Here is a 144,179-nt window from a genome sequence, read left to right as displayed (position 1 = left end):
GTCAGGGAAACCAGGTCTCACAATCTTAAAGAAGGCCCTGTCACCATGCAGAAAGTAATATGAAACACATCAGAGTCTTTCAGCTGCAGGATGTCAGCCCTTTCATCCATTCATCCATTCTTCTGGTGCAGAGGTGGGAAGAACCAGTGGTGGACTTGTTCTCCATTCAGGAAAACAGAAAGCTACCAAGCTTTTGCAGTTGCTACCAGGAATGACATCTCTGGGCCATGCACTTAGTGCAGTCACTCATCCTTTTGAAAAGTGGTTTAAAAATGCTAACCATTCTGATGGCAAGATACACTGGAGCTGTGGAGCAGCTGCCCTTTTGATTCCATGGATGGAGAATCTGGTGTATCTCTTCTCCAGAACATCCGGTACCTCAATACCTATGGTCAGAAATATCTGCCAGGTCAGAGACAGAGCCCTTCATGGCCACACCAGCAATGCTTTGCTGATGAAATACAGATACCGATACATGAGCCCTTTCCCCTCATTCTCTTACCCCAGAGGCAAGTAATACACACAGATCTGCAGACATTGAGCCAAATGCTGATCTCACACCAGGGTAACTCGATTGACTTCAGTGGAGTTATTCCTGATTTCCACTGGCACAAATGAGAGAATCAAGGTCAGTAGCTCTTGTCACTTGGTTTAAGAATGGCAGTCTGGAAGTCAGAGGCTTACTCGGTAAAATGGTGCCTACCCTTCTTCAGTCAAGAAGGGGTCTGCTTTATGTGTATATTACAAAACCTGGTGGCTTTTTCCACATTGGTGAATTAGCAGGGGGATTTTGTCTACCAAGTTCTATTTCAACTCTTTTAGCATTTCTTCAGGAGTGATTTGATAAAGGGCAGCCATTAGCTCATAGGTCAAGTGTGCAGCCTTATTGCCCATAGGAGTAATGTTAAAAGGTTTCCTATAAGATTCCATTCCAAAGTAATCTATTTTTTCAAGACTTTGGCCTAGCTAGGCTCCCTTTGAGATCAGTCATGCCCCTCTGTAGTTAACATGCTTTAGTTCTGACATAGCTTTGACTATCTCCTTTCAAACTCTCTCTCTCCTTTTTAACCTTAAAGGTAGTATTGCTTGCAGCTATCTTGTCATTGAGGATAGTCAGAGAGCCCACTGCATTATCCCACAATTCCCCTTTTGCAGCTTTTCTCTGGGACAAGGCTATCCTGTGATGTTTCCTCATTTTTTACTGAAAGAACCCTCTAGTCATTTAAGTCAAGAGATTAATTTCCCCAGGATTTGTCCTTTCCCATCCCAGGATAGGAGAAAGCTCTAGCATTCTTTGTCTGACAAAAGGGCCCAAGCCTTTTAGTTTGACAGATGCAAGGAGTTCATATTTGTTATTCAATGAAGGTAGGAAAGGGGCAGGGCCCTAAAAACTTGCATGGCCTGCCAGATGCATGTTGGAAGTGTGTATAGCTTAGAAGGGGTTCTGGGTCCCTTTGATCCCATTCCACAAGAGCTGTTGCTTCATCCTGAACAGATAAAGGGGGAAGACTTGGAGGAATACATTTGCAGGGCAGTAGGGTGGTTGTCCATGCATTTCTTTTCCAAACATTACAGATGGGACACTTCTTTTTCCTTCTGAAGTTGCAGCCTTTGGCTATGTGGTCCTTTGAGAGGTGGTGCCATAGTGATCCTTTTTGATCTGCCTCAAGTAATCACACCATCCACACAAGAACATATTAAAAAAAAAGAATTACCTGCAAATGCCTTTGTGTATGTTCATATCCACCTGTCTGGACTGTCCTGCCTATCTATTCTGATCTGCGTATAAATAACCTATGAATGAGTTACATTCTCCAGTTGACTCTTACTAATTATAACTTTGAGTTATTTTGCATGTCAGGTCATATTTAAGTCTCTACTAGGGTCTGATTGGATGGTGAGCTATAGAAGGTGCACCAGAAGTTTCCCTCATTCTGATTTCTTGCTGGTGCCTGACATCTGAGCATGAGAGAGCAGCACAGGTCAGTCTGGACAGGAGGACGCAGACACAGCATTTGCAAGTAATAAGTTACTCCTTCATGGACTAGGAAAGAAAATGTAAGGCAAGTATGAAGAAGTTCTTTTTCTGTGGAAACAAACAGGAAGCAGAAAGTGGAGAGTTTGCCTGTAAAAAAAATAAAAGGTCTGCGTCCACTGTGAAAACAACCCATTTCCCTTTTGGGGCAAACACAACAATTAAGGCTTTTCCCATAGGAACAAGAAGTTCACCAGTTGTTGCCAGAATGTTGTGCTTTTTGATGAAAACGTGACATTCCACCTTGTATCCAATTTGTGAATTTGCACAGAATGAAAAATCTTTAGTTGTGAGTGGTTTAGCACTCTCATCTACGAGAAGACCAGATCTAAAAGAGTTGACCACACCCCAGAAGTGTCTAATTTATACTGGAGATGGGCCTCAACTAAACTCCTGCCCCCTGCAGTTAAACACTGCAGAAAGTTGGAGAATTTAGAATTATGAGGAGCTGGGGGGCGAGGGGAAGACTTATGGAATCAAAATAGTCCCAGAGTTCAGAGATGTTGTGACCTGGAGCTGAACCCAATATTTGTGTCTTTGGCCCATTTCTAGTTTCCATTTGAACTTTCAGAACAGAGTTACTTTTCCCATATGAGCTCTAGGATAATCTCATTCTGATCCTTATTTTTAATGAGTGACTTTTCTGATGGACAGAACATTTTTGTTCACCCTTATTTGGGGCTATAAAGGACATGTGCACTAACTGAGCCCTTCCTCCCAGGCTTGTGTTCCCAAAAGGGTGAGCTGTTAAAAATTGGCCTGTTTTCTCAAAATTTGGTTTGATTGAGGTCCTGCTAGAACTATGTCCTTTTATAAGGCTTTTCAGTCTGAGTGTCTTAACATATCTTTCAAAGGGTTCTCTAAGCTTTTAAGGATGCTTCTGTACTGCCTTTGACCTGTTTATCCTATTATGTTCTTCAGTCCAGAGGGGTCAGAATCCTAAGATGTAGCTCCTGTCTATTTTGTTCCCAGTCAAACTTCCTCACTCTCTCTCAGAGTAAAATTCCCGGCTCCACTGAAATCAATCCAAACTTCCCAATGATTTAAATAGGTCCAGGATTTCAGCCTTTGGAGCTGGTCTATTAAAGTGGAGCTTGAACAAACTTCACTATGGTTCTAAACTGGGGAACACTGCAATGAAAAATGTAGAGCATGAGGTCATCAGGAATGAGTTCAGCCCAAGGCAATGATAGATGGAGGCTTTCATTTCATGTGCCGTCACTACTAACCCATAAGGAAAGTGATGGACATTAGAAAAGAGGAAGAGAAATAAGATAAATATTATGTAAACCATCAGGACGATTCTGAACACTCTGTTCTCCATTTCCCCACATTTTACAACATTCCCTTGATGAAAAATAGGAGAGAGGTGACTAAAACAGTAGAATGAAATTCAAGTAACTGCAACAAAAAACTTTTAGATGCAGGGTTGAAGTACGATCACAACAGAGGAAGTAGAGATTTCTACAACTTTTCTTGTCAAGTCCAGAATGCAATATTGTTGGCAAATTAGAGCCACAAAACATTGGGACATGCAGAGATCTTGCTTCAATATGGAAATGATGTATGCAAATGTACAGTGTTTTTAAATTGTCTGGTGTTTGTGGTTCCTTTATTGTGCAGAAGGAGTGCCAGGTTATAACACAATTACCCTTTTCAAGTAGTTTGAAACAGACATTTTGGTTTAATATTACCCTATAGACATGATTTGCTTACTTACATTGGTAGAAATACGTATTAACATTTCAATGCCATTGTCCCTTTTGGCCCTACAACTGAAGCATATAATCAACAAATAATGCAAATGACTGATTAATGCCAGCCTATGTGTGCTTATGATTGAAAAGTTCACCTTGTTTCCCACCTGGCCCAGCGTTCAAGGTCCTGAAAAACTATGCAAGTTTATTCGCTCCATGCTTTGTACTTGGTTTCTTGTTTAAAAAGGCACAGATAAGGAAGAAAAATGATTAGGAAAGAACTGGTCTGAGAACAAAGCACCTGGAGTTCCGTTCCGATAATACGCTGTTGAAGAATAAGTTAGCTCAAAACCAAACATCTCTGTTAATGGTACTCTACTGCGGACAAAGAGAGACCTCGGTGTTACCATGTGGTGCTGGTGTTTTCAGATTAAGATGGAGGATTAAGGAATTTTACTCAGCAATTTGAGATGCTTTGTTAGGAATTGAGGAGATTTGAGCTGCTTTGTTCTCGAACCACATGTTAGTGAAAAAGCAAACAGGCACTTAATCCTGACAGACAGCAGAACTTGACATCAATTTGTCCCTTGGGAGGTGACCAGGAGTTCCCTGTGACTGGCTAAAATCGGTGTTCCTTGTGTTTTGGAGCTAATGCCAAAGCTCTATCCAAACCAGCATTGTGCAACCTGGCACACCATAATTCACAACTGTTAGTGACTGACCAGCAGCTTTATGCTCCCAAACAAGGCTTAGCGTTTAGAAAACATATACAAAGTGCCAAAGTGTTTATTAAGTAGAGTTAAAATATGCTCTAACCTAAAGTCATGCCATCCATCTTAAAAGAGACCATTGCCCCTTCTCCTCACCCCAAAAAACCTGGTAATTTTCCTGTTTGGGATGTTGGATGGTTTCCTGTAACAATAAAAATATAGCCGTCGACATATAGACAGCTGAATATATACATGGTTGTATATTGCCCTTTGACACAAACATTAATGTCTTAGGCAGATCTTTGAGGTTCTTTTAAACATCTAGTTACATTTTAAGGTCATGTCCTCAGAGGTCATTGATGTAAGTGTATTTGTAGAAAAGAAACAAACAGCTCATTGAATTTGGTTTCCTATTTTAACATACATCAGTTAGATTAAATACGCAAAGTTATAATGTCTGGCAACAAACCCAGTTTCTGATGTATAAAATTTGACTCACCCATCCCCCCATGTTTATGTCATAGCTAATACAAGAGATAAAGTGCATATACTATACTCTGCATATTTACTGAACTTTGGCAAGTCACTAAGAGCCAGTACTCAAATCAAATTAGAACCACCCAATTTATAAAACACCCTTCTAAGCTAATCTTATTATATTAAAAAGGTACTTTAGGCTGATATGCAGCAAATCAATAGCTCATGCTCTCCAGCATGGAATAAATACACCTTTATAATCTTTAAATTTGCCACTACTGCAAACCTATAGGACAAAGTTGCAACAGTACATTTCGCATCACTTAAATAAACAGCATAAACCCATCCAAACAAGAATGATGTGGCACCATTTTTCTTGCCCCTACAGAGTATGATTATTATGGGGTTAGCATCTTAAAGGGACCTGCTCAAAGTAATATGATTAATTTTCTAATTTGCATATACTCCATTTGCAACACCCATGAAATTTTTATGGGTATGATTCTACAGTGGCCCACACTCCCATTGACCTCCGTGAGAATGTTGCATGCACCAGGAATGCAGGATTCGGCCCTCTTTTTGTGTGTGTTAAACATTTTTCTTTTCAGAAAAGAAAACACCATTTTGCATTGGTTAATGACTCTACAATAACATACCAGTGTATGTGCTTGATGGATGAAATTCTTTTTAGTAAGGAAACAGGCTTCTATTCCAGGCTCCTAATGAACAATACTAGTCAAAAAGGATTTTAAGAGTTATTAAAAAATGCTTGACCCTACTCCTTTTAAATGAGCATATGATTTGTTTCAAAAGTTGTTTGCCTTTTAAATTCAGCCATACAATAATTTCAAAGATAGTTATTGGTTTCACTATTTATTTCTTGTAACTAATATCTGAAATCTGGTGGTTATGCAGCAGGCTCCCATAAGAGAATACCAATTTATAAATTCCCTCTTAAAGAACAATAGACAGCCCCCAAACTCAGCTTTGGAGCACTTCTGAGTGCGGTTGCCCCTACTTCTATTCAGGTTTACTGAAGATATAAAGATCAAATAAAGGGTGAACTGAAATCAGAAACACAATATTCATTCATTTAACTCTGCTCTACTAGAGCAAATTCAGGGTGACTCAAGGGACACAATGTCTTGTAAAACATATGTACTTAATATAAGGGTCATAAAACTTATTAAATTAAAAGCTAGGTTAAAAATAGGAAGAAAATTTATGCTGCTGTCTAAAATAGCAATAATTTCCCTTTGGTTTTCCCTTTCCTACTAAAACGGGTTCTGGTTAAAAAAAAAGTCAACTGGTAAAACCTTCATTCTTGAGGACTGCATGCAAGTCACTCTGCACTAGGTGAATTGTATGACTAATAATACAGCAGGATAGGTTTCAGAGTAGCAGCCGTGATATAGAATATAGGATCCCAACAACTGGGAGGATGAGAGTTGCAGCATTGTTGACCGCATGCACAAGACCCCTGTAGGCATTCGTTTGCTAGTTGTGAAGAAGGAACGTGGGATGCAAGGGACAATAGTTTGAAAATGGAAGACTTTCTTAGCCATGAACCAACTACAGTCAGGAGAAAAGTCCCCTTCACTTCTTCTGACTGTGTATCAATACCTCAGGCCAAACTCTGGCCCCGATTCTCTGCTTCAGCTGAGCTGTGCTTTGGTGTAGGAGTGGGACAAAGGGGGCTTCGTATTTCCCCCACCCTGGGGCTAACTGGGAGTCGGTTTTACACCTTTTGCAATTTATATGACTCAGAAGTGTGTGGCCCCATAGGGTCAGCCCAGCAGTGCTGGATAAAGTGAGCACAATGACATTCCAGCCAGGCCATCTTTTCCTCCTCTAGAGACATTAGGAGTGCTGTAAAACTGCAACCCCAGGTGAAGTATGTCACCTGGGGATACCTCCTACAAAGGGAGAATTTTCAAGAGGTTGCTTAAGGCACCTTGCAGTCTGTCTACACTGCAAGTAGACGCCTGCAACTGGCCCGTGTCAGCAGATTTGGGCTCGCAGGGCTTGGGCTACGGGGCTGTAAAATTGCAGTGTGGATGTTTGGGGTTGGGCTGGAGTCTGAGTCAGCTGAAAAAGGCCAGCCACAGGTGTTGAATTGCAGCGTAGACAAAACCCGAGTTGAATTGGCATAAATGGAGAATAACCCCACTGAAGTCAGTGGAATTTATGCTGGTGCAAATGAGCACGATTCAGCTACTTGGATGAAAGGAACTGTTTTCTAACAAAGGGTTTCTTAAATAATGTGACCAAAAATGACAAATGCTGAGAAATTAAAAATGAAAGTTGACAGCCCATCCTTGACTCCTGACACTGTCAGGATCATGTAGTGTTAAGACCCCTTCGAATATGTCCTGTAGATTCAATGGCATAAATTAAGAGTGGGCGTCTAAGGATCATTTGTCTTGACATTAAGCACTTTTTTCACATCCTTATAGCTACTGAAAGGACTTTTGTCCGATATTGTTTCATCTTTGTCCATAAGGATTCACAGGACCTTTGAAATTATTTTCTCAGAGTGATCGCTGCTTATTGGGCTGATCAGTATTATTCCATTGTTTCCTTGTGTACCTGCTGTTTATCCATTTGTTGTCTCTTGTCTTATACTCACATTGTCAACTTTTCAGGGCGGGGACCATATCTTTGTTTGTACAGTGCATAGCACACTGCGGCCCTGGTCCAGGACGGGGACCCCGTAGGTACTTCTGTACTACACATAATAAAATATTTATCTCTCCTGTGCATGCACAGACAAATGGGCCTAGACCCGATGCTGCCACCAGAGTAGTCCCACTGGGTGGGACTGTCCTCTTGCCAACATAACGCCATCGACATCAGTGGAGTTATTCCCATTTTACACCAGTGCCCGTGAAAGGCCCAAGGAATTCAGTGGGGTTATTCTGGTGAATAAGTATCACTCAGAATAAGGATGGCCCTTTATTATTATAGGGTTCCTCATGAATGCCATTTTGCTGGCATTATTGTGGTACTTCAAACAGAGTTTTGTGGAAGTATTTGTTTTGACAAATAAAATGCATATATATGTAGTCTGCAAATGGATGTGAGAAATCAGGAGTCAATGCTGGGGAGGGAGAGCTAGTTTTATGTCCGAACCAGGCTGGAAGTGACGTGGGTTTCCCCCAGCAGAGAGGCAGGTGTCACTCCTTCCTGAATGATAGCTGGGATCTCATGCACAACTGGGGGAAGAGCCTGTCACCAAAGAGAAACGGTGCTGGCCCTTTAATAGAATGAGCTGGGCGGGTGAGGGAGGAACATTACTCCTTCCTACACTGCATGTGTTCAATATGGTCATGACCCCTTTCTACCCAAGAGACCCAGGGTTTCACTATCACCCACTCTTTCCTAGTTCTTCCAACCCCCTGCTGCTGCTCCAGCCCCACTTCTCCCCAGGACAATACCACTGTAGGTCTTGGGGGTAGAGAGATGAGCTGGGGGCCTCCACCTGTTTTCTGTGGGTGACTAGCTAGCCCACTTACTAATTTGTGTTTTGAGTAGTCAAAGGGGTGGGCACTGCCTCTTCAATCCAAAGGGGTCACTGTCATCTTCAGAGGAGGGACCTCTGCCCTATTTATTGCTGTGCCTGCCCAGATGGCTCTTCTGAACAGGGGAAGCCCTGGCTCGGCCGTCTGCTGAAGGAAACACAAATATGGGCTAGGGAAACCTGGCCACTGAGCTACTGTGATTTGTAAATAATTGCAAGACAAACCTGGTGGAACCCTGCACTTTCACAGGATCATAGATTCCAAGGCCAGAAGGGACCATTGTGCTTATCTAGTCTGTTCTCCTGTATATCACAGACCAGAGAACTTCCCCAAAGTAATACTTAGAACAAAATCTTTTAGAAAAACATCCAAACTTGATTTATAAATTGCTGGTGGGGGACATAGTCCTTGGTAAATTGTTCCCATGGTTAATTACCCTCACTGTTGACACCCTATATCCAAGCTGAATTTGATTAGCTTCATCTTCCACCACTGGATTGTATTATATCTTTCTCTGCTAGATTGAAGAACTGAGGATCAAATATTTGTTTCCCAGGTAAGTCCTTATAGACTGTAATCAAGTCATCCCTCAACTTTCTCATTTCAGGGCAGGCCTTCACAACTTTTAGTTATGTTGTCAGGATGATGGCACACATTTGTCTACTGCACCACGTTCAGCGCTGACTTTTATGTTAAGGTGGCAATACTGTTATCATCGTGTGGCACAGCTTCACAGTATGCCAAATATTTCCCTTTTTCAAACAACTGCACCACTTGGCTGATTTATTAGTTGGATGACAGGGAGCTGGAATGAAGCATCATGTTTGTTTCATTTCCACCCTTTTAAGTCATCCATTACAACCAACATTTGCTAAAGTGGCTACTGATTTTGGTGCCCAAAGTAAGACACCTTAGGCCTGATTTTTTAAATGTGCTGAAGCCCAACAACTTCAGTTGAAGCTAATGGGTGCTGAGGGTGCTTAGCTCTTGTAGAAATCAGACCCAACTGTATCTTAGAGGGGGCCTTCAAAATTCAGTAGCCATTTTGAAAATGTGACTCTCCTGGCCAGGGCTAGATTTAAGTTAGAATCATCAGGTACCTATGAAAGGTCACCAATTAATTAATTGGCTCTTAAAAAAATTTTTAATTGGCAGCCTTTATGAAATTTAAGCACATTGCTCATAGTGTAATTATAGATGAAATATTAAAGAAGTGGACTAATTATACACAATGCACTTGAGCCCAATTAAAACAGCATCTGCAGTGAACATAGGGGTATTCTCTTTCACTAATAAGAAATACTTTCTTAACAACAGAGAATAAAATAGCTAAATGGGATATGCAGTTGAGATTATAAATATCCTATTAGCATATAAAATGAGGATTAACCTTATTTAATCACTGCATGCTTGATCATCAAAAGTCACGTTTCACCTCCATAATGTAGCTGTATCCTGAAAAAAAGCATATTAATAAATTTAGCTAACTACATGCTTTTCTCACCTACTCAATTGAGCTGGTGAAGGAAACTGGCTGCCCCCTAATCACTTAACAAATGAACAGATTCTCTCACCTGTTTTATATGATGTCTTAGTGAAGACATCTCAGTTGTTGAACGGTGCCTCCTGGTAGCTGCTCAAGGCCTACGTCAATGGGCACCCATGCTGTGATTGGGGCTGCCCTATCCCAAAGGGCGTTCTTGGAGGCACTAAGTCTGCTGCACCTCTTAAAGGGACAGTGCTTGCACTGTGCAACTGGCTAGCTTCACTGCCCTGCATGTGATGAACGAATGGCTACCTCCTCCTCCCTGTTTTAAGGTGGATTGTACTTCATGGGTGCTAACAGGTGATAAACCTTTTGCTCAGGGCCCCTGAACAAGGACAGGGGTGAGGGGTGGATATTCTTAAGTGCTCTCCTCCAGCCTTGCATACCTGTGATGAAACTGGCTACTATCTGGCTACAATCTGAAAAGATAAACCAAATTTACTTTAAAACCTTGGCCTAGCAGCAGGGTTGACCCTTCTGTGATGTAAAGTCAGTAAGTTTGGGCACTGGGGATATTTGCTCCAATGAAGATGGCCTGCAGAATGATGATTTCAGCCTCCTGTAGGCCAGGTGCAGGTGTGAATTTCACCCAAGGTGCAGTTAAAACTCTTAAAAGCCAACCGGTGCGAATGTCATTGTAAGGTTCCATGTTACTCTGAGCTCAGAGATTTCCAGGTTGAGGTGTCTCAGTTTAGATTTTTTTTCTAACTGAATGCCTTATCATAAACTCAAACTGGAGTTTGAAATCAAACTGGGTTTGCTCTCCTTTGTGCCACTATCTGAGATTCTGTATGCCAGATGCTCTCACCCAGGGGGAGGTCTGGCCAGAGAAATACCAAGGGGCTGCTGCGAATATGAATCTTTTCTTTAAATTGAGCCAGCATGTGTAAGAGGCTGGTTACTTTTTAGTCTGGCCTTCAGAATGATTATTTTAAAACCTTTTGCTTGGTATGGCTAATAAGGAATGGCCCCTGCAGTACAACATGTAGAATCAGTACAACATGTTGACTCTGCCTATGGCCCTTTGTGTTCTTTTTCCGTGAACATCCATTTATGTCAGATTTACTGGCATAAAGTTTCATGTCTGAATATTTGCAGAAGCTCATTTTAAATTCGCATATTCAAATATTCCAACTGGATGTGCACCTGTAAGGAACATCCTCATAGTGATTGAACCGAGGGCCTTAAGCACTAAAAGCAAATGCTAGAGCAAAAGAATTGGTAGCTATAATAGATGAGATTAGGCTCTTTCTCAAACCAAATCAAACCAAACCAAAACAGTGATTTACAGCAATCAATAACAAGACAAGCGGCCTGATCTTGTGTTGCCGATTAAGAGATTCGCTGGTTTTTTTTGATAGCTCCAGTTTCTGGGGCCAAGTGTTTGTGGGAATCTCAGCTTTTATGTTTTTAAAAAATATGTAAGTGATGGTACAAAGACTAGCCTGGAAACAGGCCCAAATGCACCATTAAAGTTCAGAAAGCTCAAGGCAAATCAAAGGAGCCCCAAATTTATTATTATTTTTAAATTCTCATGATTGGCTTAAAACAATCTCATGAGTTTTGAGGCCTGATTCATGATTTTTGAATGTTTCGGATTGGCAATATTGCTGATCTGCACCACAGACCTTTGCACAACTCCAGTTGAATTGGTGGAAGATTTGCTTGAATAAGTTCTGTAGGATCAGCCCCAAAGAGAGATTTGTTTTGATAAAATAGGAAAAAGAAATATATATATTTTTAAGATTTAAAACCAGTTTATACTTTATATTATTTTTAAAATATAACGATCATTTTCCTTTTACTCTGATGAAAAGCTCAAGTTGGTGAAAGTGTAAACATACCTCCAAATACTGAAAACAATTATAGCTATTAGAGAGTCATGTTCCTAATTGGGTACTTTTCGAAAATACCACTTACAGAGACCTCTTTTGTGGATTATGCCACCTTCGCATTTGTGGTCTGCCTGCTACTTTTCCCCTCCTTTATTTTTGGTCCTAGAAATCACATTTGCTAAAACCTTCAGAGAAACACGAGATGCAAATTGAAAGTGACTGGGAATAAAATGGACTTTGCCGTTGTGAGGGATCTGAGGTATTTTACTGTCAAAGAGGCCTGTGGGTGAGGTGACTGAATCCAGAAACATATGGAGAATGGAAAGGTCTGTGGGTGAGCACAACATCAAAAAATAAAGTCAACTGCCTGTGTCACAAACACAAGTTCAGGGACTTTAGTACAAAGACACTAAGGATAATGTAAAAAAGAGAACGTGGAATAGCTCACTAGTCTTCAAGGATAGTCCTGTAGCAACAGGTTTTCTCTTTCAGATCAGATTTTAAAAATCATTTCCATTTCATTTTGGTTTTGCTCGATCTTTAAGATACCAAAGTACAAAAAATATAGAAGAGTTACATAGGGGATTCTGATCTCAATTTCACCAAAGTAAATCCTTGCTTTAGTGTTTCTCTTTCGTCTAACTGATCAGACTGCAATAGTTTCTTCTTTTGAGCCTAATGCATGAAGCAAACATAACTGCTAATAATAGCTTTTTGCCTTGTCAAGGGAACTAATGACTTAACTGCCAACTTTATTTTTTTCTGGTTTGACTTTCATCCACTTACATCCAATTAAGAGGGACTCTGCCTCTCACAGGTTGTTATTGATTCCCTGCAAAAACAGAGTTTAAAAATAAAAACCCAACTGCTGTGCAATTTTAGTATTGTGGCCTCACAACAACAGCCACAGCGTTATTCCTTTAAACAGGTTTTCACAAGAGCTCAGCTCAGCTGCCACTTAGGCACCAAAATGAAGTGGCCAGATTTTCAAAGGTGCTCAGTGCCCAGTAAACCCCCTGAGGACTGCTGGAGCTGCTGAATACTTTGGAAAATATGACCACTTCATTTAGGTGCCTAACTAGGAGCTGATCACTTCTGAAAATCTGTCCAATAATTTTTCAGTATTAGCTTACGCAGCAATTTAGCCTCACCTTGGACTTGTTACATTATCAGTTAATGGTCTTGTTGTGACATGGGATCATTTTAGCTTCATAAAGACAAGTCTCTAGGAAAAAAAGAATTTGTCTTTACTGACAAGATCAAAGAAACAAAAGAAGAGAACTGACTTTCGCTGAAACAAGAGCAGGGATCACCTCTCTGTGTCTTTATTGTAATTCATTGCTTGTTTTCAAAACCCATACTACAATTCTTCCATAGGAGAGAGAGGACTTTGTTAAATTGTAAATGAGTATTACTACAAGCACTCTGTGGAAATATGGTCTCCCCCCTATTGCCCATACATTATTTCTGCTTAGTTATGGTGGCTCACATTTCCCGGAACTATCACACAGAACTTAATTCTCCTCACACAACATCACTTTAAAATCATGCAGCTCTCTTAATCAACCTTTGTATCAGCCACAAATTTGCAGTGTGACCTAATTTGAAAAATGTCTCAAAGTGCTGACTCAAACTGTTAGTGAATAAAGGCCAGTCATTACCATTATGACACTAATGTGATGCAAAATAAAATTGAGTTGTATCAGCTGAACATTAGTTTGCAAAAATATTAGCGATTGAAGCCATTTTCTGTTCATATTTTATTTATACTTTATGAGATTTATACTTTTTTTGGTTTGAAGCAGCTCTGCAACAAAATTCCTGAGTGGAAGCATGAAGAAACATTTTAATGGTGAAAAACCCAAGCCAGAAATATACATCTAAGCTGCATCACCTGCACATCATAATCTTTCTTTTTTATAAAAGCAGACAGGGAGCACATTATTTTAGAACTTTTATTAAAATATTTATACAGTAACATATGAAAATTCGCATTTCAATATGTCATTTTACTTTGCATTTTTAGGTTATATTCCAAGTTTTTATCTCTTTTCCTCTCCACTTGCAAACAGAGCTGAGATTTCTTCATTCTCTGTAGAAATAATTGTTTTAAGAATTTTTATTACCAAAAGCCTACTTCTTCATTTAAAGGTGGTGGTGGTGGGGGGAGATTTTTGGCCCCAAAATAAACAGTTACAATATAAAAAAATTGGAACTCTCAAAGGGGAAACAGATAGATAGATGGTAAACTTCCTTTTTTTTGAAAAATTAAATGCAAGTAGAGTATACAAATATAAATTATTCACTCTCTTTTAGCTGACATTTTACAAAATGCGTCTTATAACTTTCTCCCCATAACATCCCATTTATTTGGTTTTGGAAGAAAAAACTTTTCAAGGCACACCAGCTCCGTTACATACCTACAGCATGTACACTGTAATGTTGGCTGATAATTAGCACTCAGACCAGATTGTTTTAAATTCAGAGATCTAGAGATGAAACAATTCAGCAACAACCATTCCCCTCTGTGACTTTTTAATCTTGAAATGCCAATAAGAAAAGCTGTCTAATGTGTACTGGTAAAATGTCCCTGACTTCATGCAGAAGTGGTTCAAAAACCAGACATACACTGCTAGGAAGACAGACCATTAATTTAAAATTTAGAGGACCAATACATTTTTGATAGCAATGGGTTACTGTGCTAATGATTATTTAACTTGCTGAATGTTGGGTTAAGTATGTATGGCTATGTAAAGTATAATGCTTTATCCAAGTGCTATGGTGGGATTACTGCCACTCAAATGTTATGGTCAAAGCAGGAGAAAGCAGCAAGATTATAAAGACCAGTTACTATAATACAATTAATGCAGTTATAAAAATTAAACTACTACACTGCAGAGATAGTTCTTTTGTACAGTCCAGTATCAAAATTTCTATCTTAGTTTATTATATTAGCTTTTCTTTTTAGTGGGGGTAGCTGGTACAAAGAAGGTTGCTGATAGGTTCCACAGTAACCTACTGAGGTTAAAAAAAAAATTAAAAAAGAAAAGAAAAAATAAAACATATATTTTATTTAATAATACCAGTGACAATCGTTTCCAGATAAAATGTAATTGTCGTCACTTCTGTGGTATCATGAACAAAAAAGGTAAGAGTGGGAATGAATGTTTGATCATTGTAGGTGATTTGCAAGCCTTTTTACACTTTATCATTCATGAAGTACAGGGTGATTTCTTTGCTACAATCTTTTTAATGGATTGTACTTTCTAAAGTTCCCATTCCAGGTTGTTAGCAGTTTATGTGGTGTATTCCTGAGATGCAATACATGAGAAATTCCATTCATTAATACTTTGTACCCTTGATCCATCTTGGGAAGACGTAAGGTGGGCATCCTCTAGGCCTTTTTAATTGTTGAGTTCCCATCCTTTCCCAGTAGGCAATGGCTGATGATGATCTGTAAACTTGTTGAAATTCTGATACAAATGCGAAATTAATCAATATATTAAAAAAATTAAAAAAGAGGGAAATGCAATGAAAATTTATGACCTTAACATTCCTTCAGGGTCAAGTAATTTATCAAATTCTCTCACTTTCTGGTTTCAATTACACAGCTATTGTGGAAGGAACTTATTTTAGCAGGTTCATTGCCTCAGTAGGGAATACAGGACTTTGGCCTAATGCTTCACCTTTAGTGCAGGCCATTTGAGCCTTAGAACAAATACCAATCATCACTCTTTGGGAAAAAAAAATCTGCATCGGAGTAGCCTATTGGAATGGGGTTTCTGTCAAGGTAAACGGTTGTCGGCAATGACTGTGGTAGAGTGGTGATAAATCCCATTTTATTGCTGAAAAATTCCAGCTTCTCTGCATGCCTGACAGCTCCCCACATTCCCATACCCATTTGGGCAATTTCTGCACTATGTCCATCTGGTTCTTATTACCTCTCAACCTGCCAGTGTCTGATCCAGAAAAAGTGCAGGTCAAAACAGGGGAAAGAAACCAAGGTGATGGACAAAACAGAAAGCAAGTGAGTGAGAGAGAGAGAGAGAGAGAGAGAGAGAGAGAGAGAGAGAGAGAATCCCTAAACAAAAAACCCCAGGAGTTTAATCATGAGATTGCTAGAAGCATATTTAAATATAGAATTGAATAGAAGTAATAATTGTAACACAAGGTTCTAATAGTCAACTGAACCACTGCCTTTGACATTTATCCAGAACATTACTGACACTTGCCTAAATGAAAATAAAAATAAAATCAAGACCTCAATCCCTTGATTACAGCAGTATTAATGGTATCACTTCAGTTAAATGAATCTCAGTGTTTCCATGGTAAGAACTGGTTTTTAGAAACTTAGAACTATATTGCAAAGATTCCCTTTAGTTAAAAGTCATTGCATGAGGTCTGCTGGGGTATGAACAAAGTTTTTGGTGGAAAAATTGACTATTTACAGAAATTTCATTAAAAAGGTGCACATTTCAAAGCTGATTTTGCACTACTATTACAACTCAAATAATATGTTCAGTGTGTGTAATTTCCTACAAGACTTTTATCCATAATGGAAATGTTTGGCCATTTTCATGATTAAAAATAAATATAATTTGATAACATTATCATTTGAAAATCAGCTATTTTTTATGACCTCAACCCACTAAAACAGCACTTACTATGCCAATATACTATGTTGTATGATAATTTGTCAAGAATCCACAAATGACATGAGAAAAGTTGCTGTGCTCTATTGAGTCAAAAATCCCCTTTTAAAGCATTTAGTTGGATTTATTTATGATTCCTACATATTTACATTTGTTTACCCATTAGTTCATAGATACTTTAATCATGTGCTTTCATGAAAATGAGACTAGAGCTATAAAGATACAAAGGAAATTAAAACACAAAGAGCTACAGTAGATTTATATAACACCAAGAATCTGACTTAACCCCAAGAACAAGGAAACTCCGAGTGAAGGTTACAAGTCTGTCCTTACCTCATCCCTTCATTCCTTGGTATTACAAGGGACACAGTGCCCCCATCTCGGTGGTTATCTTATATATCCCATGGGTGCTAGAATACATAGGTAGGTATAATCTCTGGGTACCAGGGATTGAGATTTACAGATGTAACATGCTATTAGTAAGAATGTTCACACAACTGGTAGGCACTGGGAACCTGTTGGCTGCTAGACACTCAAGATGGAGTTTCAGCACTGAAGAAACTTTCAGGCTTATTTTGGGCTTGAGTCAAACTCCTGTTATCTGAATATCAAAAAGGGTAGTCTAGTTGTGTTAACCAGTTTGGAGCAGTTACTTTTCAATCTTATTTCTTTTTGTCGGAAGACAGTGCTTTTTCCCCCCAAGACTCTGAAATGTTATTTATTAACGTATGGGTGATAATTTCAATTTTTATAAATAAATGAATTTATCTGTGATGGTTGAAGTCTGACATTTTGAAAATCAGAACAGGAAAGAAGACATTTCTCCTTATGGAAACAAGGCTGTTAGTGTAACTTTCAATTCAAAATGAATAGAGAACAAAGCTGGGAAAGTCAACGTTTTATTTCAGAACAAGTCATTTAAACATTACATGTAGAAGCAAAACACAAACCTGATGGATCATTATTTTACTCAAGAGTTTCTTAATTGCTGATGTATCCACTGAAAAATTTATATTTTATAGGGTGCATTCTTGGTAGGAAAAATGTCTAAGAACTCTCTTTCGGACTGTCAGTAACTAAATATACTAGAGAAATTTGAGTGCTTAAACATGAATTAATATTTATTTGCATTTGTAATGCAGTATTGATGATTGTTCACTAAAATATGTTTCCCGAGTACTTTGTATTGAAAAAAATAACTTTTAATATATGTCAATATCTTACAAAATGGTATGAGATACGTACAAGAAAACCGTTTGTTAGGTGAATGTTGGCCAAACAATGATTTGTATGTAGTTTTGTATACATTTGAATCAAAAAGAGACACACGTGTAGAAAGACCAAACTTCAGCAATAAAAATATTTCAGCATCAAAATGGTTAATAGTATTATAGCTTCAAAAGAGCCTATTGGCTCACCCTAAAGGATGCCCTGCAATTGTTGTTAAACTCATCAGATGAAACTACCCTTCTCAGCTAGCCCTTAGATTTGTCTGGCTAACAGTAAAATACTACAATAAATCGGTAACATATGTTGCCAGACAAGAATAAATTATATAAATAAAGAGTCAAGAGACATAGCCCCTCAAGAACAATGTGAAAAGATTTATACTTTCAATGTATTAATCAATTAACATTGTAGAAGTAACCTGAAATTGTTATACTGTTGTTTGTTTATATAATTCCTTATTTTTCTTCTTCTTTTTCTCTTCAGATTGCATTTTAAACACAAATGTTCTCCGTGACTGCCTGCTTTGCAGCATAGGGTAAGTCCCATTTCTCCGCCACCTTAAAAAAAAAAAGCCTAAAAATATTTACGGCAGAAAGGCATTTTGTTAATTGTATGCTTTATGAAATAAACATAATGCTATTGGAAAAAGAGCATTGTTTATTTCAAGCATATGAGTATGTGAAATTGTGCCTATGCAAACAGAGCTACCAACAAGATAACCAACTCTACTGTGGCAATGACAAGTCTCAAAAACTCATGTACTCCAGTTATTATCACCAGCATTTAAAATATAGAAAACAAAATCTGCTTGGAGAATTGACTGAATATTTTATTTAGCTTTTTTAAAAAAGACATCCTTTGAAAAATGACATAATATAAATAATGTTACAAAGCAACAATATAATCAATCTGTAAACTAGAATATAAATCAAGGATTTCATTAACTGCTGGTCGCCAGTTTAAATTGTAGTCTTGTCCATAATGTCTATCTATCTATGTATGTCCAAGTTATATTAAAAACCTTTAAATGGCTTTGTAATATCAGCTACATCTAGCTATTATAATAATTAATGATACTGTTTTATAAATCAATATATGTATTCTTGATAAATTCATATCCAGTTAATGGTGTAATTTAAATAAAAAATTAATGTAATAAAGGACATACAGGAATAGCAGGAAATCTTTAAAGGTTAAGAGGCAAATTTGTCTAAATTCTTTCTTTTTTTTTGGGTACCTGTTTTTGAAAAAATACATTGAAATTTAGCTGATATCAACCTTGGTCTTCCGATCACAATATTGCCATGATTTTTGAATATAGCTTGTGTTTCCTGCATGCATTGTATTTTTTCCATTCTAATGTAATAAACTATATCTCAGTTAAATTCGTAATTGTATCATAGGTTTATAATACTGTGGCAAATCTAAAAAAAAAAAAAAATCACAGCAGGGTTTCAACATTTGGCCAGGAAATATTGTAAAATATTGTTTGTCTTAATATTTTCTCCATTAATTACTCATTCCATATTTTTATTGCTATGCGGTTATTTTACTTAAACTATGAAATGCCAAAAATATGAAAATTTAGATCCAGCCATAAATGTATTTATAAGATTGTGGAAACCCTGAATAATGTTTTAATGCAATAAAAATCTGCTCTCTATCGCCTGTTTTAAATACAGTTAATCCAGTTTATTCAGAAAACACGTGTAAGTGCCTAAAAAGAAAAGAGAGAGAGCGAGAGACTGGAAAATGGCTTTTTGTTTCTCGATTGCATATTGGCGTGAAACTGCAGCCTGGCTTCGTTTGATTTTATTTATCAGCTGTAACCACAAAACGCATTTTAAAGAATAACAGGATTTAAGAACAATTAATATTGCTGATTGCCATCCATTGTGATCTTAAATGTTGAAAACAAAACCGCACAATGTGTTTATGTATTGAATGTTTTATGAAGAGTAGCCTTTGAAATTATGCAAAACATTAAGGTTTGCCATCAGCCCTGACATGGTACAGAAGTGTCATTTTAATCCATTGAGATTTTTTTTGACATTTTTCTTAACATTGGTCTGCCTTATTTAGAATAGCAACAGCGATTCATGCAGTTTCACTTGACACTGATGGGTCTTTCAAAATGTTACATGGGCAAGAGAAAAAAAAAGAATTTGCTGCCAGTTACTTTAGAAATTCAGCTATTTAAGCAACAGCTATTTGCTAAAAGTTTACGTTTCAGATGAGCTGGAATTTAAAGATCCATGATCCTTTCCCTGGGCCTATGTTTTGAAATGAAGGGAGAAAATAGAGAGGACAATTATGATTGAGTGTTAACGTGTACTCTAATACTGTAACATTTCCATTTAAAGTGTATTTTGTTTTTAGACAAAACCTGCAGCAAGAGATACATAGCCATTCCTAGGAGGCTTAATTTAAGCTTTATAGGATGAACACAAAATGCTAGGTTACAGTAACACTGAAATGTTACACATTTTAAATATCTTCATTTTAAAATCTGTGTTATTTTTTTCCTCTTGGGATCACTAATATGACTCTCCCCAGACAAAGCAGGAGCATGCCACATTCTTTAAAATTATCTGCAAAGGAGATCACATTCCTAGGCGTGTTGGAGTCTTTTTATAACTAAGAATAACCTCTTAATAGTATCACGATTTTCAACTGGTTAAGCAGGCATCTTCAGAACATTTAACTGCAAACAAAGAGACTTCATTTAGGGGGAAACAGTTTGGAATGATTAGAAACATAAGTTTTTATCTACTGTCACATTGGTGAATCAATTATTCAAGCCCTACTAAATTTGGTTGTCTGCTTTTAAAACATTGGTTGCACTTGCTTCATGGAAAGATCAAAGAATCTGATAACTTTGCTAAATTATTTGTTTGCACAGTCTGGCTAAGAGTTAAACATTTTATTTGTGTTATGGTCATGTTTTAGTAAAATGCAGTGGATTTATTCAACACCTACAATAAACCTCAGCAATGAGATTTGAACTAAATTATTATTAGTACATGCATCAATGTAAATAGACGTATGACTCAGCGATGCACAGCATGCTATCATCTGCAGATATTTATGTGGACAAAGCCACATTGTTAAAGTCAATAAAATTATGCAATAGTGACTTGTTTGGAGGCTGTGCTGATCAGATAACGACTAGCTAAAGGAGTGAAGAGCCCAGGGTAAAGCTGAAGGTGTTTAATGCTCTAGCTGGTCATTACCTGATTGTAGAGCCCAATAAGGAAGTAATTATTGCTATTATAAAATAAGTTAAAGATATAGTGTTAATGATTTTTTATATGTGGTAGCACATAAAGTGTTCTATGAAACTAAATTCAGTGTTTATAACTGGACACTGCCATTAATATGCGCTCACAACTTTGATGTGAAGGTGAAAATGCTTGTTTATCTCTCCATAATGGCATGATCTGATTGGCAGAAAGCCTGTCAGGTATGGACTTCCTTCCCACCTCACTTCCCACACACCCAAGTCAATAAAGTCACAGGATTCAGGGACAGAATTTTAAAATGCCAGCATTTTTTTTTTAAATATGCAAACTGGTAAGTAGTGTTGACTCTTCAGTTCCTCTGGAACCTTGTGATAACGGATCCTCCATGGCTGAAAACAAATTTAACTTATCTTAGTAGACACTGAAGCTCCTTCTCTAGTGGAAATAGTATTTCTAGGTAAAAATATATTTATAAAAAGATTTTTTAAAAAGTTAATAAGAGGGGAGAACAATTTAAAGAAAAAAATCAATTTACTTAAAAAAATCAGTAATTTTTCCTTATAATTGTGAAGGTGAATTTAGTCTCAAACCATTGTCTCTGCGTCTATTCCTTAACCAGAAAGCAAATTTCAACAGCCTTTTGTGAGAACCCCCACCGCCAGAAAACACAAGTAGCAATAGGAATAAGAAATGTATGCCAATTTTACAAGTCTCATATAAAGCAAGGCAATTTCTGACCAAAAAACCCCATGCCAAACAAAGGATGTGTAAGCGATTTCATTTATTTTGATAATCCTCCTCCTGCACCAGAGCATTTTGCTGTCTTTGTCAAAGTGAATGACAACAATTTGGTCAACTCTCTCTGAGCTGCACTCAACAGTGACAGGCAAATTATCAGAGGCCCTGCACTCCTTATTATCAGAGGAGAAGTCATCAGGAGGACGCGTGGAGAATCCCTCTCCCCTGTCACTATTTGTCAGTGGGACAAGGGCCACTGCTATGGGTAGCTGACAGGTAATTTCAACAATAACAATTACTCCTATTACTGGTGTCATAAACAATTCGCCCAAGGCATGACAATAGCAAAGCTTTATAATTCAATGCCATATAAATAAATGCCAGCAGGTAACAAGTAATTTAGCTCCAATCAAGCTTTGGCCCTGGCATTAATATTGTTATTGCGAGAAAATGGAAAATTGAAAAAATTCAATATGTTAATGAATTAAGAGAGGGTCAAGGGCTAAAGCAAGGGAGGAGGTATAGTGGGGGGTCAGAGAAGAAGAAGAGGGAACTAGAAAAAAAGAAGCCAAAATCATCATTTCAGATTCAGCGCAATGCTCACTTTTGTACAATATTATAATCACTTTTTGATATGAAGGGGAGCAATGCCATCTTGCTATTTTATATATTAGGCCTGGTGAAAAGGTAAACAGGAATGTGAATTCCATTCCCTGATCTCAAGTTTCATCACAAAGCTGTATGCAAAGTCCATTAAAAATCATTGGATTTAATTATTTTGTTATAAAAATAATAATCTCTCAGAAGCTACACAAGTAATATATTTAGAAAAGATTGATCAATTTTAAAACCCCATCATGTTAGCTTATACCCCTTTTCCTTTTGGATACCGGTTTTACCAGCCCAACTAAAATTTATTCTTATTTCTTAAGAAGGAGTATAATAAAACGTATTTTTCTAGTAGGCCACAATACCACCAAAACCAAAAATAGTCCAGTATCCCTAAATACCACTTCTTGATAAGACCAATTTGCAATTTTACTATTTGTCCAGCAAGACAATGTGGCATCAGTCTGACAGCAGTAAAAGAATTTGAAAATCTCTAATTAGGAGAACTGCGGAGCAATTAACGCATGTCAAATTTCACTTCATCAAGTGCCACTCTAATTTTCCCACTAAAAATTAATGGACTTTTTTTGTATGTGCGTGTCCCCTCAAGGCAATGTTGATTCAAATCTGCTCAAGATGCAGTGTTGCACAGCTAAGCATCTTCTTGATTACAATCCGCCACACTTCTAACTGCTTTCATTCTCACTGCCACAGATACTTTGTCAACAGTCAAATTACGCCATGCTGATAACAATGCATAATGGTGTTCCTCAAAGGAGGTTCCTGTCATGGAACAGCGTTTCATAAAAATGTACCATTTTCTTCTCTAGGAAATATATCTGGCTAAAAATGATGTTTTAGTGGTTTGTGCATGGGTTGCAATGTAATTCCCCGCCACCCCCACCCACCCTCAACTATAATTTATTTATTTTTGAGATCATATGAAAATACTACAGGGAACTGTTTGAGGAGCAATACAGAATGGAAAATATTTACAGTCAGTGTTTGTGCAGACATTGCCTCACTGCTTTACTCCCCATTTTCAATAACAATATCCTCCCCTTCTCATGCCAGTGGGTTTTTTTTGTTTTGTTAATCTGATAAGGCAAAATCCTACAGTCTTCACACAAGCAGAAGTCCTCCTGACGTCAATGGGAATTTTGCCTGAGTGAGGACGGCAGGACTTGGCCCAGGGTCTACAAACACATTGGAAGCATCTCTTTTAACAGACAGTATTTAGATTCCAAGAGGAGTTTGTTTAACAGGCACATATGCCAGAATCCTCAAAACATCACAGAGTACACAAGACGAATTGCCTTTTTGTCAGAATGGCGTATGTGTCAGCGGAAAGAGGTGCTTCATCTGAACAGTTTTTAATTTTTTTTTCCTTGCCTTCATTTTTTCTCCTTGAAGATCAATATCCTTAAGCTGTTGGTAGAGCAGTGTGTAAGGGGATGGAAAATATTTTCAGTGATTAAAAGGTGAATTTGTGAGGATAAAATGCTCTGGGAATGTTTCAGCTTTTCATTTTCAGAAGTACAGAATATCTCCCTTCCCACAAAACCAGACCAATATTAAAATAAATGTATCTGTATATTTCCTAGAATTATTTGATTTACTGTTGTTAATACAGAACCAGTGTCTCAATCGCTTTGTTAAAATAGATACACTAAGTTGTAAATATAATTTCCTTCCATTGTTTTAGCTATCATCGTTTACATTTTCATGCTGAATTCATGGGACCAAGTTCTCTGTTGCTGTAACTCAGTTGACCTGAATGGAGTTATGCCAGCAGAGAATTTGGGCTGTGTTCTTTGTAGTCCAGCTTATATAGCTACCCCTTCCCCTTCGGTTTCAACTTTGTTGTAACTAAGCATATTCTTGACAGCATTGTTATATAGTCAACAGATGTGTCATAGACATTCAAAATTGGGGGCTTTCTGTTACCAAAATCTATATTCCCCCCCCCTTTTTTTGACTATGTCATCTAGTTAACAAAAAGCCAGGGAGGTTCCTTTAAAATTAAAATAATGACACAAAAACCTACTGTTGAGACATCCAGAGCTTGCAGAGAGGCCCGCTGGAAGTTGCGTAACCATGCTTATATTCATGAGAGTGTATTTTCTTCCTAAATATTATTTCATAAGCTTTAAAAATCATGGTGCTTATTGACAAAACATATACCATTTGCTGTGTATCAGAGATCTACAATGATCTTGTCATTCAAATAATAAGCAGGACTGTAAATTAAAAAAAAGAGAGAAGAAAAATGTGATTATATGATGTAATCCTGCAGTAACCAATTTTACCTCCAATATCTTGTTTTTGTTTTTAAAACGCTAAATAAACAATACATAATGCATTCCTCGTCAGCCAAAACCATGAGGGCTCTGTGCTCAAATAACAGGAAACATATTCAATTTTCCTAACAGAAGACAGTTCATTAAGCAGTGCCACATCAAATAAAACTTTAATTTCTCCAGCATCAGAGTCGCAATGAAAGCAATTGAGGAAGATGAGCCATATGGTACTTCTATCAGCAAACACATATTGCTCATTCCCCCAAAGTTTTCTAATTCTGCTCCCCAGACCTGTGTAATATAGATAATGTGCTCTGAGAGCAGCAACCATGAGCTATCTGGTGTACACTTCTAATACTGTATTTAATGGGAAATAATGAATCATAAAAGCCTGCAGAAGACGGCTTTTGCTAACCTAAATCTCAGCTGTAATTTCATTGTTCTGTGCCTAAGATGCTGTTTGCCCTTTCCAGACAACAGCAGTTGAACATAATTATGCTGCTTCAAACCTGGGTTTGAGGAAAAAACCTTCATAATATAACCAAGTTTCTGTTAACTCTTGAAATTCTGAACTTGGTGCAACTCTGATTCCTAAAGGAGAACTTTGTATGATATTTTAGGTTCATAAAATTATATATAAATATTTTTTTTCTCATGTATAGCTACAAAAATTAAGTTTAATACTCCCTAATCTGGCCCTAAAATGCAACAGGCGAGATCTACTAAAAATTAGGAAATCTGCTTGACATTGGGAAATCTGACACTTTGTCTGGTATAACATCGGTAAATGGCAAAGCCGTATAAGTGAACACAATAAAAGAGTAATATTTCTGGGTCTCTATTTTTTGTCAGTTACAAAAACTGGAGTTAAAGTGTTGACTAAAAGACTGAACTAACCCATTTAAACTTTAGAATGTTTATACTTTTCTTATAAATTCATAATGATCTATTTACTTATATTTGAAGGCCAGTAATAAAATAGTATTGGTACAGTATTTTGTCTTGTATTTTCCCCCCATCTACTTATTAAGTAAATGTACGTGCATGAAGGGATAGGTTTATTTTTAAAGATGTCTATAGTTAAAAATATGTTTTAAAGTTTATTGACTTAATACAGTTGAAGATAAATATGTTATTTGGATATGACCTAAAACTTGGACAATTTCTTAAACTCATCTGAAGTAGCTTCCCCCTCAAAATACTAATTTAAAACATTGTCTAATTAGGCTACTTACACATATTGAAAATATATTTTAGTGGCTGTGTTTGTTCTGGCAATATATGAACCAAAACCAATTAAATTAAAAAGGGAGACTTTTAAAAGTTAGAGATTGCCTTTTAAAAGCTTATTAAAATCAGCATGTTACATGTCTGTCTTTGAATTAGCTTTACAGACTTGATTGCCTTCATTAAAGCTGACTGTTTGGGTGCTGCTCCGTGAATGTTCAAGAATCTGCGTCTCCCCCCGCCCCCCCCCCCCAAAAAGCTGATTCTCACTACTTGTCAGTGTGCATTGTCTCCCAATAGAATCTAAAAGAACCTGTATTTTACAGAAGAAAAACTCACCTCATATGAAATATTACCACAAAACATTGTCATTATCACAAGAAAAAAGACCAACAGGTAAAATAACTACATTAAGAGCTAAGACAAATAAATAATAATAATAATAAATAATATTATTATAATAATTAATACCCACCCCACATTGATTAGATTTCATGAATGCCTTAAAACAAATATTTAAACAGTTTTTTGAAACAGTGCAGAAAACCTCTGCATGCTCCGATGGGTTACAATAACAATGGTCTATTGCAATGTAAAACAAGCTGGAGGATAAAAAGGTGCTTTTTGTTACCATTTTATCAAAGCTGTTCATCTTCTAGCTGCAGGCAGCATTTTGCTGGAATTGCAGATATTTCTCTGTCCAGGCTCCTTTGTTTGTGCATCTCATTTGCATATATTTATCTCCAGCTGAGGGTGCTTTCAGCTCATTAGGGCCACCCCCCTCACATTATTTCATAAGCCAGCTGCTAGGAGGGATTTCACCTGTGGTGACTGAGAAAAGAGGGGTGAAAAACCAAATTCTTCATAAAAAGGAAATCTTCTGACTCTCTTCCCCTATAAATGGGCACCATTTGTGTTAAACAGCCTCTTGTCATGATAGATGCCTCCAGGGGTCAGGGGTTAAAGTTGATTTGAAGGTCAGCAGTAAAACAACAGACAAACCAGACGCCAAACTGGTTCCTTAGCTGTCGGTGGGAGCAGTGGTACAACCAGGTCTTGAACCTTTTTCAACCTCTAATAAAACAGGGGAAGAATTTGAAGTGGATCAACCAGGCCCCTGAGGAAGCCACACAGAAAAACACAAATAATATCAATATCAAGCAGCAACAGGAAACAATGGGCTAGCTCTCAGTGCTACATGCATGCTTCTATTGTTTCAAGAGCTAGGGAATTAATTCCACTTATTTATTTAAGGCGTGTCAACTCACTGCCTAAACCTGTTTCAGTGTCAAGATGAATAAAACTTTTATGGCTCATAAAATAGAGCCATTCATCTCAATGTTCTTTGTGGTGCCTTTTTTTTTTTCCTGGCAAACTGAGTGAGGCCTCTGCTTCAAATGGTTACATCCGAACATACTGTTGCTCAGAACTGCACCTTGTCAGAAAAGAAAATGATTTGATTGGCAAATGGATATCATTAGCAGAACCAATAAAGAAAAGCTTTTTAGCAGCCTTGTAGTAGTCCCCCAAAATTCTCATAGACACTTTTTACACGCCTGAATCCACTTGCAGCATGACTTTCTACAGAAAAAATGATTTTATCCTAAAATAGCAAAAGTAAAAGATAGCCCAAAATGGCACAGTAAGAAATCACTTTAATATTATTTTATCTACCTGTCTACATACTAGTCATCACCTATGTCTCCTAGATAAGCAGTTTTCATTCATTTTCTATTAATGCAAAATTTCTTATGTCATTCTCATAGACTAATCTATTATTTTTTGCATTGAGTCTTGCAGTTCATGTGTAATTAAAAATATAAAACTCTCTTAATCTGATCAATTTTGTATTATTGCTATCACAATACAATTGTATTTTTATTATACTTTCAATTTGCATACTTACTGATGAATTATTAGTAATACATACTAATCAGATGAGACCATCTCAAACAGCTAAGCCTGAACTAACTTCTGTGATTCATTACACATGGCAAATGTTTGTTCAGAGTTAAAAAATCAACATAAAACCTACAATGAAATCATGTCATCTATGAAGTTTTGGACCCACAGGTAACTAAATACAATAAAGTGTGCTTTTTATTAAAAACAACCCTCCCCACCTACTCCCATTACTTATATTGCATGACTGCTTTAAAACCAAACGTTCAAATAGTAGTTGGAAATGATGCATAAAATCGCAGCATGTTCTGATAGGTTATAGAGTTCGTGGTTTATTGCAATGTAAAACAAGCTGGAGGAAGAGAAGGTGGTTTTGTTTACCATTTTCATCAAAGCTGTTCATCATGTTGATATACTTATTTTATATTGTGACCTAACATATGTTGCATTTAATTTAATTTATTTATTTGTTTTCTAGGTTGTTGCCACTTTTGCTGCTTGACATCCAAGATGTCAAGTCATTCCCAGGATTCATTTGTAATATAAGGCTATCTGAACTGAATTTCTCCCTACAAGACAACTGATATATACAAACAAAGAAATATAATCAAGTAATTTTTGTACTTAATCTGAGGCAATTAGTACCTGAATAAATATAGACTAAGATATTTGCCTACTCAAACTGTAATTATACTTCTGTTTAACCCAAAGAATGCACAGTTCTGATTGAAATGCTTTTGAGATTTATAAGTTTTGTTCATCTCCTTATTTCCTTTTGTCCCAGAAAGCATTGTACAATCATCTGCATAACTTGCCATTTTTTTCCTGATATCAAGTATTGAAAACACCCAGAACCTAACACAGATATACACAATTTACTCCTCCCAAAATCGTTATCCATGTTTTTCAATTTTCTTTTTCTCAAATCTAATCACTAATTCCTTTGCTTTACCAAATAGTTAAAAATGTTAAGTGCTAGCAATGCCTCCTACCTCCCCCTCATATCTGTCTCTGTTTATGGAACGGGCCCTGGTTTCCTCCTTCTCTTGTTCAGCTCTAGGTCTTCAGGTCAGGAGACTGTAAATACACACAGCATTGCCCCAACCCATAAATCTGAGCAAAGGGCAGCCTTATATATTCAGATAAGCAATGTGGAAAAGAGAGAGAGAACAAACAGACTCTGTGGTGAAGCAGGCATTTTCCTAGAAACCAAAAATTAAATACCAACAAACCTTGAGAGTAACCTCCTTCGGAGGGGAGGGCTGTGGGGGAAGGGGAAATCTCTTGTTACCTCCTATTATTTGCCTTTAAAAGCTGAATCTGGAATGTTCACTCTCTTTTCTCGCCATTGTTTATATACAAAACATTACAAAATGCATTTTATTACCTTTGAGGCAATGAAATTAAACAAGAGATTTCTATTACTTTATAACATGCATTTGCCTCTTCAAGAGCTTTGTTGGGGTTTTCCTTTGTCATTTTTATTCCCAGCACCTCAGATGCTTTCAAGGAAACTGCCCCCCAGTTATTGCTTCTCAGTACCAAGGTCTTAGGATAAATAACATTGTTGTTACTCACCTCACCAATTTTCAAGAATTATTGCTGCAGCAAATGGGAACAGCCCTAATATATGCAAAGTGATAAATGAATTGCTACATACCTTTCAGCCTGTGTGGCCTCAAGTTATCCTAAGACCATCCAAATCTTTTGGGGGTGGGAGTAGGGTGGGCTTTGGAACTGAGCAGGGCTGAGACACTTTGTGCTCTGTGTAAGATTTTTTGTTCCCCTCCCCACCAGATGAGTAGATAATCTCTAATGCTGAGATCAAGCCAGACATGAAGATCCAGCAAGAACCACAAACAAGCACAAAGAAGTCATCTAGTTCAATGAAGGCACTTTCTGACATCTTCCGGCCCCTTTCACATGCTGATTTGCCCAGCTTTGCTTGTGCACGGAAAGCTGAACTGACTGACACCTGGCCTCTACCATAAAGAGCTACAGAAACATATAGAACTACTCAACGTGTAGAACTTCTTCACTCTGCTATAGCTGACCTTTCCCCACTCCACTCACAGGCAGTTCTCTGCCTCTCTGTTATCTGGTGTAAATGGGCCCTGCTATTAGACGGCTTTCCTTTTTCACTTTTGTTCAGGTGAGGCGTAACATACTACAGATGTAAGAACTATAGAAGCCATTACACTCAGCGGCCTTCCCTTCTCGAGTTGGAAGAGAAGTGAAAACTTCAAGTTAGCTGACAGGCCTCTCCAGAAAACCATGCCAAGGAGAGCAATTATTTTCAAGTCCATTTCCCTCTCTCTCCCAGCTTTCCCCAGTGACATAAAACAAATGTAAATCAAACATCTGTGGTGCTGGTGAACAGCAGGATTAAAGGTTTTCACTAATATGTGAACTAGAAAGCAAGATTTTTTTTTCTGTGCTCATGACATTGAATTCTCTGTGAATTTTCCTCACCAAAACTGAATTAGTAAATTGTAGTGGCAGTGAAGGTTTTGTCAGCATTTCTGTTATAAACCTGCATTTTCAGGACATTATAACATTTCCAGGACTGAAACCTTCCCTAAAACAAATCTCAGGCCAAGAATTTCCAGTGTTTCTATAGCTCAAAAAAGGGTTATTAAAAAAAAAGGAAATTGTGCATCACTTTAATTTATGATGTAGATTTTTCCTTTTTATTTAAAACAAATGTCCGAATCAAATTATTCATATAGCATGTGTCACGGTGAAAAATCCACTGAATGTGCAGTAATTAAAAACAAATCAAAACATTTAAATGCTGAAAGAAAAGGAGGACTTGTGGCACCTTAGAGACTAACCGATTTATTTGAGCATAAGCTTTCGTGAGCTACAGCTCATTTCATCGGATGCTGTAGCTCACGAAAGCTTATGCTCAAATAAATTGGTTAGTCTCTAAGGTGCCACAAGTCCTCCTTTTCTTTTTGCGAATACAGACTAACACGGCTGCTACTCTGAAACCTGTCATTTAAATGCTCATTCACCTCAGGAGTTGTATAGAAGCATTTGAAAATATTCTAAATATCTATTAAGATGCTTTGGTCATTATCTGTTGCCAATAGACAATATTTACTAGGTTGATAAACAGTTTAGGATGTAATCAACTAATCTTTTTTTAAACCTCTCTGATGTACCCTGAAAAATTACTAGGTCGGTATTCCACCTTTTCAAAAGTCCCTGACTATGGCATTATCCACCCCAAATCAGCCATGAAGAGAAGGCTCTGCACAGGGTTCAGTTCTTTTCTCTTGGAGCTGGGAATCCGCCTCTCGTGGTATCTCTCTCCCCACGCTTCTCATCCGCTGCCCAATTCCAGGCTCTACTGAACCCTCTGTGGGGCCAGAGATTCATGGCAGGAGCTGGGCTTAATGCAATTTGGGGCTGAATTAAGTGTAATGCACCCCTGTCCCCCCCCCACGACTAAAATAGGGTACTCACACCAGCTCCGCAGCTTGACAGGAGCCAAAAGAAGGGCCAAGAGTTCTCAGAGCTGGTGCAGAAGAAATCTGTGCAGAGCTTTCTGGCTGCAAAATCTTTTCCCGCAGGCTATGCTGGTGCTTTTCCTGCTGGAGTTGGCAAACAGGACCTATGGACTTCATTGATGTCAATGGGTCCAGTAAACTGTGTGGTAGCTGGAACCTTCAGGTAAGCATTTCCCATTAGGATGTGTTCTCTCATACATGGGACCATGTTGTGGCATTGATTTTTGAGCAGATTGAATAAAATCTTTTCAGGTTTTGCTGAAAAATATTATTGGCATGATATAGTCTGTGGTTTCTGACACAATGTAAAATACAATTTTATGCCCCAGTCCTGCAACTTTATCTCTTTGGGTCCCCCACCCCCGGGGATTCTCCATGGATCCACCTGTATGGATGCAGGTGCTGGATTGGGTCCTTAGTATAATATCTTTCACAAAGACTGTTTTCTAAAACACTTCTGTAAGTTATATAGAGAATTAAATTTAAAAAAATTAAGTATGGATGTGTGTGTGTGTGTGTATGTGTGTGTGTGAGAGAGAGAGATGAAGACACAAAGGAGAAACAATACAGTTACAGCTGAAATTTGCAATGAGCTGGAAAGTTGCTGAAGAGATAAGATAAAGGGAAGGTGTCCTAAACTACTGCAGCGGCAGAGGAGAAGGCTCTCAAACTAAAGATTGTCATATGTGGTGGGCCAGAGCTACAGAGCATGGCTGAGAACAGACACTGTCCATAAGGCAGGCTGTAATAAACCCTCAAAGGTTTTTTAAAATAAAGAGGGCAGTTTTGAAATGAATGGGGAGTCATTCGAGTTGTGTATGTATGATGCCAAGTGTCAGGATTCTGCATATGATAGCAGCTGGGAAGCTATAGAGACGGGAGTTGCTGTCGCCAAAGTAAGAGGAGATGAAGGCACAGGTGAGGATTTTGGCAGAGGGGAGTCAAGGCGGAGGCATTCGCTGGCAACACTGGTAAGCTGGCAATAGTCTGTGCACAAACGAGATGTGGACTGTGTGAGATACTTAGTTAGCAAGGTCTTCAAGGAAGGGACTAGCATTTTACTTCTTTGTGTGAGGCAACTAGAAGCTTAAAAATAAATAACAGTTTAAGAACTAAGGTGGGAGGAGAAGGAACTTACAGAATAAAAGACCATACCAAGGTTTTGATCAGCAGAAGGAACAAAGGATCAGATAGAAGAGACAGTATGGTGTTTGAGAATGCTCCTCTTGCCCAAGGGAAACATCTTCTGTCTGGGAAAAAAAAAAAACCTGGAAGGCAGTGACCACGAGATGGTCGAGTTCAGGATCCTGACACAAGGAAGAAAGGAGAGCAGTAGAATACGGACCCTGGACTTCAGAAAAGCAGACTTTGACTCCCTCAGGGAACTGATGGGCAGGATCCCCTAGGAGAATAACAAGAGGGAGAAAGGAGTCCAGGGCAGCTGGCTTTATTTTAAAGAATCCTTATTAAGGTTACAGGAACAAACCATCCTGATGTGTAGAAAGAATAGTAAATATGGCAGGCGACCACCTTGGCTTAAGAGTGAAATCCTTGCTGATCTTAAACACAAAAAAGAAGATTACAGGAAGTGGAAGATTGGACAAATGACCAGGGAGGAGTATAAAAATATTGCTCAGGCATGCAGGAGTGAAATCAGGAAGGCCAAATCACACTTGGAGTTGCAGCTAGCAAGAGATGTTAAGAGTAACAAGAAAGGTTTCTTCAGGTATGTTAGCAACAAGAAGAAAGTCAAGGAAAGTGTGGGCCCCTTACTGAATGAGGGAGGCAACCTAGTGACAGAGGATGTGGAAAAAGCTAATGTACTCAATCCTTTTTTTGCCTCTGTCTTCACGAACAAGGTCAGCTTCCAGACTACTGCACTGGGCAGCACAGCATGGGGGGGAGGTGACCAGCCCTCTGTGGAGAAAGAAGTGGTTCGGGACTATTTAGAAAAGCTGGACGAGCACAAGTCCATGGTCCCAGATGCGCTGCATCCGAGGGTACTAAAGGAGTTTGGTGGATGTGATTGCAGAGCCATTGGCCATTATCTTTGAAAACTCATGGTGATCAGGGGAGGTACTGGATGACTGGAAAAAGGCTAATGTACTGCCCATCTTTAAAAAAGGGAAGAAGAAGGATCCGGGGAACTACAGGCCAGTCAGCCTCACCTCAGTCTCTGGAAAAATCATGGAGCAGGTCCTCAAGGAATCAATTCTGAAGCACTTAGAGGAGAGGAAAGTGATCAGGAACAGTCAGCATGGATTCACCAAGGGCAAGTCATGCCTGACTAATCTAATTGCCTTCTCTGATGAGATAACTGGCTCTGTGGATGAGGGGAAAGCAGTGGACGTGTTGTTCCTTGACTTTAGCAAAGCTTTTGATACGTATTCTTGCCAGCAAGTTAAAGAAGTATGGGCTGGATGAATGGACTATAAGGTGGATAGAAAGCTGGCTAGATCGTGGGGCTCAACGAGTAGTGATCAATGGCTCCATGTCTAGTTGGCAGCCGGTATCAAGTGGAGTGCCCCAAGGGTTGGTCCTGGGGCCGGTTTTGTTCAATATCTTCAATAATGATCTGGAGGATGGTGTGGATTGCACCCTCAGCAAGTTTGCAGATGACACTAAACTGGGAGGAGTGGTAGATATGCTGGAGGGTAGGGATAGGATACAGAGGGCCCTAGACAAATTAGAGGATTGAGCCAAAAGAAATCTGATGAGGTTCAACAAAGACAAGTGCAGAATCCTGCACTTAGGATGGAAGAATCCCATGCATTGCCACAGACTAGGGACCGAATGGCTCGGCAGCAGTCCTGCAGAAAAGGACCTAGGGGTTACAGTGGACAAGAAGCTGGATATGAGTTAACAGTTGCCCTTGTTGCCAAGAAGGTTAATGGCATTTTGAGCTGGATAACTAGAGGTATTGCCAGCAGATCGAGGGACGTGATCGTTCCCCCCATTCGACATTGGTGAGACGTCACCTGGAGTACTCTGTCCAGTTTTGGGCCCCACACTACTAGAAGGATGTGGAAAAATTGGAAAGAGTCCAGCGGAGGGCAACAAAAATGATTAGGGGACTGGAACACATGACTTATGAGGAGAGGCTGAGGGAACTGGGATTGTTTAGTCTGCAGAAGAGAAGAATGAGGGAGGATTTCAGAGCTGCTTTCAACTACCTGAAAGGGGGTTCCAAAGACGATGGATCTAGACTGTTCTCAGTGTTAGCAGATGGCAGAACAAGGAGTAATGGTCTCAAGTTGCAGTGGAGGAGGTTTAGGTTGGATATTAGGAAAAACATTTTCACTAGGAGGGTGGTGAAGCACTGGAAGGTGTTACCTGGGGAGGTGGTGGAATCTCCTTCCTGTGAGGTTTTTAAGGTCAGGCTTGACAAAGCCCTGGCTGGGATGATTTAGTTGGGGATTGGTCCTGCTTTGAGCAGGGGGTTGGACTAGATGGCCTCCTGAGGTCCCTTCCAACCCTGATATTCTATGATTCTATGAATCTAACCCGCATTAGCTAACTCAGGTTAAGATAGCAGTGAAGACACATTTCAGAGTAGCAGCCGTGTTAGTCTGTATTCGCAAAAAGAAAAGGAGTACTTGTGGCACCTTAGAGACTAACAAATTTATTTGAGCATAAGCTCACGAAAGCTTATGCTCAAATAAATTTGTTAGTCTCTAAGGTGCCACAAGTCCTCCTTTTCTTTTAGTGAAGACACAGCAACTCAGCTGTTAACTCCGGTTAGCCACTTGAGTTCAAAACTGAGCTTCCCTCAAAGCTTTAACTCGAGCTGCTAACCCAAGTTAAAAGCTGAGTTGCTGTGTCTTCACTGCTATTTTAACCTGAGTTAGTTAATGCAATTTAGCTAAGGCAAGTTAAGAATACACCTTTTTTTTTTGTAGTGAAGATGTACCTCTGAGGCATTTAGCTGAAGGCAGTTGAAATGAAGTCACATATTCAAGCGAGGCAGAGCAGGTGCATTGGGAGGAGATCTGAAAAGGGTCAAAAACATAATCTGTTGAATACCACGAGTATAAAAGAGAACTATTTTAACCCATGTTGGAATCACTTATTGATTTATAAGTAGATAATTTAAATGCAAAATATCCTTAACTCTCTCATGTATATACACACAATACACACGCATGCACCTGTGTGCAATTTGTCACAAATAAAAAAAAGCATTTGTCTGGATGATAGTGATCCATTCATAGGTATGGGCTACAAACTTCCCCAGAAAAATGTCACAAACAAGATGACACACAAAGTTTTGGAGGTTTAATTTAGTTAAGCATTCACATGTTCCAGTGCTTATCCAAACCTTCCTGAGATTTATCATCACTCTTTTGAACTTTAGAAACTAAGCTTGCAGAAATGCTTGCAAGCTGGTTTTCTTGTGAGATTTCTGTCATTTCTTGGTTTAACCCAGGTTTGAAATACTGTGAGAATAGCGTTTCTTGTGGTATTTTAGCTTCCAGCCCCAATCAAAACTAGGACAAGCTTGGGTAGGTGAAAGCTGAAATTGTCAAACACACTAAAGTATTACTCCTTCAGAAAGTGCATGAGTTCAATGATGTGTTGCCTCTGTCTGTGCTTGACTGTTCCCTAAATGCCATGCACCTGCCTCGATGGGTTGAAGACTCAATTGGGCTGGTGGTGAATGGGAAAACACCAGTGGAAAGAGGAAGGAGAACACACTGGAGGGATACAGGGGTGACTCCTCCCCTTCCAGAGTCTCTAGCTATTCATTGGCCAGCCAGGGGACAAAGGGAGTTGACTGGTCTTTTGTTCTCCCCTTTCATTAATTGAAACCTCAGCCCATGCTATGCGGAGCCTCTTTTTGTAACATAGCAAAAAAAAAAAGGGGGGGCCCAATCCGGAAAAGCTTTCTGCCCACCAGGGTTCCTATTTATTCCACTGAAAGTTCTCCATGTAGAGATCTTTGCAAAATCAAGTCCATTTTTTTTCAACCCTCCAAAATAAAAATGTTAGGGCAGTTCTTATTTTATCCAGACCAGTTCATAAACCCCACGTAAATCCACATGTTATTCTAGGCTGCTGGATTTTACATATGGAGCTGAAAGACTGACAGCTGAAAGACTGAGAACAAGTGATTTGTACCTTAAAAACAATTAACTATAATATTTTAAAGCATCTACTTTGGGTAACAACAAAGTAGGAATAGCACTATTAAAAATGTTAACTAGAGCTGAGGGCATACTGCAAAAAATGTTCTGTGAATATTTGCTTGGGTTTTTAAATGAATTAACTTCAACCATATTCATACACTTTTCGTGTTGCTTCTTGCAAGCATTGGAGAGTGAGTTTATTGACCCTGATTTTCACAGAAAATGAATTTCTAAGTTGCATGTGGGAGTATTCTCATAAACCATACTTTAAAGATGCACACACACGTCTTTGGTGTAGAAGTGCTTCCACACTCATTCAATCAGAGAACAGAAAAATACCATCTGACCAGCAAAAACTAAACAACACAGCTCGAGTAGCAAATATTGAAAACTTGCAGGAAATTGTTGATGGTCAATCCATAGAGTAACAAATAAATTCACAGTTTTCAGAGTAACAGCCGTGTTAGTCTGTATTCGCAAAAAGAAAAGGAGTACTTGTGGCACCTTAGAGACTAACCAATTTATTTGAGCATGAGCTTTCGTGAGCTACAGCTCACTTCATCGGTTGCATACTGTGGAAACTGCAGAAGACATTATATACACAGAGACCATGAAACAATACCCCCTCCCACCCCACTGTCCTGCTGGTAATAGCTTATCTAAAGTGATCATCAAGTTGGGCCAGCACAAATCCAGGTTTTCTCGCCCTCCGCCCCCCCCCCCCACAAACTCACTCTCCTGCTGGTAATAGCCCATCCAAAGTGACCACTCTCTTTAAAATGTGTATGATAATCAAGGTGGGCCATTTCCAGCACAAATCTAGGTTTTCTCACCCTCCCCACCCCCCTCACTCTCCTGCTGGTAAACTGGAGAGTGAGTTTGTGTGTGTATGGGGGTGGGGGGGGGTGAGAAAACCTGTATTTGTGCTGGAAATGGCCCACCTTGATTATCATGCACATTGTAGGGAGAGTGGTCGCTTTGGATGAGCTATTACCGGCAGGAGAGTGAGTTTGTGTGTGTGGTTTTTGGAGGGTGGTGAGGGGGTGAGAAAACCTGGATTTGTGCTGGAAATGGCCCACCTTGATTATCATACACATTTTAAAGAGAGTGGTCACTTTGGATGGGCTATTACCAGCAGGAGAGTGAGTTTGTGTGTGTGGGGGTGGAGGGTGAGATAACCTGGATTTGTGCTGGAAATGGCCCAACTTGATGATCACTTTAGATAAGCTATTACCAGCAGGACAGTGGGGTGGGAGGAGGTATTGTTTCATATTCTCTGTGTGTATATAATGTCTTCTGCAGTTTCCATGGTATGCATCCGATGAAGTGAGCTGTAGCTCACGAAAGCTCATGCTCAAATAAATTGGTTAGTCTCTAAGGTGCCACAAGTACACCTTTTCTTTTTGCAAATAAATTCACAGAAATCACAATCTGGTCGTTGATATTCTGTGAGCTAAACAAAAAAATGAGTTAATGACCAAAACACTGATAACTATAATCCTGAGATAAAGATTTGGGGCCCGATCTTATTTTGACTAAAGTCACTGGGAAACACCAAAGGCTTCAGTTGGAGCAAGTCAGACTTTTTTGTTGTTATTGTTGGTGCACTAGTATCAATAATAACACTATTTGTTTCTTCTAGTTTGCTTTTCAAATACCTTTTAGTTCCATTTGCCACCAGGTTTTAAGGACATTCTACCAAAACATGAATGAAAACCACCATTTTGAAATTTGTATATATATCCCAAGGTGATAGCAGTTTTGCATGTCTTAATGTCTACTGTTTTAATCTGTATTTCCCATCCCCTTCCTTCAGATACTGTCTCAGAAATGCATGCAGGCTTGCTTCGTGTGATTTTAGTGCTGAACTTGGGATATGGGAAAGATTATTCTTAATTATATTACTTATTTATTGTTCCATAATATATTTATATCTACCTTCTGCTACAGCAGCAGTAAGCTGTTTTCTAAAGCCATTATCTGAGTGCTGTGGAAATGCAGTTGATTAAATGGGATCAGAATCTGCTGTAATATTGGTTCTGTGCAACCTTCAGCATTATCTAGACCTACCTTTTCCAAGACTTCCTTTGACACAATGTATTTACACTTTGTGACCTATGGTCAGCAAGTCCAATGCCGTCAGAATTTCTCCACCAGTCATATGCTGGTATAAAACCACTGAAGTTAATCAAGTTACACTGCCATAAAATTGGTGTAATGGCTTGCACAGTGTGGCCCCAATTTGTAAATCCCCCTTTAAAGGACCTTCTGAAATAACCGTAGGGGACTATGAGCAAAATATTGGAGACAGGCTGAAAAAGATGTCCTCTCAGTGAGGCTGAACTGGATGAAGCTGGTAGGGCACATTAAAAAAAATCCATATAATATATATTGGGATTTTCACACATCACTCCGCATTCTATTTATCTGGTTTCAGAGTAACAGCCGTGTTAGTCTGTATCCGCAAAAAGAAAAGGAGGACTTGTGGCACCTTAGAGACTAACCAATTTATTTGAGCATGAGCTTTCGTGAGCTACAGCTCACTTCATCGGATGCATACCGTGGAAACTGCAGAAGACATTATATACACACAGAGACCATGAAACAATACCTCCTCCCGCCCCACAGTATTGTTTCATGGTCTCTGTGTGTATATAATGTCTTCTGCAGTTTCCACGGTATGCATCCGATGTAGTGAGCTGTAGATCACGAAAGCTCATGCTCAAATAAATTGGTTAGTCTCTAAGGTGCCACAAGTCCTCCTTTTCTATTTATCTGGTTACTTGTAGTGTCCCCATGACCTTGATCATTAATAGAACATTCCTGTGAGATATTATTCTCCCATTTTACAGATGGGGAACAGGATAGATTATGCACCATGTCCAAGATAACACACAATATTTGTAGCTGCTCTGAGAATTGAACCCAGGTGCCCTGAGCCCCATGCCAGTGCCTGATCTTTTAGAGCTGCAAACTCTGCTCTGGTTGAAACCAATGGTAAAATTCCCACTGGCTGTGAAAGAGCAGTTAGACCAGTGCTGAGAGCTTTTGAAAATCCTGCTTTAAATGTATAATGAGTTGGGGTTTTAATAGTGTTATGAGCTGCTGAAACCTTGTTATGGGATGATAGGTGGGGGCTTATGCTTAATTGAATGGTGAGCTCACCTATGACAAAGGTAAAGCCCACCCATAGGCTTGGTCTGAGTATTGTCTTGGGTAGATGTGTGTGGGGGGTGAGAATGGTGGGGGAGGGGTAAAGTGAGGACAAAAACTGAGAACAGACAAGACCAGAGAGAGGGGCAAAAAGCAGGAAAGTCAAACATGAGCCTGTAAGCACAGCTTGACCCTGGGAAAAGCTAGCCTGGGTCTGGTGTTGGCTAAAGAGGCTTGGGGGCTGTAAGCTAGGAAACTGCTCCTTCTGTTCCTGGATCTTTCTGCATTCAGAGGCACAGACTTTGTATGCTCCTTGTAAATAAACAAGATTGCATAAAAAAAAAATACCAGGCTCCGTCAATTTCTACTCCCAACTGGAACATCTCAGGGCCATCAATTTTGACTAGCTGCTCAGGTCAAAAAAGGACAACAATCATCTACTTTATAGTTATGGTGCACGTGGAGCAGATGGTTGGTGGTGAAAGCAAGCTAATAGAAATGGGTGTATTATAAAGGATGTTACAGTTAATTCTGAAAAGAGCTACTGTGCCTTTAAAATAAAAAAAAAAGTTAGTTTAGGATAAAAAGCCCTGATAAAATCCCAAAGCAAACCTAAATATTTCCAGGTCTGCTCACCCTGTCCCTTTCATTTGACACTATAGTTGTTCTACCCTGAGTGTGTTTCAAATACTCTGTGCCAAAACAAATGTTTCTTTACCATCAAGTAGGCAGGCAAATGAAAGCAATAAGATGTGTGAGTAAGAAAAAAAGAGCCCAAATAGGGAAACCGCTTCCTTCTAATTTTAAAGTCTTGCATGATCAAGGCTGTTCTACTCATTCCGATGTAATCAATTTGTAGATACGTATGCCACTGTGGAAAGTGCTTTCTCTTCAATTCCGGCAAAATTCTTTATAATTCTTTTTAACTGTTCCAGGGCTTTTTGAAAAGTTTGCTATCAATGCCAACCAAATACTCTCTCTCTCTCTCTCTCTCTCTCTCTCTCTCTCTCTCTCTCTCTCTCTCTCTCTCTCTCTCTCTTTTGGCTTGTCTTTAAATACTTTCCTTATTTTTAAGCAGTACTGTTACCCCAGTGTACATAGAAACAGTACTATAATAAGATCTGGTTTTCTTTATCATAGAATCATAGAATTATAGAATATCAGGGTTGGAAGGGACCTCAGGAGGCCATCTAGTTCAATCCCCTGCTCAAAGCAGGGCCAATCCCCAACTAAATCATCCCAGCCAGGGCTTTGTCAAGCCTGACCTTAAAAATATCTAAGGAAGGAGATTCCACCACCTCCCTAGGTAACGCATTCCAGTGTTTCACCACCCTCCTAGTGAAAAAGTTTTTCCTAATATCCAACCTAAACTTCCTCCACTGCAACTTGAGACCATTACTCCTTGTTCTGTCATCTGCTAACACTGAGAACAGTCTAGATCCATCGTCTTTGGAACCCCCTTTCAGGTAGTTAAAAGCAGCTCTGAAATCCCCCCTCATTCTTCTCTTCTGCAGACTAAACAATCCCAGTTCCCTCAGCCTCTCCTCATAAATCATGTGTTCCAGTCCCCTAATCATTTTTGTTGCCCTCCGCTGGACTCTTTCCAATTTTTCCACATCCTTCTAGTAGTGTGGGGCCCAAAACTGGACAGAGTACTCCAGGTGACGTCTCACCAATGTCGAATAGGGGGGAACGATCACGTCCCTCTATCTGCTGGCAATGCCCCTACATATACATCCCAAAATGCCATTGGCCTTCTTGGCAACAAGGGCACACTGTTGACTCATATCCAGCTTCTCGTCCACTGTAACCCCTAGGTCCTTTTCTGCAGAACTGCTGCCGAGCCATTCGGTCCCTAGTCTGTAGCGGTGCATGGGATTCTTCTGTCCTAAGTGCAGGACTCTGCACTTGTCTTTGTTGAACCTCATCAGATTTCTTTTGGCTCAATCCTCTAATTTGTCTAGGGCCCTCTGTATCCTATCCCTACCATCCAGCGTATCTACCTCTCCTCCCATCTTACCTCTCATCTGCAAACTTGCTGACGGTGCAATCCACACCATTCTCCAGATCATTTATGAAGATATTGAACAAAACCGGCCCCAGGACCGACCCTTGGGGCACTCCACTTGATACCGGCTGCGAGACATGGAGCCATTGATCACTACCCGTTGAGCCCGACAATCTAGCCAACTTTCTATCCACCTTATGGTCCATTCATCCAGTCCATACTTCTTTAACTTGCTGACAAGAATACTGTGGGAAACAGTGTCAAAAGCTTTGCTAAAGTCAAGGAACAACACATCCACCACTTTATACTTTATACCTTAGAGAGTTAGATGTTCTAACCTTCTTTTTATTTACTTAATTGGTTTAATATGATTTTTTAACTTCTAGAGTTCTTAATTTCACCAGTGTAACCTTATTATACATATTTAGTGCAACAGCACCTATAGATCAACTACATCAGACTATCACAGTGCAAACATATTGTAAATGACAGTTCCTGCCCCCAATGAGTTTGCATTTGTTAAAATTATCTTGCTCTGACAAGTGAGTGAAAACTAAGTTTGTGTAGCACAATCTAAAAAGTAAAGTTAGCACAATAGCTTTACTTGATGTTCCAGAAAGGGACACATTTACAGATAGTTGGCCCCAAAAATTTGCAATGAGCTGAAAATGAAAAAATTCTGTTGTATCCTATATTGTTCTCACTATGCTGATGATTTGTACTGAGTTGGGTATTTAAATATAATGTAGAGTAATATTTTCATCAGAGTTGCCGTATTGCCAACCCAAGTGTTCAAAATCATGAACCTGGCTTAAAAATAGTAAGATTTTTAAAAATAAGAAACCAGGGGTCCTTTTTTTTTTGCTAGCTCCTTTTTCAGCTTTTAGGGTTTTCAATCTTTTCTCTGCAAGCAGGAGGGCAAAACTCCTCCTTTTTTTAAAACTGAAAGCTGAAATACTAACTTAATTATAGGATTCCGGTAGCAGAGTCTACATGTAAAAAAAATATTATTAACTTTATGATTCAACCATGAGAGCTGACAACACTGCGACGTAAAGGTATCTTGGGCACTTCAGACTGCAAGTTTTCCACAAAGTTAACTGGTAAGTAAAATGTATCTATATATTGGAATTTCTTTCCAGCCATTTTCTTCGATGCACTGTGTGCCTGCATCAGCTTTTATTACAAACCAAAGATTCTTGTTTACATTGTGACTGTGATTCTCGGGACCAGATGAACTGTATATGGTGCAGAACCTGAGGGGAGAGAAGGTAAAGGAGGCTTTAACTCCTGCCAGTGCTTCATGATAGTGCATCTTCTAAAAGTTCTGTGGTAGGAATTGTTTGGGGGAAGATCTTTTGCCGGTGTGAGACAGTACGTCAGACTATGGATCTATGATGTCTTGGTCTGCTGGAGCCAATTCTTTCCCCGGAGTAAGTTAGAGCTACCTCACTGCTGCTCTAACTTATGGGAGCCTACAGCAGTCCCCAAAGGTCCATTGCAGATTTCTGGAACAGAGTATGCCTTGACATAGCTCCTATGCCAGGGGCTGTGAAGGTGATTAGTGCTCTTCATTTTCTAAGCTGCTACTTTGTTCAATTCACTTCAGATCTCCTCTTAGGAGCAACACTAAGGTGTACCCTACCATCCATTTCCCCTGGCTGGCTTTCAAAGCAGGATGCCTTTGAAATCCATCACATTGCCAGTACCCTATCCTTTCACCACATCCTCCTTTGCATGGCTCAGGTGAGTAAGGACAAGCTTACCTTCTTGCCCTTTTGTTTCTTTGGAAAGGTTTGTACAGATGTGCTCTGGGTTCCAAGCTCCCTTCCCAAAGGAATAATTTTTGCAGCTAATATCCCTTCATGCACTATCTACTATGCCATTATGAAAACATAGTATGCCAACAACCTTTAGAAGTAATACACTCTGCACACAACAACACTTCCTTTGCCGTAGTTAACAGTAGGACTTCTTTTTCCCTCCTCCATATAGATACTTTAAGTGTTAACTATCCAGTTCTGTCCATTTCTGGTAGTCCCATCTCAAAAAGGATATAGTAGAACTGGAAAAGGTTCAGAGAAGGGCAACAAAGATGATCAAGGTATGGAAAGGCTTCCATCTGAGCAGAGATTAAAACAATTATGGATATCAGTTTAGAAAAGAGACTACGGGGAAATATTATAGAGATATGATAAACTCATGAATATTGTGGAGAAAATGAATAGAGAAGTGTTATTTATCCTTTTACACAATACAAAAGCCAGGGATTACCCGATGAAATTAATAAACGGCAGGGTTAATACAAAGAAGATGAAGTACTTTTTCATACAATGCACTCATTGTGAAATTCATTGCCATGGGATGTTGTGATGGCCAAAAATATAACTGGGTTAAAAAAAGAGGTAGATAAGTTCATGGAGGATAGGACTATATATGGCTTTTAGCCAATATGGTCAGGGATGCAGTTCCATGCTTGGGGTGACCCTAAATCTCTGACTGCCAGAAGACAGAAGTGAATTGCTCCAACAGCCCTATTCTGTACACTGCCCCTGGGCATGTGGCACAGGATACTGGGCTAGATGGACCATTAGTCTGACCCAGTATGGACATTCTTATGTACTTCTTTTCATCTGCCTTCAGTGTTGGAGCTCATTTCTTATAGTGTTATACCAGATATGGGTTTTGAAGAGGGATATGAAGGAGGAGAGTGTAATGGTGCTATGGATAAGGCAGGGCTTTTCATATATATTGGCTAGTGTGGAAGAAGGCATGGAAACTAGAACTGGTTGGAAAATGTCCCCCCACCATGGAATTTTTTGATGAAAAAGGGGAAAATAGTTTTCATCTGAATTTTCTGTGAAATTTTTCTACTTTTGGTTGAAAACCTAAAAACTAATACATTTCTGACTCAAAATTTGTTTTTTTGAAGAAAAGTCTACATTTTCTGTGGAAAGCAGACACTTTCTATCAAGATTTTCATTTACCTGAAAACCTTTTTTGGGTGGAAAATTTTTGACCAGCCCTAGTGGAGACATTTGCGTGAGAAGCTGACAAACTGGCAGATGAGGTTGGCATCGTTGCGGGAGCCAGAGTCAGAGCAATGTGATAGAAGATGAGCGGCTGAGAAGCATCAAAGGTAAGAACTCAGGTCTTCTTGCTTCTGTTCTCTTTTACTGCATTTAATCATACAACACACCATAAATGAAATGTTAATGAATGTGTATGTCAGTGTATGTTGGTACATGAGTTAGCCTTGAAGAACTGCAAGTGTCCAGTTAATATTTCTCTCTCTTTTACTCTTTAGTAAGTACCTTATGTAAATGTTACTCAGTGGCAACAGGCAATGGTCTGATTCTCACCGTGATCAGCTCTCTATCAGCCCTTCTCTCCCCAGGTCCAGTATCTGTGTAGGCACAGTGGGAACTCAGCCCAATGAGTATACAATGGGCCTGCTTCCCTAAATTATAGTTTACAGTCTATATTGAAAATGAAATATATTGTGCAAACATGTACTCTTTTACATTACTAAACAATACAGGTGAAAGGAAGATGGGGGTAATTTTGCCTTTTGCAACAATGGTTTTAAAATGACCAAGATGTTCAGTGCCAAAAACAGTGTTTTCCTCTGCGATTTAATAATGTTAATCATTATTATTAATAATAACAATAACAAATGGCAAAAAAAGTTGGGCTGAAAGGAAGAATGGTGCCACTCAGACACAAGGCAGACTGACAGTGCAGTCCTCGCTCAGGTAAAATTCATGTTGAACTCAATATTGAAATCCTTTGGAGTTTTGCCTTGGTAAGGACCCCAGAATCAGGCCCCAATAGATTTGGACCACCAAAAATTGAAAGGAAAGTGCTTTGTCTGGCCTCTATGCAGCATCTTTCCTCACCCAAAGTCCATGGAACATTTACTTGAGCAAAATGCTGAATAAGGCTTTCTGTTGCTGAAGTCCTGTCCGCTGTACAGCTGGAGCCATGTGGAATATGGGGAAAATCAGGGATGTGCAAGGGTTGCAAGATTGGGTCCAGTGCCAGTGATGGTAATTGGCTTTTCTGCTGCCGAGGTGTGCTGCAGAACGAACGTTAAGTGCACAATTCTGTTTTTTAAAAAAACAAACTCATAGAAACAGCTCGTCAGATGGTGTAAATTTTCATAGCTCTATTGGCATCAATGGAAGCCACTGATTTTCCCCAGGTGAGGATATGGTTAAGGATGGTATGGCCCCCCTGATAGCCATTAACTGCTAGTAATCAGGAACAGGATGAAGGTTGAAAGCTAGAAAATCCTTGTTTAAATACAAATGAGATAGATTCTGATCTCAGTTCTGCTGAATAGAGCTACAAATTTACATTTGTGCTACTAAAGTCAGATCTGGCCCACATATCTGTAGTATTTATTTTTTCAGTGTCCGCCATATAATACAATTTTATTGTCTGCACTGACAATACAAAATATTAAACAGACACATCACAATAAGAAGTTAGTGTTTAAACCATGACATTAAAAGAACTCCCCTTTTAAAAGAACCAGTCTAAGCTGCTAGGAAGATGTGGAAGGAATGGTGAAGTTATTCATTCTGTAGACCATATAAAATCTAACTTTTCTAAGTGTGTGTCTACACAACAACTGCTACAGCAGCACAGCTATGGGGCTGCAGCTGTGCCACTATAGTGCTGTAGTGTAGACGCTTCCTACATTGACGCAAGGGGTTTGTCCATTGATATAGGTTATCCACCTCTCCGAGAGGTGGTAGCTAGATTGACAGAAGAATTGTTCCGTTGACCGAGCTGTGTCTACAGTGGGGGTTAGGTTGACGTTTTTCACAGCCCTGAGCGATATAACTAGGTTGATCTAATTTTTAGGCGTAAACCAGGCCTCAAAATGACAATTAACCTTTAGTGCCCAAAACCTGCATTAGCTTTTGCTAGTGCAGACCTTTGTGCTCACACAGGATCCCAATTCAGCACGGGTGCAGGGGAGTATAATAGCAGATCCCAGTGCAGGATAGGGGCCTAGAGGATCCCGAGGCAGGATGGATACCTAATAGTTCATTAACTATGTTTATAATTTTGAAATTACCAGAAATTCTACCCCAAAACCCTTCATGCAGCTTATTTTTCCACCTGATCTCTCATATTTTCTGCTGACATGCAAACACCATATGTTAGGCTTTCTTTCCTCTCCTTTTTTTATTGTTTCATTTTGTGGTTGGGAGGAGGGAAGAAGGGAGAGTTGGCAGAATTATCACTATGCTCTGCAAAACCGTCTATTGCAATCCACATTTACCATAGTGACATTTACTAGTTATGGCAGAGCTGATCAACTGCAGACATCCCTGCTGCTGCGCTAGGACTGCAAGCTGCTCACAACTCCATCAGATGTTTCAGGGTTTAGACCAATGGCAACTTCTGGAACATGTTCCTCTCTGTCTTGTACTGCAACAAGTCAGACACCCTGCTAACTCATAATATATTGCTCTGCACTTGAACTGCTCTGATCACAAATTCCAAACCCAGCGCTTACAAGGAACATGTATTGGTTCTATGTTTTCAAATAGAAGTCTACAAAAAGAAGATATCTATGGTTGAGGCTACCTCCTTATTTTCATGCACTGTTTTCTGTGTGTGTGTATTTATAATAATAAAGCTATCATGAAAATTATCACGTGTATGTGTGTGTAATATATTTATTATTTATTTGGATTTATCAGACCTAAGACCAACTGTATTCTATTTTTACTAACCATGGTAGAAGGGATTTTACAGGGGCTAGTGAGCCAAAGACACAAAGCTATTATTCACTGAGTAGGAGCTTCAATCATTTCTTTACCAACAATGGTGAAAAGATGTGATTTTTACAAGCAAACAGGAAGAAAAAGCTTGAACACACCCTGGGAACATGTTTAAGAAGTTGATTTATGTTTCATGCCGAGCCTTACACCTGCAGTTCAAGCAAAACTCAACTTTGCCGCCCCACAGAGTCTAGTTTATTAGGTATCAAGGAGTCACAAGAAGCCGTGTAATTAAAACTGTAATTAACTGGAAAGGGAAAGTGCCACCTGAGTTTTGAGAGGCTGTCAATTTTATTTCCATTACAGCTCTCCTTCTGGTTCTTTTCTCTGTGTTGGGTTTTTTTTTTTTTTTGGCTTGATAAGAAAACAACTTAAGGGGTTTTTCCCTTCCACTACATACTCTCAGCGTCCTTTCTAAGTGGAAAAGTCAAGTCTTCTAGTTGAGTGTTAACTCTTAAGTGTGTGTCTTGCACTAGAGTTTGCAGCTGTGTTTGGCAATAGTTGTCAAGCTCAGTTTCTGCCCCTCTCCTCCTGGCAACTCCTCGGTTGTCCTGCTGGCACAGGGTCAGCTGAGTCCAAGACCCGTTTGAACAAAATGCAGTCAATCACTGTTAAAAATGGGGGTCCACCGTGCTTTGTTAAATGGGTGTTGGTTGACTTGGCTCACACCAACAGGACAACACCAAGTGCGGGAACCATGCTGGACACTTCTTGCCAAGTGCAGATGGATATCCTTGTGCTGAACAGGACCTGCAACCACCAGTTTATTTGGGTGGGTATAGTGGAACCACACTCTGCCAGACAAAACTGGTATGAGAGAACATGTCTCAGCGGGATGACTCCCATCAGCCAGAAGCATGATGACAGACAGCAGAAAAGACAATGGGCCAGATCTTCTACTGGTATAAACTGGCACAGCTCCATTAAAGTCAATGGAGCTATTCTGAGTTGCACCTGACCCAGTGTCACACTTGGCAAGGCCAGGTGTTGTGTGATGATGCAGAAAATGTTACCATTGAATGCATTTGCTGCTGCCCAATGGTTCAGGCCATTTCTCATTTGACCTTCAAGGGGTTTTTCTTTCCATTCAATATGGTAGCGTCAGAGTGAAAAACGTTAAAGGCTTTAAACAAATGTATTGAAAGCTATTTCAGAAACTAAGAATTGTGGAGTCTTAATTTGTGAACAAACACATTTCTTATTCAGTCTTCTTAAATCTCAGATCAGAAGTACATTAAACAAAGTCCTCTCTCCTGACACCTTCCTCCAGAGCCCACCTCCTTGGAGTGTCTCGTAATAAAAGAGGCAATTATCTAATATTGTAGAAAGAAGCCAGGGACTGTCGTACTGTAGCTGTGTGTCAGAAAGAAGGCAACAGTGGCAGCATAGAGCACTCAGAGCAGAGTTAAAGAACAATCATAAAGCGGGCACAAGGAAAACAATAGCACAAGGATATGTTCTTTTTCAAAATGATTTAGCATAGATTAAAAAAAAAAAGCATTTAGGCCAAGCTATTTGGGTTTTTTTTTTTTGGAAGTGTACATAAAATGGGAAGGGGGATTGTCATGCTTCCCTGATCAATTTAACAGGTGATAAAAAGCATCAGTTAAAATACAAACCCTGAGAAAGGAAGTTATTATCGTAAAAGCAATTTTCCTTTGGTGTAGTTTGGTTAAGCCTGGTTTTTCATCTTAAATCAATTGTAGTTTTTCCTCTTCTGAAGTAGATCACATATTGAAAAGGTATGGCTCTCTGGAATCTTCTAGATTAGAAGACTAATCTATATCAGTGCATGATTTTGGGAAGTAAGCTGGAGGTACCCGCAGGAGATGATACACAGGGCTCAGTTTCTTACTCGGCTATAAGTCAGCAGGAGCGCTCCCTGACCATCTGTGTTCTATAAATTACAGTAACACCGGCACATGCTGCTTGTAAATCACCAATGAACAGGCTTTACCTTGTGACACACTACATGAACCCTGTTGGATATTCCAATAAACTCCCATAAACCATCCGATATAAACTCTGGATTATGTTTCTTTGGGGGTTGGAAAAGTTAGACTTTCCTTGCCGTCCATGAACTTCTTATGTGTGAACTGAAGATGTGCCCTATGTCGCATTATCTATTTTCATTCTTAGTACAGATTTGTTCTTAGTAATTGCCTAGTACATTTCAGTGAATTTCCAAGGGTAAATCACCCTGGCAGTAACTTGGTTCTTTAGGTCTATGGACAAAATGGAGGCACTACTGCACTTGGCAAATATGATTTAACAAAACATCTGGAAGGTATTTCAGCTAACAACATCCTCAGCTGAATGCATACTATTCTACTATGCTTACGTACCTTGCAAGCCTTATTAAAAAGCAAATTAAATAATTTAGACTTTGAAAGAGAGCTGGCTATATACAGAGAGAACAAGATCCAGACTTACAATAATAAGGACTTAAAACAAAATCTTATAAGCAAAACAACAGCAAAAATGAGTTTTGGAAGGGATATAAACCTTCCTGCTTCAGGAATAAGACAACCTCCACCTATTAAGGATTAAGAAGAAACTTTCTCTGAGGCAGATTATCCCATAACTGCAATTGAAGGGTTTCTTGTATCTTCCTCTGAAGCACCGCACACTGGCCACTGTCTGAGACATGATACTGGACTAGAAGGGTCAGTTATTTGATTCAACAGGGCAGTGCCAATAGGCCATATTCTGACACCCTTACTCATCCTGAATAGTACCTTACTCCTCTTAAGGTGTCAATGAGACCCCTTGTGGAGTAAGATGCTACAGACTATGAGTAAGGATCTCAGAATCTGGTCCTTTGTTCCTAAATACATTATTAGTTGACCCATAAACTCTATTCACCATGCTACCCTTCTAAAAAAACCCACATCTAATTCAAAACAATTATTTGAAAATTATATTAGCAAATTATTTGTCTAGTTCTGTCATCTGGGCAAATACCTTGGAATTAGATTTATTAAAATATTTGAAATTTGCCACATTAATTATTTGATAAGTACTACTCAACCATACTGCAAATGCCTTAGGATTCTCAGCGTATGTATTGCAGTGTGACATCCATTATTGGGCGCACCATTAACAGGTTTGCCACATGTATTGGCATGACACATACAAACCTGTGTCATTCTTCTTTGACAGTTTTTGTTTTACTGAATTTCAAATAATCAAACTTCCTAAACAGGAAAGCCAGAGGCATCGTGAACAATAAATACTAGTTCATAGAGATGTTCCGTTAGCTTCCTGTTATTATCTATGCTCATATGTAGCAGAGGCCCACCCCACTCATAGTTATCTTTTCTTAGCATTATTATTCACTATTTGTATTACAGTAGCTCCTACAAGCTATCACCAAGACTGGGACCCCTTTGTGCTAGGAACTCATAGTAAGAGACAATTTGCCCAAAGAGGGCACAATCTAAATAGACAAAACAGACAAAAGTTGTTAGAAAACAGTAATATCATTCCCACTTCACATCTTGGGGAACCCAGGCACAAAGAGATTAAAGCGCAGATCCTAACATGTATTTAGGCAACTAACTCCCATTGGCAATAACAATTATTAGCTCCCATTGGGAGTTAGGTGCCTAATGACCTTTGAGGATCTGGGTCTATGTGACTTGTTCAAGATCACACAGGAATAGAACTGTATGGGAAATGGGTGAGATATTGAAAAAAATTCCCATCGTGAATTGGGACAAAAAGTCAAAAGCTTGAAAATTTTCATGAACTAAAAATCCAAAAAAATATTTCAGTTTAGGTCAATCAGCATGTTTCATTTCAATAATTTCAAAATGTCTCATTTCAGTTTTGACCATCAAATGTTTTTTAACCTAATTAATTTACATTTCAAAACAAAAAACTCTTTCAAACCAGAAATCGGGTATTTTTAGTCTAGAAACTCCCATTTTTTCATGTAAAAAAATGTGTTGAAATGGATCATTTCCCACAAAATCAGTATATTGTGATGAAATAACTTTTCGTGGAAAAACTCCCAGGTCTACACAGGAATTCTATGGCAGAGCCTACAGTTGAAACCAGGTCTTTGGATGCCCAGGGTAGAACCTTAATCACAAGATCATCCTACCTCTCAAAGGAAGACATCCTTCTTATCTACCTTTCCTCTTCTTTCACCCTCCCTTTTCCATGCTGACCAACATACAGAATATAGAATAAGAATAAGAGGTGACAGCACCATTTCTAGTTTTTAACAAGATTTGAAAACCATTCAAGTGCCTGACTAAGTGGTTGGAAACAAGTGGGCTGGACGATATTTTGGCATCCTGTGGTGTATGTGTGCATGAAGAGCCTAAGACACAAACACACTGAACACACATACTGCAAGGAGGTCTGACTAATAAAGGACTACTGAAACATCATGGCCTCTATTGCGACTAGCATGTATGTCTGCATATTAAAATAATAAATATTTCATTTGAACATACGGTGAGAACATGAGCAATTGTGGATATAACTTTCAGCAACTTTAAAATACCTAATGCCATTCTTTAATTAATGCAATCTATCTTCAAATTAAAGAGATTTAGTGGTACAGGCAGAAAGATTTGCAAATAACATCAGGAAGTTCATGACATACCATGTGTCTCAAAGGATTTCATTCATCTTTCCATTTTTTTTTCCAGCTGCCATCAATAAATTCATTCAGAGCTCTTAATATACTAAGTTAGAATGTAGTTAAAAGGCTGTTGGAAATTCTCAATAGAATGATTTAAGAAAACATAAACATGAACAAAGAGGCCCGTTGTATTATTATTTGTTTTGATCTCTTTCATATACAACTAAATGGACTTAATCCGTAGCAAGGACGATTTAGGTTAGATGTAAGAAAAAACTTTCTAACTATATGGGTAGATAAGCTCTGGAATAGTGTTCTAAGGGAGGCTGTGGAATCTCCATCATTGGAAGTTTTTTAGAAAAGTTGGACACACAGGGATGGTCTAGGTTTACTTGGTCCTTCCTCAGCCCAGGGGCGTGGACTTGATGACTCTCTTCCAGTCTGATATTTCTATGATTCTGTGATATATATGCAATATAGTCCAAAGGGGTATGCAGTGGAAAGCAAAGGAAGAAACTACACAAATTAAGCTGCAAAAGATTTCCCAGAATACCTCTGAAAAAGATGATAAACCAAGCTACTCCCTAACTGCAAGATAAAATACAGGTGCTGAAAATGATGTGTATCAACAAAACAGCTGTAGGAAGAATTATTTTTGCTTAAAATGAAGTTCTACTGTGCAAGTGACTGTATAAATGGCCTTTTTGCTTCTTAAGGATTTCCAGAACACATATTACATAAGAACGGCCAAAGTGGGTCAGACCAAAGGTCCACCTAGCCCAGTATTCTGTCTTCCGACAGTGGCCAATGCCAAGTGCCCCATAGGGAATGAACAGAATAGGTAATCATCAAGTGATCCTTATATTCTTTAGTTTACAATTAAATGATTTTTTGTATCTGCTAGTCATGCATACTCTACCTGTACCTGAGACTCTAGACGAGTTCTTTCCTTTTTCCATGTATCAGCACCCATAATAACGAGCCAACAGGCCTAGGTATACGCCCAGTTACTCCTGTGCAAATCCAATGCCTACAAATTATGTCTCCATAGGATGGGATTTTCAGAGGCTTTCAGCATTGGCCTAACTCCACTCCCATTGAGGTAATAGCGACCACAGCATGAGCAGAGTTTGGCCAATAATGTTTTCCAAAGTCCTGTCCACAGTCTTCAATGGGATTCAGAGCTGTAACTATTTGACGTGTAGTAGACAATTCTGTTGAAGTTACACAAGAAGGAATAAAATCCAGGTCCTTGTTTCTGACCCATGATGGTTCTGCAGGTCTAACAGTAATATAATATGTACAAAAATATTTTTGGCCACTGAAGTAAGCTGAAGACAAAGACGGAGCAGGTCAGTGGAGTAAAAAGGTGCTGTTTTTACATAACTTTTCAGATGACATCTCCCTTTCTGAAAGGATATTGGGGTTAAAATGCACATGTGATCTCCCAAGTAAAAATGAGTATTTTGTGAACTATAAGCAAATGTTTAATTGGTTCCTGCAAAGGTAAGTATGCACTAGGGGAAGACATTGATTTCTTTAGGTAAAAGGAATGAGGCTTAGGAAAGATCTAGACCCAGACTCTCCTAGTCTATGGGAAAAAGGAATGTGATACATTATGCTAGTCCTATATTTTAGTAGCCAAGTATTTGTTTTGGCAAGGGAGGAGGCATTTGTCTTTCAATTTTGGGATGCTTGTCCAACTCAAACTAATGTCCTAAGATGCTGGTGAACATAATCTAGATCTGAGAGAAACACTTTTGTCCATAAAATCAAACCAATAACCAGGTGAAAAAAAATCTTCTTTTGGCTGCCATAGTTTTACTTTTCCATGCTTTGACTCAATCTTTACCTTTCCACTATGCACAACTCTGGCATCATTGTTTATCTTGAATTTTCCTTCTCGTCTTATGTTTCTTATGACTGCAAATCCACCTCACTACCATTATGATACTAGCAATGTGTGTCACTGCTTCAACTCCAGCTCTGCTCAAATCTGCATCTATGTGTTCCCGACCTCTCATGTTGACTATTGCATTTCATTTTTCTATTCACTCTCCTAATTCCAGCTCTGGACTCTAGCATGTACAAAATACCACTGCAACTTTTCTCACGGGTGTAATGCAACACAACATTGCCTCCTTTTTCCAAACAACTCCACTGGCTTCCCATTCACTTCATGACCCAATTCAAAATTATTCTCTTTGGCTCAGATTGTCAGCTGGTATAAATCAGCATAGGTCCATTGCCATCAGTGGGTATAAACTGATTTGCCACAGGTGGATTTCTGTCCCTTTAGTTTCAAATTTTCTGTGCAAGTTGCATTCAAGCCTTTAAAATAGGGCCTAAGTGAGAATTCTGTTTGCACAGGCCTTGTTTTAGCCTTCTGCACAGGGATGAATTTCACCTGCAAGGCAGAGGCATGTGGTGGCTTTACTCTGTTCCGTTTAATGTTTAGAATTTAGCATTTAAATTAGGCTATTCATGTCACCTCATTAATAAGAAATGCTGGGAAGAAATGGAAACCATAAAACTACAAAGCTAGGCCATGGTCCTGCAAAGTTACATGCATGCTTAACTTTATGCACTTTGAATAATCCCTTGAAATCACTGAGACTACTCACAGAGCATAAAGTTAAGCATGTGCTTAAGTCTGCTGAGTCGGGGCCCTATATTTTGTATTAGGTATGCACTTATTCATTTTATTTTGTGGCTCAGTTCAGCAAAATAATCCCAGTTATTCATAATGACAAGTTAATTGAGATCACCTACAATGACACCAACAAATATTCAATAGTTTTTGTATTGTAGAGTTCCCATATATATTTTCTCACATGTTGTCACAGCACCTAAAGTACGTGCAGACAGTAGGTTTTGTTAATATTGCACAGCAACTGGATGGGTTCGACTGGCGCACATTTCCCCGCTGTTTATTTTACAAACACATTTTCTGCATCTGAAGATAGAGTGTGATTTTTTTCTATGTATATAATTTATTTCTCTTCGAAGAGTCCCCTCTGATCAGAAGTTATTCTTGCCTCTGTCTACATGAGAGCACATATATGTACACCTGCACAAAAGAGAGCATGTGAAAGAGGACCTACAATTTTTTAAAGCAACCTGTGATTTTAGTTGCTTCAGTTTTTGAGTGCTCAACCTGAGACACTTTTAAAAGGCCTGAATTTCAGAGGTGGCTTTTCTCACACACATAGAAGATGAGAGCTCAGCACTTTCTTCAACAAAATCTGCCTATAATTTTTTTTTTTAGTGGGCTTTTTTATGGATTGTTTCAAAAGTAGAAGGAATGAGTTACCTGGGTGCTGGTGACATACAGTAGTGACTGTAAAATATTTAAGCAAACACAAAATAGCATATGATTTAAAGATGGAGAAATGGCTTATTTTCATAGGCCAGGGCTCTAATTTACACATTCATTCTTTACCCATAGAATATGATAAGTGCCTTACTTGCACCCCTGTACCCCTCTTTTTTGGTGATTTTTTTCATCAGCACCATCAGCATGGTAAATGTTGCCCCGAGTCAATAGGCCAGCTCTTCAGCTGGTGTAAATCAACATCATTCTATTGAGGTGAACAGAGCTGTGCTAATTTATACCAGTGGAGGATCCCACCTAATCATTCATTGTGGTGTGGTTATAAGACCAGTGCAGAGCTGTTTATGGGATAACACCTGCTGGTACAGGGCAGCTAAGTATAACATAACTTGATTTTTATGATACATGCTAAGTCTCAAAATGTGCTGGTAAGAAGGTCATTTTATTGACTCACTAGTCAGAGATGACCCATAAAAAATAACAATACTTTTCTTTTGATGCTATTTTTTTATTTCTTTGTTGAATAAAACTGCACAAAAATGAAGTGGCTGCCTTGCTTCCCAAGGGGAAAAAGAATACCTGAAGGGAGTGAGAACTTACATACTAGCTAGATGAAAAAGGGCACTCTGCCCCTTTGAGAGAAGAAGAAGAAATTGCACATCAGAAATGTAAGTGTTCTCCACTGACCTATGACTCCAGTCTAGTTGTAGTGACTAAGTGAGTGACTGAAATGCGTGTCTCTCCCCCTTACTGTGAGAGGTACAAGAGTTGCTGCCTGTCCTGAAGGAAAGCATACAATTGTAGCTGATGCTGTAAGGAAGGAGAGAGCAGAGAAAAGGAACGCTATAGTCTAGCTGTGGTGGGTTGTGATTCTTCCTGTGAATGAGGTTTCCAGTCAAGAGAAAAAGCATTCAGAAGACTGTCGAATCATAGGTGTGGGTTCCCTCATCTCCCATGGAAAATCAGACAGAATGGAAGAGAGCCTGGATCTTAGCTTCCCACCTTCCTCCAATTGTTCTTCCCCACTCTGATGTATGGAGAATATACTTTAATGAATTTAAAAATAACTGTGATAAAATAAACATGGAATTGACTATTATGTTCTTTAAGCTCTGTGTGACCTTGCCTTTAGGATCCTATGCTATGGTGCAAAATGATAATGAAATGAAATAGGAATCCAAGGTGCCTTTACAGAAACCTCAGAGAATATTAGCCAACTATTGTCGACTGCTTTTGTTATTGACTTTGTGTTAAGGTGGCTTTTCTGTTAACAATGAAAATAAAATTGATGCTTTTTGAAAAAAACAAACAAAAGCATGAACTAAAAAGGCCAGTGCAGAATTGGCTGTCGATGCAGTGTAATGAAAAGGAAATCCATCTCCGATAAAGCCTTTGAATACACGTATCTTAAAAATTATACTTCTACTTCAGCTTTATGTTCAGGGAAGATATGTTTCCTTACAAGCACTCTAGCTATTGATGTGACAAAGTGAAAGAAAACGGATGCCAAATAAACCTACCAATACTATCAAAAAGGAAAAAGGGGAAAAATGTTTATTTTTGTGTTTACTTTGGAATATATCTATCTATACATACACATACATATATCACACACATTGTATTTTCACATACTTATCTCGTACACATTGTATTTTTATATATATACCAATATATTCTATCACATGTTTTATGCATCAACTATCAGATTTTGATAGCCAGGGCATAAATTTCTTTAGTGCTGCAATCACTGGAGCCATAGAATAACCTTCATTTATTTTGTAGCTTTGATTCCCTCTGCCTACTAATCCATTTCCACCATGGCTAATTCTAACATTCACAACCTGTGAGTAGTTTTCATAGAGATGCCATTTAAAAGAAGACGTCCCTCCTAACTCAAAAATATTTCATTCTTCCCTTCCAAGTATGGCAGGAGCAGAGATTAGGTAAACGTAGGGATCAGTGGAAAAATGTCCACGTGTGTCATCTGAACAAGAGGCAGTTTAATGGGAAGATACCAAGATCGAATCAGCCCTTTGGTGCAATGACAGGCACATTTCACCTCCCTGTGCCACTGATGGCAGGTTGCGTGTTTGCCATGAGTCCTACTTGGAGCACCCTTCTTCATGATTATGCATATCTGCAAAAGACCTCCCCCCTTGCCTTGCTCACAGCAGCTTAATCTGTCCATAAAGAGTGGGTGAGAAATGGCAGTGGCTCCTGGATTGGGGGAGGTGCACTTTCTGTTTCCCCCAAAGGTGATGCTAGAGAGAGGCAATCACTGCAAGGTAGGACCAAATGGGATTGTGTATGTTCAGGCGTAAGGGGACAGAGGAGGAGTCTACTGTGTGTGGTGGAGGAGTGAAACTGCAGGCTACTGGGAGCAGGGCTGGGCCTATGGGTGAGTGACATGGGCAACCGCCCAGGGTGCTGTGGCGGGAGGTGTTGGCAATGTGGTCAAGAGGCAAGGAGCTGGGTGGGCCTGGGGTACAAGGTCATGGAAGGAAACTTGGGGCAATTGGGGGAGGCAGGCAGCAGAGCCCAGGAGTAATGGGGAGGTGGAGGGCAGGGGGAGCCAGGGGGATGGGGAGATGGATGGGGAGGCAGCAGGGGCTAGGGGCAATGGGGGGAAGGGAAGCCTGTGGAGGCAGCAGGGCCAGGGCGATGGGGAAATGGGTGGGGAGCCCAGGGAGACACCGGGGGGGAGGGGCAGGATAGCCAAAATACAAATTTGCCCAGGGCATCATTTTCCATGACTAGGAACAAGAGTTTGAGCTTGAATGTCTGGCTGCCATGAGCTGAGGAGGACATACAAGACGATTTGGGCTACACAGAATGCTGATTCATATTGAAACACCAGAAGTTCTGAAAAAAAACCCCATTTGAGAAACTGGCAAAACTTCTAACTACACATGACTAGAAGCCAGCGAGAATTATGGATGCTCAGGACCTCTGAAAATCAGGACACTTATTTAGGTGCTTACATTTGGATTTAGGCACTCACCTTTGGGCAACCCAACTTTGAAGTTTGGCCACAACTCCCATTAAGCAAATGGGAGCCATATCCATGCATCCAAGGGTAAAATTTGGACCTTTGTTATTAAAAGTCAAATTAATATGGCCATGTTGGTTTTACTAATTGGAAACAACATGCTGCTGAAGTTGGAGTGAAAATAAATCATGTTGTTTAATCATTTTTCTGTAACTCTACCTGTTATTAAAAAGTATGTGACTAATGCTAAAAAGATTTTACTTTTCTTTGGGACATCGGAGTGTTCAAATGCTTATGGTTTAATTTGCTGGCCACAATGACTGTGGTCCTCAGCAAAGTCTGATCTCACGACAGTTTATGTGAAAACTCTTGCAGTTCTTCACAGTGCTTTGTATGTTTTCCCTATTGCCTTTTATTGCACCAAAATCATGTCACATTATATACGTTATTTCTGTGCAGAGAATAGTTTCGTGTGCATGGGAAAAAGGAAAATAATACAAGAAATTGTTGCCATGAGGTAGAAACAATGACCAAAATTTTCAAGCTCTAAAATAAGGCCAAAACTCATAATTAGGGACTTTCAGAAGCATTAAGTAATCACTGCTCCTATTGATTTCAGTGGGAATTGTGGGTACCCAGCACCACTGAAAAAAGATCAGGTTTCAGAGTAGCAGCTGTGTTACTCTGTATCTGCAAAAAGAAAAGGAGGACTTGTTAGTCTCTAAGGTGACACAAGGACTCCTTTTTTTTTAAAAAAATATCAGTTAACTTATTTAGGTGCCTAAACAAATATCCTAGAATATCAGGGTTGGAAGGGATCTCAGGAAGTCATCTGGTCCAACCCCCTGCTCAAAGCAGGACCAATCCCCAATTTTTGCTCCAGATCCCTAAATGGCCCCCTCAAGGATTGAGCTCACAATCTTGGGTTTAGCAGGCCAATGCTCAAACCATTGAGCTATCCCTCCCCCCGTATATGTAGTTGCCTAACTGTAGTTGTCCAAATCTGAAGAAATATTGGCTAGTATTCTTAAGTTTTATAGTCTCTCTCTCACACATACAAATTAAAAGGAGGAAGCATGGATGGATGGTTCACTTTTGATTAGGTTGCTTTGTAAATATGGCATTGAGCAAGGAAGCTTCTGAAAGAATGTCATAGAAACAGACATGCGCAAGGCATTCTAGCCATCATGTTTGGTCTGACTCCACATCATTCAGAGTAGGTACCACCCTGTCTGAGCAGAATGGTATGAGGCCTGGGGGACAAGCAGCTAAAATGTAACAAGCTATTAGTAAATTGCATGGCTTTCAACCTAGTACAACAGGATAGAATAAATATGGATTAGTGCTAAAGTCAAAGTTTTTATTATGTGAGGTAATGTATGTGCAAGTGGGCGAGTTTTTGAGATAAAGAAAGTACTAACCAGAAGACATATTTTTGTCCAGCCCCTTTAATCTTTTGTTTAGCTCATTTTTAAGCCTCTGCATTATAATTGTTAACAATTAAATCACCTTGTAAACTTTTGGAGTGACTAAGGGCATGTCTATGCTTTTGGCAAATGATGTACAGTAGTTGTTTTAGCAACAGTGGTATTTAAAGCAGACACACCATTTGCAAGGGCTTTGAGACATAAGTGTTTCCTTTCTATATGGGCCATCAACATTCCAGACCTCTCGCTATGCAGCTGCTAGCGGTAAGAAAGCACATATCTACTGGACAGCACACATATGGCCATACAGAGAACAACAGCAACTTGCTATTGTTATATGCATGGCCATATAACAATGGCCATGACAACAACAATAAAAATACAACAGCATTCTTCAAAATCCATATTTCTCTGTTAAGAGGAAAGTTATTCCCCTGAGTGTGTGTAGGAGACGGGTGGTGGGAAGTCCATGGTGTCAGTGGTTAGGGAGTGTGTTCCATTACAGATCACGATGGTAATTCTGATTTGCGCACATGTAGGGTGCAATTCTGCTCCCATTAAAATCAAAGGGAGAATTGCCATTCATATCAGTAGAGGCATGACTGGGGCCATAAAGTTTGGCAGTCATATTGATGAGAGAGAATATTGAAATTTCCATACATAGGGCCTGATCCAAAGTCTACTGAAGTCACTAAGACAAACTTCCATTGACTTCAAATGGGCTTTCCGTCAGGGCCATATTTCACAAATATTTCTAGTCTGTCACACAACCTGTTAGCAGCACCTTTCCAGAGACCAGGACATGCAGGGAAGCGTCCTCAACTTTGATCCTTCTTAAAAGGAGCCCTGTTTTACAGGAAAATTGTTAGGGATAATGCTGAAAGTAACAGCTCCCCATATGCAGCCACTTTTCCATGGCCACACCCTCCATGCCAGGGCACGCAGGTCTCAGAGAATCCTCTACACTAGCCCTAAGCCACTCAGGATTCCCTCCATTCCTTGATGCTAGGGAAATCAAGTGGTCAGGTAAGCTAGTTCTGCAATTGTTTTGTGCTGTTAGATTGGTGCAAAAGGGCTGCAGCTGGGGCCGGGACCTGGTGCAGTACGTGTCATTAAAAACATGACTCTAAACTCATCAAGAAAAATGGATGTGCAAATCATGATAAGGAAGAATTAAAAAGTAAATAAAAGCAGAATGACTCAAAAAGCTGTTTGAATAAGCATTTGAACTCAAGTTTCAATGTGGTTTTCAGATTATTTATTGTTTTCTGATTCTAATATTTGTTATATTTTAAGGCTAACGGAGGGAGAAGAACTTTTGGGAGCAAAAGCAGCTCCATTAGCAAATAAGATAAATAAGATGACTATGTAATGTCCAATTTATTAAATGTCCATGTCTATTTTGCCTTATCTAGGGCCAAACTGTGCCTTCAGATACACATGTGCAACTCCCATTGAAATGTCTGGGAATTGTGTGCATATATTCAAGGAAAATTAAACTTTCAATGCTAATAACTAAAAAAGCGAGCCGAGGCAAGGTATCCATTGGCATATTTTTTCATGTGCATAACCTGATTTTCTAGGCAATTTTTGGATTTAGAGAAGGGCAAAATGTGGCCATTTTGCCAGATTTCTCTGGGAAAAATAATGGCCACCTTAAAAAAATCCAACACAAGTTCTAACCAACCAAAAATTTCAATAGTTTTGTAACAAAATGGTGTAATTTCTACTGTGACATTCCAACTTTGGCAAGAAAGCAGTTTTCACTCTAAATTCTCTGCCCTTTTTTCCTTCCTACCCCCCAAAAGCAAAGTATTTGAGACAAACATTCAAAATGTTTTGCATTCTTGAAAAATTACCAAAACAGGATTTTCCACTCAGGCTGAAAATTCTTCTGCTTTTTTTTTTAAATAAATGTTCAGTGTTGCTAGCATTATTAAACCATGATGTGACATTCCATCTTACTTCACTGAGTTGATGTAAGTTAGCACATGTCCGTTATCCATGACATTTTCAGTTGCCTATTCACTCTGCAATCTCAGTCTGGTGGCAAACTCTATTCTCATTCTATTGTTTACTCCCCACAAACACACAAACCCTTTTTGTGAACTGAACTCACTATTTCAACACTAATGAGCTTGCAAATGTTGCTTCATTGATCTCATACAGTTTGATAACTTAATTTCGCATGATTCTCTCTGCTGCCTGGTTTTTTTTTTTTTTGAAGGATGAGTTTCCCAACAGGTACATTTAATTCAGCTTTCTTTCTGTCACCATTCTCAGAAATAAACCTCTCCATGTTCACCAAAAATACCTTATTTACACCAGCCATTATAAAGAAGTTAATGTACTAGAGACAAATCTAACATAGCCAGTAGCTTTTCAGCCTCAAATAATTACCATGTGTTTCCAAGATTTAATAACTGTAGACCCAATCCTGCTCACACTAAAGACAATAAGAGCAGGATGACACCATATGTTTCTTGTTAAACAAGCCTCATCTTCCTATTGTTAATCCTTATCTCCGAGATAAAGTCTTTCTGCAGAAAGCATATTCCCATAGCAGTGTTCTGTTTGCAATGGCCTGCTGGATGCCAATGTGCTGTTTGCACTGCAGTAGATCACTTTCATCTATTTCAATTCCATTCCAAGAACACCATTTGTACGTTATCCAACTTCGAAATGTTAATCTGACACCACTGGTCCTGGGCCTTTTAATTTGAAGTGGCAAACATCCAGCTAGCTGCCAGTTGAGTATTTATACTGGAATGTTTCTGAGCCTAGAAATAAACTATTTGTTCATGATAAACATCAACAACATTCCTATAATTTCTACAACACACATTTTGGGTCTGAAACCCTCAACTGGGCTCTAGTCCAAGCCCGAATGTCTACACTGCAATTTTTAGCCCCATAGTCTCAGTCCCGCAAGCCTGAGTCAGCTGACCAGGGCAAGCTGTCTCAAGTCATTTATTGCAGTGTAGATGTACTTGAGAGCAAAAACCAAAACACTGGGCCAGAAGAGAATTGTCACTAGAGAAATATTGCCATCTGTAATCAGAGGAACTCAGGCATGCTGAATGGGTGGCTGCCCAGGCCCTGTACTTCATGGAGCCCTTAACTTCTGTCTGTATCATTGGTCAAAGACACTCCCCCTTCACATACTTCCAAGAAGAGGAGAATTCTGACCAAGTGACAAATGAGTAGCCAGCTACAAGAGCAGCACTGGGAGAACTCATGGGCAATGAGCCAAAGGCCAGGCCCCACGCAGGTGCATAGGAATCACCTACCTTTTTCCAAAGAAAAAACTTTCAATATCCACCATGATCTTTGCCCCTCTTCCTCCTATTTTTCTTTCACTCCTTGTAACGCTCCCTCCTCCTTCTCCCCCATCACCAATGCCACAGTTCCTTATCTGCTCTGTGCCTCTAGCCCCACCCTGTCCTAGCTACTGGCCTCACATGCTCCCGTTACCACTTCTTTCCCTCTGTCTCCTTATCTAACCTTTCACTCACTTCTGGTCTATTCCCCTCAAAATGGAAAGCATGCCCTAGTCTTCCCTCATCCTAAAAATAAAAATAAAAAAATCCACCCACAACTCCAGCTACACCTTTGCAGCTCCCTTTTACCTCAAAACTCATGGAAAATGCTACTTACAACCATTGTCTCCATTCCCTCTCCTCCAACTCCAACCTTGATCCTGCAGTCTGGTTCCTGCCCTTTCCAGTCCAACAAAGATGTTCTCCTCAAGGTTTCTAATGAGCTGTGCAGGCCCTGCACTCCATCCTCTTCCTCCTTTCCCACTATGCTGCTTTTGAAATGTGATTCCACATTCCTGGAAATGTTATTTTCCCTTTTCTCTTGTGACTCTGTCCACTCACAGTTCTCCTATGTAAGTACATAAGAATGGCCATATTGGATCAGACCAATGGCCCATCTAGCCCAGTATCCTGTCATCTGACAGTGACCAATGTCAGATGCTCCAACGGGAATGCACAGAACAGAGTAATCATCCTGTGACTCATTTGCTGTCATCCAGTCCCAGTATCTGATAGTCAGAGGTTTAGGGACACCCAGAGCATGGGGTTCAATCCCTGACCATCTTGGCTAATAGCCATCAATGGACCTATCCTCCATGAAGTTATCTAATTATTTTTTTAACCCAATTATGTTTTTGGTCTTCACAACATCCTCTGGCAATGAGTTCCACAGGTTGACTGTATGTCATGTGAAGAAGTGCTTCCTTATGTTTTTTTAAATCTGTTGCCTATTCATTTCATTAGGTGGCCCCTGATTTTTGTGTTATGTGAAGGTGTAAATAACACTTCCTTATTCACTTTCTCCACACCATTCATGATTTTCAAGACCTCTATCATAACCTCCCTTAGTCATTGTTTATCCAGACTGAAGAGTCCCAATCCTTTTAATCTCTCCTCATATAGAAGCTGTTCCATACCTTTAATAATTTTTGTTGCCCTTCTCTGTACTTTTTCCAATTCTAATATATCTTTTTTGAGACGGGGTGACTAGAACTGCATACAGTATTCAAGGTTTGGGCATACCATGGATTTATAAAGTGGCATTATTATATTTTCTGTTTTATTTTCTATCCCTTTCCTAATGGTGCCTAACATTCTGTTCGCTTTTTTGACTGTTGCTGCACATTGAGCGGATTTTTCCAGAGAACCACCCACAATGACTCCTAGATCTCTTTCTTGAGGGGGAACAGCTAATTTAGACACTGTCATTTTGTATGTAAAGTTGGGATTGTTTTCCAATATGCATTACTTTGCATTTATCAACATTGAATTTCAACTGTCATTTTGTTGCCCAGTCACCCAGTTTTGTGAGATCCCTTTGTATCTCTTTGCAGTCTGCTTTGGACTTAACAATCTTGAGTTATTTTGTATCATGTGCAAACTTTGCCACCAAACAGTTTAACCCTTTTCCCAGATCATTTATGAATATGTTGTACTGTACTGTGCCCAATACAAAGCCATGGGGGATACCTCTATTTGCCTCTCTCTCTTCTAAAAACTGACCATTTATTCCTACTCTTTGTTTCCTGTCTTTTAACCAATCATTGATCCAGGAGAGGACCTTTCCTCTGATCCCATGACTGTTTACTTTGCTTAAGGGCTTTTGATGAGGGACCTTGTCAAAGGCTTTCTGTTTGTTGACCCCCCCCCTCAAAGAATTCAAATAGATTTGTGAGGTATGATTTCCCTTTACAATAGCCATGTTGACTCTTCCCCAACAAATTGTGTTCATCTTTGTGTCTGATAATTGTGTTCTTTACTATAGTGTCAACCAATTTGCCTGGTACTGAAGTTAGGTTTACCAGCCCGTAATTGCCAGGATTGCTCCTTTAAAAATTGGTATCACTTCAGTTATCATCCAATCATCTGGTACAGAGACTGATTTAAATGATAGGTTACATACCACAGTTAATAGTTCTGTAGTTTCATATCTGAGTTCCTTCAGAACTCTTGTCTGAGTAATATTGTCTTGGTGACTTATTACTGTTTAATTTATCAATTTGTTTCAAAACCTCCTCTATTGACACCTCAATCTGGGACACTTCCTCAGATTTGTCAACTAAAAAGAATGGCTCAGGTGTGGGCATCACCCTCACATCCTCTGCAGTGAAGACCAATGTAAAGAATTCATTTAGCTTCTCCACAATGGTTTTGTCTTCTTTGAGTGCTCATTTAGCACCTTCATTATTCAGGGGCCTCACTGATTGTTTGGCAGGCTTCCTGCTTCTGATGTACTTAAAAATATTTTTTTGCTAGTTGCTTTTCAAATTCCTACTTCTCTGACAGTTCAGGTTGACTGACATTTTCCATTGTAAGAAAGTATCTTCAGTTGTCTATAACTTTGCAAAATTGATTGTTTGGAGTGAAATTTGACATGCTTGACTTGTGCTTCATGCTGAATTTTTGGGAAAGTTTTCGTAAAAGCGATTTAGCCATTTCCAACAATGACGTTAGGGAAAAACTGGTAGTCATGCCAATGTCATGTCAATTGTTTCTTTGAGAAGCTCTAGCTTCTCCGGTGTTTGGAGCAAGAAGTAGAAATATGGCAGGGGCATAGTACTGGGGTCGGAGAGGTGCCTATTGCTGTTCCCAGGAAAATCAAACCAAATTTGACCATATTATAAGCCCCTGAAAACCGTCTTTTGCACAAGCTCAGCAGATGTTGTTAAAGGCTAACTGCTAAAATCAATGAACTTTTCATCTGCACAACTCATGCTCCGGCCGCATAGAACTCTCTGCATGCCAGCTGCACTGAACATGCGTCTAGCCCTGACTGACTGTCCTGCATAGCGGGCACCGAGCCAGAACTCCAGAGGGGAGGGGGATGGAGCAACAGCTACTCCATCCCATTTTTGTTTGGGGGAATGTGCGTTGGGATGATAGCCATACATTCGAGTTTCAGCTCTTTCACTGACTCGTTTCAAAAATCCTGCACAAATCGCAGCCCTTATTACTGAGTAAGGTTTTATATCCCACCGTTAGGACGTAGTCACAATTATTCTCTCTGCTTTACAAATAAGATATCTGAGAAGTTGCACAAGATTATTTTTGGCAGAACTGGGACTAGAACTCAGGTCCCTAATTTGATAGACTCATCTCAGCCATTTAGCCACATGGCCTCTCAGAACAAATGTGTCAGATCTATGTGTTTAGATATGCTGTTTGTAATAACTAGAACACCCACTGCTCAAAAGCCAGGAAAATAACCCAGGATTTGGTTCCCAGCATTCCTCTGCTGTCCATCAAATCCAAGAGAGACTTGCAAAAGCACCTAAGCAATTTCAGGAGCACAAACCCCATTGATTTTAAAAATTTCCAATCAGTTGGGTAAGCCCCCTGCAGAGTGTGTGTCATATCTGCCTCTAATGGCTGGTGTACAGAGGATGGCAGCCTTCTACTGCTACCAGTTACTCCTTTAGTTCAAGTGGTAGAGGTCCGTACTGTGACCCCATCACTGCTTGTGATCCAGAAAGGGGGGTCAGTATGGTTCCAAAGGTTGGAATTTTTACTTTTTCAGTTTGTTTTAAAAAAAAACAACCCGAGGGAATTAAATCCAAAAAGCTATGTTTGAGAATGTTGAGATTACGAAGTCAAGCACTGAACATCTAGTAATATTCAGTATTAAGGTTGCATGGGCAACATTAATTTGTTCTGTTGTGCATATGCATGGTGATACACAGTCTTTAATTATATGGTCATATACTATTTGTTCTACAGGATCTCTGATTTATCCAGGGCACATGATTAACAGCAAATGAGGCCAAGGGTTGTAAGAAGAAATAGGATGTTCTCTTTGTTTAAGGTGCTGGATGGGGGTACAGGAAAGCTGGATTTGTTCTGATGTTGGGCAAAACTATGATAAATATGTAAGCACTAGTAACCTTAATTCTGGCATTTTCTGACTTTTGAGTTCTTGACTTTCAATGTCAATGTTCTTTGAAGTTTTTCCTCTATATAATGTTTACAAATACATATACATAGATTACATGCAAAAACTGATATAAACAAGCAGTATTTTACATACCCAACAATATATGTTTACATTCTTTTGTAAGAAGGTAAACAACATATTTTGATATCTTGAAATACATTTTCTCCTATAAAAAGGCAAATAAATAGAGATGATAAAAAATAACATCATCACACTCAGCAACTACAACTTGCTTTTAGCTGCTGTAACTTTAAACTCTTAAGAGAAAGTTAAAGGAACTCATATCTGAATTTCTGTCCACAGAATAGGCAAAAACCTTTTGCTTTTGGTTTTTCATGTTGTTAATCCTATCTGGAGCAATCTCTGAGTTAGCTAAAACAGCAAAGGATTTTCCAAAATGCTTAAGGAAATTTGACATATTTAAGCTGTTCTCAGGTAGGACAAATGCATCCTATCAATAAATGCCTTTAGTTAGGAAACTGAAGCAGACAGATTTGAAGTCTAAGGGAGGGCATTTGGACTCGGAGGAAGGAAGAAAATCAAGTGCTTTTGGAAGAAAGCTGGTTACCAGGGGAAAACTGTGAGTGTCTGCAGAAGGATAATGGGCCTGAGAAGAGTGATTGGGAGACTGGGAAATAACATCAGGTTTCTAGAGAAAAAAGTTGAGTGGTTGAAGAAAGACATTGGGAACTTAAAAGAGAGCCAGCGAGGCCTGGGGCTAAATTTTTGCTGGTTTATTTTTTCTCCCTGTTTGTTTATTTGCTACAAGTCAGATTTTGGAGCAATTAGTAAAATATCCTGCAAATATTCCCTGTGTGGCTGCACATGAATAACTTCAATTTTACTGAACATTTGTGTCGAGCTACAGAATGCATCTGCTATTTGCATTTACTTAATCTGCTAAAATATTGTGAATTAAATTACAGATTTTATAAGATATTAATGAAACAACTTCCTATTGGTATATTAAACATCTTTGACTACCATGGCCTGTTTTTTGGCTATGTGTCCCATTCCCCAGGAGTATCCATGTCTTGTTTCAATTACACTCTGATTGCAAGCAACTGGGCTGAGTACCATCTCGTGGAAGAGATCCAACTGGCTGCGAATGGTTCAATATACACTCACAATAGGCTACGGGAATATCTGCCAACATCCTATGACCAAAAAAAAGTAAGCTGCAGATTTGCATAAATTGTCATATATTTGCATAAATTTCAGCACAACCCATCAGAAGCATGTGACTTTTCATTCTAATGTTATACTGTAATACACCGCATTATGGGGATTTACACTGTTTGATAGCTGCTATGTACTATAGCAATAAGTAAATTAAGAACATTACAAAAAATCCATTCCATATTTCCAGAATTGTTCCTTCTCTCTTTCCACACAGACAAGTCAAAAGAAGATGGAGGTATGTGTGGGGGGAGAAGGGGGAGATGTGCCTGTTAGAACTACCCAAACCTACGTTACCACTTAATTAACCCCCGACATTTCCGAGGGAAATGCAGAAAGTCAAGCCATTTAAAACATTTCTGTACTGACGCTCATAGATGGAATAGTAACAAGAACCCTAGCAGTTATACATTGGAAAGGCAGGAAGGCAAAAAACAGAGGGCAACATTTTCAAACGTGCATAAGTGATGTAGCAATCTAAGGCCCATTGACTTTCAAGAGAATTTATGTGCGTAAAGCATGTAGCCATTTTTGAAAATTTTACCCAGAGTCCCTTGAGTGCTTTTTTTATTCCTTGCAAAAGTAATCAATCCCTGATCTGAAAAGAAAACCTGAAATATTCGCAGGTAATCCCAAGAAATTGTCAGAGCAAATTTCAGACTTGAAGAGGAAACTGAGTTAAAAAGGAAAGAGAGGGAGAAAAATATTTGTTTAGAACTCTGTCTTTGAAGAGAGTCAGTGGGTCTCTGGATGTAGAGCATCTAAATTCTAAGCTAAGTCTGGGAAATGGAAGATGAGTTTGAAACATGTTAATGCAGTTAATGTCTTAACACACAAATAACTCTGATTTTGTCTTCAATCTACTTACACTGAGTTCAGCATACAAAAATGCAGCGGCTTTCTTGGATTTTCCCTGTCATCTAGAGGGGAAAAGTAGACTTGGAAGGTCCGCAGTATACAAGAGTTATTGGACTAATGGATCAGCTCCATATTCTGCCTTTGAATGAATGAAATTTCTGATACTGTACATCAGTTAGTATGAAAGTCACTGTTTGCCCACGACACATGTTGCTACTGTACAGAGAAGTTTCATAATTTAAGAAAAACAATTATTTAACAGGATTTCTCTTTAAATATGTTGGCATGGCCTTTCCCCCTTCTTTCAATATCTTAAAATCTGGGAAAAGTGTAGTTGAAATATTAACATAGGTATTTAATACTGTATTGGCCTGGCAAGTATGTAAATGCACCATTGCCCACTGCCAGATGGAATCAGAACCACTCAGGTGTGTGTCATAAGACCTATATTGCTAAAGGCTTACTGAACTTCTCTGGCAGCTGGAGAGGTAGAGGTCTGTGCTTTTGAAGGATTTGAGGAAATATGAGTCTCATCCACTCCATCATTGTAGCAGATCAAATAGTCATGGCACACAGGATAATAATAACTGTAAAGTCCAACATGGCTGCAGATTAGTTACAATAGTCATGTCAATTTGCAAACAGGAATCATTTGCTCTCAACAATAATATTTATCTATATTAATCTTGCTAATATCTGTTGAAGTTATTGGGTTAGGTCTTCATTTGTGCTGAGCTTCTTCTTCTCTCTGCTGAGGAAAGGCATGGTGGGATAAGGAAGGTGGTCACTGGGGGGCCAAAATATCTTGAATGATTTCACAGGGAGCTATGCACTCATTTCCACCTCCTTCTGCCCCTGGCATGCTTCATTCTTGACACGCTCCCTAACAATACCACCTTTTGTGCCTGTTAAGGATTCTTCCATGCTGGGATCTTTAACTTGCCTGTTTGAGGTAGCTGTAAGGCTCTTCTGCACTATGGGAGCAGCACAAAGGGGAAGATGTAGCCCACCCACTCCATATTTACCATCCCAGATTTCCCATTTAATAAAAGAACCTCAGGGTTCTCTTATAATATTTTGTGGCACATAGAGTTACATTTTACTTACTTAATACTGCCGAGGCATGTCCATAAACAAAAACGAAACATATTCTCACACACGTGAATTGCATTTGTGGCTAAAAACGCAGACTGATATGAAAACAGTGTCCACTGTTGATGCTCTGCTTCTCGATTTTGGTTGCATGCTCATTAATGAATTTGTAATCACAAAGAAAAAAATTATAAACACACAGTTCAGTCCAAAAATATACATTTTGCTTTTTGCCAACTAAGTCCTAGAACTAAAGTGCTCCATTTAATTATTTGAGCTGGGAGTGTTGAAGGAACCTATAATTTATTTGTATAATTAAGTCAGCTGCAGATGTTTTTATTTTTTTTAATATTTGGTATTTATGACAAGTGCTTTTCTCTTTCATCCAGTAATAACATCTGAAAAACATGAATAAATATCCCAAGTACTGTGCTCCCCAACAGAGTAATTTGCATATGATATCACTTTTGTGGGAATGCATTTGTTTTTGTTTTTTTTTCAAAATGTGGGTTTGGCAAACAGAGCAGTTACATGGTAGTACATGAGGGCTTGTGGGAGGAGTGGGTAGGAGAAGGTGACAGCAGTCGTATCAACGGCTAGAATTCTTACCCTATATGAGAACACAATTTTTAATTTAATTTTTTGCCTTCGTAGCACAGTGCTCTAGCAGCTTTGCCCAAGAGAGGGGGTACCAGCAGGGAGCTGGTTGTAGATCTATTCTGCACTAGGCCTTGGTGTCAATTAGTTTAGGACACATTCCAACCATGTTCCCTTCCCTATACTTGGCTTGAGAGGGGAGAATGGCTCAGGGGACAAACACACCAATTCTGCACCATTGAGAGCTCCCCTGGGCTGGGGCAATTATTAGATGAAGAGATTTGTTTGCTTTGCATATCTGAGAATCTGGCCTATAGATTATGTGGGTGTCCTGGGCACAGTTCAGATTGTATGCTCTTCAGGGAAAGGACTATGTCTTTCTGTTTGTTCTGTGAGTCGTCCAGCACACTTTTGGGTATTGGAGAAATAATAGATAATAACAACAGATAATTTATGGTCCTGGCAAAACCAACTGGCTCACGCCCAAACCCCAATCACCTCTTCAACATCTATGTAATTTTCAGCCTTACTGGGTCTGACCCTATGAGACTGGGCATTGAGGATATCCCGCATCTTACAGGATCAGGCCCTGAAAGAATTATGCAAACCTGATTGCTTTCCTGGACCTTAACTGCTGGGCATATTTTCAGGATTCACAGGTCAAGTTTGCTTGGTGTTTTGGGATCACCTTTGTGAAGAGCTCCTGAAAGGACAATCAGTCCCTGACTGCAATGAATGGTGCTGCATGAAACAGTAAATGAAACAGACACAAGTAGATGTGCCCATTCAGTCTTCAGGAGCATTGTTTTTTACACTGTAGTATTTTTTTTTATTTTATTTTTTTCCCCTTGAATGACACTCAGAGGAGCAAGGAGCCAGAGACATTCTAACTAGACTGCACTCAGCAGTGCAGTTAGTTGCCATCAGAAATGAAGACAAGTTTGGATCTAGCCACCTTCACAGAATGATAAAATGTCCTCCTTTTTACACAGGGTTCCCCTCTACCTGGAAGACAGTCACCAAGGCTTATTAAGCCTGGGAGGCAGCTTCAGTGAGAAAGGGGAATGGAGGTTAGATTCTTTTGTGAGGGAACTTATGTTTCCTAATATTGGTAGAAAGTGCTTACATAGCATATTAGAATTGTTTAGTAGACAGAACTATAAAATGGTTCTCTTTCAAATTTTCATAAGCCCATTTTAGTCCCATTTTCATAACTGATTTAGGCATTTTGGATCCCAGGTCCTATTAGTTTTCAATGAAATGTTCCGTGTTCAAAATCTCCTAATTGATTTAGGAGCCCAAGTCCCATTGACTTGCAATGGGACTTAAGCGCCTAAGGGACTTAGGGACTTTTGAAAATTTAGCTCCATATGAACATCCTTATTGAAAATGCTGATTTTTTTCTGAGAATTGTACTATATTGTTTACCTCAAAAGTCACCTCAGTCTATCTATAGCTTTATACACACATGTACATGTGTATATATGTACACACACACATATATACAACCATATGTAATTTTCATATTTCTTTTACTAAAGGACTTATCTGTACCTACTTACAATAAATATGTGTATAAATATACCGTAACATACAATATATATATGAACCTCTTCTGCAGGGTTACTCGGAGGAGAAAGTAATGAAATGATGGTTTAATGTAAGGGATTCATTAGGTCCCATGAGATACAGCAGGAAGTGCTGCAACAACTCACAGGCAGTAGTTGTGAGCAACTAACTTACTCATTCCCGAACAAGTATAAATAAAAACATTCTCACCTTTAAATGTTATGAGCTGCATTCATTAAAATTCGACACTCCATTTATGTGGGTTTTCTTACAGACATTACTCACAAGTCTGTTTTTCTTTTGCTCTTCAATAAAGCACTCTTCACCTGTGTGTAAACTAACTCCTCACACAGCACTCCTGGGGTGAAAGGAACATAAACCACAGAAGGTGCAGAGGCCGCTGGAAGGGCACATAATGCCTATTCAAGGTTACAAATCTGCATCTCTTTCCAAAAGGAGGGTGCTAGATGAGGCAGATTTAAGGGATGGAGTTTGGTTGGGGTTGTTTTGCTTGACTCTAAAACATGTTTTATTATTCATTGGAAAGCAGGACTTGTCATAACAGTCCCTGCATCAAGTTGACTACCGTATATAGAATCTCTGAAATACTTAAAGAATACTAATAAGTGTAGTATGAGTTTTCATACTTGATCCCAAAAGAAGCATTGAAAAGTGTTTCTCAGTAAACAAAACTATTTCCCCAGAATCTCTGGAGCACTGTTTGGTACAAATTAATTTCTTCTCCAAACTAACCTCTAACATTGTACTTGACAGTTTTGTGTGTGCAAATTGAGTAGTTAGGTATTTCCTGACGACCCGCTTTGCAGACAGCATATTGAGGCACAGTTTTGGCACCTAAATGAAGTGGCCACATTTACAAAAGGGCTTACCAGCCTGCCACTCCCCGTGGGTGCATGATGCACCATGACTATAGACTCCTATGACAAACCTCCTCCCCTCATCAAGTGAGTAATGCATCATGAGAGATGTAGTCTAGCCAGAGAGTGGGCTCAAAGAGGAGAATGGGGGCATGAGACAATCTAACTACCACTTTTGTAAAGCAGTGTGGTGCCATTTTGCATATTTCAGTTTTCAGTGTTTTGTGGGGGGGGGGGGGGAATGGGGAGGAGAAATCTGACCAATTTTTGGCAAATCTACCATTCAAAATGTGTGGGCAGAATTTTAGAGACCAGGCTGAGGCCAGCTCATTAGTTAGCTCTTATTTTCTAATCAGCCAATGGCTACTTGTTCTGATGATGTAATCGATTTATCATGTGGTCACTGGTCATGTGTCTTGTCACTCAATCCCTCACCGAGGAGCTTTGATGTGTAAAGTTCTTTTTGGGTTCTGGTGGCTCCACTCAAAGCTTGAGAGCTCTTTTTGTAGCTCAATACAAGTTAAATCAAAGGCGGGAGGGTCTTTGCCACATGGAGGGCTCTACAAATGTTTCCCGCAGAAGTATTATCAATACAAATAATCGTTCTCATGATCAAATTAAGGGCATGCAAGTGCTATCAATGTCGTGTAAGAAAGAACCCAGATTTGCAACAGTTTATGTTGTAAAGAAAGACTATAATCCTTTCTAATATTTACTGTCAAATGACATTTCTTTATATTTAAGAGCAGCTTTCCAAAGTGGGAAAAGGTGAGTCATTTTCTATTAAACCATGGACCCAATTTAGCTCTCTCCAAAGTCTTTTGGAGTTTTTCAATTGACTTTGGTGGAAGCAGGACTAGATCCATATGAACATAGAATTTATTGTCTTTTGCATATCAAGCTGGGTAAGTCTCCGTTCTCTTCAAATATTGCTTTTGAATGGGCTTCAATGGTCTATAAACAGGATCTTATCGGTCCTCAGATACACTGACAAAAAAAGATGCACTCAGATACAAAGACAAACTTGGCTGTATTCCCAAAGTAAAAGCAACACAAATGAAGTTGTGGTTTGATCTCTGGATAGTGCTGATAACCTGATTTAGGCAGTTATAGGAATATGTTGACACTTTAGTTTTGTTATTTACACTGATAACTTCCCATTAGTCCTTATTTTACTCCATATTCCCCCTCACTCCCTCTTCACATATATTCTCAGGGCCAGTATCCTACTTGCTAAAGTAGCTTGAGATTCCTTTTCGAGTCTGTAGGTTCTGTTCCTTAATTGGACAAAGAGTTTCTGCATAGCAAGGAGGTCACCCCGCCCCCACTTTCTTTAGGGGCTAAGTATTTTGTGTCTGTAGTTGTCCAAGTTGCTGCTACATTTGACAAGAATAGACGAGCAGTCTCAGAACCAAATTTAGATGTTCAACAAGCCAGTGCAGAGCACGATCACAAAGCCAAAAATCCAATCCAATCAAACTGATTTGAATACTTTTATCCCTGTTTAATGTTTTAATTTTTATTTAAGGTACGTAGAAAAACATCAGAGCTTCCCAGTGGTTTCAGACGATCCAGGGATATAAATGTGGTTTAGGTTAAATGACTAAGAGGAGGGTGCACAACAGGTTGAAAGCCCATAGTCAAAGAGTGGTTATCAGTAAATAACTGTCAAACTGGGAGGACGTATCCAATATGAGCCTCACAGGTTCTGTCCTGAGTCTGGTGCTATTCAATATGTTCATTAGTGACATGGATAATGTCACATTTTAAGAAGGATGTGGACAAATTGGAGAGAATCCAGAGGAGAACAACAAGAATGATAAAAGGTTTAGAAAACCTGACCTAGAAAGAAAGGTTATAAAAACGTTGCATGTTTAGTTTTGAGAAAAGAAGACTGAGGGGTACATGATAACAGTCTTCAATGTGTTTAGGGCTGTTATAAAGAGGACTGTGATCAATTGTTCTCCATGTTCACTGAAGGTAGGATAAGTAGTAATGTGCTTAATCTACAGGAAAGGAGATTTAGTTAGGATTTTAGTAAAAAATTTCTAACTCTAAGGGTAGTTACGGTTTGGACTAAGCTTCTAAGGGAGGCTGTGGAATCCCCATTATTGGAGGTTTTTTAGGAACAGTTCAAACCAGTGGTGGGCAACTGCAGCCTGAGGGCTGCATGTGACCCATCAGGGTAATATGATTGCGGGCCGCGAGACATTTTGCTGACGTTGACTGTCTGCAGGCACAGCCCCCTGCAGCTCCCCCTGGCCGCAGTTCGCCGTTCCCAGCCAATGGCACAGCCTGGCCTGGCCCAGGCACGTGCTGGCCACCACTTCCCGCAACTCCCATTGGCTGGGAACGGTGAACCGCAGCCACTGCGAGCTGTGGGGGGCCATGCCTGCGGACTGTCAACGTCAGCAAAATATCTCGCGGTCTGCAATCAGATTACTCCGATGGGCTGCATGTGGCCTGCGGGCCGCAGGTTGCCACCACTGGATTAGACAAATAGTTGTCAGGGATGGTCTAAGTTTATCTGGTCGTGCCTCAGCACAGAAGGCTGGATTTGATGACTTCTCAAGGTCCCTTCCAGCTTTACATTTCTATGATTCTGTGGGTCTAACCAGTTCCAGCCATCTGGAAAGTGAATCCTGGTCTTCCTTTCCAATATTGCTCCCTTTTGAGTAGTGTGAATGTTCAACTGAGAAGGCATTCAATAGTGATCCAATAAATTGCACTCAGAACTTATACAGAAGCACAGAGGTTGATTGCTGTTAAAAGAAAACATACAGCTATATAGGACCAGATCCTCAGCTGGTGTATAACAGCTCAGCTACATTGAGCTTATGCAAGACAGCACAGTCCTTCTTTTGAAAATCTTGACTTTAGGCTAGGCAAGTTTTGGTTGGGTGTCCGCGGGGTAAGAAACCTAGATGAACAGCACAACTTGAAGAGTGATTCTGCTCTGAATGCCATTACTCTGTGCAAATGGCATTGTGAGGAGCCATATTAACAGTGTATCAATGAGTCCATGTCAACTGTGCTCTGCTTCAAGTAAAGAAAGGTTGATTTCTTTTCCTAAGAGCCAGCCCTGCAAAACTCCACCTCAGCTCCAGGAGTCAAATGAAGCTTTCTTTCTCACACATCATCACAAATTCTCCAGGCCAGATTAGGCCTCTCCTAATTTACACCTTTGGTTACACCTGTGCAACTGCACATAGATTCATACACTTTAAGGTCAGAAGGGACCATTGTGATTGTATAGACTGACCTCCTGCACAACACAGGCCACAGAATCTCACCCATCCACTCCTGTAATAAACCCCTAACCTATGTCTGAGCTATTGAAGTCCTCAAATCATGGTTTAAAGACTTCAAGGTGCAGAGAATCCTCCAGCAAGTGACCCGTGCCCCACATCTTCAGATTAGGCCCCCAGTGACACTGATACCACCGCATTGTCTTAAATGGCTGTGAATTGACTGGAACTTGTAAAATAATTGTATTGGTGAGACAATGTAGAAAAGGAATAGAATCCAGCTCACTCTCCCATAGCTTTGTAAACTCTGCAGAGCTAGCAGGAGTGAAAAACAACAAACATGATTTTTATTACTATCGTGAGCAGATATTGCTTTGATTATAAACAGAGAGCCAATCTGTTGAATAAAATGTGCCATTTTTGTATAGTCACTTTTCAAAGTGGACCTGTACTTCAATATAATTGTTGGAGAGGGAGAGGCTGCTGTGATCATTCCACAACAACATCCAAATGCAAAATGGATATAAACAGAAGGATGAAATCAGAACTGAAGTGGGATGAATTAATTTTTTTCCAAGCAAATTGTATAAAAAATAAAATAAAAAATATGAATCCACTAAAACCCCAGGGGTACAGATGGGCTGGTCTTCATTAACATTTGGATCGAAAAGTGTTTCCTGTCTTCTTTCTGGAAGCTGAGAAATGTCAGTGGTTTTTCAAACTTCTTGAAATATTTTCAGACTGTGCAGTCATGATTTCCCTGTGCGCCCACGGAATTATGGAAATAGTGAAGAGCGATGAATCTGCCAGAAAGAAAGGTGGCACTACAATGCTTAGGGCAGAAACCTCTGCAACAAATAGAAAAGTGTTTCAAACTTAGTTTGAAAATTTACATTCTGTACCAGTCTTTAGAGAGCAGGTGTCAAATATGAATCACATGCTTTTTATACCATATTTTTCCCAGGTTTGTTCATCTTAGATAAGGTATCATTTTTCATCTCCATAATATGTAGCATATATAATAAATAATATGCACAGTGCCATAATAAATATACATCATATATTATGTGTGTGCATTATAGTGGTCCTGGTAGAATTACAGCAGAGCAGTGAAGGCTGACTTGGCATTTTCATTATAAAACCTGATATCCAGTGTTCAATAGCAGCTCAGTTCCAAAAGACATAGATATACCTTCTAACCACATGCAAAGAGCTTTTACAAAATGGTTTTAAGAGCTTGATGTGAACAGCCCTGCATAGGTTTGCAAAGGAGGAGAGAGGGTTCAAGGAGCATTCTCGGTGTTTCAGTTCTCATGATTTTATCATTAGTCTGATATTTTGTGTCTTTTGTGAAGTCCCCACTCTTGGCAGTCCTGTGATTATGTGAGAATCTCAGCTTTCATTTAGTAATAAAAATATGTTTCTAGCCCTCCTGGTTGCAGAGAAAAGTTTGAAAGTGTGACCCCTGAAGGCTCAAACACCAGAAGGCAAATACAAAACACACAACATTTATTATTGCTAAAGGTCTTATCATTTTTAAGCCAAACTCATGATTTTTTATTATGGCACTACTGCTACTAGTATCAGCATGCAGGGCTCAGTTGCAGCCATAGTTCTCGCACTAACTAAGTGTAAGGATAGCTTAAGGCTAGAACTGGTGCAGGCCTGTGACAAAGCGGTGAAGTGTGGTAAGTGAGATCCTGGCCACATCCAGCCCTTCCCACCAGCCAGTAAAGCTGGCTCACATAGGAGACACATGTACATGTGTTTTCACTATGCTGTATTGACAGGAGATGCTCTCCGGTCAACTTCACTGTGCTGTGTTGACGGGAGTTGCTCTCCAGTCAACTTCCCTTACTCTTCTTGGAGAGCTGGAGTACCGGGATTGACTGTGGAGCGCTCTGCCATCAATTTAGCGGCTGTTCACTAGACCTGCTAAACCAATCCCTGCTGCATTGATTGCAGCAGCGTCGATCTCCCCAGTAGTGGAGACCAGCCCTCAGTCTTTTTAATCATTCCTCATACTGTTTTGTTGATGAGATGAGGTACAAGAAGGAATAGAATCCAGCTCACTCTCCCATAGCTTTGTAAAGACTGAAGGGCTAGCAGGAGGTATATGCATCTACAAAGGTCCAGGATAATTTTCCTCACCTATTTCTATTTATGGTATACCTTTTGTGCAACAGAGTGATTAGATCTGAACAAAGTATTCCTGGTAAGGATGTACCATTGACTTATATAACTGCATTACAATATTTTAGTATTTTTATCCCATCCTTCATATATCGTTGTGATGGGTTGGATCACAGAAACCCCTTTAGGACTGCCACCTGATGTGCCTAGACTACCTCTGAGCCTGTTTTCCCTGCCAGCTTGGGACTTCAGTACCTTGCCTTGTTTGAGCCAGACACGCTTGCCTGCTGCAAACACAGATCCAAGTCTGAACCACGTCCCCCACAAGCTGCAGGCTTAACTGAAAACAGCTTCAGAAGTGCTTCTGTCTCCAGCACTCAGATGCCCAGCTCCCAATGGGGTCCAAACACCCAAAAAATCCATTTTACCCTGTATAAAGCTTATACAGGGTAAACTCATAAATTGTTCACCCTCTATAACACTGATAGAGAGATATGCATAGCTGTTTGCCCCCCATCCTCCCCCCGGTATTAATATTTACTCTGGGTTAATTAGTAAGTAAAAAGTGATTTTATTAAATATAAAAAGTAGGATTTAAGTGGTTCCAAGTAATAACAGACAGAACAAAGTAAATTACCAAACAAAATAAAATAAACCCCACAAGTCTAAGCCTAATACAGTAGGAAACTAAATGCAGATAAATCTCACCCTCAGAGATGTTCCAATAAGCTTCTTTGATAGACTAGCCTCATTTTAGTCTGGGTCCATCAATCACTCACACCCCTGTAGTTACTGTCCTTTGTTCCAGTTTCTTTCAGGCATCCTTTGGGGTGGAGAGTCAGCTGAAGACAAAATGGAGGGGTTTCCCAGGGGCTTATATAGCCTCTTTCATGGTTGGAAACCCCTCTCTTCTCCAGTGTACAGCTACAAGATGGAGTTTTGGAGTCACATGAGCAAGTCACCTGTCCATGCATGACTCAGTTCTTTACAGGCCGACGCCATGTCAGCCCGAACATTCCCAGGAAAGCTCAGATGTGGACTGGGGTCTATCACGGTCCATTGTTGGCCATGTACTCCCAATTACTTGAATAACCCTATGTTCACCAAATCTGCCTTAGGTGCTTTCTGCAACAAACACTTTAAATACAAGCATAGAGCCAATGTTCTTAACTTCAGACATAAAAATGATACATGTATATGAATAGGATGAATACATTCAGTAGAACATAACCTGTGCAAAGATATATTACATGGCATATGTAGCATAAAACATATTCCAGTTATGTCATATTTACATTCATAAGCATATTTCTGTAAAGCATTATGGGGTGCAATTTCACAATCATCTTTGCTTTTTTTTGACTATTGCTGCACATCAAACAAAGATCTCCACTGAGCTATCCACAATCCTGGACCCAGTGACGTCAATGAGAGTTTTGCCATCAATTTCATTGGGACCAGAATTTCACCCCAGGCCTTTTCCTATAGTGGTTATACTTAGTTTAGAACCCAGCAATGTGTGTGAGTAGTAGATCTGAGAAAATTACAGATTTTCTGGTTCGTTGACCATTAAAAACAAAACAGACAAACAAATAAATAAATAAAATTGAAACAAAAGTTTTCAACACTTTCAGTGAATTGAAAGGTGGGGAAAAATGTTTCAGGTCAAACAAAACTTAGTGTTTGATGTGAAACAAAACATTTCATTTCGATTTTTGAGTGCTTTTTAACTTTTTTAAAAATAAAATTAAAGGAAATGTCAAAACAAAACATTATTTGAAATAATAGTGTTTCATTTTTAAAATGCTGAAACCATTTGGCGAAATTGACTCAAATTGGTTAAATGTTTCAGTGTCACCAAATCCAAAATTTTCAGTGAAAAAAATGTTTTGGTGGAAAAATTTTGCCCAGCTGTAATGAATATTTTATTCCTTCCGCTCTGCCACACCTTGCCTTTGGCTCTGTCTACACTACAGACTTCACGGTGGCACAGCAGAACCACTGCAGCTGCACTGCTGTAAGGTCGCCTGTGTAGCCGCTCTATGCCAAGTGCAGAGAGCTCTCCCATAGACCTAATTAAACCACCCGCAATGAGCAGCAGTAGTTATGTTGGCGGGAGAGCATCTCCCACTGACACAGAAGTGTCCACACCGGCGCTTTTGTCAGTGAAACTTATGTCGGTCAGGGGTATGGTTTTTTCACACCCCTGACTGACAAAAGTTTTACCAACAGAAGTACTAGTGTAGGCATAGCCTAAGTATTGCAAAGGTCTTAGAACAGTCATTAAATGTAGTATATTTACACTGGGGTATTATTTGCACTTCTTTTCACTTTTGGGCTGCATTTTTAAAATAATATCAGTTTGCAAGAAGCTGTCAGAGAACTATGTGAAAGTTGAGACAATAAACAAACATCCAAAAAACTTCAACTTCCAATGTAATTGTTTTCCCAAAATACCACTAGCAATTAGACCATATTAGCAACATATTGGTTAAATTAGCTCATTTTCTAACTCATAACTGTTTTTTTTTATTTGGTTTTACGGTTGCCAGAAGCATCTGAAACTGGAAAGTATCTAGGATTTAGTTTATAGTCATAAATTAGAAACAAGTAAACAACCAACATCACGTCTAGGAAAGCCAAACGTAGGAAAATTAAGGGGAAAAATATGAAGAAAATAATCCCATGGGTGGATTTTTTGTGATGGTTAAAAATTTATTGTGCAAGTTTTATGGAAGTACAATGATAACACAGCCTGCAGGGCAATACAGAAAGACAGTCAATAAATAAGACTAAAGAACTGTGCAATAAATAAATACCAAACTAGTGTAATATGTTTCTAGCAGGCTGAACACTTTTAATTCCTCAGTTTAAGGGTGAATTTTACAAATAAAATAACCACACCTGCATGTGCTTCTGCAAAGCAGTTTGTTTATGGTAGGACTCACCTTCCCTCACCCCTCCCCATCTCATTTTTCCAGTGTGTTTTTTAAAAATCCAGCTAGCATTTAACACTAGTTAAAGTACTTCATTCAAGATGCAGCCACTCTCTCGCGAAGACAATATTTGGGGTATTGAGTTTTGTAGTTTCCCTTTAACTCTAGCAGAGTTGTAATCCATGTGTACATGCACCCTTACCATAAGACAGCATTCCTCAGTTATTTTATATACATGCCCTTCAGTTAAACAAGCTGTACTGTGAGTGTCAAATGTGTCATGCACTGTCCCAAGAGATTTCTTTGAGGCTGGTTTAACCAAGTAAACGCACATCTTTTATTACCTTTGGTTGAACACATTAGCTCTTTCTTTTAAAAACATTGTATGGTTGAGAAGGCTTGGAACATTCCAGACAAGCGTCTGCAAAAACATCTCTGGATCAGTGACTGTGATCACGGGCTAGGTAATTTGTTTGATTAGAGCATCCGTCTAAGACAAAGAAAGTGTAGTGGAGTGAATCAGGCTCTGGTCTCATTTACAGGTCTGGAGATGCATGTAGAAGCTATTACAAGTGACCTTTGACCCAGGCCACCCTCAGGTGAAACTGTTTGCCCAGTCACCTCCTGTTAGCCTCAGTCAAATGATAGGCTTTTGGGAGCCATAGCAGTGACTTGGCAATTGTTAATCATACAGACAATATCAGAACCATAGGCCCAGCCTGGAGCTATACAGATGCAAAAGCAGATGAATTTAACAAATAATGGGTTTTCAAACTTCTTATGATGATAGTGTTACTTACAACAAATCTGTCTGCAGATTTTGGGCTACAGAGATAAAAGCCCTGAGGAAAAATGTCAGTGGCTTGAGTTTATTTATATGTAAGGTAACCATGAAAAATGTCGGCATACCACTAATTGTAGGGCATATTTATTCTGCACAAGTTGTTTTCCACATTAGCACAGTTGTTAAAATGCACAGTTTTGCCTCAGGAATAATATAACTTTATCTTCTGTAATTTTAAATGTGGATGCTGCTGGGGTACTATACGGTGAAGGAGAAATGTAAGAAATGGGCAATGCAAATATGAAAACAAACATAACAAAAATGTAACGTAGTAATTATATCAAATGCACAAGAATCAGTACAGACTCAGGGAAAGGATAATAAAGCAACTACAGAGAACTACACTTGGTGTGAAATTTGTACTCTTATTTGTTGACTGGTTTTTAGCTTAAACCACCTAAGGGGGACTGATTGGTAGGGTTAAACATTTATAGGGTTATTCTGTATTGATCTATGTTAATCAGTATCTACAGTGTATAGCAACCGTACTAACTGGGACAAAATAATCCCACCCTGCCTTCACCCGGGTATATTAGTCACAATATTACAAATAGTGTACTGAACAACAATTTAAAAAAAATCTGTTGACAAAGCAAGATTTTGCATCCAGTAATATTTTAAAGCAAGATAACACTAGAGCAATAATCCAGTAATTCACAAAAAGAAAAGGAGGACTTGTGGCACCTTAGAGACTAACAAATTTATTTGAGCATAAGCTTTCGTGAGCTACAGCTCACTTCATCGGAGTCTCTAAGGTGCCACAAGTCCTCCTTTTCTTTTTGCGAATACAGACTAACACGGCTGCTACTCTGAATCCAGTAATTGGCAATGATACAAGCTGTGTAATATCAGCTGATAACACAATTCCATATATTTGAAGCAGAAAAAGCTAAGATTCAGTAACTGATTTGCCATGACCTTTAGGTAACATGTAAGGCAGAGATATATCTAGTTCCATGAGACTGAAGTGGTGCGCTAAAGGTGAGTTTTTCACCAAGGTAATGCTCACAAAACATTTGCTCATCAGCCTACTGGTACAACAGCAAGTAAATATGCCAGATCTAGTTTCCAGGCTGGTATCAACCTCACACATATTGGGCTGACAGGCGCTGGAAGGATTCTGGAGGTGAGACTCAGCCTTGGGGAAGGTTTGTTACTGTGACACTCTTAGCCTGGAGGAGGAGAGAAAGTGTGGATGCATTGCATCACTCGCAATAACTCCCTAAAGGCCAGTTTAGTGTGATAGGGCTTGTGGGGAGAGTAACCATTCATCCATTCTCAGCCATTGTTCAGTGGTATGTTCTTATACCACATTTCCATATTATTCCAGCTTGTTAACTACTTCTGAACCATGTAGACTACACTAATCAAATTCAGGCTACCTGTATCCATTAAAAACCCCAACAGAAATGTTGGGACTCACAGTGTGATTCTTCAGTTTATTTATTTTTTAAACAGAGAATGCAATTGCAAATGCAATTTACAAGTTTGGATGGTGTGTGTGTGTGTTATTTGTTAGGTTTTAGACTTTTACAGAAAACAGTGGATGGTTCTAACTGCAGTTCAGAAGACCATGATAATGCCACCCGTACACCAACCTCTGGGACAGGGCCAAGCAGAAGCATATTTGTTAGATACATCACATACAAATAGGGTTATTGGGAAACAACCTTGATAGCCCACTGCATGTGGACAGATCACATGTTCATCCTCGGTAAGTAGTCATGTGCAAGCAAGCATGGAAGTTTGGCTCACTTTAGAGGCCTGTCATCTTTATCTGAAACCAATCTTTAGACTTCTCTTCCTCCTCCATCTCTGACATACCTGACCAACCTCCTGTCCACCACTGAGTCTTATTTCCAAGCCTAGTATTTCATTCTCCTTCCTTCCTATGATGCCTCTGACAGCCTGTCAGCAACCTTCTGCTCACTGATCTACCCAAACATGTTGAATGAAACACCCCCTTAGCTTTCCAGGGCATCTGTGACCCAACAGATAGTTCTCTTTAGTTGTTGTATCCTGCAGCTTTATCAGCAAACGTACTGGAGCTTTAAAAACATATTGGGCCAAATTCTGCTCTCAGCTCATCACTGTAAATGTGGGATGGAGTTATTCTGGGATAATTTAGTGCGGAAATTTGATCAATTTAATTTTTCGAAAACAATCTATGCTACATTTCAGGTTGATTGCACATATGAGAACATGGATTAAGCTTTGAGATTATTCATTCTTATTTTCCCCAAGCAAGTTTGTCCAGCCTTACAATGAATTCAATGATAACTCACTAGCATTATTGTTAGCTTTTCCCCTGCATTAACAGCAAGGTACCAGGAGAACAAAGACAGCTAATAAGAGACATCATTCCCGTTGTTCCATGCATCAGAACTCCCCTTTCTCCAACATTGTGCTGATGGAAAACACTTCTCTGCACTGAAAATTCATTGAATTAACCAGTTTGCTTCTCCATCACTTATCACTTCAAATAGTTTTGGATTAAAACAGCATATTTCCCACTACTGTTTTTAGTTTTTAGTTTCTATTGCAAATTCACTTTTAAAAATTAACTCCAAACCAAAATGTGACCTCATCTAAAGTCTCACTCTGGGAAGGATTTTTCATTTTCCCTTTTTACTTCATTTCAAAATGTACATTTAATTATTTTTGAGATATGTGTAGTTTTAAAAAAACAAACTAGTTTCATCATTGTCAAGTGTCCAATATTCATGAGTCAACATCCCCAAAACCATGAGTTGGGTTTAAAAATCGTGAGTTTTAAAAGATGATAAAGGTGAGGAGTATTTTTTTGCTTTGTTTTTGTGTGTGTCTTTACTGTTCATGTTTTCTTTTCTCTGTAACTAGGAACAACTTCTTCCTTTGTTGTTTTGTTTTAAATGAAAGCTGAGTGTCTCACCTAATCACATGACTCCAGGAATGGGTCTACAAGAAAAACACCAAATATCTGAAGACTCACAGTAAAATCATGAGAGTTGATAATGCTGTAAGTTTTAGAAAGTCTTATAATCAGTCAGCGTAACAAGGACCACATTGCCTACAATGGGACTTCTGCCTGCTTACAGCTTTGGGGTTAGAACTCAGAACTCATGGTCTCGGGTACATGCTCCTTCTGCTGAACAGTCTGGGTTTGTTATGCTTCTCGTTCTACAGGCAGTTTCACCTTGCCGCAGGGCTTTAGGATCTTTGGATCAAACAGTTTTCCAAACTGAAACAAAATCTAAAAGTTACATTTCAGGGTTAAATAGGCTATAAATTGACCTGATTGGTGTCCACTTCCTGAAACTAACTTTTGGGACTGAACTACTTGATTCTTGCCTTCCTTTTCTCCCTGAGGTGCTGTATGAGCACATGCCCTGGATGAGTTTGGTGGGCAAACAAGCAGAGGAGAAGCCTAAAGGGAACACTTGTTTCTCCTGCCAATTTTGTGACGAACGGAAAATCCCCCACTAAACACCTTAGCTCAGTCCAAGAGTGGGTCAGCCAGGGCTTCTTCCCCAGGGACAAGTGAAAGCCAGCCCATGCTGGTGAAGCAGGGAACCGCAGCTGTGAAATGGAATGTACAGTCCACCTGTGGGGAAAAGGAGAAGTAATGGTCTAAGGATGGCTTCTCCATGACAAAACTCAATATTGCCTTATCAACCATTGCTGGTGACTGAGGCCCTCCCACAGCAGGTCTCTTCTCTGTTTCTCACAGAGGAAAAAGATCAGTGGGAAAGGGCCTTTGCGCCCAGTTCCGAAATGCCCACATTTGAAATTACAGTCATAAACCCCCTCAACATCATTTGAATTTTCCTTCAATTTTTTTTACCAGCTCTACTTATAAGGTGTGTTTGGCCCATCAGGAAAGTTAAATGAAGACAGGTAGCCTATGTCACAGCTAAGTAAGACAGCTGGAGCAGCAGGCTGCTAGTGAAATGCATTTAAAATACATCTAATCATTTTGAACACCAAATACTTTTGGAAACTAGCATTCTGCTCTGGGGCTTTCTGCAAATTCCGTTGATAAATTATTTGTTATCAGTTGGTCACTCTGCACTAGAAACCAGGCTGTGAATCTCATGGGAACCAGCTCTCTTGTGTGATGCAGTTTCACTCAGGTCAGCATTACTTGTAGTATTTCAGCAGGCAGCAGTGTGCAAGAATAAACTTCAAGCAGTTCAAAATGCATGGCTTGGTTCAAATCTTGTACAAAGATTTATTTCACGTTTTTTGGGAGACATCCAATGGGGCATTCCTGGAGGGATGGTGGTGCCCAAGAGGCCACAACTGGGTGTTTCCATGCCAGGCTGGAATAGGTAGTCAATTATAAAGGTATCAAGGCAGGGCTACTAGATAGGTAATTAGGTAGATCTACTCTGTGCAGCATAGAGTGTAAAGTGTCAAACACCTTCATTCCATGGTAATTCCAGCAGTCACTGTTGTGGCCCGCCCACAAATTGTGGGGTAAATGTCTTCCCACACACTCCCTGCAGAAAGACCAATTACTCATGCATTTTTGGGCTCAGGATGTCAAAGAAAGTTGAATTCCACCCATTTTATCCAAATACATTCCAGGGCTGTCAAGCTGTGATCATTTGAATGAGGAGATTGTTCATACCTCTCACTGTGATATATTTCAAAATCCTTCGCCACAGAAATGAGACGCTTTCAAAGCTGACTAGAAGTTATTCCAAAATGAGGGCTTCTTCCTCCAAGAGCCTGGAACAAAGCCCATTGGCAGGCTTTCCACTGACTTTAGTGGGCTTTAGGATCAGGCTCCAAATGATTGAGACTGGTTTATCCTCTACTTCATCCAGGCAAACTCAAAAATCAGCTTTGATTCTCTTGCTTGCTGCATGCACGAGAGCCTTTTGAAGCCCACAAAAACAAGTTAAAAAGATCTAGATATTGCATTTAATAATCACCTTCTGCTGAGGAGTAGCAAAGTGTGTTGTTTTTCCCCCACTAATTCTCACATGAATTTCTTTTCCTCAGTACCAACAGCAAACAAAATTACACAACAGATCAGAACAGCTTACATAATGCCCTTTATAAAAACCTGTCTTACCTCAGAGGCATATTAGCATTTCTTATGGGCTTAGAGGGTAAGGGATTAATTACAGATTTTCAAAATATGTCTAATTACAGATTTACTGGAGAAATAAATAATTCATGTTTCATAATTTGCCATGAAATGACTATTTTCTTTTGAAGGTTCAAAACTCTAGGCTTAAATAATGATAAAATTCAAACCTAAAAATGTCTCCTAATCCTTTATCAATCAGCGTTTTATTTATATTAGAAATACAGTGGAAACTTGCTCTTTTGCCCGAATGAGTGGGAGACCCACTGGAATTCCTCAGCATGGCAAATTATCAAACAAAATGAGCAAACGTTAAAAACGTTATTTGTTCATTTATTTTGGCACTTGGTGGCTGCGTGGGGGGAGTTCAAAAGCACCTAAGTGATTTAGGTCCCATTGACTCTTAGGTTTTGTGGCAAGAACTAAGCAGGCATAAAGTGAATGGCTGGTACTTCAGTCTCAGGGCTGGAGTAGAGGCTACTATTATACTGTGCATGCTAATGCCAGTCCAGCAAAATATTTAAACATGTGAGTATGTCAACTGGTTTTGATGCGACTACCCCTGTGCTTTAAAAACATGCCTTTAAGTGCTTCACTGGACTGGGGTCAGAATGCAGAGATTCCAGGTCATGTAAGCATGAAGCTAGTTGTCCCTTTCCTGCCTTATTCTTAGCCCACCACCAGTGTGTCCTGCTGTCATACCTATTCTACCCAGAGCCGACATGAAGAATCCATAACTGGCATTTAGGGAACATAGATCTGCATTAAAATTTTTATAATGGAGCAGGGAATATCCTCCAGAATTGAAATATCTCCATTTGAGTGTTTTATTAAAGAACCCTTTAAAAACATTTTAATTTTCTTTATAAATAACAATTTAAAAAGGAAAATAAAAATGTAAAGGGTCTAATTTTGTAGTCCTTTACACCAGCGCCATTTATTTCATTTCCAAATTCAATGAATTTGCACCAATGTAAAACTGGTGTCATGGCATGGAGAAATTCTTGTGTACAAATATCCATTAGTCAAGTCACTATCCTGCCTTCTTCCATATTGGTGCACTACGGGAGAAGGGGAGGGGAGGGAGGAAGAGTTTCTAGAGAAAAAAAATATCAGGGCAGGATTTTTTACTACAAGAAAATGAACTAGATATCTTGCCTGCCAGTGTTCCTCCACCTCAAGATGGCTGGATAGGGTGAATGTTGATCACCCTCTACCAGCTGGCTCATACCATGCTATTGTTCACTACTCTGCTCTTCTGCTTTGTGTGGCAATTTAAGATAAAGGCAGTATGTTGTCTGCAGTGTACAATTTTTTATTGCATATATACAAGTGTATATGCAAAAGAAATAGGTTGACAATATTTTCTCTAAGTATCATATATACAACATACAATAACAAAATCCCTGTACTTATTTTTTATGTGATACGTTTTTCAAATATATTAACAACAATACTAGAAAACAATAGAATAAAGCTAAAAATAGACTAACAATAGTTGTGAATTAACTCATAGGATCTAATATGCCCACATGTTTACGGTATGTATATGAAGCCTGGCACCCATGCAAGAATAGTATTTCAATTCATTAATGAATTAATAATACCGTTCTTAATTATGCTATATTAATGTATTATAATGCAAACTAAAATAAATAAATGATGCTTAGACTCAGGCTAGTCATTTTAGGTCGTAGATATTCAACAAAGTGGGACAGTCACAAGATGTATGCTAGGATTTTCAAGGAGCCTAAGAGAGTTAGCTACCAAACTATTAGGCTTCTTTGAAATTCCCATCCTTAAAAGACAGAGACCAAGTATTGGAATTAGGGAATCTGCAATGTCCCAGACATTACACACACATCTCCTTTATCTCACCTGTATCTTTTTTTGTGGAAAGAAACATCCTCATGTATAATTCATAATGAAATCTAAAAATGGTGCCATAGAGCATCCTATATTATTACACTGGGGATTGTCATCTTGCATTCTGTTTGTAAGATTATTATTGGCTTCTGCCACAGGGTAAGGAATCAGAAGACCTGTCTTGGTCTTGCTGTCTGACCTTGGACCAGTGACTTAACTTTTCTGCACTGCACTTTTCCCTTCCATAAAGTGAGGCTAATGATAAACCTGCCCTATTCTAAAGTGCTTGGAGTTCTATGAACGAAAGTTATCATAGAAGTGCTAATTATTGTTATTAATTGGCACTGGTTGAAAAATGAAAACCTATTTTCATAAAAAAAATTAGGAACATAGACATTATTTTCATGTGAAGTGTTCAAAGGGGACCTTCCTTCTCCTTTTTTAAGGAGACTCATTATTGAAAATGTTATTGAAAGTTTTTTATGCCAACACCCCACTTTTTAGTAAATGAAAAAAAATGGACAATGCTTTCAATAATATTTCTGATAATTTTTACATTGTTGACAATGTTGAAAAAAATTTTTGCCAAAGAATTCCATTTTTGACAAGAAACCTTTCCCTTTGAAAAATGTCAACCGGTTCCATTACTAATATTCTATCAGCACATTCATTTTTAAAAAATCTCTGTTAAGAGTTCTAGGTTAGCTCTACAGATATTTAAGCAGGTAAATATCTACCGCGAAGTTGCCATAGAATGGGAAAAGTTCATCAGGGGGTATGAGACGGTACATTAAGGTGAAATGAAGTGCCCTTGGTCATAACTGCAAGGGATGAGCATTGTAGAAGAGATTTGTAAATGAAAAGGCAAGTCATTTAAAAGTCCTCTCCCTCCTTCGCCCACACCATATTAATTACATACCTTGGGCCTGTGCCAATATCTTTTCCTTACATCTTAATAAATGAAGCTGGTATTCAGGATAAACAGTCTGATACAATGTAGAGGAGCTGCAGATACTTTGAAATTGTATTTTCTAAAAACACTTATAAGTTATGCTTCAAACACAGTTTCGTTCACTGAGTCGTGTAAATAAATATCAGGCCAGTGAGTTCCCATCCCACAGCTTCAGTGCAGTAACTCTAATTACCCATCTATAAACAATACTGACAAGCCATAATTTAAAACTCTGTGCTGCGCCTCATGGCCATGTTGTTTGCATTCACTCAAGGTAAATATCAAAATGAATAGCATCTACTATATCTGCTAAAACAGTGTTTCATGAGCCCTCTGTATGTATATAAAGTGCATTAAATGAAAGTATTTCCTAAGGGCCTGGTCCAGACATGCTGCCCAAGCTCTAGACTATAGAGCAGAAAGGTCATTCAGCCACTAAAGCCCAGTCTGTCACTCCCACTGAAAAAAAACATGGATCAGGACTCGGCTCCAAGGCTGCAGTTTGTGGATCGGATAGGGCAAGGGTGAGGATCAGCAAAGCTGAGATTTCCAATGCATCCCAGTGCAGAGAGCCAGCAAAAGGTCTAGGCAGCACTTACACGCTATTTTGAGGACTTAAGTAGGATTTAAGTGGTGCAGAGGACTTGTGCAGCACAGGGGCAAATTTCACCCCAGATACATTCCTTCTTTCCTGACCTATTTTCTTCAAAGTCCCCAATCAAAGCTGCAAAGCGAGGATTCTATGCTGGATTAGATTTTCTGGATGGCCCCAGCAGGAGTTGGCGGACTGGTGGGATTGGTGGCCTGTCCCTGTAGAATCTAGTTTTAATTTATTTTATAGAACAAATACATTAACATGGACTGCTGGGTCTGGGAGAGTCCCGACAACCCTTAGCTGCAAAATATAGCATGGGAGAGGGTTTCCTTCTTCAAGATTGCCAGTCTGAAAATCTTCAGGCATGCATGGCTCACTTCAGTGCTCTAACCCTGGTTGACAAGTCCATTCAGGAGGTCAGGCTGGGAGACCTATTGAAATATTTGTGACATCCACTGGTCTCCCCTCCATCAATACTAGGAGAGGTAGGGGCAAACACAGCTGTCACTGGCTGGCTGCAGAAAGAGGCTTGTCAGCCAGGGAAGAGTACATCAGAGCATTGCCCCTTTAAGATGTATACACTAAGCTGTAAAAGAACCCAATGTCTGGGGAATTCCTTGTGTACAATATGCTCAGTGGGTGACTTCAGTGTCATTAAGCCAGGGCAATTGGGGCAGAAGCAGTCTCTGCAGGGGGCAGCTGGGAAAGCCCAATGAGGCATTTTATGGCCAATAAGGATGAGGCATTTTCACTTTACAGAACACAGGCAGCTTGCAGGCTTCCATGGATCAGCAGCTGAAGAAGCTCATTATTTCTTGGACAGGGCCCAGTGTCATTGCACAAGTGAGCTAGCTAGCTTCCTTCCCAAAGTAGGTGAGCATTCACAAAAGCCTGAGCGAGGAATAACTGAGTGGCCTCAGAATGTACAGTCACTATATTCAACCTGTAAGCTGTGTATGCTTGCACAATTGTTTGTGATAAATATTTTAAACATACATTTCTTGGGTCCAATTAACCATCCATGTCATTTTACAGGGGTATTTTAAAAAGGAAAACAAAAAAAATCTCCTTTTGGAACCAATCTTTTAAATTTGTATTTGAACCACCAGAAGCCTGACCAAATAAAATGTCAAATTTTTCCTTGTTCATTAACCTTTGATGCTTATTGTACAGTCAATTTCACTGCTCACTGGGGACGTGGCAGAATCAAATCACCGTATTCATTTTACTTAGGGCTTTAGGTAGAACTTGAACTGCAGTCCACAAAGCTGAGGGTGGGGCGGGGGACAGAAGGCAAAGCTATTAGACCAATCCTGCCTCTTCAGCAGTTTGTATGTTTAATAAAAATTGAATTTAGAGAGAGAGAGAGAGAACCCCCATCTTAGTAATAATTCCCTTCACAAGTTCTACTATAATTTAAAAAATAGAGTCAAGGTCATGATGAGTGCTATTGAAAATAACAGACAGACCCGTAATTATAGCAGGGCCAGCTAAACCAAGGGTTAAGGGTCTCTTAATACTCTGTCAGCATTTCCACTATAACCCCTCAGTTTCAGAGGTTTACATCTTGGACATAAATATTTGCTGCAGGCCAAAAATGCCCCTTCGAGGGGTCAGCTGGAGAGGTAAATTTTATTTACATATTTTTTTTTTAAATGGCCTAGTTCTTTAGCAGTCACATGGCTCTTCACAAAGACAAGAGGCATATTTCATTCGAAAAGCGAGAGATCACAATCTGGAACATAAGAAGATGTCAGTGAGGGATCTGCCTGCATGGCATATATTGCAGGGTTAGGGCTTTGCATTTAAGGCCACATTCCTACCAAGACTTACACGTGTGCTTAACTTTACGTGGCCTCCCTGGCATTCCTTTACTCATGGTGTGTAAAATTAAGCACATGCACGACCCTTTGAAGAATCAGGGCCTAAGGCCTTATCAACATGAGAAAGTTGCTTTGTATTCATTTAAATCGATCTTTAAACAGATTTAGTTAAACCATTGTGACCCCCTGTGTGGATATCCTTATTTTGGTCTGAGGGTGTCTTACTTGCGGTTTCTAATCATCTTAAGCTAAACCACAATATTACCAACACTCATGGTAATATTTGGTACTTTTCTTAAAGCCCCAGCTGCTGGAATCAAGAGGCTATGTGTCAATCTCAGCACAGTCCACAGTCATTTGTTTAAAAAGTACGTTTTTAACTCTCATAGGTGTAGAGAAAAACTTGAAAACTAGAAGTGAGTGCACCCTGGAGGCTCAGAAAATTAAGACAAATAAAAAAGAACTCAAATGTATTATTTAAAAAAAATCTCATGATTTTTGGCACCTGCCTCACGATTTTTGAATGCTTGAAGTAGGCAGTACTGAAATCAAAATAAACATGGTTTAAAGTGCAATAAGAGCTTCCCAGCGGCCTTTTGCACTGGTTTAACTAAATCAGTTTAAAACCACCTCTTTAGTTAAACTGGTGCAACTTTCTCGTGTAGATAAGCCCTACGCCAGTAATGTTCTCCTCCATCATGGCTTTGGTGCTCATTTAAAGAGTGCTGGGATGGAAAAAACATGATTGCTAAATTATCTTGACTGTACTGTAGAGATGAGTTTTCAGATCTTTTTGATGAGCAAAATGGTCCAGAAGGGAAAACCCCTCCAAAATGATTACGCAGGTAAAAACCCTTTGGCCACTCTTTTTTGCATCTCTCTATCAAAGTTATCAAAATATAATAAACAGAATGCCTAATGTATGTCTACCTCACTTCAGCATCTCTCTCAATACGATCCTAGAGGGGGTTGGGTTTTTTTAAGCCAAAATATATTGAGGATATATAACTTTTTTTTTTTTTTTAGTTTCTAAAAGCATATTTATTGTGTAAGACCCAGAAGATAAAAAGGATGCAACTGTTATTCTTGGTTTGCTTTGTGGTTATTTACTTAGGAATAAGCACCTCATTTTTCTTGTGCACAAAAAGTAATTATGCAGTCAAAAGAATTATAGCCTGCATACTTCAAAATATATGAAAAATGTAAAACTTTATTACACACATTCATTTCTAACAAAGGACGTCCACAGCTTCGAAGTAACTGGGATAAGCCAGATAACTGATGCATGGTATATATACTGATGTTCCTCCCAAATGGGCTTTATAAAGGCAAACAAACAAATAAACAACTTCTTCCGTTATGTCTCTCCTTCTCTTATAAATTTCATCTCCCTAGAACAGGAGACTGTAGATTTAGAGTTTTTTATTAAGCTAAAATATTCTGCTCAAGCAATCTCTTTTGCTGTCCTTCACAATTTTTTCCTCACTTTCTCATCCCAAACGGTTCAAATGAAATGACTCCTGCTTGTGTCACTGACCTGACTGTGGCACCCTGGGCAAGATACTTCATTTCTCCGCCTCAGTTTCCCTATTTGTAAAATGGAGACGGTCCACTTGATTCACCCCAGCTAGGCAGGACATTGCAGTTGGCATAGGCCTGTGCCTGAACCAGTGTGTGCATTTGCCCCCAGAGGACAGGTGGTGCTTGTACCTTTACCAAAGTGTTGCATCAGGGCAGGATAGCTTTAAAATGTGGCCAGTACATTGGTGCAGCATGTTGAATCAGTACATCCCTCAATGACCTGGCCACACCCTTGCCTAGCCAGCATTGCTACACTGGAATGGAGATGCAGGCACTCCTGCAATTTCCCCCTGTGGCTAACTTTTGGTTACCAAAGGCTCTCTGCTAAATGAATCAAGCCTACCGATACTTAAACACTTTGTCTGGGAGGCACAATGGAAAGCGAAAAGCTGTAAAACTGCATTCCATGGCGCCCTCATCGCTAAATGTACTATTTGACCTTTTCAAGAACACTTTCCAAGTACAGTGTCCACCAGAAAGGAGAAAATATGAAATTTCAAAATAACTGAAATAATTTTTTCAGTGCTTTTTTTTTTTTAAATGAAGCTGAACAATGGCTTCAGGGTAGTTTTGCTTTATTTTTAAAAGTGAAACCTTAGTGTTTGCTACTATGATGGTGGTGAATCAAATTGTCTGTGCCTCTCGCCCATGGATTTATTTGTACCTGTGATTTTCAATTTAATATGTGTAGAATTACGTAGGCTTCAGCATTAGCACATTTAGCACACATAACATACTGTTCTGTAACTCTAACTGGCTGCTGCCTAACAAATAACATATCATAAATAAAGAACTAACATTTGAGGGTTATTTTTCAATTCTTCTTTGTGTTAATCCCATCAAATGGGATCCACGCTACAACTCCTCTCCTCCAAAAGTGTTCTGTTCAATGCCATATTCTGTCACACCATATATCACCATCTTTGTCTTTATGACATCCCACTACTACTTCTTGGGTTGGCCTCTCTGTCTTTTTCCTTCACTTTTGATCTGGTGGACTCTTACACAGTTGTCAGGATTGTGCTGTAGCCAGTCTCAAGCCAGGCTGGAAAAGGAGTAGAGTTGGCATCCGGTTGGCAGCTGGCCATAAAATCTGTCATAAACGGAAACTTTAATTTTCAGTTATTTTTCAGTAAACTCTGGTGCAGATTCAGCAAAACACTTAAGCACCTGCTTCACTTTAAGCATGTACTTAACTCTCATTGAAGTTAAGCACATTCGTAACGGTTGCTGATTGGGGTCTAGTTCAGTTTTTCATAATTGCTGGTATTTGTCCAGCTATCTAAAGCACAATTCAAAGAAGCAGCTTTGAATAGCTTGCAAATGAATGGAGTGTACAATCATAAATGTTCTGATCTTTGTACTGATGTGTTCAGACACCTTGGCATTGAACAGGCGAGCTTGTCACTCCCCTTGATGGCATATGTGAATTCTAGACTGAGTACTGAAAGCTACATAAACTCTTGTGGCCTACATCCAGAAAAGTATTTAAGTACCTAACTCCTATCCATTTCAATTTGAGGATCCAGACCTTCTGCGCCTATATTATTATTAATTTGTATTGTGTTAGTGCCAAGGAGCCTCAGGCCTGGGACCCTAGTGTGCAAGACGCTGTATACAGCGCATTTTAAAAGAGAGGAAAACCGCAAACCAAAGCTCAAGCTTTGACCCTCTCAGACTTGGAGGAAGTTTGAACCTGGATGCAAATGTCAGGCTTAGGCCCATCTTTAATTAAAATGTAGTTTGGGGGTGAAAAACCAAAACCTGTATAAAATTTAACCCAGCCGTCACTAAGGAAAATACTCTAGAACAGTGGTTCTCAAAGCCGGTCCGCTGCTTGTGCAGGGAAAGCCCCTGGCGGGCTGGACCGGTTTGTTACCTGCCGCGTCCCCATGTTCGGCCGATTGTGGCTCCCAGTGGCCGCGGTTCACCACTCCAGGCCAATGGGGGCTGCGGGAAGCGGCGTGAGCCAAGGGACATACTAGCCGCCCTTTCCACAGCCCCCATTGGCCTGGAGCGGTGAACCGCGGCCAGTGGGAGCCACGATTGGCTGAATCTGAGGACATGGCAGGTAACAAACGGGTCCAGCCCGCCAGGGGCTTTCCCTGAACAAGTGGCGGACTGGCTTTGAGAACCACTGCTCTAGAACATAGACAGGTTTAGAGCCTTTGAATACTCTACTATTCCCTCCTCCACTTACTCTAAAGTCTAAATACCTGACTCTCTGCTGCCTTGTGCATTGCGTAGCCATTTACCCCTGATCAAAGTGAGTGCAGGTTGTCAGTTGACACCCACTTTCCAAAAGTACAAATGGCAACTGAGCGAGTGAAGCTGTAGGTCCCCATTTTTTTTTATTTACTTTGGGCTGTCATCTACTCACATAGTTCCAGTCATTCATCCTGCAAACCACCAATTTGTGTTATGCCCTGCAGTTAGAAATCACAGGGTTTTCTGCTAAAAACAATGGAATTCATTTTATTGCATGGATATTATTCATTCTTAGAAAGGTTCAAAAGTACACACATAAGCTAATGCTGTAAACTCAGGGTCACACAAAGTGGCATGCAGAATCATAGCCAGATTGCCTGTGCGGGTAGGTGTGGGGGCAGCAGCAAGACAAGGGCAGGAAGGAAAAGGGGAAATGGTTGGTGACTTTGAAATCTCTTCTATCATTTCATAATTAGAATAAAAGGCACAGGCTGATATCATTGGAAGACTTTGCCTAGAGCAGTTTCATCTGAAGTCAGACTGGGCTGCTACAAGCTTTGATAAGAATGCTGTTTCTTCTTGTGAAGTGAGATGCCTGCGGATAGGATCCCCAATGACCCTGTCTTCTGAATCAGCAGAAATGTACCTCCAAAACATGCCAGCATGATCCACAAATACATACTGGCTAGCAAAATAATAGCATTACACGCTGTTTATAGGCTTTAACCTTACTGCTTTTCAATGGAAACAATCATATTATCCCTTAAACCTGGTCTCAGCACCATTTAAACATCTCCCTTGTCTACCCACTTTAAAAGAGCAGCTGAATAGCTGCATATATAGGGACCAAGCCCTTCCCCTCTCCAGGTGTCTGTACTTTACTTAGGGCCCCAAGCTTGATTCAGCTCATGCCCTTTCTGACAAGCTTCAGCTGGCCCTCCTCACCAGACAGGCAGATCAATTAACAGAGGGATTTTTCTTTCAGAGCTCCCTTCCTGGACCTTTAACCCTTTGTTTGCTCTACTAACAGAGGGAGGACCGGGGCATAGCTGGAATCACATAAAAATTTTCATTCAAAACCTATTTCAGCCAACAAATGACTATTTTCCCCCAAACTGAAAACTTTTGTAAAAAGCTTTTGGTTTTTTTTTTTTTAATTTTTCTAGATTTTAGTCAAAACTGAAACTTTTGAAATTCTGAATGATCATTTTTCTCACTTTCTCCTTTTTGCCACTGAACGCAACTTAATGAATGATGTCTAGAATTCTTTTCTTTCTTTCTTTCTTTCTTTCTTTCTTTCTTTCTTTCTTTCTTTCTTTCTTTCTTTCTTTCTTTCTAACTCTTCCAAATCCTCCTCTTTGAAAAAGTTACAGTATGGAAAAAGAAATACATGAAATTCCATAACTCTGCTATTTGGTAACTTTACAAAAGTTGGTTTTGAACAGTTATCAGATTATCAAAATGAAAAAAAAAAACCCTTACAAAATCTTATGACATCGTTCATTTTATTGCAGTCAGTTCAAAAACAGAGGTGTGGGGGGGAAAGAACGGGGGGAAACATTTTAAGTTTTTGAATATATAAAATGTCAAAACCTCAAAAATGTTAAAAAAAAATAATGTTCTGCAAAGAATTTCAAAAAAATTAAAACCGATCCATCATGAACCTTGTGAAATGGAAACAACTAACCTATTTGAATTTTTTTTTTAATATCAACCAACTCTACCCGGAAGTGTAACACACAGCACCTCACTGATATGGAAAGCCCTAATGCTTTTGCCCCAGCAAAGAAATACATACCAATTACATTGCTAATGATAATAATTAGATGCTCCTGAGAAAAGAGGTTTCCCAGAGCTACTGAATAACTTTGAAAAAAATACAAAAATATCAGTGCATGATACACAAAATGCAATTCAAATATATTCATAGTGAATATTTAATTATTTTTTGTTAGGCAGCATCTCATCATTGTCAGCATCTTTGGCTATAAAAGGCCATTCTTAAGATGGACCCAGAAATACCTTGCACTGCTGATTTTTTATGATCCATACTGGTGAGGGTTGTTTTTTCCCCCTTCCTGAATTCATACACAAAAGCTCTTTGGGTCAGGGACTGTCTCTTTGTTCTGTGCCTGTTTGGCCCCAAGCACAATTGGGCCCTGATCCATGACTGTGGCTCTTCAGTGATCCTGCTATATAAAGAATAAATAAATAAAACCAATAATAAATACACGGCAGTGCATTAGAGAGACAAGGTGGGTGAGGTATTATTGTTTATTGGATCAACTTCTGTTGGTGAGAAAGACCTGAAGAAGACTGGGGTGTAAGCTCAAAAGTTTGTGTCTCTCACCAACAGAAGTTGGCCCAGTAAAAGGTACCACCTCACCCGCCTTGTCTCTCTAATAACCTGGGACCAAAACAGCTACAGCAATACTGCAAACTGCAGGGTGCATCAGTTAAGGATGCTGTATCACCATTATTTGTAACAAAAAGACTAGAAAGTGAGGAAATGAAAAGTTAAGACTACCAACACTAAGTACCCTCTCTTCCCCATTCAAAGAGACACACACACATATTCACACAGTATTAGTGCTATTGATAAAGACAGATATATCTTCTTCACTAGCTAAATCTGGCATCCGTGAAAGTATGATTTTTGTATGATACAAATGCACAGGACAGCTGTAAATTTTTTTTTTTTTTTTTGCTTCCTTCTTGATCAACTCGGTCATACAGTTTTTGGACTGAAAAGAATGATCCTACTATGTACAATTATTCTAAAGCAATAATGGAATGTTAACATTAAGTTTCATTTCTGTGCCTTTGGTCAGTTAATACCACAACTTTTATTATGAATTTAAGGATAGATTTCTGCATGCAATTAATATTGTTCTCCCATAATGCCACCAAAGGAAACGAAGCCACTCATTAGCATGGGGTTTTTAAAGCTCCAAAGAATAGAAAATGAGTTTGAGACGTTGTAAGAACTTTGTAAATGTGTTACCAGACACACTAATGTGAACTACCCAAGTACAAGATGGTATTATTGGAGCTGATAAATCCTCAGACACACCATTCTGCTAGTTATATAACACATTAGAACTAACTGTATGAGCAAAATTAGAACATTCTTCTAATAGTGCTAAAATTTCAGACAACATTCTGGAGGATGATACTCTCATTTTTAATTCCTTATTTATCCATATAACACTGACCACACACAATCAAGTACTGCAAATTGTTTTTTTGTTGGATCAACATAGTCTGAAGATAGTGCCTCTTTGTAACTTAGAGGTAAGTTGAACAATGCAATGCACTGATCAATCCTATGATCCTGAACATTTGTCAAGTGAGATTTAATGAAAGAGGAGTGTCCTTGCTAACACGTTAAATCCTGCCTGTAATCCCCAGTATAACAAGAAAACAAAGGGGTCCTCCATCCCCTGCTATATCAGGAATAAAGATTGGATGATAGCATGATGTGAACATAAAATAATTGTACACAGAAGCTTATGCAAAAAGGCTTTGTTCGTAAGTACTGGAAAGCCACTCACCCTGAAACAATGGGGCAAATTAGCATGCATCCAGCCCAAGGGTGTAAGCAGCACACACACGCACTCCTAGTGACGGATGCTTAGCTCTTGCTGGGAGGTCACCACTAAGAATCTTTCTTGAGAAGGCAGCATGTCAGATTTCAGACACTTTCTCTACAAATGGGCTTTTGCAGCTCAAAAGAGGGGCTTTTCGATCCACATAATAAAGTCCATTTACATGAAAAGATGCCGCTTTCAATGACATGATTAATTTAGGAAATACCTGGCATCTGAATGAAGCAAAGACTTCAAGAGATGACTGATGATGAGAAAAGATAATTAGGCAAATGTCAAGAGTCAGTGTTTTGATTGGTGACTGAGAGGCTGGCCTGCCTAGGTTATCGTATACCCATTCCAGATGGAAATGAAAGGTCTTTGTAGAGAATTCAGGATGATCATCTTATGGCTAAATATAAACTCTATTTAAGCCTAGATTTTTCCTGAGTTTTCTTCCACTGCAACCAGAAGTGAAGCCTTCTTAGCCCATGAAAGACCTCACTCACATCAATGGCTTTTCTGATGGTACTAGAGAAAGCTTGGCCTGTTTGTGTCTTGAGATGTCTAACATATGAAAATTTATCTTGCATTTTGTTGAGGACTAGAGCACCCTTAGACTTTTCAAAGCGTCCAGTCACGTCTTCTCCCAAGTCTCCAAAGGTGAAAGAAAATGTAATAACTTTGCAGACAGGACCTGAGGACAAAGGTAAATGACAACTCCTTTCTTAAATACGAACAAAAAAACAAACCCCTTTTCTTCCCAAGTTTCAACCAAATGCCCCCTTCAGTGACATGGCACTGAATACTGGTGCCCTCCACAGGACAAAAACAAAATCAACAGGATATCGCAGATCACTGTGCAGCATGCGCTGACAGGACTTCTCTGTTTAGATTGATGGATTGTCTCCCCTAAGTAAAAGCAGCAAGCACAATGCATTCTTTCTAATCCATCATGACATTTTGGATCAAGATTATCATTGGTCCCACAATTATGTATATGAGATTTAATTTGTGGGCTATGCTGGGATTATACAGCATACTGGGTCCTGGGAAATATGGATTTGTGCAATAGAATTTTAGGCACTAGAGGTTTTATGGGATTTATGAAGCAGTTGTTAGACAAGCTTGAGACATCACTGACCTTTTTCACTTCTGTCTTGCCCTGGTGCAGATTGAAAGCTAGGCCTGGTTACTAATTCTGTTGTATCCTCTGCTGGCCAGGAACTGCTTCAAGAAGACAGGGTAAAAAGTACAGTAGAGGAAGCATCAGCCTAATCAGTCAAGCTTAATTTGGCTAACCATCCAATGCTGCAACTGCTATTAGTTAATCTTCAAATAATTTGTTATAGTAGGCTTTATGAAGTACCAGAAATAATTGTCTTTTTTCTCAAAAAGAAAAGGAGGACTTGTGGCACCTTTTAGAGACTAACCAATTTATTTGAACATAAGCTTTCGTGAGCTACAGCTCACTTCATCGGATGCATTCAGTGGAAAATACAGTGGGGAGATTTATATACATAGAGAACATGAAGCAATGGGTGTTACCATACACATTGTAACCAGAGTGATCACTTAAGGTGAGCTATTACCAGCAGGAGAGCGGGGGAGGGGGGAACCTTTTGTAGTGATAATCAAGGTGGGCCATTTCCAGCAGTTGACAAGAATATCTGAGGAACAGTGGGGGGGTGGGGGGAGGGAATAAACATGGGGAAATAGTTTTACTTTTACTTATGCTCAAATAAATTGGTTAGTCTCTAAGGTGCCACAAGTACTCCTTTTCTTTTTGCGAATACAGACTAACACGGCTGTTACTCTGAAACCTGTCTTTTTTCTGAATTCTATAGCTGTGGGCAGTTATGGGTATAATAACAGAGTATATCGTGTAGTCAGAAATAGTGGAGGTTTTATAGCCCTGCATTAGCCAGAGGTGGATAACCTATCTTTGAGAGGCTTGATTGACTGAAAACACATTTTTTGCCTGCTTAAAACGGCATAGAGTGTGTCACAGAGGTCCCCAAAAGTAAAATGTTCAGTGTATTTAATGAAACTCTACACTCTAACTACATGCAAGGGCACTGTAAGATACTAATTAGATTGTATCATAAAACACTGTAAAAAGCAAAGGCTTGACATTAAAAAAAAAAAAGTCTAAGCTCTGGCCAGCTTTTTTATGTTAGAGAAATACTTAAAAAATAGATTCACAGCAAATATAGGAGGGCTTTGAATAAATCTGTTTCTAATAGCGTCTTAAAGCTGGAAGGAATTGAAATAGCTTTTTGTGTAGTAATTTCTACTTAAATACCAAAGAAAAGAAACAAACAAACAAACAAAACCCTGAAACAAACAAAGCCAATAGAAAATAACAACAATCTTCCATATCTGAAGACAATTTTATAAATTACCATGAGTAATAGCAAAATATGATTATTATCATGACATTAGCTAAAATATGTATGGCTTGTCACCATACTTTTCTTTTTTTTCTTCTAGGAAAGATTAGGAAAATTAGGATGTTGGAAAAAATAACTGCTCGAAAGCAGGGCATGAAAAATTCCTTCCGAGTAAAATAAATAAATTAAATAAATAAATAAATAAAAGCTACTGCATTTCATTTAAATATGGCAATGTAAACATACTTCCAGAAACCTTTTCCCTGGAATTTATAGTACAAAGCATTGTTCAAACCATCTTTCCTTGAAATATACTGAGAAAGGTTTTAAACAGGGAAGTGTTGTGTGGTTCTGGGACTACAATATCACATGGAAGGGTCTAGAGTGCCAGAATCGAAACAGAATATGATAGTGTTGTCCTATTTGCTTTTAATTATCTGTAAATCCTGAGATGCTTAGCGTTTTATGTTTAAATATTACTTTGTAGGAACCAAGATTTTCTCCATGCTGCTACATATTTCAGCTAGTCTGTCGTCTCCCACTTATAATGCACTGAACACATTAGAAATATTTTGCCTCCTTAATAATGTAGGAATTAGTGTAAGTTTTTTTGAATTAGTGTAATTTTTAAACACTCAAGAATAAAAGTATTCACATGCCCCAGAAATTTGTAACATAAAACATATGTAACACACTGAAAAAACATAGCAGTTACAACTGTCGACAACACAATTAGTTTGATCAAGCTAGATGTAAATGATCTCCTCCCCCTAAAATATTTTAGGTGGAAAATATCTCAGTGTGTATTATACATACCCTTCTACGCTTTGTGAATTAAAATGCATTTGTAACATAAAACATAACAAAGTGTATAGATATGAATGTTATGTATATACCTCCAATGAAGATACTTTTTTAAAGCCTAGACATTGTTATACACGATTGAAAAGAGTTAAGTGTTAATTTAATAAATCTGTTGTTGGCTGTGTTTAAACTAAACGCAATTAACATATGTTTACTGTTGTATGTGTAGAAAGTTGTAGATTTCTAAACCCCTTACTATGATATGTGCTTTGTTTTATAAATGAAGTTACACATCTTGGAAATTTTATAGCTTTGCTTTCATATGGACAGTTAGTCACTTTTCTTCCTTTGTTCAGAAAAGTACAGTTTATAGTTCTTCCTAGATTGATTATTTTTCTGGAAGGTTTTGTGATTAAAAATATAATATTTGTATTAAGTTATTTCACGTGCAAACGACTAGCTCAAGGGGTATTCTAGATTTACAAGATTTTACTAATAAATGTGTTCCCCTCAGCATTAAAGCTGCTAATTAGTGCTTTTAAACAGCTCAATATTTAATTCTTTGAAAGCCATATCCATATCAAGGACTAATATAAAACTGTTTATGTAGAAGGATACATAAAATAAGGTGTTAAACCCAACACAAATTGAGTGGCAGGGGGTTCCCTACAGTGCTAATTTTATGTTTATTTTCGTCTCATTTGAAGTTAAGATGTCTGCATTATAACAGTGATATGTAACATGCTCAACATACAGATTAACCAAAAGGTGTCAATTTATGAGTCTTATTTGACTAGAAAGGTAGTCAGCTAGTACTTTCATCTGTGTGTATAATCTGTTGTAGAACACCCTAAATATGCCTTTTTTGTTTTAATGGGATGCACTATCAATACAAAAGTTTATGTATAGATCAGTTTTAACAAGGGATTAATTAAAAATGTTAAACATCCCATTTCACATAGGGCATATTAAGAGATTTTAGGGTCAGATCTTCAGTTGGTGTAAATCAGCAGTGCTCCATTGATTTCACTTGCATCAGCTGAGGAGCTGGCCCTCAGACAGATATTTGCAGTAAAGAAATAAATCATTTGCAGGCTTCTGAGCTTTGACATTTTTATTGTGGTAGAAAATTTTTGTATAAACCCAGATCAGTAGGACATAAGGTCCCCTAAAGGAGGACAAACTGTCAAAGCTCTTTGAAAGTTTATTTTCAAAACCTCTTTTTCAATGAAAAAAAAAACATTTTTTGTGGCCAAAATGAAAGTTTTCATGGAAAATGTTTCTTTTCATTGATTTTTTTTTTGAGTTTTCATTTGAAAAAGCCATCTCCAAACCCTAAAGATTTTCAGATACTGAAAATATTTTTTTTCATCGACCCTTCCCTCCCCCACAAGGAACAAAAGTTTTGACCAAAAATAAATAATTTCCATTTTATCAATTTTTTTTGGAAAGACAACTCATTTCCCAACCAGCTATATTTCCACCAATCCACAGCCCCTAACCTCCTCCTTCCTTGAAAAGTGTATACTGTCTGGGAAGATGGTAGAGGTCACCTCTAGCAGCATCTGAAATCCTCAGATTTCTGGGTTCTCCATCAGTCATGCTTCAGACCCAGGCATGGGACAGGAATGGGTGTTTTGTCACAAAGACTGCTGTTCTCGGGCCTATGAGCAGAGACGCTGTAATCCTTGCTGATACTAATTGTTCTTTCAGTTGTTTTTGAAACATATGAACTTGAGGTGCTGTTGACACAACTGTGGCGGGGTGGAGACAATCATTGTACATGGTTCCACTCATTCCCAGAGATTGGTGCTGGGTATTGTCCTTCTCCTCACATGGAAAATCCTACAGGACTCAGTCATGTGAGAGACATTTTGAGGCAATATGGATTATATTGTCATAAATATGTTGATGGTTTTCAGCTGTCTCTCCCTTTCTTCTGACCCAGGCATAGCAGCTCTATGCTCTCCCAAAACCTGGAAGAGATTGAGATCTGGATTAAAACCATCTGGTGTAAAATAAGCCCTGAGAAGACAAAACTAATGCAGATTGACAGGGGAAGGCTTTCTGAGGGTCTGGAATAGCCTAGAACTGCTCTTTTAAGCAAGGGTCTTTGGCTTCTTATTGTCAAAGTGGTTCATGATCTCTGGATCTTTCTAGGCCTTGATCACTGCATCTAGATTCCTAAATTAGAATAGTGGTCAGAAACACTTTTTCCCCATCTGTGGCCAGCCTCAAGATTACACCCTTTCCTCATGGATTTGGTCTTCACCAGGCTCTTCCACACCTTTGCCACTAGACTATTCTACTGCAATATACTGTATCTGACACTAATTTCAGCTAGTACAGAAGGTGGCTGCTTGCGTTCAAGATGGGGAAGACTGGATGGAACATATTATACATGTGTTCTGCGTTCTACACTGGTTGTCAGTCCACTTTTGGGTAAAATCCAGCAGATCACATAAAAGCATTCAGCAAACTTTTATTATTTATATTACATTGGCATGCAGATCATGATCCTGCGTCCTGGGCAATGTACAAACATATATTAAAAAACAGACCCTGCCCCAAAGAAGTTACAGTCTAAATAAATTGCCTGTTCATGGATGATAGTTTGGGAAACACAAATGATATAAAGATAAGCAGAACCCCTAAGAAAGATGATATAAAGAGACTTGCTTTATAATTTATTTACAGTAATTTCCTTTCAAAGGTAGTTAGTTCAAGAAGGTTGCTTCACCAGTGTGTTATGTTCAGTTGGAAAAGCTTATGTACGCTGACTCACTTACTTTACAACTAACATTATCTGGAGCAAAGGGTTTTTGTTTGCTTGTTTTATATTTATTTTTTCATGTGAATTGGCTGACACCAAGATCTGGAATAAAATCTAGGGGTCTGTGTGTGTGGTGGGTTTTTTTTTTTAAGTGTATTTCAGAAGCTATGCTGAGCCTATTACCTCATCCCCAAAGTATCTGAGTGTCCATTCCTGAATATCTGAGTAGTAATGAACCATTTGCCATCCCAACATTTCCAGCAGCAAGCACTGATATTTGAACTTCCTTTTCACCTCTCACTGGGGGCTAGTATATCTAGAAAAGCATTTTTTCTTCAAATAGTTTTTAACTTCAAATTCTAGGGTGGAATTCCATCTATGCCAGCAGTGATAGGTCTCACATTTCAGCATCAGAACCTACAATATTCTCATCTCCCTACCGCATGCTGTTCTTTGATTCTCCATCCATAAGTCAGTTTCAGAGTTCCACCCGGTGTACGTGGGGTGGGGAGGGCTCTCTGATTATCAAGCTATCCTAGCCCTGGCCTTAGCCCTGATGTAAGTTAGAATAGCCATGGGGCAGATCTAGCTACTGACCAAGGGACCAAACTCCATTTGTGAATTGAATTGGTGGAGCAAAGCTGTGCCTCACCCATCCTTTCCAGTATGTCCCCTCCTGCCTCCAACACACATCCGAAGCTGGAGTAGAGGCGTGGGCTGATGACGTAGGAGCTGGGTTTGCCAAGTCTGTGCTATTGGAGACTACCACTCGACAGGCAATTCTCAGATTGGAAGCTGTGGCCAGATTCCAGCCCCTTTGTGTTGCTCAGGGAACTAAATGCAGCTGTGCATAGTGCCAACCTCTTTGTTTCATATGGTTTAGCGGTGGTAGCTCGTCCAGAATATCATTCACCTTTCATTGTGGTTTTGGTGTATTATGTGGCTCAGCCGGATGTACTTCAGGCATTGAGAGCTACCCAACAGAGAAGTGTAAATGACTTGACTATCCCATCACCATACAAATTACTCATTACACTTTAATCTGTGTAAAAATGTTCTTGGAATTCCTTTCTACTTATTCATCTCTAAAAAATTGTGGATTGTAACTAATTGCAGCAGTTGTTGGTTGATAGTTGGCTCAAGGAGGAGAGGTATCTCTAGGATTATCTCTTTTCTAATTTAGAAAACCTGGAAATTAATCCATTTGAACATTAGTTCTTTTGCCAGAAGCTTGGAATGGGTGGCAGCGGATGGATTACTTGATGTTTACCTGTTCTGTTCATTCCCTCTGAAGCACTTGGCACTGGCCACTGTTGGAAGCCAGAATACTGGGCTAGGTGGACCTTTGGTCTGACCCAGTACGGCCATTCTTATGTTCTTATATACAAGCCTCTTCCTTACCGTAAAGAAGGTTCAATCCATCTGCAGAATGTAGCTCACAGCCCACATTTCTGGAAAGTGAAAAACAGACATTTCTTGTCTACATGGTCTAAACCATTTACAGCATCTAGTGATTGACTGTCATGGGTTCTCCTCCACTTCGATACAGGTTTATCATATTTAATAGTTGGTTCACACTATTGCATGACAGTCTAATTTTTAATTAATCCCAACCCAAGTGAAATGAATTAGGTCTGGGAATATATGTTCCAAACTTTTAGCCAGCACCTTTGCAAGTAACTTACAGTCCGCCTTTATTAAAGATATCGGTGATAATTAGTGCAGTGTTCTAGATCCCTTCCTGGTTTAAAAATTATGATAATTAGTGCTGTTCTTAAACTCACCAGTAGGATGTCATTCTACATGCTCATGTGTTCCTCCAGGGACAGATAACAGTATCTTTTCACATTATTTTTAATACTGAGACAGATAACTATTTAGGGCTCTTACTATTTTTCACAGATTGGATTCCCTTTAATTGTAAGGCAGAGTGGTCTAGTGGGAAAGGTACTGGGCTGGGATTCAGGAGACCTGCAGGCTATTCACGGCTCTGCCAGTGACCTGCTGTGACCTTGGGCACCCCACTTCATCTATCTGTACTGCAATTCCCCGATCTGTGAAATGAGGATAATGATACTTGGGATATGGCTACACTGAAATTGACTACACTGAAATGGCTACACTGAAACGCACAGCTGGTCAGTGTTGGCTGATGTAGACTCAAGGGGCTGTTTGATTGTGATGTAGACTTTTGAGAGGTGGGAGAGTCCTAGAGCTCGGGTTCCAGCACAAACTGGAGAATCTACATTGTTATTTAGGGTTTTTTCAATTTAAAGTGGTGGTAATTTAATTGGGTATTTTTAGGCAGTGTCAGGAATAAATCACACACTTGTTTCTACAGTGCCACACTTTGTGCTGCCTGAATAAGGGTGGTGGCCCAAAGGGTGCCTGATTCTGCTTTAAGGCTATTTCCTTTTCTTTTTTGACCCTAGCCTTCTCTAAGTTCTTCTCTCTTGCCTTTAACCGATCTATCTCTACTTACTACCATTACTACCCTCTGCTTAGAGAACTGCAGGAATGCCCTAAGGCCGGTAAAGCTCCACGCTTCCAGGGCCCATTACAATATTCCTCTACAAAATCTCCCAAGCTGTTACCCAAAACCATTTTTATCTTTTCAGATATTTTCTTTCCTTCTGACATATCTTCTCACTTGACCAGGCTATCAGCCTGACCCCGGAGTGTCCATTTATGTAGCCATAAATCAACTCGCGGACTATAACATGGAAATGTACAGGTTGTAACACTGTTCCGCCGTCTCCCCACTATTGCACAGCAAACTGTTTGTACCAATCGTCCCCTCCTCTCCACCACTCCTCGCTACTGGCTCACCAGATATATTACTCAGGGATTTTGGAACACAAAGCAGTGGTAACTTAACTATTTGTTTTTTTAGGCGGTATTAGGACTTAATCAATGGGAACATCTAATTTTTTTTCTTTAATAAATTGCTTATTATTTTTTATTAGCAAAGCATTGTTAGTATTTTTAGTTATAACAACAATAAAACTTATATGTTGGGGCATTTAAAACCAAGGTTGCTATTTATTTACCTTTTTATGGTTTCTTTATTGTAATTAGCAAAAACTGCAAGCTACAGCAATTTGGCCTTGCCTATAAAAAGCCCTAATAATTATTCCTAGCTATGTGATGTTCTGCTTTTAATTAATGGTAGCTAAACACACCCAAAATGGCTGTGGTTTAGTTTGGTCAAGTTTTGGGGTTACAGTTAAACAGTTCCTAAGCCTGAGCCCATGAGCCCAAGTCAGCTGGCAAGGGCCAACCGCGGTGTCTAATTGCAGTATAGACAAACCTTTAGTGCTTTCAGAGCTCTAGCTAAAAAGAGCTATATAAGTAAGTTTATTCTAATTATTATTTTCTCCTTCCTTTATATAGTTTTATCTGCAATGGCTCCATGGAGTCAAAGACATCTGTATATTGCCTATCCTCAGGGTGGTTGCAATCAGAACATATGTTTGAACAGAATGACTTAGATCCATCATTTTGCAATAAAATAGTGTTGTGGTTACAATGCTTCTAATATTACTGGCATTTTTCCCTCCAAAGACTGTTCCTTATATAGTTTTTAAAAAGGTATTTTGAATTAATTGTTCTTCCAATTACAACAACGTAGTAGAATGGTTTCAGCTTGTTGCAACATTCCAAAATTTCGTTTTCTTTTTGCTGCTCTGTAACTTTTCTAAAATTGGAAAAGTTTTGAAAAGTTGGAGTGGAAAGAAGAAAAAATAAATAAAAATACATTCCCACCATAACCCAATTCATTACATTGCCCTCAGTGATTAAAACAAAACAAACAAAAAACAAACAAACATAGAAAAATCGGGGAAAATATCTGAAATTTCAAAATGTCAAAATTTCATTTTTTTCAGTTTTTGCAAACCAAAATGAAAAATATCAGTTTGAAAGGAATTTTTCGTTTCAGAATTTCCCATTCAAAAATGGATGAAAAAATGACATTTTTCTGTCAAAAATTAATTTTCAACAAAACTCCATTTTTCACAGAAAAAAATTCTGTTGACAAATTTCAATCAGCTCTAATAATGTTACTTTGATGTATTACTACAAAATATTGTAGTGTATCTTTATAAGTGATACACCATTTGCTCCAAATAGTCTTGATGCAATGTATTTAGCTTTATGGATTTCCTTAATTTCATATTGGCAGCACAGTTGGACTTGGATCCCTCAAATAAAGGTGGTGTTCCTCTAGCTCTTTTAGCTTTCCTGTTAACTCAGTGAGCTTTTCCTAGTTTCGTCTATTTCAGTTTTGGGGAGAAGTAAATGATGCTGGCCCTTAATGTAGGCTCTCAATGCAACTCAACAGAGAAGTACTAGATCTGACACCATCAGCTCAGGATTAAACAAAGACTGTGACTGGCTAGCCAACTACAAAAGCAGTTTCTCCTCCCTTGGTGTTCACACCTCAACTGCTAGAAGAGGGCCTCATCCTCCCTGATTGAACTAACCTCATTATCCCTAGCCTGATTCTTGCTTGCATATTTATACCTGCCTCTGGGAATTTCCACTACATGCATCCGACGAAGTGGGTATTCACCCACGAAAGCTTATGCTCCAATACGTCTGTTAGTCTCTAAGGTGCCACAGGACTCTTTGCTGCTTTTATAAATTCACCCTGTGACTTGAAGCCTATAGGGTGTTAGGATTGTGAAGCAGAGGAAGGCTGAATCCATAAAGGTGATTTTATATATCCTCTGGTTCAATAATCAGGCACTCAGATGCTACAGCAAGGGGGCCATATTAGGGTGGATAGGTAGGCAGGGAGAAAAATGCACCAATTGTGTGGTGCAGTTTGTTAGGATGTGAGACAGTGACTACTCGGTACACACAAAGGGTCTGATTCTGTTCTCATGCTGCTGAGCATGAGAAGTGACTTCGCTGGAGAAGCTGCACCTCTGTAAATGAGCAATCACAGTTTCCTCCAGATTGCTAGGTAACTTCATCTCTTTCTCCTAGACAAGGACCTATCCACAGTGACCTATGCATTTGTCACCTACAGGCAGGATTACTGTGATTCTCCTATCTGAAGCTGAGTGGGAAGACAATGTACAGGCTCCAAACTGGCAGAGAATGTAGCTCCCTATAGTTTAGGCCAACATGAGCACACCAGAAATGGATTATTGTTAACAGAGGTGTGTAAACATGAAATTAAGGATGATAGAGGCTGAGATATGGATTAGGAGATTAAATAATTTATCAATTAAATAATTTTTACACGGGTATCCATTGCTGTGGCTTCTGGGCAGTTCATAGGCACTAAAACACCTAGGAAAAAAATAAAGATAATTTGCACCCAACACCTGGATTTGCATCCAGAAGTGAAAAGGCCAAACAAGGAACACTGGGGTTAGGGCTCACAGCAGAAAACTCACTCAGGCAGTGACCAGCTGCCTTCTACACTCTCTAATACATTCAAATACCCTTCCAGGGTATCATATTGATGTAATCCAGCCCAGAAAAGCATTTGCATGGATTCTGCAGGCAAGATTCAGATGCAAGAGGAAAGGCTATTACGTCATATCCAATTGCAGATGAAAAAATACACTTCCGAGCCGCTGAACCTAATAGAAAGGAGAGGCAATGCCTGGATAGAATATCTCTATATTTATCGATCTACACTGTGCTCATTAGCACGGTTGCTGAGTATTTCATCTGTGGATCATGGACCAGACATGTCTTAGAAAATGCCAGCTTACAGTTCAGGGTCCTTGTGATGCTGCCAGGGGCACCCAGAGTTGTGAGGCACCTTGCTGCCCTTAGTGTGAGAAGGTCTTGTCTGCACCGGCTGTGGATTAGCAACCTGATTCCATCAGCCTCTGACAACAAAAGCGCTATCTTCCAGGCCTCCGTAGGCTTTGCTCTCTCTGTACAAGTAGCGGTAGGCACACACCAACCCAAGGGTCCTCCAAGCATCTCTCTGGAGTACTCAGCCCCTGTTCCACTGAACACTCACAAAACTCTCAAATTTGCTACTCCCAAAGCAATCGTACACTCCAGCTTGCAAGGTTCAACTCAGGATCACTACTCTACTTAACACACAAAACTTAGATAGATGTATAGGTAGCTAGCTAGATATAGCTATAGATATATAGTGGGGAAAAAAGAATAAATTTATTATCAAAGAACAGAGATTCGAGTGATAGAAAGTAAGACGATTGGAAACAAATGGCTACACATAAAACAAAATCATAACATGCTTTCTAGAATCTAAATTCAACTAACAAGGCATTCCCCTATCTCCTACAAGACAGCTTATTCCAAGTCCTTTTCCCAGTGTTTTCGATCAGTTTGGCTGAGATCCATTCTCATCAGACCAAGGCTGTTGGCAGGTTGTCCTCACAGATGGGAATATCTGGGAGGTTCATCTGCACCCCAGATATAGTTTCAGAAGTACATTCTCTTACTCCTAAACAGGATAATCCCTGCTGTTATTTGTTTTTTCCTGCAGCCCCCACAATCTATTGCATAGAAATTTCCTCAAACTGTAAATAGGCATTCACTGTGAACCACATAATACTCAATCTATACATGACTAGCCAGAGTGAGCTAAGCGTCTCTTCTTCCCTGCCTCACACAAGTATGTGTACCACCTTCTGGTGACCAGTCTTAACTCACAGACCCAGAGAACATAATTTTTAGTATATATACATAAACCCTTCACATGTTTTCCATACATACATCTCACAATGATTATGATGATCAGTGTGACACAAGAGACCTTACATACCCCTTTGGGGTGAATGCAGGGGATCCCTATACCCCTATCTACACCTATGCCATCTGCCTGTTGGCATCAAGACATTCTTGGGTCACAGCAGAAAGTCCTACCTGCAGAGAAATGTCACAACCCCCATTGTACAAAGAGCCAGCGGCAAGCTAGAACAGTGCCCAAAGTAAGTGGTGACAGACAGGGAATGGACTTCGCCAGGAACCCTGGAACGTAACCTGAGGAGTGCTAATTTTGAGTCCTATCTGCGTTATAGCTGCCCATGTGCCACCTAATCTTCCTGTTGGCTCCCTTGCCCAACCAGTACAACTTCTACTTCCACTGAGTTAAGCTCCAGTGATTCACTGTTACTCATGTTCCCACCAGCTTCAGGCACAGCAAAAACAGAGACCGCAGCATCCATGCTCAAAGAAAGGATTCTGCTGAGCTGACTATTATATATGCATTACTGATACAGTAGCCTATTTTGTTTCACAATCTCCTCCAGTAGCTGTCCATATGTACTGAACTGTAGAGGTTGCAGGCTGGAACCCGAGAGAGCTCCCACATGAGAGAGCACCCAGGGATGGAGAGGCAGTGGCTTGCAGCAAATGGCTTCAAATGGTGATGGTGGTGGAGTCGCCATGTGGCACCTCCTAAAGATTGGCAATAGGGCTACTCAGCCCCAGAACAGGGTGAGAAGAGGGCAAACCACCAGATGCAATTAAAGACATAAGAGGTAAGCAGAGGAGACCCTGGAGGGCTGGGAGACACTTGGGCAGAAAGAAAATAGTATATATAGTCCCCTGGGAGGTTTAATTTATCATTCAAACCTCCAAGAGGACCCCTAAGGGTGGGTTCACTGCTAGCCCCCAGGAGCCACCTTGAAGGGTTCAGTTTATAAAGTCCGGAGGAACTGAACTCTGAACACACATACCTCTAGTCACTGCCTTTGTTTAGGATCCTAAGGACTGCGCTCAGCCCATGGATGAGGACCCAAGTCCAAGGAAGTTTAAATACATTTTTCATGTACGGTTTTGTAAGGCATTGTATCAAATTGTTCCCCAGAGTTACACTAATTTCTTAACATTAGCTAAAATCTGTGTATATTATATTCCCAAGTTTGTTGGAATGCGATGTCTTCCTACCACTTCTCTTCCTTGAAGGGGAAGAGGAGAAAGTTGCTACATTCTTCTTTTCAGCTGCATTCACACAAAATTTTGCGGTAATATTAAATTCCACTCTCCCTATTTTCTTTATCCATTTGTAAAACTTCTCTTTGTACTCTTTAATAGCTGGTCTTTAGAGGGTGTGATAATTTCCAAAGTGCTATTTCTTTATGCATAAAAATCCAACTGACCGCTTCAAAAAAAGTATTTCAATTTTACTTTCATCAAAGAGTTAAACAGCCAAGGGCTTTTAGCATCTCATTTCACTTACACACATAGCCCATTACAACCTGCATAAACAAGGATGACAAGTTGAGATTAATGAGAGTCCCAAAGTGACAGAACAATTTAATTGTCAGAAATCATAGGAGGTGAACTTTGCCAGTGTATTTATATAAGACTGCCATAGTCTAAAAACTTCTCTAATTGATTATGACCAATAAGTAATAACACTGAAAGCAGTTTTCTGGTATACAGATAACAAATGACCCATAACAGTTAATAGCGGTATTAAGATGCATAAGGGAAGAATATTAGATTGACAAGATAAATTGTAATATTATGAAATAATTGTAGAGTTTACACTTTTAAGAAGAGTAGAAGAAAACTGCAATACCATAGACAATCAAAATGAGTCTAATTTAAGACAATGAGATTACAACAACTCAGTGGATTGCTGTACAATGCTGTTGTTACACAGCAGCATAGGAGCAGATGCAGGCAATCAGACTTTCATATCTGGAATGGTTTGTTGATAACTCTTGTCTCTACCTTACATTACTTTACAATATTTAAAAGAATATTTTTTTACAGTTTGAAAACTTTAACGCTTTTAGGTGGCAGAAGAAGGCAAAACAATTCCATGTAAACAAACAATTTCACACACATAGCCCCCAATCTCATTACCACCTTTAGCCTCCAAGGGAAAAATCCATCCTGCCTCTTCTCTATATTTTTAAATCCCACAAATTCATCCAATTACTGTCTAAATATATAAGTACCATTTGACTTTATCACCTCAGCTGGAATCCTGTTGCACCTGTTCACCAACTTCTGTCCAACAATATCTCCTTAAATTCTATTTATACATCCTCTAGTTTATTTAATCTTTAATTTACATCCTCTAGTTCTGGCTGGTGGAATGATCACAAGCAGATCATCAAACTAGTCTGAATGATATCCCTTAGGTAATGGAAATTTTCTTAAGGTTTTCCATAAGGCAAGGTACTTATACTGTACCAGCAGTACTCCCCTTTCTAAGAATAAAGAATATCTATTCATACCCCTAACACTTTAACTGATGATCTAAAAAAGCAAAAGGAAAATTTCTCAGGGCAATCACTGACTTTCATTCATATAACCTCTTAATTACCTTTTCACGTGAGAGACTAAATAATCCAAATTTCATTGCTCTCTCCTCCTGCTTACGATTCCATCTATTAGCTTAGCTGTCTTAAACTTCTTCCAATAGGTCAACCAGAACAGGACACTAGGAGCCAAATTCTTTCCTGACGTTCATCATGAGGGCAAGGGGAAATGTACATGTTCCTGAGGCCAGAAATTGGCCCTGTATTCCAAATGCAGTCTGACCAGTGTTTTATAAAGTGCCACTAGAAATTTGTAGAAATATTTTGAAATGCGATAGAATTTTCCCTTTTATTCTATGAAAATTTTTGGAATATCAATTTAGATTTTAAAGGTAATCTTTGCAAGCAGCAGGGTTAAATTTACTTTTTAATGAAAGCTTAAAATCTTCAGAAAACATCCAAAACTCCATGGAGACATTCTAAATCTGTGTCATAGAATGGAATTTACAAAAGGCATATTTTTAGCGACCATAGTCAAAGTACAGTACATTTGGATTTATATATGGTGCTCTCTGGATAGAAGCCAGCATCCTTCTTTACTGTTGCTTTGAGCTTGGCAAACTATTAACAGTGAACAATGTTCTCAATTTTAGTCCTTTTTTTGGTTGTGGATTATCTGCAAACAGATCATGATTTTTAGCAATTTGTTCATTTTTCAAAATAGTTGGACAAATGATTTACCTAACGAGGATTTCAGCCTATGGGTGGCTTACCAGCTTCTCGCTGTGTGATATGCTTTGAGCATTCAGTATTTGCAGTTTGAAATGCAAGATGGCCTGAGTGGTCCCTTAGTGTCATTTGTTTCTTGATTGAATAAATGTAACTGTTAAAATTACATATTTATTCTGGAGAATCATGATAGTGAATTCTAGATCTGCTTTCACAAACGGTTGAGGCTTTTCACAGAAAGGTCCTGTTTCAGCAAACATCTTTGCCAGCAGCTCACTACAGTATTTGTGGAAGGTAAAGATAAAAGGAGAAAAACACAGGTGGTTTTTTGGTGGCTGGAAACCATTTGTTAAAAAGTGTTAACAAATGGTTTCCAATCACCCTCCTTCCCCCCCAAAAATTTGCATTTGATTTGAATTTTGGGTGAAAGTTCAGGTCACTGTTATCCAAACCTATTTACCCCTCCACTACTTTTAATATCATTGAAATCATCACAAATAATAAAACATGTAAAGAGTGAGCTCTTTAAACTTCTTACATCATCCCAGTTTGAATGTTGCAAGTTCAGCTAATAGCAGCATTGGGAAAGATTAGTTACAACCATTCCAGTGTGACTCTGGTACTTTTACTTGATAAGCCCCAAACAGTCCAGTTTGACAGCCCCTTTATATGCAAGCTTGAAAAATAACCTATTTAGCATTCCCCAGCTTCAGCACATGATTTCACTGGGAAACTATGCAAAAGATACTTTGGAAATAAATATGTACACGAAATTACAACTCTGTCTGAATGACCCGCTACCTTGGAATGTCTAGAACTGTGAGAATTATAAGGTCAGGAAATATGTACAGACCTAGTGCCTTGAAAAGTTACTATTCCTTATTTGGAATCTGCACAGACATGGAAGCTGAAGTTGTATAAACTAAAAGGAAGATTTTTCCTGTCACTTACATGCCTAGTCCTTGACCTATCCCATTTATAGTTTCCTTTAAGATACTATGCATTGCAAGTTCATTTGTTTCCTAGCAGTCTTCCAACAATGATTTTCAGGACTAGCCAATACTTCACACAGAACTGGGCTATGTAAGCAGAAGCCTTAGATTTATATGCCAGTAAAAGTGCAGGTTATTAATGCATGTTATGCCATTGTATTAGTTTACATCATTGTTAACAATTCGGAGCTCAGGCTCTAGTATTTCCAGGTAAAATGTATTCCTTACTCTCTGTCTGAAAATTTTAAATACAGATGTACAGAAATATTTAGTCTGCTTTACTATAAAGAGAAGGTAAAGTGTTATTTTAAACAAAAAGCATACCATAAACGACACATTTAGTTTTGACAGATTTGCTTTCCTCTGTAGGGTCTTATCCTCTGTCCTGATATGGATCAAACTCCCATTAACTTCAAAGGCGAGTTATGCTCACTTAGGAATTGCATTTCTGGTTTTGTTTTTAAACTTCTATCCTATTTTTTTGTACCATATTAAATTGTTCTTTCATTTTCACTAGATATGGATTTTGCTTTTTGCAGCTAGCAATCTGATCGTAGAAGATATACAAAAATCTAGTAATAGATGGAAAATGTATTCACAAGCACATTTTTTCAACATTCAGAATCCATTACTGGATACTCTAGAAATTAGTTAGAAGGGCATTTATACTACCATATGACACAAAATTCCAAAAGGAAAATACATCTACGTTTATTCTAGATATAGCTGTCTTCTGGTTGAAGTGTTCCTGTTATGAGATGGATTTTTATCTAACGTACATAATTACATTTTGTCTAAAAGTTCCTGTTGTATTTCCCCAGTTCACATCTTAATTTCATGATATTTTTGTTTTCAGTTGAACATGTTTGCTGTATGATACAAAAATGCAAGGCATTAACAGCTTTTGTACATCCACTGTGTGTATACATGCAAATGTCTAGATTAGAGATGTGTTCAAGCCTCAGAATTATGATCTGGATCTGGATTTCAAACAACAAAAAGTTTGAGTGTTCACTTTGGGGTATTTTGCTTCAGTCTGCTCTGAAGACAAGGTTCATTTGTAAAACTCAGGTTCATAAGGGTGTTCACATTTCAAACATCTCCTGAAAAATTCAGAGGTGTTTGAATCTGGAGTTCTTAGTTGGGCCTATCGATAGCTTAGGTACACTGTTAGTTTATTGTAACGTGCTACAGGACTTTTGAATCAATCAAGTTATTTTGTCACTGAAAACAATGCAATATTATATCATGTGCCAGATCCCCAGCTGCTTTAAACCTTAGATGGAGCTACGTTGATTTACATTACTTAAGATCTGGCACAGTTTAGACTTTGGAAATTTCGAGACGCAAGATCCAAGAAGTGTGAAAGTAAATGGACTGTGCATTCATGAACACTTGCACGGTAGGGAAGGGACTAGGATACAGAATCTTCAGTCCCAGCATTCATTAGCTGATGTCCATGGGCTCTATTGCTGGGATATGGTACGGATCAGCAGATGCGGCTTATTGTTTTCTCCTCCATGAAGCTTTGGCCTTATCGGTCTGCAACTTGTAAAGATCTACTGACCAGGCCTTTGCCATATCAACAGCAACATGCCCACTCCCCTTTCATTGCCTAGGATCCCAACATCATATCTGCACCACTTGCCTTCACAGCATGTTAGATATGCAGTGCCTCATTCTTTGTGCCAATCACCCTCTTTTGCCATTTATACATGCAAAGTGAATGTAAAAATGCTGCTGAATCAGAATGGTGGCATTCTAGACCCATTTTGCACTCACTCTGCCAGTGCTGATATGTCACAATTTTACGGTGAGTCTCATAATATTTGGTATTTCTCTTAAAGCACCAGCTCCAGATTCATGAAAATATGGGAGAACTTCAGCTTTAATGTTTTTAAAGTACATTTAGAGGAAGCCTGAAATATAGGCAGTAGGGCCACTAACCAACCAAGGTGTTATTGGAGAACTCAAGGAAGACAAGGCCATTTCAGAGAAGCTAAATTAATTCTTTGCATCGGTCTTCACTGCAGAGGATGTAAGGGAGATACTCACATCAGAGCTATCCTTTCTGGGAAACAAATCTGAAGCAGTGTCCTACACTGATGTGTCAATATAAGAGGTTTTAGAACAAATTGATAAGCAATAGTGAATTGGCAGGGCCAGATGGTATTTACCCAAGAATACTGAAGGAACTCAAATATGAAATTGCAGAGCTACTAACTGTGGTATGTAATCTATTGCTGAAACAAGTCTCTCCAACAGATGCTAGAAGGTAGCTAATGTAATGCCAATTTTTAAAAAGGGCTCCAGAGGCGATCTTGGCCATTACTGGCCAGTAAGCCTGACTTCAGTACTAGGCAAATTGGTAGAAACTATAGCAAAGAACAAAATGATCAGACACATAGAAAAACATGTTTTTTTGGGTAAGAGTCAACACAGCTTTTGTAAAGGGAAATCATGCCTCATCAAGCTATTAGAATTCTTTGAGGGTGTCAATCAGTATGTGGATAAGGGTGATCCAGTTGATACAGCGTACCTGGATTTTCAGAAGGCTCTTAAGGAAACTAAGTAGTCATGGAATAAGCGGGAAGGTCCTCTCATGGATCAGTACCTGGCTAAAAGATACGAAGCAAAGGATAGGAATCAATAGTCAGTTTTCACACTGGAGAGAGATAAACAGCAGGATCCATGAAGAATCTGTACTGGGACCTGTGCTGTTCAACATATTCACTAATTATCTGAAAAAGAGTGAACGGTGAAGTGGCAAAGTCTTCAGATGATACAAAATTATTCAAGACAGTTAAGTCCAAAGTTGACTGTGAAGAGTTATGGGGGATATCAGAAAACCCGGTGACTGGGTAACAAAATTGGAGATGAAACTCAACACTGATAAGTACAAAATAATGCATGTTGGAAAAAATAATCCCAACTACACATATATGATGATGGGTTCTAAATTAGCTGTTACCACTCAAGAAAGATACCTTGGAGTCACTGTGGATAGCTCTCTGAAAATTTCAGCTCAATGCACAGGAGTGGTCAAAAAGGCTAACAGAATCTAAGGAACTACTAGGAAAACAAGAAAATATCATAATGTCACTATATAAATCCATGGTGTGCCCACACCTTGAATATTGAGTCCAGTTCTGGTAGCCATTTCAAAAAAGATATAGTGGAACTGAGAAACATTCCATATGAGGAGAGTCTAAAAAGATAAGAGGTGTTCAGCTTAGAAAAGAGATGACTAAAGGGAGAAATAATAGAGGTCTATAAAATCATGAATAGTGTAGAAGAGTAAATAGAGACATGTTATTTACTTTTTTTCACAATACAAAAACCAGGGGAAACCTGATGAAATTAATAGGCAGCAGGTTTAATACAGAAAAGAGGAAGTACTTTTTCCACACCTGTGGAACTCATTGCCATATGATGTTGTGGCGGGCAAAAGTATAACTGGGTTCAAAATGGAACTAGGTAAGTTCTTTGAGGATAGGTCCAACAATAGCTATTAGCCAAGGTGGTCAGAGATGCAGTCCCATGCTTGGGGTGACCCTTAACCTCTGACTGCCAGAAGCTTGTCTCTCTCACCAACAGAAGTTGGTCCAATAAAAAATATTACCTCACCCACCTGGTCTCTCTAGAAGACAAGGGTGGATTACTCCAACTTTCCTGTTCTATATACTCTCCCTGAAGCTGTGATAGCCACTCCCCCTGAAGCCACTGTCGGAGACAGAGTACTGGACTAGATGGACCATTGGCCTGATCCAGTGTGGGCGTTTGAATGCTCTTATTTCAAGGTCTTATTATTTCAGAGAAAAGCTTGAAAACGTGACCCTAGTGCCTCCTAAACACACAACAACCAGACAACAAATTAAAAATAAACAACCCTTCAAACAACCCTTTTAAGCCAAGCTCATGATGTTTGAACACTTGGGATTGGCAATACTGCTTTCCATTGGTGTAATTTACTGAACAAGGTGCAGCGCAACAGAGAATTAGGACAATGTTTCCACTGTGTTCTGGGGTTACTTGCAGTTTCCTTGTGAGTGCCTGATCATGAACCACTGATGTTAACAGTAGTTTCTCCACTGACTTCAGTGGCAGTAGCATTGGACCTGATTATCAAACTGGTACACCAAAGAGCCGCTCAGTAGTCTTCTGCTTTATTTAAAACCATTGTGAGATGCTTTGACAATTCAAACCTTCACAAAACCATTCAGTTACTTCAGCTTTAGCAGAAGTGGGTCTCTCTACCAGTACAAGTCACCAAAAATTTTTTATGCTCTCAAATAGATAGTCTAACAACGCTCCACGTTTTCTATTTCCAACTAAAACAGGTTCAAGATACCCCCTCTGCCAGGTGGTATTACTATAAACCATACAGCTAAATTTAATCTTTATCTCATGTTAATCTTCAGTTTAGCAAAGTTCATTTATTATAACGCGTGCGATCAAGCTTAACAAATAGTTTTTGTTATAAAACAACCTCTGTCAAGAAAGCCTGATATTTAATTGACTATTATAAGCTTGATATTTAATTGACTATTATAATTGGTTGCAACTTTTCCCAGTAATGAAAACTATAGGTAAGATCATATCCAGACTTCCATTATAATCACTTTGGAGCCACACTCTGCCACTCTCATACTGAGTAGTACTTGACTGTGCAAGCGGGCCCACTGGCTTCAGCAAGTGACTCATGCAAGTAAGGTACTCCTCACTGTAAGGTCGGCAGAATCTGGCCCTTTGTTTTCTTATGTTCATAACTCCCTCTTTTTAGGGCTGAAACTGTTCACGCTTGGTCTCTTCCCAGAGGTGAATATCTTTAGTACAGCTGGTAGAATTTTTTTAATTCAAAATTTTGATGCAATTTTGGCATTTGAAATGAAAAACAGAGCAGGAAAAATAATGATGACATCTAAATGTTTCCTCCTTTTTTTAATTTTGAAAAAAAAAAGGGAAATTTTGTAAAAAAATACATTAAATCCCCTCCCCTCCCGCCACACACCTCCTTTTTTTTGCCCAGCTCTAATTTAAAGGAAAATCCATTAATCTGTATTTGAGTTTAGGATAAATGGGGGGAAAATCCATTGAAAAATAATTATAACTTCTTTGCTCACTGCAAAGTAAAAAATGTCTAGCAAAGAAATCACCTGGCATGTGGATAATGTGCTACGGGTGGGAGGGGGTAAGAATTAAAAATTGACAGTGAATTAAAAAAATATTTCTGAGCAGACTCAGTGGGCTTTGTAAACTGTCACGCACCTTTCTGGTGCTATATAAGACCAGCTCTTGGTTCAGCCAGCGCACCAGTTCAAGGGAGGAAAGGGGCAAAAGAACCCTCTTGCTCCCTACACACACAGGATGAGGGTTGCGGGCTTTGTGGAGCTGCTGTATATGCCCCTCATAAAGGTGGGCAGGAAACTATGACAGAGGCCCCGGAGGGAGAGGACCCTGGACTCTGCCACCTCTGAATGCACCGAACAGCATAGCTATGCCAGTGTGTCAGACAGCATACAAACCCCCTTCCTGGAATGGTATGGAGATTATGATTCCCCAAGTCACGATCTCCCTCCCAGACTGTTCCAAGGGCAGCACTATACACTGCTTCTTATTATGGGCCAGATCAAAATGTTACGATCTAGATAAGTAAGTGAATCTATAATATTAATAATATTTAATGCCATCAGCAGGGGAAAGGGAGAACTAGAGTCTCACACTGACAGGCCATTGCGCTACTGCTTTCTGGGTGTGCTAAAACAATCTGTATTTACCCGTGTATCATTGAAACACACTCAGCAATATTCTCCCAAGAAATGTGCCTTACTCTCTGGGGCAGATGAAAATAATCATAGAATCATAGACTCATAGGGCTCAGTATTATCTAGACCAGAGGTATTGTCTAGAACAGAGGTCCCCAAACTGTGGAGTGCCCCCCTAGGAGGGCAAGGAGGACTGTTCAGCGGAGGGGTGTGGCTGGGGCCTGGGCCAGCCCCCATGGGGGTGGGGGCGGGGAGGGAGTGCCACCCAGCTCCACTCCTGGCCCTGGCCCCAGCTACTGACCCTGCACCCCGGGGCCCAGCTGCTGGCTTTGGCACCCTTACCCCTGTCCATGTTCCCCCCTCGCAGAGCCGTGACCTCGCTCCTGGCCTGGCTCCGGAGGGCAAGGGGGGGCATGGACAAGGGTAAGGGGAGCGCAAGGTAAAAAGTCTGGGCACCATTGATCTAGACCACCCCAACAGGGGTTTGTCTAACCTGCTTTAAAAATCTCCAATGATGGAGATTCCACAACCTCCCTGGGCAATGTATTCCAGTGCTTAACCACCCCGACAGTTAGGAAGTTTTTCCTAATGTCCGACCTAAACAGCCCTTGCTGCAATTTAAGCCTATTGCTTCTTGTCCTACACTCAGAGGATAAGGAGCACAATTTTTCTCCCTCCTCCTTGTAACAACCTTTTATGCACTTGAAAACTGTTATCATGTCGCCTCTCTGTCTTCTCTTCTCCAGACTAAACAAACCCAACTTTTTCAATCTTCCCTCATAGATCATGTTTTCTAGACCTTTAATCATTTTTGTTGTTCTTCTCTGGACTCTCTCCAATTTGTCCACATCTTTCCCAAAATGTGGTGCCCAGAACAGGACACAATACTCCAGTTGAGGCCTAATCAGCGCAGAGTAGAGCCGAAGAATTACTTCTCGTGTCTTGCTTACAACACTTCTGCTAATACATCTGAGAATGGTGTTTTCTTTTTTTGCAACAGTGTTACACTGTTGACTCATATTTAGCGTCTGACCCCCAGATCCTTTCTGCAGTACTCCTTCCTAGCTAGTCATTTCCCATTTTGTATGCGTGCAACTGATGGTTCCTTTCTAAGTGGAGTACTTTGTATTTGTCCTTATCGAATTTCATCCCGTTTCCTTCAGCCTATTTCTTCAGTTTATCCAGATCATTTTGAATTTTGATCCTATCCTCCAAAGCACATTCAACCTGTCCCAGCTTTGTATCGTCTGCAAACTTTATAAGTGTACTCTCTATGTCATTATTTAAATAGTTGATGAAGATACTGAACAGAACCATACCCAGAACTTGATCCCTGTGGGACCCCACTCGATATACCCTCCCAACTAAACTGTGAACCACTGATAACTGGTTAGAAAACCATTCCCAGACAGTAGTTATGCACCCACCTTATAGTAGCTCCATCTAGGTTGTATTTCCCTGGTTTGTTTATGAGAAGGTCATGCGAGATAGTATCAAAAGCCTGAGTTTGCAATTCATTCTGCATTTCTGAATTTCTGCAAATACTGAATTTAACAATGAAATCCGTGTACCAGCTGGAGCACACAGCTATTGCAATACAACCAAACGGATATTCTGTGCTATTAATCCAGCCTTACAGCCCACTGTCGCCAGTCAAATCTGGTAGCAGCAAATGGTTGACACCACCCCTTGCCTTCAACAGCCCATTCTCCTCACTGATGTGTGAACTTCAAAGCCAACACAGACCATTTAAATACTAACATTATTAAGCGCTGGTAGTTCCTTTCTTCTCTTGTTTTTTTCTTTCTTTAAAAAACAAACACACACAAGGAACTGAATGCAACAAACTACAACACTAAGATTCTGAATGGAAACACTTGCAAGCCAGTAAATGAAAACAGTAATGTTCTCATCAGAAGAAAAACTCACTGACATAGTAAGCACTGTGGGCCAGATCCTCAGCTGGTATAAGTCAGTTAACTCCTCTGACTTCCATACAACATACACCAGTTTGAACCTTTTGAGGCTTTGACCCTGTATACATAGGTATAAATTTGCGTTGTGTGTTTGTACAGCACCTAACATGATGGTATCCCAGCCCATGACTAGGTCTCCTAGCTGGCTACCGCAATCCAAATAAGAAATAAAAGAATAATAATATGGCTAGATTGTGACACGGCTCTTGGCCTATAGTAAGGGGTGGCATGAAGATAAAGGTGTGTCATTTCAGGAATTGTCCAGGGAAAACAATGTGACTTGGAGATTCACAAGTCATTCCCTTCCTCTAAAAGTATATCATTGTTGTTGGCCTATACTAACTTTCCCCTCTGCTCTGATTCAGCTAAACTGGCTAATTTGTTGGGGGTGGAGTGGTGGAATCAAGGATCAGCCTCTCTCATTCCCAGCCCATCTGTACAGCCCTGCACACAGTTTGGTGATACAGGCAGCCCATGTGGATGTGCAGAGCTAGTTACAATCTTGCCCTTTACAGTCCAGTAATCAAAAAATATTTTACCGGTACAATACGGGTGAATTATATTCTGGTGAAAATATTAACCATTTCATTCCCCAGCTTTTGTGCATTTAAATTTATAACCAAACATTTGCAACGAGAAAAGGTTTTTTGGATTTCATATACTAATAAAAATGGTTTGAGATTATGAGTCCATCTTCCCTGGTTAAATGAAAATAATCCTGTCTGGCATTTCAATGCACAAATGACTTTTGACTAACACAGAAAAGTGACAGCTGTAGAGGGATATTAAAACCAATTTTTTTAAGTTACTCAATATAATTTAATGTTCTATAGTGGCCTTTGTATCTATAACATTTCAGAGTGCTATAGTTCAGTGCCTGTGTAGTCATATGGCATAGTCATTATATGTTCAACAAAAGAGTACTTCGTAGTCAGCGTTTGACATTAGAACCTCTTACATCAAGAGGGATGAAAGCTTGACCTGAGTACTAAACCATCCCCAACGCCTTTCAAACAATACTATGAGACCTTTAACTTCCATCTGGACAGCCTTGAGAGGCTGACAAAGCGTCTTTATTCTATGTCGGACTTGAACCCATTACCTGACATAGCAACTGAATCCAATTTACCATAACAACTGAACACATAATGATGCATGTTTTAATTTAATATAGGATTCCCCCAGTTCTAGTGTCTGGTCCTGTCAGCAGCTTTCCTATCTGGCACCAATGCCTGATTAAATATTAACACAGGGCGGGCCTGTTATTTCCTGACTTCCGAGAAACCACTGGTAAATTGAGATCTAGTTGTTAAAAACGTCTGACACAATGTAATTTGTATTGAACCCCTCTTCCATGCCAAAGTGCCAGCGTTCATAAATCAGGCTGCTCAAATTGAATAAATCTATTTAAATACTTATAAAATATTAAATATGCATTTGGGAAAAGCCTCTAAGGTTATTGTGGCACCCATACACCTCAGAGTAACTAATTTATTAAAGAGTTTGCAAACCTGGGAAGAAAGGGAAAAGAAAAATGGTTTCATAAACCAAGAGCAGAAGCCAATTTTTCAGTTCAGATGATGAAAGGAAGCATGCATTTCTAATCAAAAAGACAGATAAGCCTTTTCTCTCCCACCATTCCCTCAACAGCAAAGTGCCTTTTCATCATCAACAACACTCCATTCCTAATGTCTGCTGAGGCCTTTCTTCACCTTCTCCATACACTAGTAATGTACACACAGCATCCCTTTGAAACAAGAGCCCATTAGCTGTGGCAGACTACCTTTTCACATGAAGTCCTTCTGTTGGTAGTCATCAATAGAGTGTTAAATCATTCCGACTGGGCATGCTCAGAATCATGGCAGTGGGATAAACAGATATTTAGAGCTGTAGAATGAAAATTGCTTTTCAACCTTTTTTGAAGGGCATTTGTTTTTTAGAAAAGGTCATAAACTACACAAGGAACATCAAGCTCTTTTTCTTCTAAACATAGATTTTTAAGAAACCCACTTTTTCTTACACCCAGGTCATCTGTAATTTTAGACCTTCAACCACCCAGCAGTTCCCTTTCAAGATTACATACTAAATACTACCATAAATTTGCCCCTCAATAAGAGACTAGTTCGGGCATGCCTTGAAACGGGGATTTATGTGATTATTTTCCATCCAGTGGGTGTGGTAAAGGGATATAGAAACCGTCATCTATATCAGCAAGCACAGTGATACTTCACAAGAGCTACCTGGGTAATGCAAGAGAGATTAAGCCTAAATTGAGGATTGCCATTTCTGAGGATAATTAATTTTCAGGCTGCCATGACATTTCTTAGCATGGATTTTGAGCCTCTGCAAGCCTTTAACCAGCTTTGTTCAATAACATACGGTGGTGCTGCTGCATCTCTTTGACTGAGAAAGCGAAGACAACACAATGCAGTTTCTATTGTATTTTCCTCTCTGATGCAGTGGGAGTTCAGTCTTATATAACAGTTCTATTCCTTTATCCAATCTTCCATTTAAATAGGCTCCAGCAACCTTATGTTTTACACGTCAGTTCTAGTTTCATGCAGCCAAATTTTCAAAAGTGACAGATATGGTCTCACAACTTAAAGTTTAAAGTGCCTTAAAGTTTGGCACCCAGAAATGGAGTGATCCAAAATCTGTGACCACTATTGAAACACTAGCCTAAAAGATTGTGGGCCTGATTTTTAAAGGGTCTCTTTTAGCCCCAGAAAATAATTGCAAGCACAATTATCTGCAAGTGAAAATAAGGATATGTTGACATCTAACTGCCTAATATACTGGTGCAATCTGTTAGGTATATTCAAGTCTTCATTTGAGCCTGCCAGTAATTGTACCACAAATATTTATGGGTGCAAATTCCAGTGGGAATTTCAGTGGGGCCAAGATTACACTTGAAATTTTCAAACTCAGGCCCTATAGTTACGGCAAATTGGCACCTAGTTAGAATTTTGAACATACATGCAGTATAGTATGGGGAGTATTTTCAAACTTGGGTGCCTAAAGTTGGGCACCTAATACATAGTATCATGTTCAGTTGAGCTGAGCCCACTGATGTTAATGGAAACTATGGTATTGGGAACTTCTGAAATTCAGGTCACTTATTTTAGATGAAAGAAAAGGAGTACTTGTGGCATCTTAGAGACTAACCAATTTATTTGAGCATAAGCTTTCGTGAGCTACAGCTCACTTCATCGGATGCATCTCACGAAAGCTTATGCTCAAATAAATTGGTTAGTCTCTAAGGTGCCACAAGTAATCCTTTTCTTTTTGCGAATACAGACTAACATGGCTGTTACTCTGAAACCTTATTTTAGATGCTTGATTAGGAACTTAAGTGCTGTGACAGGGTCAGGCCAGATGGTGACAAGAGAGTGATTGAAGGCAGATATATTAGCCCCAGGTTAAGTAAGTCCCTTTTCCCTGGGTAAGGTAACAGGGAAGGTTCCAGAACAATCAGGAACTTTCTGGAAACAATTAAGAAAGGCTGATTAGAACACCTGCAGCCAATCAAGAAGCTGCTAGAATCAATTAAGTCAGGCTAATCAGGGCACCTGGGTTTAAAAAGGAGCTCACTTCAGTTTGTGGTGTGCATGCGAGGAGCTGGGAGCAAGAAGTGCAAGAAGCTGAGAGTGAGAAGGTATACTACTGGAAGACTGAGAAGTACAAGCATTATCAGACATCAGGAGGAAGGTCCTGTGGTGAGAATAAAGAAGGTGTTGGGAGGAGGCCATGGGGAAGTAGCCCAGGGAGTTGTAGCTGTCACGCAGCTGTTACAGGAGCCACTGTAGAGAGCTGCAATCCACAGGGCCCTGGGCTGGAACCCGGAGTAGAGGGTGGGCTCATGTTCCCCCCATCCCTCCATTCTCCCAACTCCCTACTTGATACTGGAGGAGTTGACCTGGACTGTGGGGAAGGTCTGTGGCCTGTTCCCCGATCCACTAGGTGGATCAGCAGAGACTGCGAGGATTGTTCTTCTTCCTTTTCCCCATGCTGGCCAGTGATGAGGCTAACTGAGTGAATGGCAGATTTGAGCCATGAAAGTGGCCAAACTGAGGGCTGCCGTGAACCTCTGAGTGGAGCAAATCCGCCAATAAGCGCAGGACCCACCAAGGCAGAGGAGGAACTTTGTCACAGCGCCTAATTTTCAAGTTTGAAAAAATTGCCCTATATGTATTGTATCCAAAGACTGAATTTGTAACCGAAGTGTTTATAAGGGGCTATTTTTTTTTTTTGCTAATGTGCACATACACAGAGGCTGATGGTCGAAAGGGTTAATTATTCAACAAACTCAAGCAGAGGAAAAAGTTTCAAGCTCAGGGAGGTTATCACTCCCTTTTGTGCAGGCTGGTTTTAATCACTTTCTTGTACCTCTCCCTGACTTCATTTATCAAGCCTTCACATAAAAGTTGCAAAGTGAGGTTATTCAGCGGATACCTCCATTCATCTCAGATTATTGACCAGGGAGGTTTGCAGTACAAGCCAACCTGGGTGATGGCATTCTTCTTGTTTTCATTGTGCAGTCTGCTTTCGTTTTATGCTGTAATTGTGTTTGCACAAAACCATAACCACACAGAGAGCAGATCCCAGATTCCAGAGTTATTTACAAACACCCCCTTCTCGTGCTGTCTGCTTTATGATTGTTTGGGTCAAACAGCCAGGAGCCTGTGGTGGATTAACAAGAGAGAAGCTAGATCCAATCTAACCAAAGGACTTCCAACCAACCAAACTTCGCCACCTCCCACAAAAACAAAATCAAAGCCCTCCCTTCCCCCACATATTGTTCAAGTGAATTTCCATCACTCCAATATGTATATTTTCTTTTCTGACTTTGGTGAATGCTAGGAGTCAGATTCAAGTCCTTCTAACCACAATGAGCAGCACCTTGCTCCACAAGCAGTCCGATTGAAGTCAATGAGGCTACTCGCAGAGTGAGATGCTATTTCAATGTGAGTGAAGGAAACAGAATCCGGACCCAACTGATTAGTAAACAGCTGTTTCATAGGTAATTTAATTTGGTTATTTTCAAGCATTGTGAGCCAGATCCGCAGCTGGTGTAAATCAGTGAAATCAATGGAGCGATGCCAATTTCCACTAGCTGAGGATACGACCTATTTTTCATTTTTTTACAGAGCTCATAAAATATTGCACACAGTAAATTGTGCAAAGATTGGGAGATTATATCCAAGCTAAATCTATGACCTTTCAGTATTGTCCATTTGTAGTTTTTACTTTCCATTGAAAAAAACCCTTCAAATTCTGTTTCCATCTGAACATCTTGTGCTAGGTGATGTGGAGGGGAATGACTTAACGATCTTTGTTATTATTACAAAGTAGTGAATTAAAAATTCACCAGCCAAATAAGACTGTCAAGCTGATCACAGGGGTACATGTTATTAAAATGGCTTTCTGCATTTTGTGGCAGTAAAATCATTGGTGACTCACTGTAATCAGTCTTTGGTGATATAGGGGCTATGCAACAGGAACATTTTTTATCTCAGCATACTTTGAGGTAGTCAGTAGTCTTGCTGAATGGCCCAATCCAGGGAGTTTTGGGTCCTTCAGCCAGAGTGGGAGCCATGAGATAAAGCTCCTTCTGTCCTTTATACTCACTGTGAAGCTTGAACACTTGAGGCCCAAGTCTGCCATGAGGAATTTCAGCGTGGTTGCATGAGTGTAACAAAGGGAGTTTACTACCAAGGATGCTGATTGAGGCTGAGGCACGTTCCTTCACTGTTTTTTTATTTCTGGTCCTGCTTTTCCTTGTTTGGAGTTTTGGCATGGTAGATTACAAGGAGCTTATTTACAGCTGAAACAGCAAAGAGTATATCCAGGCTAGATCTAACTCTGGGAGCATAGCCTCCAAGCAGGTTACTGCTGGGGGAATTCTGCATCACTGCACATGCACAAAATTCATGTCCCCCACAGATTTCTTTCCTTCCCTGCAGAAAAATGACTTTCTGATGGGGAAGCCCAGGGAAGCCACAAGAACAGTCATGCGACCCTCCCCAGCAGTATGTTTTGGGTGGCCAGGGGAGCCAACAGAGAGGTAAATCACTGTGGGGTAGGGGGCGGGATTGGGGAAGACCCGTCTGGTGGCTCCTACCCTGCGTCGGGCTAAGCTGCTAGTCCCGGCTGGGCTGCGGAGGACGGGACTTCCTCTTCCCCTGCATGGCATCCAAGGCCGGGTCAGACCCCCAGCTTTTCCCCCAGGCTCTGCAAACTCCTCCCACCCCCCAGAATAGGACAGGGATATCTCCAACTTTTTTGGCCTCTCAACGACCAAAGGCAGGTCAGTGTCCCTGCAGACCCTTTGTTGTTCATTTCTGGCTGTGATGTTGTTTAAAGTCCTCCATGAGAGCCCATGGTATCTTGGCGTCTCTGTGGAGTTTTGAATGAAAAACCTTTCCTAACAACTCTGCACTGCCAGTCCAGCCATTTCTTTCAGAGGCCCATTTCTTTGTTAGCAGAATATTCACCTTATTAGATGGTTCTATTTTAGGGCTGGTTTCTTATTTCACCTTAACCCTGTACTGTTGGCATAAGATGATAGAAGGAATTTTCTAAGATCACTTCCAAAGGTCATAAGTGGTGTTTGGGAGCATATCAACAAAACAGTTTTCCTCCTGTGTCCATATGCTCATTCACATGGGGATTTCCTTACTTTGTTCTATGTGAGCAGGTATCTGGAAATACCACATGTGGTGAACAATGATGCTTTGGCTCCTATTGACACTCATGTTTTAAATATGTTGATGTTATTAGGCCAGGGCTGTCTGATTACATTTTACCCTCCACAGTACAGAGCAAGAGATCAATGTCAGGACTCATTTAGTTTCAGGCACAGCAGCCAAACAATTTGCCTCAAGGCTGTAACCATAGTGGCTACACGGTTTGTACTCTGTATGCACTATGCACTTCAGCTGGAGTGTGATCCTTACCGTGTTTGGCTTTCATGTCAGAGGAATGCACTCGAGACGGAATGCAGATTCTCCTTCCCACTGGAGGTTCTCTTTCTTTGGTATGCAGCCTATTCAGTTGGTCATTGTTGAAACAGTTTGGTTTTGGGTCACATCTGAGAGGTTGTGGTGTACCTTGCCCTGGTGCATTCTGAAGGTTTCTCTTCTCTTTCTCTTTTAAAATTAAAGATAAAGGAAGGTTATGTACCTTATAATAACTAGAGTTCTTCATGTTGTGCGGTCCCTGTGGGTATTCATTGGGAGTGGATGTGCTCCATCCACCCAGGACCAGAAACTCCTCAATAGCAGTGTCCATTGGGCTGTGCCTGTGTCCTTTTCCTCCTTGTGCATCCAACCACTGGGTTTAACAGGGGGCACAGACCAACCACCTCTCCAGTGCCTACTCTACCACAAATAGCCCTAGTATAAGGATCCAAAGCAGAGGCGGAGGAGAGAGCGTTTGTGAATACTGTCGGGCCAGATGGCTACAGGAGAGTAATAGAAGGCAGATATATTAGCCCCAGGTTATGTAGGTCCCTTTTGCCTGGGTAAGGTAACAGGGAAGGTTCCAGAACAATCAGGAACCTTCTGGAGACAATTAAGACAGACAGACTGATTAGAACACCTGCAGCCAATCAAGAAGCTGCTAGAATCAATTAAGTCAGGCTAATCAGGGCACCTGGGTTTAAAAAGGAGCTCACTTCAGTTTGTGGTGAGTGTGTGAGGAGCTGGGAGGAAGAGGCACTAGGAGCTGAGAGTGAGAATGCATACTGTTGGAGGACTGAGGAGTACACGCATTATCAGACTCCAGGAGGAAGATCCTGTGGTGAGGATAAAGAAGGTGTTGGGAGGAGGCCATGGGGAAGTAGCCCAGGGAGTTATAGCAGTCGCACATCTGTTCCAGGAGGCACTCTAGACAGCTGCAATCCACAGCGCCCTGGGCTGGAACCTGGAGTAGAGGGTGGGCCTGGGTTCCCCCCAAACCTCCCAATTCCTGGTCAGACACAGAAGGAGTTGACCTGGACTGTGGGTTCACGAAAACAGCCAAACTGAGGGCTGCCGTGAAGCTCCAAGGCGAGCAAATCCTCAAATATCGCAAGACCAACCAAGGCAGAGGAGGAACTTTGTCACAATACCTATAGGGAGCAAGAGGTCAAGGGCTCAAATGGCGGGTTTACCAGTGCTGATAGCAGAAGTTCAGGTCCCAGGCAGCTGCAGGTTTTAATACAGGTGGCAGTGTGCTGACAATGCCTTTTAGGAACTTTACTGTTGTGAGATGGCTGAAAACCAAGCAGTTCTCCACTGGAGGATGAAAGGCATTAATAGATGTTAAATGTATCCACAGTGAATGGATGGATAGGCCTGATGACTTCAAAGAGAGAAGATGTTCCAGGATAAGAGAGATCTTGGACTTTTCAAGAGGTCACGGATGCTGCTGACACCACAGGGAGAACCTCTTCCACTTGGTGGTACAGCACTTCCATGTACTGTTTCCTGCTATTGATAAAGATGGATTGAACCTTCTCTGAGCAAGACTTCTCTAAGTCCACTGCACAGGCAAAACTCAGGCCACCAGATGGAAGAATGCCAGGATGGGATGGTTAGTCCTGCCTCCATTCTGTGACAGTAGGCCCTGAAACAACTGTAGGTGTATGGATGGGTGAGAGGCTGTCTGCAGGATTGTATTGAACTAGAACTGCGTTGGCCATCATTGTGCTATCAGGATTATTGCTGCCTTGTCCTGCTTGATCTTCTGAAGGATGCGAGGTAGCAGGGGGATGGGGGGAAGACACACCTTAATGGTCTGACCACTGTACTAGGAAGGCATCCCTTCTGGAGTCATGCCCCAGTGTGTCTTGGATTTACTTGAAGTTCCAAGGAACTTCCTGGATTTACCTGAGGTTCCAAGGAATGAAACATGTTGAGTAAGGAGGTGACTGTTGCTTTTATCTCCTCATATGAGCCATCCTGTGAGCAGCCAGTCATCTAGGTACAGAAATACTGGGTTGCCTTGGCATAAGTGTGCTGCTAGCACAGCCAAAACCTTTGTAGAGACAGTTGGGGCATTCAATAGGCTGAAGACTCTCTATTGGAAGTGCTCTTGGCCCATCATAAAGTGCTGGAATCTCCTGTGCACTAGGTGAATATCTGCCTGGAAACAGGCATCCTTCAAATCATATCAAACCATTCATTCAAGGAAGGTGGAAGTCATCCTGAATCTTGAATAGCAGATGAAGACATTCAGCTCTTTTAGGTCCAGGATGGGTCTCCAGCACCCCTTCTTTCTGGGGATTTGAAAGTATTTGGAGTAAATGCCCTTCCCACTGTGTTTAGGAGGTATGGGCTCTATTGCCTCTAACTGGAATAAGGAGTCTGCCTCTGGCTTGAAAATCCTGTAACTAGTGGGGTCCCTGAAGAAGGATGGGGAGGTGGAGGTTGGAGAAGGGATAGACAGGAATATAATCCTGTAGCCAATTGAAATGTAAACCCCTTTGTTCAAAGTTATATGTTTTTGGAAGAAAACAGGCCAAGTGGCCCCTAAGGGAGTGTGGGGAGACTGGTTGTACATGGCCTAATTGCCAGCTCTTGAGCATCCCATCAAAATGCCTTCTTGGTAGGCAGCTGGGTCTCAAAATGGGATGGTGATGGTGCAGTATGTATGGCATCCTATACCTTTGGCATTTCTTCAGAGGCTCATAGGTCCTCTGAAGACAGAATGGCTGAGGGGTTGGCTGGTACCTATGAGATGGTGGTTTAGAAAATTTCCCACAAGGTGCTGGGGTCCATATTCCCAAGGAGCAGAGGACAACATGAGAGTTCTTGAAGGAATGAAGCAACTCATCAGTCTTTTCACTAAACAGATTGTTACCCTTGAAAGGGAGATATTCATCTGTCACCTGGATCTCCTTGGGGAATCCCAGTGCCTACAGTCAAGAGGCCCACCTCATGACCACCAAGTTAGACATGGAGCTGGAAGACTTGTCAGCAGTATCAAGTGATGCCTGGAGGAACAATTTGGCAAGAAGTTTACCTTCATCCAGGTTGGTGTCTGTGTTACTGTGGTAGTTTATTGGCAAACTCCAAAAGCTTGTTGTAATGAATAAAGTCATATTTTGACATGCGTGTCTGGTAGGTCATAGTAAGAATAGAAGGATGGCTGATGAGACGTTCTTTCTGCTGAAGATATCTAATGTTTTGGCATTCTTGTAAAAGGGAACAGACCTGGGCTGGGGTAGCATGTTTTGCTCTGTGACTGCCTGGATTACAAAAGAGTTTACGTTAGGGTGGGAGAACAAGTATTCTTCTGCTTTGGAGGGCACAAAGTCAGAATTGGAGCACAGGTGGCTGCTGTGTGCCAAATAGCTCCAACATGGCTTCACTGATAGGGGAGTGTCACCTTGGAAGTAGGTGTAAAATGGAGAATGCCCAGAAGTTTAAGGTTGGTTCCTGAATCTCTTCCAGTGGCATCTGGAGGGTGTATGTTATCCTGCTCAGGTGGTCCTGGTGTTGTCTGTAGTCATCCAGTGGAGAGAGAGAAGCTGATGCTACCACCTCCTCTGGAGATGAAGACGACACTGCTGGCAGATCCAGCAGTACATCTGTTCCTGCTCAGCAATGTTCTCCGAGAGGGCTGAGGCTCCTCTCTTGGAGGCAATCTCTTTGGAAAGTAGTGACCATAGTCCCTGTAACCTGGGACCTGAAAGTATGGATCCCATGGACCCCAGTATGGCCAGTGGATAGGTTCAGAAGGGCATGGAGCCAGTCCCAATGGGGGATACCATTGGTCCCTTGCTCCATAGTACAAGTCACAGGGATTTAGAGGCCTCGAGGAGGCTCTGGAAGCCCTATTTAGGCTGATATCTCATGTTTGGGCTGCTGGGGGAACCACAGATACTACCTCCTGTTTGTCCAAGGAGTAGGAGCCAATGGTGCTCTCTGTCTTGTAGCAGCATGGCTGCTGGCATACACCAGTGAATAGCATCTCAGCGATGTTGGAACATCCGTGTTGCAGCTAGTACCTGGGACTAATGAATGGCATTCTGATGCTGCAATGATCCCAGCACAGTGGGCCTGGTGCAGTATGGTACCACTTGTGTAGAGGGTGCATGCTCCCTCCGATCCTTTTGCGATGCAGGGGTCAATCCCACCTCCTTTGTGGATGGTTTGTGAGTGCTGTAGTGCTCCTGGTGCTGTCAGTGCTGGCCCTGTGGGCTCCAGATGCACTTGTTAGAGGTTGAAGAGCCTCACTTGGTGTGGAGAGGAGAGAAGTGGCAGTCCTCTTCTTAGAGGACTTGTGTGGCAATTTGTCTCTCTTTTTACAAGGGTGTTTTTCCTTTCCCTTCTCGTAAAAGGAATTTAAAGGAGTCCTTGTGTTTACTGGAGGTGTTGAAAAGTGTTGGTGCTGCCGGGGCACTACCCGGAAGCTCAGCTCAATGAGACAGAGAATGGGAGAGTCCCAGATCGGAAAGGGTCCTCATGGACAGCTCCATTAGATGCCTGCGAAGTCTGACGTCCTGAGATTGCCTAGTACGAGGGGGGAAGGTGTGGCAGACATCACACTTCAAAGAATGTTAAAATTATATAATACACAGGTTGAGAAAAGAGTGTCTGTACATCTGGGTATAGTGCTAGATTATCCACAAATACAAAGATTGTTTTTAAAAGTCATATGATACATATAGTACATAATCAGCAATAACCCAAATTTAGGTGAATAAATTTAAGAATACAGTTTAGATATGAGTATCCAAGTATTTGGGTGCATCACTCATGAAAAATTGTATAGAGATTTGCTTGTGAAAAGGAAAATACATCAATGAGTGAAGATTGTCCCTCAGTAATCAAGAATTAGGGTAAGTTATCCATTTAGAAAATACAATCTATCAGGGAAGTATTTCAGTTACTTTCCTTACTGCGCTTCTCTACTGCTACTGAATAGTTTCCTGTCTTGGGCACATGGAGTGCATCCATACTAAATAACCATAGGGACCAGCACTCAAAGAAGAACAAATGAGCTGTATGCAGTTATTATATATTTACCATTGGGATATCCTGCCCGATACAGACTCTCCAAATACGAGAATATTGCAGGGATGGTCTCTTTAGAGAAAGATAAACTTCCTACCTCTCTGCTTCTCTGAAAATGCCTTCATGTAGGAGTCAGATTAATCCTCCTCCCCCTCTCAGATTCTTTGCTCATAAGGGAAGGTGCCCTTTGTTCACACTATATTCATTGTCCATTCCTGATCTGAAATGGTATTCTTCCCAGGGCGAACTATTTTTGTATCCATGTTGTGAACTCAGATGTTAAGGGGAGCTCTTTCTTCTTGCTTATTGAAGAACTAAACGTTCTTTGGCCCCTCAGGTATCTCTGGTTGGAGCTCACTCAGTGGGGCAGGGACCTCAAGCGGGTCTATAGGTGCCGCAGAGGGCCCAAATCTTAGAAACAGGGAAATATGAAACCATGTACATTATTAACATTAAATGCTGAGAAAGACTTTGAGCAGTTGGGTGGCTTTATTTGATGGTAGTCTTGGAACAATATTGAACTGAACAGAGCTTTCGTAGATGGCTGCACGATATTCACAACCTACTACATGACTTTATAGTGTAGAATGCTGCGGAATGAGAACGTATGACATCTCCAAACTGTCTTCATTCCACAGAACCTGCCTCAGAAAAATCCTCCATATCTTCTGGCCCAGAACAATCTCAAACCAAGATCTATTGACACAGTTCAGCCAAGAGGATATGAGCACGGTCAATACCAGGAGGCACTAGAGATGGATTGGCATTGTGCTTTGGATGGAAATTGATTCCATCACCAGAGTAGCAATAAGATGGACACCTGAAGGAAAGTGAAAACGAGGCCGCCCGAAAACAACATGGTGAAGAGCCGTGGAAGCCGAGCTGAAAAACCTGTGGCACAGCTGGGGAACCATAGAAACACTTGTCAGAAACAGATAGGAGTGGAAGAGCTTCGTCGCTGCCCTAAACGCCAGAGGCTTAATGGGAACATGATGATGATGACAGATGTGCTTACAAAGCAGGAGTTTTGTTCTATTCTGTCAATATTTACAATTTAGATGTCATATTTTTCATAAAATTAATGCAAATAATTAATAGAAAATATTCCTTTTCATTGTAGAGCCATATAATGAGGGAGTAAATGAACATGTTATCTGTGTGACAAGATAAGGAAAAGATGTGAAAGGTAGAGCTGGTCAGAGAAACTTTAACAGAACCATATTCTATTGGACTATACAGTTTTATCTAAATCAAAAGCCTTCACAAAATCAGGTAAATTTCACTAGACTTTCACTTAGGAAAAAACACAGAAAAAATGTTCTAATAAAACATTTTGATTTTTCATTTTCAAATGACTTTTCAGTTTCCAATTTTTAAATTTTGCATTATGTTCTACATTATTATAATAACACAAAATTAAAAAGTCAAAATTGAAATAAAATTTTGTTGAAATAAATTGTTTTGATTAACCTGAAGTGATTTTTTTTCCAGAATTTTCCTTCACAGAGAATTTAGAAATTTTCAGGTTTTACTCCTCTTTAGAACAAAGCCAGATTTTGAAATCTCTAAATCCTTCATAAAATGGAATGTCTGTCTTCTACGCTGCTCTAGTTAAAGGTTAGTATTTGGGACAATAAGTGTTAGAACATAATGGTAATGGAGAAATGAATGCATCAAATTAAAACTCAACAAGGGAGAAAAAAACCCTTTGTTTTCTTTTATTGAATTTTCAGAGAAGATACGTTCACCACATATAAAGAAGTAAACTGTGACAAGAGTGACCTGGCATTTTCCCTCTGTTAGGACTGAAAGATGAAGCCAGGGTTCAGAAAGTGCTAACAATGAGACTTTGGTGTACATTTCTTGGGGAATATCAAGGATTCAGCAGAGCAATCACTCAGGTCAAAAAATGCCAGTAATTTTTAAGTAGAAAATTTGAAAAAGATTGAGTTTTTTTTTCAAAATTGTACGTGATATTTTTTGTTTTTACAACAAAAATCTGAAATTGAAACATTTTCTCTTTGGTAAAAAATTTTGAGTTTTGCTGACAAACTGGGCTTCCACCATTTTCTTTGGGGGATTTTCTCCACAAACTAGTAGGTCTCACCACCAGAAGAGTCTCCTGATATTCAGGTAAATGTTTCCATTGCCAATTTCCAGCAGAAGGGACAGTTACCACCTTACTTCATGATGTGACATTTCTTTGTTTGCAATCCACAATTGTATAGGCCCCCTTTTTTGCTATGTCTCATTGCAAACTCATGCCTAATTTGCTGATCATTGTTATCTTTTCAACATTTCTGCTTTCCAGGACTCTCCTTCCTATTCAATATCTGTTTCAAATGATTTTTCCCCCAAAGGTATTTGTTTGCATTTTTTCAACCCAATTCTCATTTTGTAGTTTTCTGCCCATTTTTCTAATCTCTTCATGACCCTTTTAATATAACTCTGTCCTCAGTGATATTTGCATGTATCATTTTGATGACTGCAGAAACTCAGGAGTTTGGCATTTGTGGATGGTGCCCAAGACGGTCTCAAGACGTCAGCAGAGTCCACTTAAACTTTTCCCAACAGAATCAATAGCTGGTAACAGGGTGCAAACAGGCCTAGGGATGAGAGGCCCATCTGAATATCATTTACCGTGATGAAGTAAAAACAAATATTTTGCTGGGATATACAGTACATTCAATGTCAATACTGTGGTACAGCCCTTGTGAACCTTTTCATGGCACCTGCCAATTTCATTAACATGCTCATGTAGATCTAGGATGGCTTCTTCTGAGGAGTCTCTACTTTCTGAATAATAATGTTTTCTTCTATGTAATTTAGGAATCTATGTGATAATGCATGTGCAGCAGTATTTGTTACCCCACAGATGTCTGGATAGTTAAATTTCTCCATGAGTTTTTTGCAGTAGTTCTCTTCTGGGATTTCCAACCAGTCCAGGATGGCAGCTTTGACAGCCTCATAGTCAGCAACAGCATCCTTGCTCATGGACCAACATGCAGCTTGGACCTCGTGTTAAAAAAGGCATCCGCACTTCCTTCTGAGCAGCAGCAACTACCTGATCAAAGTTGACCGGGGGCCCTTGGAGTCATCTTCTGGTCCCATCTTGGGCTGTGTCCATGAGTTAACACATCTGCTCCTGGGACTGTCCATGCTCCTTCTGTGGGGCTACAGCCTGGGCTTGCTGGTCCCCACAAATTCCAATAAAACCTGCGGTTGTTGCTACTATTGCTCTTCCATCATTTATCTCAACTGCAACAGAAAGTTAAAAAAATCCTTTGCGAACAGCACCCATGAACAGGAGCCTTTTCCAACACAGTATGTAGATTCCAAACTCACCCCTTCCAGAGGCTTGGTGTCATTCAAAAAAAAATTAACAACAACAAAGGTTCGTTTCCTCATTCTAGACTGCTCCTAGCACATGCTAGATCAACTCTCTCTAGAGAGCCACTCCCACCTCCCTTATGTCTTGTATTAATCTGTCTCAAGACGTCAGCAGATTCCACTTAAACTTTTCCCAACAGAATCAATAGCTGGTAACAGGGTGGAGTCTTTCAGGCAAACACTGACAGCCTGTTACATTGCCTTTTGCTACCTCTTTGCATTCTATAATAAAGAGCTCTCCCTAGAGCTGGTCAAAGACTAAAATAATAACCCAGTTTGCAAATAAAAGTGCTGATTTTGGATCAACATGATTCACAGGGTCCTAATATTAGTTATTAGCGAATATTTAGACCACTGATGGGTATTTGTGAAAATGTTCATAAATCCTGAGAGTTTAATGAATGTTAGTATGAATAAAATTACTCATCCAAAAGTTCATAACTCATCATTCTCCTGTTTAAAGTTGTTTGTCATTGAATCAGAGAGCAGAAAAAAATACCATGTCCCTTATTTGAGCAATAACACAACATAAATAAAACCTGTACTGTCAACGTGAACAGTTTAAAAATAGGTTGTAAATTAATTTGTCCTAACTATTCATTGGATAGCTAAAAATAATGAATAGATTCACAGTTAACATGATTGGTGTGCAGATATTTGTTAATCAGAAAGAGGACTATATTAATCACTAATACTACTCCTAAGGAATAGATTGGCTTCAGCTCTCACACCTGAGAGGGATGCTGTGGTTTCAAGCAATCCTGCTCTGTGGTGACTCTCCAAAAGTCCTTAGAAAGGTGCTTCTCCAGAATTTAGGCAATTTCCTCTTTCTTATATGGAACACACACTTGCTCTGAAAACACATCCACTGCTTGCTGCTTCCACTAAAAACATCCAAATATTTAATTTGAATATAATCCTTTTTTGAGAAAATTTTATTCTGCTTTTCCCCTCTGCATACTTTTGCAATGCCCTGATCTGTTATAAAGGAGGATTGGTGCAAGATACTTCTCTCTCTCTCTCTCAAAAAAAAAAAATGGAGCCAATAATAATTGTCTCTTTTTTTTCAAAAACTTCAGTGACATCCGTCTCCTATATTCTACAAAAATAATTTGCTTCTGCTAGCTAGTTGGCAAATACAAAATCAAACACCTGTTTACCAGATACATAGAGCTATATGACTGCCATTGCTGATCCATCTGTAGTGCATAAACATAACTTTCACCAGCTGCTTTTCTTAGCATGGGGTAGTAGGGGAATCCTCAACATGTTTTAATAATAAGAAAGGCCAGATCCTCAGATGGTGTAAATTGACATAACATCCCTGAAGTCAGTGATGCTACCCTGAATTACTCGAGGTGAGGATCCTGCCCCAGTATGATTTTTATTCTCACTCTTCTCCTTTCACTTCCATTTTTTCCCAGTTACTATTTTGGGTTTTTTTCTTTACATTGTATTAATGAGGCAGCACACTGCAGAGACAATTCCTGGTCCAAACCCAAGCAGTAAGGATAATTACTTGGGGGACCAGACAGTCTCAGTACTAATGATACTTAAGAAAACATCAGAGGAGCCAGAAGTGTGACACTGAAGTGGTTTACAGCCAAATACACCACTGGGGTAAGCAGACAGAACTCTGCCTTCCTATGCAAGCTGCAAATGTGCCCCCTGGACATTTAGCAAAAGCTCACACAAATGTACCCATGCTTCTTGCATATAATGTTCTGTCTTGAAATCACAACAAGTTGTTTGAGCAAAGTACACCTCTACCCTGATATAACGCTGTCCTCAGGAGCCAAAAAATCTTACCGCGTTGTAGGTGAAACCGTGTTATAGCAAACTTGCTTTGATCCACCTCAGCGTGCAGCCCCCCCCACCCCTGAGCACTGCTTTACCGTGTTATATCTGAATTTGTGTTATAGCGGGTCGCATTATATCGGGGTAGAGGTGTATATTTTATTATTAATACAATAGTGTCACCAATGGTTCTACTGGCTCCTCCCTTGCTCCAAAGGGCAAAAATGCCTTACTGGCTCTGGACCAGCACTAGCTTACTTCTCCACCTGTGCCAGCTCAGCTGTGTGGGCCAACACCCAGGCTTCACCCACTCCATGCTATTTTCTGCCCAGCCGCATAGGGGAGGAAGACAGCTTTCCTTCCAGTACGAAGAGTAGCAATGTAGGTTGAGCCATAAGCCCCTTCACTTTCTTGAGCAGGCACGCAAGGGCAAGTTGTAATATTGCCCAGTGTAAGTAAGCACAAAATCAGGCTCCATAAATAGATTTTCACTAGTAGTTGAGACTGAGGGCTTGTCTTCACTACCAGGGTAAATCGGACCTAAGTTACGCTACTCTGGCTACATGAATAATGTAGCTGGAGTCAGTGTAGCTTAGGTCGACTTATCCCGGTGTCTTCACTGCACTGTGTTGATGGGAGACGCTCTCTGGTCAACTTCTCTTACTCTTCTCGGAGAGGTGGAGTACCGGGGTAGACCGGAGTGTGCTCTGCTGTCGATTTAGCGGGTCTTCACTAGACCCGCTAAATCGACCCCTGCTGCATCGATTGCAGCAGCGTCAATTTCCCTGTAGGGAAGACAAGCCCTAAGATGCCATCTATTTACAAACCCTTGAGGAGTTCAAATTCAGTGAAGTCCATCCTTTTCAGTTCATACTAGAGATGTTGGCAGTCTCTGAGACTTACAAATGAGAATTTGTTTTTCTTTTAGTAATTTTGTAACACATGCCGTATGCTGAATGGGGCTTTCCAAGATTCCTACAATTGCTACCATCAATACTCACCTCTAATATATTCTGACTTAAAGTGTGCAACCTTGTTTAAAATGCACTGTTAAAGCATATATTTTCATGTATCGCTATGTCTGAATGCATGCTAACCAGGTTGAAAATCAAATTATCTGTGTTAGGGTGAATATTACAGTGTGAATTCTGCCTGCTGTGCTGTGAATGAATCTTGTAAACACAATCAAAATCTCTCTCTCTCTCACACACACATGCACCCTTGCACAAGAAAAGCAATTCTTCACCTTCTGCCATCCTATTGTCACAGCAGCTCATGTTTATTGCGGATGACATCTTCAGCTACAACTCAGCATGAGCCCCAGTATGTTGGAACTGAACATTGGATCGGAAGAAGCACTAGGCATATTAAAGTTGTCTCATGAATAATGAAAAGTAAATATCACACTTACTGTAGGTACACAAAATGCCTTGTTTAACTAAAAGCATTTACAGAGAAATTCCAGGTCTCTTATTGTTTTATTAAGTGTGGCTAGAGGAGATACTTAGACGGAGCTATTTTCATTACATTGGTAATTTTCTACATTACACAAATAAGAGAAGATGTGAGCTGCGTTATTTGTAGAATACGGACTGCTCTTTAAAACATGACAACCCATCAGAAAAATCATGAAACAACTGCCACCCCCTCTTTCAGCCATCAAGCCATTTTATAAGTGAAGTTCATATGTATGGATGGCTTAGATATGCCTCCCAAGTCCAAATTTGCATACCAACAGTTTTAATCATTTATGGGAAAAAAGGCTTGAGACAGTAATGAGATTATATGAGTGTATAATACGAAGGAGAATTCAATTGTCTTGATGCCATACAAGGCAAGGTTATTGCAAGACCTCAGTGAAGGAAGCTCTAAGCATGACTGTACTGGACCTACATTTTTCCTGGCAGCATCAGTATATGTTACTGCCAACCTTCAGAAGTTCACAATCACAAATTTCAGAGACGAAACAAACTTACTTTGAATTACAGGGTTACAGTGACCAGGGATTTATGTAAGAGCTATTTGTAACAGAAACACTATATTTTGCATTATTAAGGATCTAGTGAACAAACTTTTTACATGGTATTAACATGTGAAACTAAAGCAAAGCCTTTGAATAATTTCAGGCATTGTGCTATGCTGAAGTTTGCAAACCTAATAGGCATACATTTTCATA

General features: G+C 39.7%; 1 long non-coding RNA gene across 2 annotated transcripts; it reads left to right on the top strand.

The window, feature by feature from the left end:
* Nucleotides 1–42,095: 42,095 nt before the first annotated feature.
* LOC140909655 (uncharacterized) lies at nucleotides 42,096–138,066 on the top strand. 2 transcript variants are annotated; one of them, XR_012158313.2, is made up of 4 exons: nucleotides 42,096–42,626; nucleotides 43,133–43,269; nucleotides 44,456–44,662; nucleotides 137,455–138,066. It is a non-coding gene; the product is annotated as an uncharacterized LOC140909655 (long non-coding RNA). The 2 variants fall into 2 exon arrangements; XR_012158312.2 differs by lacking the exon at nucleotides 137,455–138,066 and having other exon boundaries at nucleotides 44,456–47,659.
* The last annotated feature ends 6,113 nt before the right edge of the window (nucleotides 138,067–144,179 follow it).

Source organism: Lepidochelys kempii, chromosome 3 (genome assembly GCF_965140285.1).
Source record: "Lepidochelys kempii isolate rLepKem1 chromosome 3, rLepKem1.hap1, whole genome shotgun sequence".
Taxonomy (NCBI): Eukaryota; Metazoa; Chordata; order Testudines; family Cheloniidae; genus Lepidochelys; species Lepidochelys kempii.
This window is presented reverse-complemented; position numbering and strand designations above follow the sequence as displayed.